This window comes from Electrona antarctica, assembly GCF_951216825.1.
Source record: "Electrona antarctica genome assembly, chromosome: 20".
In the NCBI taxonomy this organism is placed as follows: Eukaryota; Metazoa; Chordata; class Actinopteri; order Myctophiformes; family Myctophidae; genus Electrona; species Electrona antarctica.
Genome location: NC_136801.1, coordinates 10559977 through 10680283, shown reverse-complemented (window position 1 = coordinate 10680283; position 120307 = coordinate 10559977). Strand labels below are relative to the sequence as shown.

The 120307-nt window shown below is 42.5% G+C and overlaps 1 protein-coding gene and 1 long non-coding RNA gene across 3 annotated transcripts; one reads left to right on the top strand and one right to left on the bottom strand.

Moving 5' to 3' along the window:
* Nucleotides 1-1600: 1600 nt before the first annotated feature.
* LOC306913161 lies at nucleotides 1601-5378 on the top strand. The gene is made up of 2 exons (XR_013788495.1): nucleotides 1601-1676; nucleotides 4813-5378. It is a non-coding gene; the product is annotated as an uncharacterized lncRNA (long non-coding RNA).
* Nucleotides 5379-65335: 59957 nt separating this feature from the next.
* Nucleotides 65336-116435, bottom strand: dnajb6b (DnaJ heat shock protein family (Hsp40) member B6b). 2 transcript variants are annotated; one of them, XM_079489732.1, is made up of 10 exons: nucleotides 116300-116435; nucleotides 101914-102028; nucleotides 96126-96235; nucleotides 91875-91952; nucleotides 90878-90985; nucleotides 79415-79555; nucleotides 79070-79238; nucleotides 78889-78959; nucleotides 67991-68161; nucleotides 65336-66776 (listed from the first exon to the last, which is right to left on the bottom strand). In XM_079489732.1, the coding sequence occupies exons 2-10, from the start codon at nucleotides 101976-101978 to the stop codon at nucleotides 66658-66660; spliced, it is 1032 nt and encodes a 343-aa protein (XP_079345858.1). In that variant the 5' UTR covers nucleotides 101979-102028; nucleotides 116300-116435; the 3' UTR covers nucleotides 65336-66657. The 2 variants fall into 2 exon arrangements, with proteins under 2 accessions (XP_079345858.1, XP_079345859.1); XM_079489733.1 differs by lacking the exon at nucleotides 116300-116435 and having other exon boundaries at nucleotides 90878-90982; nucleotides 101914-102134.
* Nucleotides 116436-120307: the final 3872 nt, after the last annotated feature.

Sequence of the window (120307 nt, the reverse complement as noted above, 5' to 3'; positions counted from 1 at the left end):
AAACCCTCTTACAGACACAGAGTTTAGAACGCAGCCTCACTACCAGCCAAAGCTCTTCTCTCTCTGTCACGGTTTCTCTCTCTGTCTCTCCTTTCTCTGTCTGTCTCTCTTTCTCTGTCTATCTCTCTTTCTCTCTTTCTCTGTCTGTCTCTCTTTCTCTCTCTGTCTCTCTTTCTCTGTCTGTCTCTCTTTCTCTCTCTGTTTCTGTTACTGTTTCTCTCTCTCTCTCTCTCTCTCTCTCTCTCTCTCTCTCTCTCTCTCTCTCTTTTCTATCTGTCTCCTTTTCTGTCTGTTTCTGTCACTGTTTCTCTCTCTCTCTCTCTCTCTCTCTCTCTCTCTCTCTCTCTCTCTCTCTCTCTCTCTGTCTCTGTCTCTGTCTCTGTCTCTGTCTGTCTCTGTCTCTCTGTCTCTGTCCGTCTCTCTCTGTCTCTGTCTCTCTCTCTTTTTCTGTCCGTCTCTCTCTGTCTCTGTCTCTGTCTCTGTCTCTGTCTCTGTCTCTGTCTCTGTCTCTGTCTCTGTCTCTGTCTCTGTCTCTCTCTCTCCTCACATCAGTGTAGTAGGTAGCTTCTCCTCAGATTAACTTGGGAATCCAACCCCCTCTCCTTCTGAAACATGAATGTGTTGCTGGAGTTCTGGAGCACTTTGAGTATAGCGAGTTCAGCTGAATTAGCCCCCCCCCCCCCCCACACACACACACACAAACCCTCCGCTCTCTCCGCTCCCTCCCTCTCTCCGCTCCCTCCCTCTCTCCCTCCCTCCCTCCCTCTCTCATCCTCTCCTTGGCTTTCAGAAAACATCTTGAGAGCTTAGGGGCTACCTCTACTACTCTCCCACACTCACACTTTCTCTCTGATGATTCTCTTCTTCTTTCCTTTGGGGAAGGAAAACTCAAATGAACCCTGGCAACAACTTCAACAAATCCTGCTTTAACCGACAAAAAGAAGCTAACAATAGTCTTAAAGTCTTAGAGAGAGAGAGAGAGAGAGAGAGAGAGAGAGAGAGAGAGAGAGAGAGAGAGAGAGAGAGAGAGAGAAAACAGAGCTTGAAGATTTGCATTACAACACTGCATGCACACTACGGTGACACTACACCGCTGGCTGTGTAACTACATAGTAGTACTTGATGAGGTCTGAAGACAACCTGTTGAAATCAGCATCTGGATATTGTTTAGTTTTTAAATAAATAACTCAAAATCAAGGAAATTACAGTACACCCCCCCCCCACCCACCCACCCACCCATTTGCACGTGCACACACACGCGCACACACGCAAATCTACATAAATATTAAGTCAAAACCTGTAGCCAGTTTTTGTAAAGAAACGAAAAGGGGGAAAAAAGCCTCTTGTCGAATAAAACAGCACTTCACATTTTCTGAATACATTATTTCACATTTCCCAGACCCCAAAAATATCCCACTGCATATTTCATGGAGAAACACGTACACTTCCGTGGCGCGCGTCCAAGTCTTTCGAGGGATGAATGTAATAATTTTCAATCGCTCCACCGTTCCAATGGGAGTGCAGCATAAAGGGAGATTGACAGATGTGAGCTGGATTACTCCGCTACGCTTTGAACTCAGTCCAATTTGCGCTCTGTTGCAGGTGCTAAAGAGATTGATATTGCCGCTACCCTGGAGCACTTGAGAGACCAGAGGGCCGGCATGGTCCAGACAAAGGTAAGGTCCCTCCCTTGGATCTGAGCTAGAAATAGAGTGGGGCTTGACTTCCAAGTCATTCAAAGACACAGGTGTGTGTCTACATCAAGCCATAGTGAAGCTTATCTATAGTGACATGATGGTAGTGGCAATATAGACCCCAAACAACGGGTTGGGAGTCTGCGACCCTTTTTAAAATATATTATTTTATAAATAATTTGAATCAACGTGTTGCATTATGAGTCTGTAGATCAGCTATTTTCACTATTGAAGTGGTTATAATGTATAAAAAGAAACATCATGTATTTTTTATCTATTACTTTAGCTTTATTTTCAGATGAAAATAAAGACAAGACCATCAGAGACCCCCCAGCTTCTCATTTCATTAAATGCTTTAATATTTTGGAACTACACTAATACAGACAATAGTTCCTAATTTTCACTCAGACACCTCGGTTCAATGTAAAACCATCACTGTAATGACCTAAACAGAAATTGCTCCCATGTTCAGGAAATCTTGTGTAATTTGCCCAATTCATAAAAGTGCCTGTTAAATAGGAGGGAAATGGGCACTGTGATTGTTTCACACAGCGAGCTAATCAAAGGTGCCATATTATTAAAAGTTTCTGCATTTCGTAGGCTTTAATTTATGCTACAAGTTTTGGTCTCACTTTGGTCATTACTAGCAATATCATCCTGATATTGCTAGTAATCTTTCATGTATTATACAGTACAAACAATTAACTATTTAGGCAAATTGTAACGGCGTGTGTTTTTTTTCTTCTCATCTTCTGACACAAATTAGTCTAGGAAAGTCTCTTTTGTGTCTTTGCAATATTCAAAAAATATGAATAATGCTAATAATACTGGTGAAAACAACACATCCATGCAGGGCTGATCATTCATGGATCTTGCTTGTTAACAGACTCCAGCATTCTTCCATGGTTCATTAATGTTGTGGGTTTCATTCTGCTCAGCCTAGACGAGCAGTGGGCGGAAGGCTGTCTGTCTCTCTGTCTGACGAGGCTAACTGGAAATTATGTGGGGTTTGATGCAATTTTGCTGTTGCATGCACAGTCTGAGAATGAGGTGATGACAGGGTTGATTTCGTCGACATACTATGATGGAAAAATGCTCGCCGACTACCTTTTTTCACTGACGAAAACTAAAAGAATACTAAGTTATGATGACTAAAACCAAGTCTAAATATATTGACGATTTTGTCAACAAATAAAAACTAGACTAAAATGTAGGGACTAGTGAGAAGATATCCAGTAGAACTAAAATACATGACATTGTATGCTTGGTTGCGCTCAGATGTTGCAAAATAGCAGATCTACAAGCGTCTGTTTTCAGCATGCAACCATGTGTAAAAGAAGGCATTTACGATAGCATCTACGACAGCATCAAGGCCCGCCAAAATACATTTTTGTCGACTAAAATCTTATGATATTTTGTCGAAGAAAGCTATAGACTAATGCTAAAACACATCAGGTGACTAAAATATGACTAAAACTAAAATGTCATTTTTATTCAAAAGACTACATCGAAATTGGCTGTCAAAATCAACACAGGTGGGCGGATGGCTGTCTCTCCATCTGACGTGGCTAAATGGAACTGATGTTGGGTTATATTGTTGATTCCACTCTGCTGCTGCGTGCACAGACTGTATTGTAATGAGGTGTGAAAGGTAGAGAGGTTTTGAGGATCGCATAAACGTATTTTTTGTTTTAAAATGAGTCCCACCAAATGAGAACTCATATTGTTGACACCCCTCTAAACAAGTGGTTCCCAAAGTGGGGTCCGGGGACCCCCAGGGGTCCTTGAGGGAGTTCCAGGGGGTCCCCAGCTAAATGATAGTTTGGAACCAAATGGGTCTGTAACTCTGAGAGTGTACAAAATTGGAACCAAATGGCTCAGAGTTAATTATAACATTGAATTTACAATATTAATTGGTGCCTCAGAGATAGAAATGCCGTCAAATGGGGGGGGTCCTTGAAATTGAACGGGTTTGATAGTCACTGCTTGAGCCATACAAATCTTCTCTTATGGGGGTCCCTGGCATATCTCTTCAAATTGGGGTCTGCAGGCTAATTAATGTTATTTTGGGGCTTCTTGGAATGAAAGAGTTTGGGAAGCACTGCTCTAAACAGCATGGTAGTGGTAATTGGGCTGCATGAGGTTGTCTGACCATTTCTGATCCTTTACATACAAACGGCTCCATCTCTTGCTCCTTCTCGTGCAACAGAGAGTGATCTCCCCCTAGTGGTGTAGTTATGTGCAGCACATGTTACGCCGCCTCTGTCTAAGTGGGCTAAAGGGGTTACGTTGAAGTTAAGTTTAAAAACTCCAGGGTTTGTTTTCAACACATATTGCTCAACATCAGTGTCAGCGATGGCTATATCTACTGTATACAGGACACACTAAAATAGAAAACTTCCTGTGAAAGCTATAAAGACATGGCCACCAATAGATACATTATTGATTTTGGTTGTCCTCGGGCCGAACTATCTGTGTGTGTTGACACATCTAAAGACATTGTTCCATCCTAACTCCCACATATACCTCTCTGCTGTGAGTGGATACTTGTGGAGGAGCCGAATATAAAAACACCAGGTCTTCAGGGCAAACATCGATCAGCGCCCCGTTGCGCTCCCCAGTGACCACTGTGAAGCGGTGTGCACACACACACACACACACACACACACACACACACACACACACACACACACACACACACACACACACACACACACACACACACACACACACACCGTGGAGAGAGACAGCTTGCCTCAAGGCTCCATTTTAAGCCACACCTGTCTCGATCGATAGCGGTGGCGACTAATCGCGCGCACATAATATGGAGCTAAAAAGAGACACGTATACTTCAATCTCTGTCTGTGGCCTAATGCAATGCATGCTGGGTAGTGGGTAGGGGTCATGAAGAATGTAGAGGGAGGGTACACGCGCGCGCACGCACGCATGCGCGCACAGCGCACAGCGCCGCACATGGAAAGGTATATTGTATATATAAGCCAACTAAAACTTTCTCACCTTTATTCCCTTGCGTCCCCTTCCTCTTTATCTCCATCCCCCCAACACCCCCCCCCCCCCCCCCCCCCCCCTGTCTGGTCTGGTCTGGTCTGGTCTTCAGGAGCAGTTTGAGTTTGCGCTGACAGCTGTGGCAGAGGAGGTGAACGCCATCCTGAAAGCTCTTCCTCAGTGAGGGTTCTCCACGCCCCCAGCTTCTCCTCGCTGGCTGAACACACTCTTCCTCCCTCTCTGCCCACACAAGACTGACATTCTCTCTCTGCCCTTCCCTCGCTTTATGCCTCCATTCTGCCAGCTGCTCTCTCTCTCCGTCTCTCTCTCTCCCTCTCTCTCTCTCTCTCTCTCTCTCTCTCTCTATCTCCCTCTCAGTCTCTCTCTCCCTCTCTCTCTCTCCCTCTCTCTCTCTCTCTCTCTCTCTCTCAGCCTTCACTCTACTGTATGTACTTATGTACTTATGAATGTTGTGCCAGATATCTCACCTGGATTCATATTGGCAAAGCGCCTCTAATCCAGGATCAAAGCATTCTTACTGTAAAAAGAGGATGTGTTGACAACACATCTGTGGGTCTAGCTAGCAAACCATTCCATACATTCTTGGAACACCTTTCAACCTTTCAATTACATTATGTTAATATCGACAGACTATAGGCCTACTGTATGCTTTGCTGGGGAAAAAAATACCCCAAATGTATGACACATGAGATGTGATGAAGACGAGTGTGTGACTATAGTGCAACATACGTACTAACAACATGTGTGTGCTGACATGTATTTTCATGTTTTATTGAAAAGCAGACATGATAGTTCTTTGATTTAGCTCTGAGAGTGTAAAAATCGAATCATGTGGGGATCCACATGCATTGGGCAAGGTTCAGCCTGATCAGAGTCCATTGACTTCCATTATAAAAAGATACGTGAAAAATACGTCGGCCTACTGTGGGCAGTGTGCACATGCAATTTGGCACCGACCAGGTCCAGGGGTCGTGATATTGGCTTTGGACACATCAGACACACAAATTCACAGGCCCACAGACAGACCCTCATGCCTACGTTCCACCAGTCACTTGAATTGTTGGTCGTGCTGTTCGGCGTTGATGAGGGGGAAGTGACCGTTGCCTCACTTGGAATTTTCCATCTGGAACGAAGCTACCAATACGTTCACCTCGTTTCGCTCCGCCCGGCGCAACGTTGAGCCAAGTATGAAGTGAAGGCAAAGACCCGCGTTGTAGGAAATACTTGCCATTAATTTAGTGGTTGCAAAGGTATTCATTGATTGCCTGAGTCCCGTGGTGGGACCTGGTTTTGATGAATATGAAGTAGTTCCGGTAATTTGGTGGGGGGCACAAAACTAGCGTCATTTTGTATTGTTGACCTATTTCTACCATATAGCGCAACTTTCATTCAACTTTGACCCCTCTGTCACATGGAACTATGGTTTTGTGTTGCTGCTGGTGTAGTGATAGCTACTGGACAAACAAAAAAGTAAAAGGGCAAGTATTTCCTACAGCTTTAAGTCCAAAAATCTGAACTAACCCTTTACACTCTGAGTTAAATCAACACCTGTAGGATTTAACTTTGTAAGAATGTGCAGCTGTTTTGATTGTATAGGGACAAGTCGAGGCCTGATCTTGGGACATTCTGTAAACTGTAGGTCAGAACTCTGAATTATGAGATGATCTTTTTATTTTATTTTTTCGTGGACCTCCACCTGAAAATGTTTTGTGCCAGTGAGTGACTCCCAGAATTTTTTTTTTTAAATAAAATAAATGAACACTTTTAAAGATTATTTTTTGAGAACCACTGTTCTAACTAAAGCAATGTTCTAACAGTTGTCTATGTTGCTGTACTAAATCTAAATTGTATCCCGGTTTCAGTGGGTTAAAAGAGACAGTTCACATCAGTGTTGATTTCATGGACTAAAACTATGACGAAACATGTTTGTTTTTCACAGGCGAAATATAATAAAAACGAAATAAAATCTAAGCTTTGTTGACTAAAATCAAGGCCGTCAAGGCCTGCTAAAATTACATTTTAGTCGACAAAACTGTAGATTTAGTCAACTAAAACGTGACTGAAACTAAAACATTTGAGATCTAAGATATGACTAAATCAAAATTTGCTTTCAAAATCAACACTGGTTCACATTTCTCTCAAACCATGATTCTCACAACATGCTGTATGCAATATTTTCTTTTTGTTTGTCATTGTTTTTGCCTTTGCAAATTCATGCCATGAATAGTTTATTTAAAGATTTATGTTTATTTAAACAAGATGATATAACAATTACAGAGATTACTTCTATTTAGAAATACTGTCATAGCATTCTGTACAGATAGCAATGTGACATATTTATGCAGACATTATATGAACATTGTTGATATAGATTATATATTGTGATTTGTTTGTGCAAAATGACAGGTTCTCTCTGTGGACAGACGACGAATGACGTTATGAATCCCTGTAGTGCTATCTCAAATATTTACTGAGTCTGTCATGGAGAACGATATATTTTGTGTGGAAAAGTAACATTCAGATTAATAATAAACTATACAAGAGACTGCACTGGTTTGGCTTTGGTTAATTTCAATATGAACTTTTCACAGGCTAACAGTTCATAGGAGAGAGCTTCCTGCCTACATTTTAGTTCAAAGACAAGCTCAAAACCCCATATTAGGTTTTGCACTGAAATTCAAAGCTTTTCTTTTATATAGATTAAACGCTTGGCTCACCACCTCTGTGAGTAGGATATTAAATTAAGTATTTCACTCACTGTGAAGCATTTTTTACAGAGGAGGGAATGTTCAATTCTAATTCATTTGAGATGAAGAATAAAGTAGAATAAAAAGACATTATAGAGTCCTGAGTGATTCCGCTCAACAATCTTTGGGGTTTTACCCCATTTTGGGCGGGAACCCCTTTTGGTGTTAGCATCATGTTATGCTTTAGCTATTGAAAAATAGCAGATCTACAAGCTCATAGCGCGCCACCGAGTGGCGCGCTACGAGCTTGTAGGTCTGCTATTTTTGAAAAATCAAAGAACGACTGACATAGAAACATAGCTTTTTCAGAAAAGTGTCTGAAAATGTAGAAGACATTTTTAGAATCTGATCTCAGGTCAAAATGGGTTAAGTTGTGCGGTGGTGACACACACCACAAATGGCTCTACAATCTCGCCATGCTGCTTGTAGATCGGCTATACTATATAAGGTGTATCAAGTAGCAGCCTATACATCTGGCGTAATATCTGCGGGGATGAGGCTTCATGGACTTCCTGAAGCCTCATTTGCATTATGATTTGCAGGCTGAACCTCCGCCGCCAAACGGCATGCAGCACCAAACCATTCAGGTTGTAAAGCACACAAACCTAATCAGCTTAGAAATTACTGTATGGAAACCGTAATTACGCATGTTTAATTGCTTATCATCTGATGGGTACAAGTTTATTAGAAAATGTATTCATGGTAATTGCTTCCCGAGGTATCTAGTGTGCTACAATGCCATTTGATATCCTGTCATCTCCCATTTGGGAGGATTAATGCATTCGGGAAGAAAGTGAGCGTCACATAATTAGATACAGCATGGTGCTCTTTGAGTGGTTGGTTTTACTCAAAGTGAATTCTAATGTAGGGATCTCTAAATTACTGTTTAAGCTTGGATAAGTCCTCAGTGCAAGATACATCAAATTCAGCATCAACCGCTATGAAAAGCAAGGGTATTTTACTTGGTTTGAGGTGGCCAGTAACTCGTAAAGCAGCTGTCGGCCTTTATAGACATGATGCCGACAGGAAATTCTGATTTATTTCCTTTCCCATACCTTAAAAATGTATTTTACAAAATGTAAATGCAGCATAAAAGCTGATAAATCATGGATGCGACGTGTCATGACATGAAGAATTAAATACACCTATGAGAAACATGCTTTCTGGAAGTGGATGAGCCATTTTTGCATTCTCCAAAGAGGCAGATAAAAAAAGAGAATCACACCCGTGTGAAGTGAGTGGTGCAACTCCGTGTGGGGTTTGGGTGTGTGTGTGTGTGTGGGGGGGGGGGGGTCCCTCTACTGTACCCTCTACCGTACTGTACTGTCACTGTACTGTACTGGCACAGGTGGTGAAAAACAGCCATGCTGTTTTCGTGCTCATACCCACCCACCCACCCAGCCAGCTACCCAGCTACCCACCCAGCCACACAGCCACACACATAGCTCCGTAAGGGAGTGGTTGCACCACTCAAAAATGAACACACAGACACAAATACTGTAGCGGCTGACAGAGCTATAGGCCATAATATAACTCATTATGCGGCAATAACACAGCCAGGTCACTAAGACGGCCCTCTACATAAACCCAGAGCGTTGAGTGGGCTTTGTCAGGGGTGGACTGGCCTCTTTGAACCTTGTGGGCTCAGACATGCTCTTTCATGATCTCTTGCTCGGCTCTTCACTGTTGCTTGTAATCTCACTTGGCTCTTGAAGTCTTTGGATATACACTCGTTTGGGACCTCAGCAGCAGAATACAACCCTTATCCTATTCAGTGGCTCCTGTATAGAGACCACAGGTTTTCAAAGTGGGGGCTGCCTGCAGGGATTACTGAGCCAGAACTTGCATTCCCCCCCGAATGGGGATTTTATCAGATCTCCTATAGGAAACTTGACCTTTCACAACACGTTCCATTTTGGGTCTGAATCTGAGAAAATAAATAAAAAGAAAACCACCACCTGCAGATCATTCAACGTGATAACACAACAAACATGTTATTTTCCCATAAAGCTGTCTGGGGAGAAGAACTGCCTGGGAAGCTTTCCAGGGAAGCTTTCCAGGTTTTTCCAAAGAGAAAATCCTTGTTTCTTTGCTAGTTTTGTTCGGAGTGAAAGGGAAGCAGGTTGCAGTAGTTAGGCAGTACCTCTCATGTCTGTCCAAGGCCTTGATACCTTTGATCATCTTGAGAAACAAACATGCTTTTTTAAATTTGGCAGTGTTGGCTATATAGTGTCTCACTCTTCCTCTTATTTGCTCGTCAAAATGCTGATCCTGAGTAAATTGATCATGCCAGGGGCGGTCCACGGACCACCCACATAGAAAGATGGCACACCTATAGATTTTGGAAGGAAAAAAATACATGTATATACTGTATGTATACATACAGTATACAGTACATATATATATACGTATATATATGGTTTGTCGATAAAAGCAATATGAAAAAATCATCAATCATGAAAACCCACATAGTGTGTAGTTTTTCATGATTTGCGACATTGAAAAGGAATGATGAAAATCATCTTATGACGACTTACTATAAATATGTCGTTTTCAAGATTTTCGACGATAATGTTTTTTATGAAAATCCTGCTAAAGCTAAACGACTGTATATGATCCTCAGGTTGTGGGTTCGAATCCAGACAAGGCTCTTCTATCTGAATCATAGATGGGGGTCTGTTGCCAAATACCTATTACTTTGGGTGTCCTTGACAATTTGAAATGACGATGTTTGAGAATCATTGTGTTGATAAGAAGAGGCAGCTGCATGGATAGAGGAGGCTGCCTGGCAAGCTGAAGGTCCTGGGTTTGAATCCTGGTCCTGGCAATGTGACAAGGCCCTACCTGCTCTTCTGTGGGAAGCGAGGTGAAGCGGACAAACTGAGTTTTCCCTGTGGCATTAAAGCAGCAGTACTTTTTGGGGTGTCAATAGTCAATGGCAGATTTTGGCACGTCAAACAATCACTTAGACCTAGAAACGACATACTATAGTATAGTATGTCTTCTGAAACCATTTGTCGTTTTTTCATGATTTTCAATTTTTCATATATTTTTTTAATCCTTCAAAATCGAGAAAAACGACATACTATAGTATGTCTTCCGAAACCATGAGCTATGTAGTTTTTTCATCATTTTCATCATTTTTTTAAATCCTCCAAAATCATGAAAAACATGTGTTCCGAAACCATGAACTAGGGCTATAGTAGCCTATGTCGTTTTTTCATGATTTTCATTTTTTTTTAAATCCCCCAAAATCATGAAAAACTACATACGTATGGTATGTCTTCCGAAACCATGATGGTATGTCGTTTTTTCATGATTTTCATCTTTTTTCTGAATCATAGATATCATAGATAGCGTCTGTTGCCAAATACCTATTACTTTGGGTGTCCTTAACATGACCATGTTTGAGAATCATTGTGTTGATAAGAAGAGGCAGCTGAATGGACAGAGTAGGCTGCCTGGCAAGCTGAAGGTCCTGGGTTTGAATCATGTACAGAGTATTTGAATGGTGTTTGCTGTGCATCAAAGGTGTCTTTAGTGCATTTAAGGGTAATCGTGGATGTTAATCAGATAATAGAGGAGAAACCATGACAGAACATGACAGGATACAGAGATCCTGGTAGCTCAGTGTGTTAAGTGGCTATCCACATAATCCAGACGTTGTGGGTTCAAATCCCACTCTGGTCTTTACTCTGAAACTTTACTTTGAAGAAGATAAAACTGCCCGGAAATCTCACTCAGTCAGGCTTGGTAGTGATGGTGCAGTTGGTAAAGAATAGGACCTCAAAGTTTATGCATCGTGGTGTGGCGAACCACTCGCAGGTTCAAGCCTAATGCCACTAACTAACATGTCCATGATCCTTGCGCAAGTAGTACGAAACTAAAATCCAGATCTGTCTGAAATATTAATACAAGGAGAGAGAGAGAAAGGGGTGTGGTGAGAGAGAGAGGAAGGGGTGTCTCAACTCTATTCACACTTTTTATAATTCAGCTTACTATGGAGACACATGTTGGAACTTTTTACTTTGAAATGTTTTGTAATTTCTGAGTTATTTAACTTAAACGCCCAATGCATTCTCAATGGCAATAGCACAAACTTTGGCATGCTACTAGTCCTACATACTTACACCTAGAAACCCCATTCAAACCTATTTAGGTTCATCTTACGGTGGACATGTTTGCCTGAAAAGGAATCTTTGAAATGTTTCATAGTTTTAGCATGCCGTTTTTCATCATTTTTGAGGATTTGAAAAAAAGACGAAAATCACTCCGAGACGATGGGCTATAGCCCATGGTCTCGAACGGCATACTATAGCATGCCGTTTTCCATCATTTTTGAGGATTTGAAAAAAGACGAAAATCACTCCGAGACCATGGGCTATAGCCCATCGTCTCAGAGTCATTTTCGTCTTTTTTTTAAATCCTTGTTTTTCATCATTTATGACCATGGGCTATAGCCCATATCGGACGGCATACTTTAGCATGCCGTTTTTCATCATTTTTGAGGATTCGAAAAAAAGACGAAAATCACTCCGAGACGATGGGCTATAACCCATGGTCTCGAACGGCATACTATAGCATGCCGTTTTGCATCATTTTTGAGGATTTGAAAAAAAGACGAAAATGACTCCGAGACCTTGGGCTATAGCCCATCGTCTCGGAGTCATTTTCGTCTTTTTTTTAAATCCTCGTTTTTCATCATTTATGACCATGGGCTATAGCCCATATCGGACGGCATACTTTAGCATGCCGTTTTTCATTATTTTTGAGGATTCGAAAAAAAGACGAAAATCACTCCGAGACGATGGGCTATAGCCCATGGTCTCGAACGGCATACTATAGCATGCCGTTTTGCATCATTTTTGAGGATTTGAAAAAAAAGACGAAAATGACTCCGAGACGATGGGCCCATGGTCTCGGAGTGATTTTTGTCTTTTTTTCAAATCCTCAAAAATGATGAAAAATGGCATGCTATAGTATGCCGTCTGAGGCCATGGGCTGAACTTGAACCCACGACCTGTGGCTCACATAGACAGCATTTTATCACAGAGTGCCACCATGCTCTCTGAGAATCTCCTCAGCTTTCCATCTCTTTCCAGTTCTCTTCTGGATGTTATTCTCCAAAACATGCTGCAGAGTGAAAGTAGGAGGAACTCAGCTGGATTTGAACTCACAACCTCTGGCTCACATGGACATCATCTTAACAAGGGTGCCACTGAGCTCTCAGTGATTTATAGGTTGTAAGTTGTTCTTCTTGGTGTCACTTTTCAAATGGGGCCTTGGGATCATGTACAGAGCATTTGAATGGTGCTGTGCATCAAAGGTGTCTTTAGTGCTTTTAAGTGTTATCGTGGATGTTAATCAGATAAATACAGAGGAGAAACCATGACAGGACACAGACAGCCTCCCCATTGGTGGATGTGATCCTGGCAGCCAGCCCAGGTGTGTTCTGGTCCTGTTGATTGAGCTGAGAAGGACCTATAAACCTTCTGCTCTGCTCAATCAACAGGACCAGAACACATACTTACACCTAGAATCCCCATTCAAACCTACTTAGGTTCATCTTACGGTGGACATGTTTGCCTGAAAAGGAATCTTTGAAATGTTTCATAGTTTTAGAAATATAGTGCTTTCAAATTTGAGAAATCTATAATGGGGCTCAATGGCAGATATTGGCACGTCAAAAAAGCACTTTCAGCTAGAAACTGCATTCACACTGTTTCAAATTCAGCTTACTGTGGAGACACATGCTGGAACTTTTTACTTTGAAATGTTTTGTAGTTTCTGAGTTATTTAACTTAAACGCCCAATGCATTCTCAATGGCAATAGCACAAATTTTGGCATGCTACTAGTCCTACATACTTACACCTAGAAACCCCATTCAAACCTATTTAGGTTCATCTTACGGTGGACATGTTTGCCTGAAAAGGAATCTTTGAAATGTGAAAATCACTCCGAGACAATGGTACTATAGCCCATGGTCTCGAACGGCATACTATAGCATGCCGTTTTCCATCATTTTTGAGGATTTGAAAAAAAGACGAAAATCACTCCGAGACCATGGGCTATAGCCCATCGTCTCGGAGTGATTTTCGTCTTTTTTTCAAATCCTCGTTTTTCATCATTTATGACCATGGGCTATAGCCCATATCGGACGGCATACTTTAGCATGACGTTTTTCATCATTTTTGAGGATTTGAAAAAAAGACGAAAATCACTCAGAGACGATGGGCTATAGCCCATGGTCTCGAACGGAATACTATAGCATGCCGTTTTCCATCATTTTTGCGGATTTAAAAAAAAGACGAAAATCACTCCGAGACCATGGGCTATAGCCCATCGTCTCGGAGTCATTTTCGTCTTTTCAAATCCTTGTTTTCCATCATATATGACCATGGGCTATAGCCCATATCGGACGGCATCATTTAGCATGCCGTTTTCCATCATTTTTGAGGATTTGAAAAAAATACGAAAATGACTCCGAGACGATGGGCTATAGCCCATGGTCTCGGAGTCATTTTCGTCTTTTTTTCAAATCCTCGTTTTTCATCATTTATGACCATGGGCTATAGCCCATATCGGACGGCATACTTTAGCATGCCGTTTTTTATCATTTTTGAGGATTTGAAAAAAAGACGAAAATCACTCCGGCATACGGAAAGTACGAAAGTAGGAGTTCCTCCTACTTTCACTCTGCAGCATGTTTTGGAGAATAACATCCAGAAGAGAACTGGAAAGAGATGGAAAGCTGAGGAGATTCTCAGAGAGCATGGTGGCACTCTGTGATAAGCTGCTGTCTATGTGAGCCACAGGTCGTGGGTTCAAGTTCAGCCCATGGAAATATAGTGCTTTCAAATTTGAGAAATCTATAATGGGGCTCAATGGCAGATATTGGCACGTCAAAAAAGCACTTTCAGCTAGAAACTGCATTCACACTGTTTCAAATTCAGCTTACTGTGGAGACACATGCTGGAACTTTTTACTTTGAAATGTTTTGTAGTTTCTGAGTTATTTAACTTAAACGCCCAATGCATTCTCAATGGCAATAGCACAAATTTTGGCTTGCTACTAGTCCTACATACTTACACCTAGAAACCCCATTCAAACCTATTTAGGTTCATCTTACGGTGGACATGTTTGCCTGAAAAGGAATCTTTGAAATGTGAAAATCACTCCGAGACGATGGGCTATAGCCCATGGTCTCGAACGGCATACTATAGCATGCCGTTTTCCATCATTTTTGAGGATTTGAAAAAAAGACGAAAATCACTCCGAGACCATGGGCTATAGCCCATCGTCTCGGAGTGATTTTCGTCTTTTTTTCAAATCCTCGTTTTTCATCATTTATGACCATGGGCTATAGCCCATATCGGACGGCATACTTTAGCATGACGTTTTTCATCATTTTTGAGGATTTGAAAAAAAGACGAAAATCACTCAGAGACGATGGGCTATAGCCCATGGTCTCGAACGGCATACTATAGCATGCCGTTTTCCATCATTTTTGAGGATTTGAAAAAAAGACGAAAATCACTCCGAGACCATGGGCTATAGCCCATCGTCTCGGAGTCATTTTCGTCTTTTCAAATCCTTGTTTTCCATCATATATGACCATGGGCTATAGCCCATATCGGACGGCATCATTTAGCATGCCGTTTTCCATCATTTTTGAGGATTTGAAAAAAATACGAAAATGACTCCGAGACGATGGGCTATAGCCCATGGTCTCGGAGTCATTTTCGTCTTTTTTTCAAATCCTCGTTTTTCATCATTTATGACCATGGGCTAAAGCCCATATCGGACGGCATACTTTAGCATGCCGTTTTTCATCATTTTTGAGGATTTGAAAAAAAGACGAAAATAACTCCGAGACGATGGGCTATAGCCCATGGTCTCGAACGGCATACTATAGCATGCCGTTTTGCATCATTTTTGAGGATTTGAAAAAAAGGCGAAAATGACTCCGAGACGATGGGCTATAGCCCATCGTCTCGGAGTGATTTTCGTCTTTTTTTCAATTCCTCGTTTTTCATCATTTATGACCATGGGCTATAGCCCATATCGGACGGCATACTTTAGCATGCCGTTTTGCATCATTTTTGAGGATTTGAAAAAAAGACGAAAATGACTCCGAGACCATGGGCTATAGCCCATCGTCTCGGAGTCATTTTCATCTTTTTTTCAAATCCTCGTTTTTCATCATTTATGACCATGGGCTATAGCCCATATCGGACAGCATACTATAGCTTGCCGTTTTGCATCATTTTTGATGATTTGAAAAAAAGACGAAAATCACTCCGAGACGATGGGCTATAGCCCATGGTCTCGAACGGCATACTATAGCATGCCGTTTTCCATCATTTTTGAGGATTTGAAAAAAATGCATGCTATAGACGATGGGCTATAGCCCATGGTCTCGAACGGCATACTATAGCATGCCGTTTTCCATCATTTTTGAGGATTTGAAAAAAATACAAAAATCACTCCGAGACCATGGGCTATAGCCCATCGTCTCGGAGTCATTTTCGGCTTTTTTTCAAATCCTCGTTTTTCATCATTTATGACCATGGGCATATCGGACGCATATCGGACGGCATACCGTTTTGCATCATTTTTGAGGATTTGAAAAAAAGACGAAAATCACTCCGAGACGATGGGCTATAGCCCATGGTCTCGAACGGCATACTATAGCATGCCGTTTTCCATAATTTTTGAGGATTTGAAAAAAAGACGAAAATCACTCCGAGACCATGGGCTATAGCCCATCGTCTCGGAGTCATTTTCGTCTTTTTTTTAAATCCTCGTTTTTCATCATTTATGACCATGGGCTATAGCTCATATCGGACGGCATACTATAGCATAACGTTTTGCATCATTTTTGAGGATTTGAAAAAAAGACGAAAATCATTTCGAAACGATGGGCTATAGCCCATGGTCTCGGAGTGATTTTTGTCTTTTTTTTAAATCCTCAAAAATGATGAAAAATGGCATGCTATAGTATGCCGTCTGAGGCCATGGGCTGAACTTGAACCCACGACCTGTGGCTCACATAGACAGCATCTTATCACAGAGTGCCACCATGCTCTCTGAGAATCTCCTCAGCTTTCCATCTCTTTCCAGTTCTCTTCTGGATGTTATTCTCCAAAACATGCTGCAGAGTGAAAGTAGGAGGAACTCAGCTGGATTTGAACTCACAACCTCTGGCTCACATGGACGTCATGTGTCAGGTGTCTTTAGTGCTTTTAAGTGTTATCGTGGATGTTAATCAGATAATACAGAGGAGAAACCATGACAGGACACAGACAGCCTCCCCATTGGTGGATGTGATCCTGGCAGCCAGCCCAGGTGTGTTCTGGTCCTGTTGATTGAGCTGAGAAGGACCTATAAACCTTCAAGGTTTATAGGTCCTGCTCTGCTCAATCAACAGGACCAGAACACACTTGTTACTTTTCTTCCAGTTTATTATACTCGTCGTCACGCTACTAGTCCTATACATACTTACACCTAGAAACCCCATTCAAACCTACTTAGGTTCATCTTACGGTGGACATGTTTGCCTGAAAAGGAATCTTTTAAATGTTTCATAGTTTTAGAAATATAGTGCTTTCAAATTTGAGAAATCTACAATGGGGCTCAATGGCAGATATTGGCACGTCAAAAAAGCACTTTCACCTAGAAACTGCATTCACACTGTTTCAAATTCAGCTTACTGTGGAGACACATGCTGGAACTTTTTACTTTGAAATGTTTTAGTTTCTGAGTTATTTAACTTAAACGCCCAATGCATTCTCAAAGGCAATAGCACAAACTTTGGCATGCTACTAGTCCTACATACTTACACCTAGAAACCCCATTCAAACCTATTTAGGTTCATCTTACGGTGGACATGTTTGCCTGAAAAGGAATCTTTGAAATGTTTCATAGTTTTAGCATGCCGTTTTCCATCATTTTAGAGGATTTGAAAAAAAGACGAAAATCACTCCGAGACCATGGGCTATAGCCCATCGTCTCGGAGTCATTTTCGTCTTTTTTTCAAATCCTCGTTTTTCATCATTTATGACCATGGGCTATAGCGCATATCGGACGGCATACTATAGCATGCCGTTTTCCATCATTTTTGAGGATTTGAAAAAAAGACGAAAATCACTCCGAGACCATGGGCTATAGCCCATCGTCTCGGAGTCATTTTCATCTTTTTTTCAAATCCAAGTTTTTCATCATTTATGACCATGGGCTATAGCCCATATCGGACAGCATACTATAGCTTGCCGTTTTGCATCATTTTTGAGGATTTGAAAAAAAGACGAAAATCACTCCGAGACGATGGGCTATAGCCCATGGTCTCGAACGGCATACTATATAGCATGCCGTTTTCCATCATTTTTGAGGATTTGAAAACAATGCATGCTATAGACGATGGGCTATAGCCCATGGTCTCGAACGGCATACTATAGCATGCCGTTTTCCATCATTTTTGAGGATTTGAAAAAAATACAAAAATCACTCCGAGACCATGGGCTATAGCCCATCGTCTCGGAGTCCTTTTCGGCTTTTTTTCAAATCCTCGTTTTTCATCATTTATGACCATGGGCTATAGCGCATATCGGACGGCATACCGTTTTGCATCATTTTTGAGGATTTGAAAAAAAGACGAAAATCACTCCGAGACGATGGGCTATAGCCCATGGTCTCGAACGGCATACTATAGCATGCCGTTTTCCATCATTTTTGAGGATTTGAAAAAAAGACGAAAATCACTCCGAGACCATGGGCTATAGCCCATCGTCTCGGAGTCATTTTCGTCTTTTTTTCAAATCCTCGTTTTTCATCATTTATGACCATGGGCTATAGCCCATATCGGACGGCATACTATAGCATAACGTTTTGCATAATTTTTGAGGATTTGAAAAAAAGACGAAAATCACTCCGAGACGATGGGCTATAGCCCATGGTCTCGGAGTGATTTTTGTCTTTTTTTTAAATCCTCAAAAATGATGAAAAATGGCATGCTATAGTATGCCGTCTGAGGCCATGGGCTGAACTTGAACCCACGACCTGTGGCTCACATAGACAGCAGCTTATCACAGAGTGCCACCATGCTCTCTGAGAATCTCCTCAGCTTTCCATCTCTTTCCAGTTCTCTTCTGGATGTTATTCTCCAAAACATGCTGCAGAGTGAAAGTAGGAGGAACTCAGCTGGATTTGAACTCACAACCTCTGGCTCACATGGACGTCATGTGTCAGGTGTCTTTAGTGCTTTTAAGTGTTATCATGGATGTTAATCAGATAATACAGAGGAGAAACCATGACAGGACACAGACAGCCTCCCCATTGGTGGATGTGATCCTGGCAGCCAGCCCAGGTGTGTTCTGGTCCTGTTGATTGAGCTGAGAAGGACCTATAAACCTTCAAGGTTTATAGGTCCTGCTCTGCTCAATCAACAGGACCAGAACACACACTTGTTACTTTTCTTCCAGTTTATTATACTCGTCGTCACGCTACTAGTCCTATACATACTTACACCTAGAAACCCCATTCAAACCTACTTAGGTTCATCTTACGGTGGACATGTTTGCCTGAAAAGGAATCTTTTAAATGTTTCATAGTTTTAGAAATATAGTGCTTTCAAATTTGAGAAATCTACAATGGGGCTCAATGGCAGATATTGGCACGTCAAAAAAGCACTTTCACCTAGAAACTGCATTCACACTGTTTCAAATTCAGCTTACTGTGGAGACACATGCTGGAACTTTTTACTTTGAAATGTTTTAGTTTCTGAGTTATTTAACTTAAACGCCCAATGCATTCTCAAAGGCAATAGCACAAACTTTGGCATGCTACTAGTCCTACATACTTACACCTAGAAACCCCATTCAAACCTATTTAGGTTCATCTTACGGTGGACATGTTTGCCTGAAAAGGAATCTTTGAAATGTTTCATAGTTTTAGCATGCCGTTTTCCATCATTTTAGAGGATTTGAAAAAAAGACGAAAATCACTCCGAGACCATGGGCTATAGCCCATCGTCTCGGAGTCATTTTCGTCTTTTTTTCAAATCCTCGTTTTTCATCATTTATGACCATGGGCTATAGCGCATATCGGACGGCATACTATAGCATGCCGTTTTTCATCATTTTTGAGGATTTGAAAAAAAGACGAAAATCACTCCGAGACGATGGGCTATAGCCCATGGTCTCGAACGGCATACTATAGCATGCCGTTTTCCATCATTTTTGAGGATTTGAAAAAAAGACGAAAATCACTCCGAGCCCATCGTCTCGGAGTCATTTTCGTCTTTTTTTCAAATCCTCGTTTTTCATCATTTATGACCATGGGCTATAGCCCATGGGCTATAGACCATGGGCTATAGCCCATCGTCTCGGAGTCATTTTCGTCTTTTTTTCAAATCCTCGTTTTTCATCATTTATGACCATGGGCTATAGACCATATCGGACGGCATACTATAGCATGCCGTTTTGCATCATTTTTGAGGATTTGAAAAAAAGACGAAAATGACTCCGAGACCATGGGCTATAGCCCATCGTCTCGGAGTCATTTTCGTCTTTTTTTCAAATCCTCGTTTTTCATCATTTATGACCATGGGCTATAGCCCATATCGGACGGCATACTATAGCATGCCGTTTTGCATCATTTTTGAAGATTTGAAAAAAAGACGAAAATCACTCCGAGACGATGGGCTATAGCCCATGGTCTCGAAAAGCATACTATAGCATGCCGTTTTCCATCATTTTTGAGGATTTGAAAAAAAGACGAAAATCACTCCGAGACCATGGGCTATAGCCCATCGTCTCGGAGTCATTTTCGTCTTTTTTTCAAATCCTCGTTTTTCATCATTTATGACCATGGGCTATATATAGCCCATATCGGACGGCATACTATAGCATGCCGTTTTGCATCATTTTTGAGGATTTGAAAAAAAGACGAAAATGACTCAGAGACGATGGGCTATAGCCCATGGTCTCGGAGTGATTTTTGTCTTTTTTTCAAATCCTCAAAAATGATGAAAAATGGCATGCTATAGTATGCCGTCTGAGGCCATGGGCTGAACTTGAACCCACGACCGTGGCTCACATAGACAGCAGCTTATCACAGAGTGCCACCATGCTCTCTGAGAATCTCCTCAGCTTTCCATCTCTTTCCAGTTCTCTTCTGGATGTTATTCTCCAAAACATGCTGCAGAGTGAAAGTAGGAGGAACTCAGCTGGATTTGAACTCACAACCTCTGGCTCACATGGACGTCATCTTAACAAGGGTGCCACTGAGCTCTCAGTGATTTTTGAGTGGTGTAAACCACTCCTACAACTGGCTTTTGTGTGCAGAAAAAATGAGCATGGTTGCTATGTTCAAAATAATTTCTGACGTAATTAAATCACACCCGGGTGAACTGGATGACCGTAGCAACCATGCTCATTTTGTCTGCACAAAAAAAGCCAGTTGTGAAATCACATCCGGGTGTGATTTCATTACGTCAGACATGATTTCATTACGTCAGACAGACCTTACACCACTCAGTTCACACGGGTGTGATTTTTTTAGGTTGTAAGTTGTTCTTCTTGGTGTCACTTTTCAAATGGGGCCTTGGGATCATGTACAGAGCATTTGAATGGTGCTGTGCATCAAAGGTGTCTTTAGTGCTTTTAAGTGTTATCGTGGATGTTAATCAGATAAATACAGAGGAGAAACCATGACAGGACACAGACAGCCTCCCCATTGGTGGATGTGATCCTGGCAGCCAGCCCAGGTGTGTTCTGGTCCTGTTGATTGAGCAGAGAAGGACCTATAAACCTTCATGGTTTATAGGTCCTGCTCTGCTCAATCAACAGGACCAGAACACACACTTGTTACTTTTCTTCCAGTTTATTATACTCGTCGTCACGCTACTAGTCCTACATACTTACACCTAGAAACCCCATTCAAACCTACTTAGGTTCATCTTACGGTGGACAAGTTTGCCTGAAAAGGAATCTTTGAAATGTTTCATAGTTTTAGAAATATAGTGCTTTCAAATTTGAGAAATCTACAATGGGGCTAAATGGCAGATATTGGCACGTCAAAAAAGCACTTTCACCTAGAAACTGCATACACACTGTTTCAAATTCAGCTTACTGTGGAGACACATGCTGGAACTTTTTACTTTGAAATGTTTTGTAGTTTCTGAGTTATTTAACTTAAATGCCCAATGCATTCTCAATGGCAATAGCACAAACTTTGGCATGCTACTAGTCCTACATACTTACACTATAGAAACCCCATTCAAACCTATTTAGGTTCATCTTACGGTGGACATGTTTGCCTGAAAAGGAATCTTTGAAATGTTTCATAGTTTTAGCATGCCGTTTTGCATCATTTTTGAGGATTTGAAAAAAAGACGAAAATCACTCCGAGACCATGGGCTATAGCCCATGGTCTCGAACGGCATACTATAGCATGCCGTTTTCCATCATTTTTGAGGATTTGAAAAAAAGACGAAAATCACTCCGAGACCATGGGCTATAGCCCATCGTCTCGGAGTCATTTTCGTCTTTTTTTCAAATCCTCGTTTTTCATCATTTATGACCATGGGCTATAGCGCATAGCGGACGGCATACTATAGCATGCCGTTTTTCATCATTTTTGAGGATTTGAAAAAAAGACGAAAATCACTCCGAGACGATGGGCTATAGCCCATGGTCTCGAACGGCATACTATAGCATGCCGTTTTCAATCTTTTTTGAGGATTTGAAAAAAATACGAAAATCACTCCGAGACCATGGGCTATAGCCCATCGTCTCGGAGTCATTTTCGTCTTTTTTTCAAATCCTCGTTTTTCATCATTTATGACCATGGGCTATAGCCCATATCGGACGGCATACTATAGCTTGCCGCTTTTCATCATTTTTGAGGATTTGAAAAATAGATGAAAATCACTCCGAGACGATGGGCTATAGCCCATGGTCTCGGAGTGATTTTTGTCTTTTTTTCAAATCCTCAAAAATGATGAAAAATGGCATGCTATAGTATGCCGTCTGAGGCCATGGGCTGAACTTGAACCCACGACCTGTGGCTCACATAGACAGCAGCTTATCACAGAGTGCAACCATGCTCTCTGAGAATCTCCTCAGCTTTCCATCTCTTTCCAGTTCTCTTCTGGATGTTATTCTCCAAAACATGCTGCAGAGTGAAAGTAGGAGGAACTCAGCTGGATTTGAACTCACAACCTCTGGCTCACATGGACGTCATCTTAACAAGGGTGCCACTGAGCTCTCAGTGATTTTTAGGTTGTAAGTTGTTCTTCTTGGTGTCACTTTTCAAATGGGGCCTTGGGATCATGTACAGAGCATTTTAATGGTGCTGTGCATCAAAGGTGTCTTTAGTGCTTTTAAGTGTTATCGTGGATGTTAATCAGATAAATACAGAGGAGAAACCATGACAGGACACAGACAGCCTCCCCATTGGTGGATGTGATCCTGGCAGCCAGCCCAGGTGTGTTCTGGTCCTGTTGATTGAGCAGAGAAGGACCTATAAACCTTTATAGGTCCTGCTCTGCTCAATCAACAGGACCAGAACACACACTTGTTACTTTTCTTCCAGTTTATTATACTCGTCGTCACGCTACTAGTCCTATACATACTTACACCTAGAAACCCCATTCAAACCTACTTAGGTTCATCTTACGGTGGACATGTTTGCCTGAAAGGGAATCTTTGAAATGTTTCATAGTTTTAGAAATATAGTGCTTTCAAATTTGAGAAATCTACAATGGGGCTCAATGGCAGATATTGGCACAAAAAAGCACTTTCACTTAGAAACTGAGTTTCACACTGTTTCAAATTCAGCTTACTGTGGAGACACATGCTGGAACTTTTTACTTTGAAATGTTTTGTAGTTTCTGAGTTATTTAACTTAAACGCCCAATGCATTCTCAATGGCAATAGCACAAACTTTGGCATGCTACTAGTCCTACATACTTACACCTAGAAACCCCATTCAAACCTATTTAGGTTCATCTTACGGTGGACATGTTTGCCTGAAAAGGAATCTTTGAAATGTTTCATAGTTTTAGCATGCCGTTTTTCATCATTTTTGAGGATTTGAAAAAAAGACGAAAATCACTCCGAGACCATGGGCTATAGCCCATCGTCTCGGAGTCATTTTCGCCTTTTTTTAAAATCCTCGTTTTTCATCATTTATGACCATGGGCTATAGCCCATATCGGACGGCATACTATAGCATGCCGTTTTGCATCATTTTTGAAGATTTGAAAAAAAGACGAAAATCACTCCGAGACGATGGGCTATAGCCCATGGTCTCGAACGGCATACTATAGCATGCCGTTTTCCATCATTTTTGAGGATTTGAAAAAAAGACGAAAATCACTCCGAGACGATGGGCTATAGCCCATGGTCTCGAACGGCATACTATAGCATGCCGTTTTCCATCATTTTTGAGGATTTGAAAAAAAGACGAAAATCACTCCGAGACGATGGGCTATAGCCCATGGTCTCGAACGGCATACTATAGCATGCCGTTTTCCATCATTTTTGAGGATTTGAAAAAAAGACGAAAATCACTCCGAGACGATGGGCTATAGCCCATGGTCTCGGAGTCATTTTCGTCTTTTCAAATCCTTGTTTTCCATCATATATGACCATGGGCTATAGCCCATATCGGACGGCATCATTTAGCATGCCGTTTTCCATCATTTTTGAGGATTTGAAAAAAATACGAAAATGACTCCGAGACGATGGGCTATAGCCCATGGTCTCGGAGTCATTTTCGTCTTTTTTTCAAATCCTCGTTTTTCATCATTTATGACCATGGGCTATAGCCCATATCGGACGGCATACTTTAGCATGCCGTTTTTCATCATTTTTGAGGATTTGAAAAAAAGACGAAAATCACTCCGAGACGATGGGCTATAGCCCATGGTCTCGAACGGCATACTATAGCATGCCGTTTTGCATCATTTTTGAGGATTTGAAAAAAAGACGAAAATGACTCCGAGACGATGGGCTATAGCCCATTGTCTCGGAGTGATTTTCGTCTTTTTTTCAATTCCTCGTTTTTCATCATTTATGACCATGGGCTATAGCCCATATCGGACGGCATACTTTAGCATGCCGTTTTGCATCATTTTTGAGGATTTGAAAAAAAGACGAAAATGACTCCGAGACCATGGGCTATAGCCCATCGTCTCGGAGTCATTTTCATCTTTTTTTCAAATCCTCGTTTTTCATCATTTATGACCATGGGCTATAGCCCATATCGGACAGCATACTATAGCTTGCCGTTTTGCATCATTTTTGATGATTTGAAAAAAAGACGAAAATCACTCCGAGACGATGGGCTATAGCCCATGGTCTCGAACGGCATACTATAGCATGCCGTTTTCCATCATTTTTGAGGATTTGAAAAAAATGCATGCTATAGACGATGGGCTATAGCCCATGGTCTCGAACGGCATACTATAGCATGCCGTTTTCCATCATTTTTGAGGATTTGAAAAAAATACAAAAATCACTCCGAGACCATGGGCTATAGCCCATCGTTTCGGAGTCATTTTCGGCTTTTTTTCAAATCCTCGTTTTTCATCATTTATGACCATGGGCATATCGGACGCATATCGGACGGCATACCGTTTTGCATCATTTTTGAGGATTTGAAAAAAAGACGAAAATCACTCCGAGACGATGGGCTATAGCCCATGGTCTCGAACGGCATACTATAGCATGCCGTTTTCCATCATTTTTGAGGATTTGAAAAAAAGACGAAAATCACTCCGAGACCATGGGCTATAGCCCATCGTCTCGGAGTCATTTTCGTCTTTTTTTTAAATCCTCGTTTTTCATCATTTATGACCATGGGCTATAGCCCATATCGGACGGCATACTATAGCATAACGTTTTGCATCATTTTTGAGGATTTGAAAAAAAGACGAAAATCACTCCGAAACGATGGGCTATAGCCCATGGTCTCGGAGTGATTTTTGTCTTTTTTTTAAATCCTCAAAAATGATGAAAAATGGCATGCTATAGTATGCCGTCTGAGGCCATGGGCTGAACTTGAACCCACGACCTGTGGCTCACATAGACAGCAGCTTATCACAGAGTGCCACCATGCTCTCTGAGAATCTCCTCAGCTTTCCATCTCTTTCCAGTTCTCTTCTGGATGTTATTCTCCAAAACATGCTGCAGAGTGAAAGTAGGAGGAACTCAGCTGGATTTGAACTCACAACCTCTGGCTCACATGGACGTCATGTGTCAGGTGTCTTTAGTGCTTTTAAGTGTTATCGTGGATGTTAATCAGATAATACAGAGGAGAAACCATGACAGGACACAGACAGCCTCCCCATTGGTGGATGTGATCCTGGCAGCCAGCCCAGGTGTGTTCTGGTCCTGTTGATTGAGCTGAGAAGGACCTATAAACCTTCAAGGTTTATAGGTCCTGCTCTGCTCAATCAACAGGACCAGAACACACACTTGTTACTTTTCTTCCAGTTTATTATACTCGTCGTCACGCTACTAGTCCTATACATACTTACACCTAGAAACCCCATTCAAACCTACTTAGGTTCATCTTACGGTGGACATGTTTGCCTGAAAAGGAATCTTTTAAATGTTTCATAGTTTTAGAAATATAGTGCTTTCAAATTTGAGAAATCTACAATGGGGCTCAATGGCAGATATTGGCACGTCAAAAAAGCACTTTCACCTAGAAACTGCATTCACACTGTTTCAAATTCAGCTTACTGTGGAGACACATGCTAGAACTTTTTACTTTGAAATGTTTTAGTTTCTGAGTTATTTAACTTAAACGCCCAATGCATTCTCAAAGGCAATAGCACAAACTTTGGCATGCTACTAGTCCTACATACTTACACCTAGAAACCCCATTCAAACCTATTTAGGTTCATCTTACGGTGGACATGTTTGCCTGAAAAGGAATCTTTGAAATGTTTCATAGTTTTAGCATGCCGTTTTCCATCATTTTAGAGGATTTGAAAAAAAGACGAAAATCACTCCGAGACCATGGGCTATAGCCCATCGTCTCGGAGTCATTTTCGTCTTTTTTTCAAATCCTCGTTTTTCATCATTTATGACCATGGGCTATAGCGCATATCGGACGGCATACTATAGCATGCCGTTTTCCATCATTTTTGAGGATTTGAAAAAAAGACGAAAATCACTCCGAGACCATGGGCTATAGCCCATCGTCTCGGAGTCATTTTCATCTTTTTTTCAAATCCAAGTTTTTCATCATTTATGACCATGGGCTATAGCCCATATCGGACAGCATACTATAGCTTGCCGTTTTGCATCATTTTTGAGGATTTGAAAAAAAGACGAAAATCACTCCGAGACGATGGGCTATAGCCCATGGTCTCGAACGGCATACTATATAGCATGCCGTTTTCCATCATTTTTGAGGATTTGAAAACAATGCATGCTATAGACGATGGGCTATAGCCCATGGTCTCGAACGGCATACTATAGCATGCCGTTTTCCATCATTTTTGAGGATTTGAAAAAAATACAAAAATCACTCCGAGACCATGGGCTATAGCCCATCGTCTCGGAGTCCTTTTCGGCTTTTTTTCAAATCCTCGTTTTTCATCATTTATGACCATGGGCTATAGCGCATATCGGACGGCATACCGTTTTGCATCATTTTTGAGGATTTGAAAAAAAGACGAAAATCACTCCGAGACGATGGGCTATAGCCCATGGTCTCGAACGGCATACTATAGCATGCCGTTTTCCATCATTTTTGAGGATTTGAAAAAAAGACGAAAATCACTCCGAGACCATGGGCTATAGCCCATCGTCTCGGAGTCATTTTCGTCTTTTTTTCAAATCCTCGTTTTTCATCATTTATGACCATGGGCTATAGCCCATATCGGACGGCATACTTTAGCATGTGGTTTTTCATCATTTTTGAGGATTTGAAAAAAAGACGAAAATCACTCCGGCATACGGAAAGTACGAAAGTAGGAGTTCCTCCTACTTTCACTCTGCAGCATGTTTTGGAGAATAACATCCAGAAGAGAACTGGAAAGAGATGGAAAGCTAAGGAGATTCTCAGAGAGCATGGTGGCACTCTGTGATAAGCTGCTGTCTATGTGAGCCACAGGTCGTGGGTTCAAGTTCAGCCCATGGAAATATAGTGCTTTCAAATTTGAGAAATCTATAATGGGGCTCAATGGCAGATATTGGCACGTCAAAAAAGCACTTTCAGCTAGAAACTGCATTCACACTGTTTCAAATTCAGCTTACTGTGGAGACACATGCTGGAACTTTTTACTTTGAAATGTTTTGTAGTTTCTGAGTTATTTAACTTAAACGCCCAATGCATTCTCAATGGCAATAGCACAAATTTTGGCTTGCTACTAGTCCTACATACTTACACCTAGAAACCCCATTCAAACCTATTTAGGTTCATCTTACGGTGGACATGTTTGCCTGAAAAGGAATCTTTGAAATGTGAAAATCACTCCGAGACGATGGGCTATAGCCCATGGTCTCGAACGGCATACTATAGCATGCCGTTTTCCATCATTTTTGAGGATTTGAAAAAAAGACGAAAATCACTCCGAGACCATGGGCTATAGCCCATCGTCTCGGAGTGATTTTCGTCTTTTTTTCAAATCCTCGTTTTTCATCATTTATGACCATGGGCTATAGCCCATATCGGACGGCATACTTTAGCATGACGTTTTTCATCATTTTTGAGGATTTGAAAAAAAGACGAAAATCACTCAGAGACGATGGGCTATAGCCCATGGTCTCGAACGGCATACTATAGCATGCCGTTTTCCATCATTTTTGAGGATTTGAAAAAAAGACGAAAATCACTCCGAGACCATGGGCTATAGCCCATCGTCTCGGAGTCATTTTCGTCTTTTCAAATCCTTGTTTTCCATCATATATGAGACCATGGGCTATAGCCCATCGTCTCGGAGTCATTTTCGTCTTTTTTTCAAATCCTCGTTTTTCATCATTTATGACCATGGGCTATAGCGCATATCGGACGGCATACTATAGCATGCCGTTTTCCATCATTTTTGAGGATTTGAAAAAAAGACGAAAATCACTCCGAGACCATGGGCTATAGCCCATCGTCTCGGAGTCATTTTCATCTTTTTTTCAAATCCAAGTTTTTCATCATTTATGACCATGGGCTATAGCCCATATCGGACAGCATACTATAGCTTGCCGTTTTGCATCATTTTTGAGGATTTGAAAAAATGACGAAAATCACTCCGAGACGATGGGCTATAGCCCATGGTCTCGAACGGCATACTATATAGCATGCCGTTTTCCATCATTTTTGAGGATTTGAAAACAATGCATGCTATAGACGATGGGCTATAGCCCATGGTCTCGAACGGCATACTATAGCATGCCGTTTTCCATCATTTTTGAGGATTTGAAAAAAATACAAAAATCACTCCGAGACCATGGGCTATAGCCCATCGTCTCGGAGTCCTTTTCGGCTTTTTTTCAAATCCTCGTTTTTCATCATTTATGACCATGGGCTATAGCGCATATCGGACGGCATACCGTTTTGCATCATTTTTGAGGATTTGAAAAAAAGACGAAAATCACTCCGAGACGATGGGCTATAGCCCATGGTCTCGAACGGCATACTATAGCATGCCGTTTTCCATCATTTTTGAGGATTTGAAAAAAAGACGAAAATCACTCCGAGACCATGGGCTATAGCCCATCGTCTCGGAGTCATTTTCGTCTTTTTTTCAAATCCTCGTTTTTCATCATTTATGACCATGGGCTATAGCCCATATCGGACGGCATACTTTAGCATGTGGTTTTTCATCATTTTTGAGGATTTGAAAAAAAGACGAAAATCACTCCGGCATACGGAAAGTACGAAAGTAGGAGTTCCTCCTACTTTCACTCTGCAGCAAGTTTTGGAGAATAACATCCAGAAGAGAACTGGAAAGAGATGGAAAGCTGAGGAGATTCTCAGAGAGCATGGTGGCACTCTGTGATAAGCTGCTGTCTATGTGAGCCACAGGTCGTGGGTTCAAGTTCAGCCCATGGAAATATAGTGCTTTCAAATTTGAGAAATCTATAATGGGGCTCAATGGCAGATATTGGCACGTCAAAAAAGCACTTTCAGCTAGAAACTGCATTCACACTGTTTCAAATTCAGCTTACTGTGGAGACACATGCTGGAACTTTTTACTTTGAAATGTTTTGTAGTTTCTGAGTTATTTAACTTAAACGCCCAATGCATTCTCAATGGCAATAGCACAAATTTTGGCTTGCTACTAGTCCTACATACTTACACCTAGAAACCCCATTCAAACCTATTTAGGTTCATCTTACGGTGGACATGTTTGCCTGAAAAGGAATCTTTGAAATGTGAAAATCACTCCGAGACGATGGGCTATAGCCCATGGTCTCGAACGGCATACTATAGCATGCCGTTTTCCATCATTTTTGAGGATTTGAAAAAAAGACGAAAATCACTCCGAGACCATGGGCTATAGCCCATCGTCTCGGAGTGATTTTCGTCTTTTTTTCAAATCCTCGTTTTTCATCATTTATGACCATGGGCTATAGCCCATATCGGAGGGCATACTTTAGCATGACGTTTTTCATCATTTTTGAGGATTTGAAAAAAAGACGAAAATCACTCAGAGACGATGGGCTATAGCCCATGGTCTCGAACGGCATACTATAGCATGCCGTTTTCCATCATTTTTGAGGATTTGAAAAAAAGACGAAAATCACTCCGAGACCATGGGCTATAGCCCATCGTCTCGGAGTCATTTTCGTCTTTTCAAATCCTTGTTTTCCATCATATATGACCATGGGCTATAGCCCATATCGGACGGCATCATTTAGCATGCCGTTTTCCATAATTTTTGAGGATTTGAAAAAAATACGAAAATGACTCCGAGACGATGGGCTATAGCCCATGGTCTCGGAGTCATTTTCGTCTTTTTTTCAAATCCTCGTTTTTCATCATTTATGACCATGGGCTATAGCCCATATCGGACGGCATACTTTAGCATGCCGTTTTTCATCATTTTTGAGGATTTGAAAAAAAGACGAAAATCACTCCGAGACGATGGGCTATAGCCCATGGTCTCGAACGGCATACTATAGCATGCCGTTTTGCATCATTTTTGAGGATTTGAAAAAAAGACGAAAATGACTCCGAGACGATGGGCTATAGCCCATCGTCTCGGAGTGATTTTCGTCTTTTTTTCAATTCCTCGTTTTTCATCGTTTATGACCATGGGCTATAGCCCATATCGGACGGCATACTTTAGCATGCCGTTTTGCATCATTTTTGAGGATTTGAAAAAAAGACGAAAATGACTCCGAGACCATGGGCTATAGCCCATCGTCTCGGAGTCATTTTCATCTTTTTTTCAAATCCTCGTTTTTCATCATTTATGACCATGGGCTATAGCCCATATCGGACAGCATACTATAGCTTGCCGTTTTGCATCATTTTTGATGATTTGAAAAAAAGACGAAAATCACTCCGAGACGATGGGCTATAGCCCATGGTCTCGAACGGCATACTATAGCATGCCGTTTTCCATCATTTTTGAGGATTTGAAAAAAATGCATACTATAGACGATGGGCTATAGCCCATGGTCTCGAACGGCATACTATAGCATACCGTTTTGCATCATTTTTGAGGATTTGAAAAAAAGACGAAAATCACTCCGAGACGATGGGCTATAGCCCATGGTCTCGAACGGCATACTATAGCATGCCGTTTTCCATCATTTTTGAGGATTTGAAAAAAAGACGAAAATCACTCCGAGACCATGGGCTATAGCCCATCGTCTCGGAGTCATTTTCGTCTTTTTTTTAAATCCTCGTTTTTCATCATTTATGACCATGGGCTATAGCCCATATCGGACGGCATACTATAGCATAACGTTTTGCATCATTTTTGAGGATTTGAAAAAAAGACGAAAATCACTCCGAAACGATGGGCTATAGCCCATGGTCTCGGAGTGATTTTTGTATTTTTTTTAAATCCTCAAAAATGATGAAAAATGGCATGCTATAGTATGCCGTCTGAGGCCATGGGCTGAACTTGAACCCACGACCTGTGGCTCACATAGACAGCAGCTTATCACAGAGTGCCACCATGCTCTCTGAGAATCTCCTCAGCTTTCCATCTCTTTCCAGTTCTCTTCTGGATGTTATTCTCCAAAACATGCTGCAGAGTGAAAGTAGGAGGAACTCAGCTGGATTTGAACTCACAACCTCTGGCTCACATGGACGTCATCTTAACAAGGGTGCCACTGAGCTCTCAGTGATTTTTGAGTGGTGTAAACCACTCCTACAACTGGCTTTTGTGTGCAGAAAAAATGAGCATGGTTGCTATGTTCAAAATAATTTCTGACGTAATTAAATCACACCCGGGTGAACTGGATGACCGTAGCAACCATGCTCATTTTGTCTGCACAAAAAAAGCCAGTTGTGAAATCACATCCGGGTGTGATTTCATTACGTCAGACATGATTTCATTACGTCAGACAGACCTTACACCACTCAGTTCACACGGGTGTGATTTTTTTAGGTTGTAAGTTGTTCTTCTTGGTGTCACTTTTCAAATGGGGCCTTGGGATCATGTACAGAGCATTTGAATGGTGCTGTGCATCAAAGGTGTCTTTAGTGCTTTTAAGTGTTATCGTGGATGTTAATCAGATAAATACAGAGGAGAAACCATGACAGGACACAGACAGCCTCCCCATTGGTGGATGTGATCCTGGCAGCCAGCCCAGGTGTGTTCTGGTCCTGTTGATTGAGCAGAGAAGGACCTATAAACCTTCATGGTTTATAGGTCCTGCTCTGCTCAATCAACAGGACCAGAACACACACTTGTTACTTTTCTTCCAGTTTATTATACTCGTCGTCACGCTACTAGTCCTACATACTTACACCTAGAAACCCCATTCAAACCTACTTAGGTTCATCTTACGGTGGACAAGTTTGCCTGAAAAGGAATCTTTGAAATGTTTCATAGTTTTAGAAATATAGTGCTTTCAAATTTGAGAAATCTACAATGGGGCTAAATGGCAGATATTGGCACGTCAAAAAAGCACTTTCACCTAGAAACTGCATACACACTGTTTCAAATTCAGCTTACTGTGGAGACACATGCTGGAACTTTTTACTTTGAAATGTTTTGTAGTTTCTGAGTTATTTAACTTAAATGCCCAATGCATTCTCAATGGCAATAGCACAAACTTTGGCATGCTACTAGTCCTACATACTTACACTATAGAAACCCCATTCAAACCTATTTAGGTTCATCTTACGGTGGACATGTTTGCCTGAAAAGGAATCTTTGAAATGTTTCATAGTTTTAGCATGCCGTTTTGCATCATTTTTGAGGATTTGAAAAAAAGACGAAAATCACTCCGAGACCATGGGCTATAGCCCATGGTCTCGAACGGCATACTATAGCATGCCGTTTTCCATCATTTTTGAGGATTTGAAAAAAAGACGAAAATCACTCCGAGACCATGGGCTATAGCCCATCGTCTCGGAGTCATTTTCGTCTTTTTTTCAAATCCTCGTTTTTCATCATTTATGACCATGGGCTATAGCCCATATCGGACGGCATACTATAGCTTGCCGCTTTTCATCATTTTTGAGGATTTGAAAAATAGATGAAAATCACTCCGAGACGATGGGCTATAGCCCATGGTCTCGGAGTGATTTTTGTCTTTTTTTCAAATCCTCAAAAATGATGAAAAATGGCATGCTATAGTATGCCGTCTGAGGCCATGGGCTGAACTTGAACCCACGACCTGTGGCTCACATAGACAGCAGCTTATCACAGAGTGCAACCATGCTCTCTGAGAATCTCCTCAGCTTTCCATCTCTTTCCAGTTCTCTTCTGGATGTTATTCTCCAAAACATGCTGCAGAGTGAAAGTAGGAGGAACTCAGCTGGATTTGAACTCACAACCTCTGGCTCACATGGACGTCATCTTAACAAGGGTGCCACTGAGCTCTCAGTGATTTTTAGGTTGTAAGTTGTTCTTCTTGGTGTCACTTTTCAAATGGGGCCTTGGGATCATGTACAGAGCATTTGAATGGTGCTGTGCATCAAAGGTGTCTTTAGTGCTTTTAAGTGTTATCGTGGATGTTAATCAGATAAATACAGAGGAGAAACCATGACAGGACACAGACAGCCTCCCCATTGGTGGATGTGATCCTGGCAGCCAGCCCAGGTGTGTTCTGGTCCTGTTGATTTAGCTGAGAAGGACCTATAAACCTTTATAGGTCCTGCTCTGCTCAATCAACAGGACCAGAACACACACTTGTTACTTTTCTTCCAGTTTATTATACTCGTCGTCACGCTACTAGTCCTATACATACTTACACCTAGAAACCCCATTCAAACCTACTTAGGTTCATCTTACGGTGGACATGTTTGCCTGAAAGGGAATCTTTGAAATGTTTCATAGTTTTAGAAATATAGTGCTTTCAAATTTGAGAAATCTACAATGGGGCTCAATGGCAGATATTGGCACAAAAAAGCACTTTCACTTAGAAACTGAGTTTCACACTGTTTCAAATTCAGCTTACTGTGGAGACACATGCTGGAACTTTTTACTTTGAAATGTTTTGTAGTTTCTGAGTTATTTAACTTAAACGCCCAATGCATTCTCAATGGCAATAGCACAAACTTTGGCATGCTACTAGTCCTACATACTTACACCTAGAAACCCCATTCAAACCTATTTAGGTTCATCTTACGGTGGACATGTTTGCCTGAAAAGGAATCTTTGAAATGTTTCATAGTTTTAGCATGCCGTTTTTCATCATTTTTGAGGATTTGAAAAAAAGACGAAAATCACTCCGAGACCATGGGCTATAGCCCATCGTCTCGGAGTCATTTTCGTCTTTTCAAATCCTTGTTTTCCATCATATATGACCATGGGCTATAGCCCATATCGGACGGCATCATTTAGCATGCCGTTTTGCATCATTTTTGAGGATTTGAAAAAAAGACGAAAATCACTCCGAAACGATGGGCTATAGCCCATGGTCTCGGAGTGATTTTTGTCTTTTTTTTAAATCCTTCGTACGGAAAGTACGAAAGTAGGAGTTCCTCCTACTTTCACTCTGCAGCATGTTTTGGAGAATAACATCCAGAAGAGAACTGGAAAGAGATGGAAAGCTGAGGAGATTCTCAGAGAGCATGGTGGCACTCTGTGATAAGCTGCTGTCTATGTGAGCCACAGGTCGTGGGTTCAAGTTCAGCCCATGGAAATATAGTGCTTTCAAATTTGAGAAATCTATAATGGGGCTCAATGGCAGATATTGGCACGTCAAAAAAGCACTTTCAGCTAGAAACTGCATTAACACTGTTTCAAATTCAGCTTACTGTGGAGACACATGCTGGAACTTTTTACTTTGAAATGTTTTGTAGTTTCTGAGTTATTTAACTTAAACGCCCAATGCATTCTCAATGGCAATAGCACAAATTTTGGCTTGCTACTAGTCCTACATACTTACACCTAGAAACCCCATTCAAACCTATTTAGGTTCATCTTACGGTGGACATGTTTGCCTGAAAAGGAATCTTTGAAATGTGAAAATCACTCCGAGACGATGGGCTATAGCCCATGGTCTCGAACGGCATACTATAGCATGCCGTTTTCCATCATTTTTGAGGATTTGAAAAAAAGACGAAAATCACTCCGAGACCATGGGCTATAGCCCATCGTCTCGGAGTGATTTTCGTCTTTTTTTCAAATCCTCGTTTTTCATCATTTATGACCATGGGCTATAGCCCATATCGGACGGCATACTTTAGCATGACGTTTTTCATCATTTTTGAGGATTTGAAAAAAAGACGAAAATCACTCAGAGACGATGGGCTATAGCCCATGGTCTCGAACGGCATACTATAGCATGCCGTTTTCCATCATTTTTGAGGATTTGAAAAAAAGACGAAAATCACTCCGAGACCATGGGCTATAGCCCATCGTCTCGGAGTCATTTTCGTCTTTTCAAATCCTTGTTTTCCATCATATATGACCATGGGCTATAGCCCATATCGGACGGCATCATTTAGCATGCCGTTTTCCATCATTTTTGAGGATTTGAAAAAAATACGAAAATGACTCCGAGACGATGGGCTATAGCCCATGGTCTCGGAGTCATTTTCGTCTTTTTTTCAAATCCTCGTTTTTCATCATTTATGACCATGGGCTATAGCCCATATCGGACGGCATACTTTAGCATGCCGTTTTTCATCATTTTTGAGGATTTGAAAAAAAGACGAAAATCACTCCGAGACGATGGGCTATAGCCCATGGTCTCGAACGGCATACTATAGCATGCCGTTTTGCATCATTTTTGAGGATTTGAAAAAAAGACGAAAATGACTCCGAGACGATGGGCTATAGCCCATCGTCTCGGAGTGATTTTCGTCTTTTTTTCAATTCCTCGTTTTTCATCATTTATGACCATGGGCTATAGCCCATATCGGACGGCATACTTTAGCATGCCGTTTTGCATCATTTTTGAGGATTTGAAAAAAAGACGAAAATGACTCCGAGACCATGGGCTATAGCCCATCGTCTCGGAGTCATTTTCATCTTTTTTTCAAATCCTCGTTTTTCATCATTTATGACCATGGGCTATAGCCCATATCGGACAGCATACTATAGCTTGCCGTTTTGCATCATTTTTGATGATTTGAAAAAAAGACGAAAATCACTCCGAGACGATGGGCTATAGCCCATGGTCTCGAACGGCATACTATAGCATGCCGTTTTCCATCATTTTTGAGGATTTGAAAAAAATGCATGCTATAGACGATGGGCTATAGCCCATGGTCTCGAACGGCATACTATAGCATGCCGTTTTCCATCATTTTTGAGGATTTGAAAAAAATACAAAAATCACTCCGCGACCATGGGCTATAGCCCATCGTCTCGGAGTCATTTTCGGCTTTTTTTCAAATCCTCGTTTTTCATCATTTATGACCATGGGCATATCGGACGCATATCGGACGGCATACCGTTTTGCATCATTTTTGAGGATTTGAAAAAAAGACGAAAATCACTCCGAGACGATGGGCTATAGCCCATGGTCTCGAACGGCATACTATAGCATGCCGTTTTCCATCATTTTTGAGGATTTGAAAAAAAGACGAAAATCACTCCGAGACCATGGGCTATAGCCCATGGTCTCGGAGTCATTTTCGTCTTTTTTTAAAATCCTCGTTTTTCATCATTTATGACCATGGGCTATAGCCCTTATCGGACGGCATACTATAGCATAACGTTTTGCATCATTTTTGAGGATTTGAAAAAAAGACGAAAATCACTCCGAAACGATGGGCTATAGCCCATGGTCTCGGAGTGATTTTTGTCTTTTTTTTAAATCCTCAAAAATGATGAAAAATGGCATGCTATAGTATGCCGTCTGAGGCCATGGGCTGAACTTGAACCCACGACCTGTGGCTCACATAGACAGCAGCTTATCACAGAGTGCCACCATGCTCTCTGAGAATCTCCTCAGCTTTCCATCTCTTTCCAGTTCTCTTCTGGATGTTATTCTCCAAAACATGCTGCAGAGTGAAAGTAGGAGGAACTCAGCTGGATTTGAACTCACAACCTCTGGCTCACATGGACGTCATGTGTCAGGTGTCTTTAGTGCTTTTAAGTGTTATCGTGGATGTTAATCAGATAATACAGAGGAGAAACCATGACAGGACACAGACAGCCTCCCCATTGGTGGATGTGATCCTGGCAGCCAGCCCAGGTGTGTTCTGGTCCTGTTGATTGAGCTGAGAAGGACCTATAAACCTTCAAGGTTTATAGGTCCTGCTCTGCTCAATCAACAGGACCAGAACACACACTTGTTACTTTTCTTCCAGTTTATTATACTCGTCGTCACGCTACTAGTCCTATACATACTTACACCTAGAAACCCCATTCAAACCTACTTAGGTTCATCTTACGGTGGAAATGTTTGCCTGAAAAGGAATCTTTTAAATGTTTCATAGTTTTAGAAATATAGTGCTTTCAAATTTGAGAAATCTACAATGGGGCTCAATGGCAGATATTGGCACGTCAAAAAAGCACTTTCACCTAGAAACTGCATTCACACTGTTTCAAATTCAGCTTACTGTGGAGACACATGCTGGAACTTTTTACTTTGAAATGTTTTAGTTTCTGAGTTATTTAACTTAAACGCCCAATGCATTCTCAAAGGCAATAGCACAAACTTTGGCATGCTACTAGTCCTACATACTTACACCTAGAAACCCCATTCAAACCTATTTAGGTTCATCTTACGGTGGACATGTTTGCCTGAAAAGGACTCTTTTAAATGTTTCATAGTTTTAGAAATATAGTGCTTTCAAATTTGAGAAATCTACAATGGGGCTAAATGGCAGATATTGGCACGTCAAAAAAGCACTTTCACCTAGAAACTGCATACACACTGTTTCAAATTCAGCTTACTGTGGAGACACATGCTGGAACTTTTTACTTTGAAATGTTTTGTAGTTTCTGAGTTATTTAACTTAAATGCCCAATGCATTCTCAATGGCAATAGCACAAACTTTGGCATGCTACTAGTCCTACATACTTACACTATAGAAACCCCATTCAAACCTATTTAGGTTCATCTTACGGTGGACATGTTTGCCTGAAAAGGAATCTTTGAAATGTTTCATAGTTTTAGCATGCCGTTTTGCATCAGTTTTGAGGATTTGAAAAAAAGACGAAAATCACTCCGAGACCATGGGCTATAGCCCATGGTCTCGAACGGCATACTATAGCATGCCGTTTTCCATCATTTTTGAGGATTTGAAAAAAAGACGAAAATCACTCCGAGACCATGGGCTATAGCCCATCGTCTCGGAGTCATTTTCGTCTTTTTTTCAAATCCTCGTTTTTCATCATTTATGACCATGGGCTATAGCGCATAGCGGACGGCATACTATAGCATGCCGTTTTTCATCATTTTTGAGGATTTGAAAAAAAGACGAAAATCACTCCGAGACGATGGGCTATAGCCCATGGTCTCGAACGGCATACTATAGCATGCCGTTTTCAATCTTTTTTGAGGATTTGAAAAAAATACGAAAATCACTCCGAGACCATGGGCTATAGCCCATCGTCTCGGAGTCATTTTCGTCTTTTTTTCAAATCCTCGTTTTTCATCATTTATGACCATGGGCTATAGCCCATATCGGACGGCATACTATAGCTTGCCGCTTTTCATCATTTTTGAGGATTTGAAAAATAGATGAAAATCACTCCGAGACGATGGGCTATAGCCCATTGTCTCGGAGTGATTTTTGTCTTTTTTTCAAATCCTCAAAAATGATGAAAAATGGCATGCTATAGTATGCCGTCTGAGGCCATGGGCTGAACTTGAACCCACGACCTGTGGCTCACATAGACAGCAGCTTATCACAGAGTGCAACCATGCTCTCTGAGAATCTCCTCAGCTTTCCATCTCTTTCCAGTTCTCTTCTGGATGTTATTCTCCAAAACATGCTGCAGAGTGAAAGTAGGAGGAACTCAGCTGGATTTGAACTCACAACCTCTGGCTCACATGGACGTCATCTTAACAAGGGTGCCACTGAGCTCTCAGTGATTTTTAGGTTGTAAGTTGTTCTTCTTGGTGTCACTTTTCAAATGGGGCCTTGGGATCATGTACAGAGCATTTGAATGGTGCTGTGCATCAAAGGTGTCTTTAGTGCTTTTAAGTGTTATCGTGGATGTTAATCAGATAAATACAGAGGAGAAACCATGACAGGACACAGACAGCCTCCCCATTGGTGGATGTGATCCTGGCAGCCAGCCCAGGTGTGTTCTGGTCCTGTTGATTGAGCTGAGAAGGACCTATAAACCTTCAAGGTTTATAGGTCCTGCTCTGCTCAATCAACAGGACCAGAACACACACTTGTTACTTTTCTTCCAGTTTATTATACTCGTCGTCACGCTACTAGTCCTACATACTTACACCTAGAAACCCCATTCAAACCTACTTAGGTTCATCTTACGGTGGACATGTTTGCCTGAAAGGGAATCTTTGAAATGTTTCATAGTTTTAGAAATATAGTGCTTTCAAATTTGAGAAATCTACAATGGGGCTCAATGGCAGATATTGGCACAAAAAAGCACTTTCACTTAGAAACTGAGTTTCACACTGTTTCAAATTAAGCTTACTGTGGAGACACATGCTGGAACTTTTTACTTTGAAATGTTTTGTAGTTTCTGAGTTATTTAACTTAAACGCCCAATGCATTCTCAATGGCAATAGCACAAACTTTGGCATGCTACTAGTCCTACATACTTACACCTAGAAACCCCATTCAAACCTATTTAGGTTCATCTTACGGTGGACATGTTTGCCTGAAAAGGAATCTTTGAAATGTTTCATAGTTTTAGCATGCCGTTTTTCATCATTTTTGAGGATTTGAAAAAAAGACGAAAATCACTCCGAGACCATGGGCTATAGCCCATGGTCTCGAACGTCATACTATAGCATGCCGTTTTCAATCATTTTTGAGGATTTGAAAAAAAGACGAAAATCACTCCGAGACCATGGGCTATAGCCCATCGTCTCGGAGTCATTTTCGTCTTTTTTTCAAATCCTCGTTTTTCATCATTTATGACCATGGGCTATAGCCCATATCGGACGGCATACTATAGCATGCCGTTTTGCATCATTTTTGAGGATTTGAAAAAAAGACGAAAATCACTCCGAGACGATGGGCTATAGCCCATGGTCTCGAACGGCATACTATAGCATGCCGTTTTCCATCATTTTTGAGGATTTGAAAAAAAGACGAAAATCACTCCGAGACGATGGGCTATAGCCCATGGTCTCGGAGTGATTTTCATATTTTTTTCAAATCCTCAAAAATGATGAAAAATGGCATGCTATAGTATGCCGTCTGAGGCCATGGGCTGAACTTGAACCCACGACCTGTGGCTCACATAGACAGCAGCTTATCACAGAGTGCCACCATGCTCTCTGAGAATCTCCTCAGCTTTCCATCTCTTTCCAGTTCTCTTCTTGATGTTATTCTCCAAAACATGCTGCAGAGTGAAAGTAGGAGGAACTCAGCTGGATTTGAACTCGAAACCTCTGGCTCACATGGACGTCATCTTAACAAGGGTGCCACTGAGCTCTCAGTGATTTTTAGGTTGTAAGTTGTTCTTCTTGGTGTCACTTTTCAAATGGGGCCTTGGGATCATGTACAGAGCATTTGAATGGTGCTGTGCATCAAAGGTGTCTTTAGTGCTTTTAAGTGTTATCGTGGATGTTAATCAGATAAATACAGAGGAGAAACCATGACAGGACACAGACAGCCTCCCAATTGGTGGATGTGATCCTGGCAGCCAGCCCAGGTGTGTTCTGGTCCTGTTGATTGAGCTGAGAAGGACCTATAAACCTTCAAGGTTTATAGGTCCTGCTCTGCTCAATCAACAGGACCAGAACACACACTTGTTACTTTTCTTCCAGTTTATTATACTCGTCGTCACGCTACTAGTCCTACATACTTACACCTAGAAACCCCATTCAAACCTACTTAGGTTCATCTTACGGTGGACATGTTTGCCTGAAAGGGAATCTTTGAAATGTTTCATAGTTTTAGAAATATAGTGCTTTCAAATTTGAGAAATCTACAATGGGGCTAAATGGCAGATATTGGCACGTCAAAAAAGCACTTTCACCTAGAAACTGCATTCACACTGTTTCAAATTCAGCTTACTGTGGAGACACATGCTGGAACTTTTTACTTTGAAATGTTTTGTAGTTTCTGAGTTATTTAACTTAATCGCCCAATGCATTCTCAATGGCAATAGCACAAACTTTGGCATGCTACTAGTCCTACATACTTACACCTAGAAACCCCATTCAAACCTATTTAGGTTCATCTTACGGTGGACATGTTTGCCTGAAAAGGAATCTTTGAAATGTTTCATAGTTTTAGCATGCCGTTTTTCATCATTTTTGAGGATTTGAAAAAAAGACGAAAATCACTCCGAGACCATGGGCTATAGCCCATCGTCTCGGAGTCATTTTCGCCTTTTTTTAAAATCCTCGTTTTTCATCATTTATGACCATGGGCGATAGCCCATATCGGACGGCATACTATAGCATGCCGTTTTGCATCATTTTTGAAGATTTGAAAAAAAGACGAAAATCACTCCGAGACGATGGGCTATAGCCCATCGTCTCGGAGTCATTTTCGTCTTTTTTTCAAATCCTCGTTTTTCATCATTTATGACCATGGGCTATAGCGCATAGCGGACGGCATACTATAGCATGCCGTTTTTCATCATTTTTGAGGATTTGAAAAAAAGACGAAAATCACTCCGAGACGATGGGCTATAGCCCATGGTCTCGAACGGCATACTATAGCATGCCGTTTTCAATCATTTTTGAGGATTTGAAAAAAAGACGAAAATCACTCCGAGACGATGGGCTATAGCCCATCGTCTCGGAGTCATTTTCGTCTTTTTTTCAAATCCTCGTTTTTCATCATTTATGACCATGGGCTATAGCGCATAGCGGACGGCATACTATAGCATGCCGTTTTTCATCATTTTTGAGGATTTGAAAAAAAGACGAAAATCACTCCGAGACGATGGGCTATAGCCCATGGTCTCGAACGGCATACTATAGCATGCCGTTTTCAATCATTTTTGAGGATTTGAAAAAAAGACGAAAATCACTCCGAGACCATGGGCTATAGCCCATCGTCTCGGAGTCATTTTCGTCTTTTTTTCAAATCCTCGTTTTTCATCATTTATGACCATGGGCTATAGCCCATATCGGACGGCATACTATAGCATGCCGTTTTGCATCATTTTTGAGGATTTGAAAAAAAGACGAAAATCACTCCGAGACGATGGGCTATAGCCCATGGTCTCGAACGGCATACTATAGCATGCCGTTTTCCATCATTTTTGAGGATTTGAAAAAAAGACGAAAATCACTCCGAGACCATGGGCTATAGCCCATCGTCTCGGAGTCATTTTCGTCTTTTTTTTCAAATCCTCGTTTTTCATCATTTATGACCATGGGCTATAGCCCATATCGGACGGCATACTATAGCATGCCGTTTTGCATCATTTTTGAGGATTTGAAAAAAAGACGAAAATCACTCCGAGACGATGGGCTATAGCCCATGGTCTCGAACGGCATACTATAGCATGCCGTTTTCCATCATTTTTGAGGATTTGAAAAAAAGATGAAAATCACTCCGAGACGATGGGCTATAGCCCATGGTCTCGGAGTGATTTTTGTCTTTTTTTCAAATCCTCAAAAATGATGAAAAATGGCATGCTATAGTATGCCGTCTGAGGCCATGGGCTGAACTTGAACCCACGACCTGTGGCTCACATAGACAGCAGCTTATCACAGAGTGCCACCATGCTCTCTGAGAATCTCCTCAGCTTTCCATCTCTTTCCAGTTCTCTTCTGGATGTTATTCTCCAAAACATGCTGCAGAGTGAAAGTAGGAGGAACTCAGCTGGATTTGAACTCACAACCTCTGGCTCACATGGACGTCATCTTAACAAGGGTGCCACTGAGCTCTCAGTGATTTTTAGGTTGTAAGTTGTTCTTCTTGGTGTCACTTTTCAAATGGGGCCTTGGGATCATGTACAGAGCATTTGAATGGTGCTGTGCATCAAAGGTGTCTTTAGTGCTTTTAAGTGTTATCGTGGATGTTAATCAGATAAATACAGAGGAGAAACCATGACAGGACACAGACAGCCTCCCCATTGGTGGATGTGATCCTGGCAGCCAGCCCAGGTGTGTTCTGGTCCTGTTGATTGAGCTGAGAAGGACCTATAAACCTTCAAGGTTTATAGGTTCTGCTCTGCTCAATCAACAGGACCAGAACACACACTTGTTACTTTTCTTCCAGTTTATTATACTCGTCGTCACGCTACTAGTCCTACATACTTACACCTAGAAACCCCATTCAAACCTACTTAGGTTCATCTTACGGTGGACATGTTTGCCTGAAAGGGAATCTTTGAAATGTTTCATAGTTTTAGAAATATAGTGCTTTCAAATTTGAGAAATCTACAATGGGGCTCAATGGCAGATATTGGCACAAAAAAGCACTTTCACTTAGAAACTGAGTTTCACACTGTTTCAAATTCAGCTTACTGTGGAGACACATGCTGGAACTTTTTACTTTGAAATGTTTTGTAGTTTCTGAGTTATTTAACTTAAACGCCCAATGCATTCTCAATGGCAATAGCACAAACTTTGGCATGCTACTAGTCCTATATACTTACACCTAGAAACCCCATTCAAACCTATTTAGGTTCATCTTACGGTGGACATGTTTGCCTGAAAAGGAATCTTTGAAATGTTTCATAGTTTTAGCATGCCGTTTTTCATCATTTTTGAGAAAAATACGGAAATCACTCCGAGACCATGGGCTATAGCCCATCGTCTCGGAGTCATTTTCGTCTTTTTTCAAATCCTCGTTTTTCATCATTTATGACCATGGGCTATAGCCCATATCGGACGGCATACTATAGCATGCCGTTTTGCATCATTTTTGAGGATTTGAAAAAAAGACGAAAATCACTCCGAGACGATGAGCTATAGCCCATGGTCTCGAACGGCATACTATAGCATGCCGTTTTCCATCATTTTTGAGGATTTGAAAAAAAGATGAAAATCACTCCGAGACCATGGGCTATAGCCCATCGTCTCGGAGTCATTTTCGCCTTTTTTTCAAATCCTCGTTTTTCATCATTTATGACCATGGGCTATAGCCCATATCGGACGGCATACTATAGCATGCCGTTTTGCATCATTTTTGAAGATTTGAAAAAAAGACGAAAATCACTCATTTTCGTCTTTTTTTCAAATCCTCGTCTTTCATCATTTATGACCATGGGCTATAGCGCATAGCGGACGGCATACGATAGCATGCCGTTTTTCATCATTTTTGAGGATTTGAAAAAAAGACGAAAATCACTCCGAGACGATGGGCTATAGCCCATGGTCTCGAACGGCATACTATAGCATGCCGTTTTCAATCATTTTTGAGGATTTGAAAAAAAGACGAAAATCACTCCGAGACCATGGGCTATAGCCCATCGTCTCGGAGTCATTTTCGTCTTTTTTTCAAATCCTCGTTTTTCATCATTTATGACCATGGGCTATAGCCCATATCGGACGGCATACTATAGCATGCCGTTTTGCATCATTTTTGAGGATTTGAAAAAAAGACGAAAATCACTCCTCGCCCATCGTCTCGGAGTCATTTTCGTCTTTTTTTCAAATCCTCGTTTTTCATCATTTATGACCATGAGCTATAGCGCATATCGGACGGCATACTATAGCATGCCGTTTTTCATAATTTTTGAGGATTTGAAAAAAAGGCGAAAATGACTCCGAGACGATGGGCTATAGCCCATGGTCTCGAAAGGCATACTATAGCATGCCATTTTCCATCATTTTTGAGGATTTGAAAAAAAGACGAAAATCGCTCCGAGACCATGGGCTATAGCCCATCGTCTCGGAGTCATTTTCGTCTTTTTTTCAAATCCTCGTTTTTCATCTTTTATGACCATGGGCTATAGCCCATATCGGACTGCATACTATAGCATGCCGTTTTGCATAATTTTTGAGGTTTTGAAAAAAAGACGAAAATCACTCCGAGACCATGGGCTATAGCCCATGGTCTCGAACGGCATACTATAGCATGCCGTTTTCCATCATTTTTGAGGATTTGAAAAAAAGACGAAAATCACTCCGAGACCATGGGCTATAGCCCATCGTCTCGGAGTCATTTTCGTCTTTTTTTCAAATCCTCGTTTTTCATCATTTATGACCATGAGCTATAGCGCATATCGGACGGCATACTATAGCATGCCGTTTTTCATAATTTTTGAGGATTTGAAAAAAAGACGAAAATCACTCCGAGACGATGGGCTATAGCCCATGGTCTCGAACGGCATACTATAGCATGCCGTTTTCAATCATTTTTGAGGATTTGAAAAAAAGACGAAAATCACTCCGAGACCATGGGCTATAGCCCATCGTCTCGGAGTCATTTTCGTCTTTTTTTCAAATCCTCGTTTTTCATCATTTATGACCATGGGCTATAGCCCATATCGGACGGCATACTATAGCATGCCGTTTTGCATCATTTTTGAGGATTTGAAAAAAAGACGAAAATCACTCCTCGCCCATCGTCTCGGAGTCATTTTCGTCTTTTTTTCAAATCCTCGTTTTTCATCATTTATGACCATGAGCTATAGCGCATATCGGACGGCATACTATAGCATGCCGTTTTTCATAATTTTTGAGGATTTGAAAAAAAGGCGAAAATGACTCCGAGACGATGGGCTATAGCCCATGGTCTCGAAAGGCATACTATAGCATGCCATTTTCCATCATTTTTGAGGATTTGAAAAAAAGACGAAAATCGCTCCGAGACCATGGGCTATAGCCCATCGTCTCGGAGTCATTTTCGTCTTTTTTTCAAATCCTCGTTTTTCATCATTTATGACCATGAGCTATAGCGCATATCGGACGGCATACTATAGCATGCCGTTTTTCATAATTTTTGAGGATTTGAAAAAAAGACGAAAATCACTCCGAGACGATGGGCTATAGCCCATGGTCTCGAACGGCATACTATAGCATGCCGTTTTCCATCATTTTTGAGGATTTGAAAAAAAGACGAAAATGACTCCGAGACCATGGGCTATAGCCCATCGTCTCGGAGTCATTTTCGCCTTTTTTTCAAATCCTCGTTTTTCATCATTTATGACCATGGGCTATAGCGCATATCGGACGGTATACTATAGCATGCCGTTTTTCATCATTTTTGAAGATTTGAAAAAAAGACGAAAATGACTCTGAGACGATGGACTATAGCCCATGGTCTCGAACGGCATACTATAGCATGCCGTTTTCCATCATTTTTGAGGATTTGAAAAAAGGATTTGAGTGCCACCATGCTCTCTGAGAATCTCCTCAGCTTTCCATCTCTTTCCAGTTCTCTTCTGGATGTTATTCTCCAAAACATGCTGCAGAGTGAAAGTAGGAGGAACTCAGCTGGATTTGAACTCACAACCTCTGGCTCACATGGACGTCATCTTAACAAGGGTGCCACTGAGCTCTCAGTGATTTTTAGGTTGTAAGTTGTTCTTCTTGGTGTCACTTTTCAAATGGGGCCTTGGGATCATGTACAGAGCATTTGAATGGTGCTGTGCATCAAAGGTGTCTTTAGTGCTTTTAAGTGTTATCGTGGATGTTAATCAGATAAATACAGAGGAGAAACCATGACAGGACACAGACAGCCTCCCCATTGGTGGATGTGATCCTGGCAGCCAGCCCAGGTGTGTTCTGGTCCTGTTGATTGAGCTGAGAAGGACCTATAAACCTTCAAGGTTTATAGGTCCTGCTCTGCTCAATCAACAGGACCAGAACACACACTTGTTACTTTTCTTCCAGTTTATTATACTCGTCGTCACGCTACTAGTCCTACATACTTACACCTAGAAACCCCATTCAAACCTTAGGTTCATCTTACGGTGGACATGTTTGCCTGAAAGGGAATCTTTGAAATGTTTCATAGTTTTAGAAATATAGTGCTTTCAAATTTGAGAAATCTACAATGGGGCTCAATGGCAGATATTGGCACAAAAAAGCACTTTCACTTAGAAACTGAGTTTCACACTGTTTCAAATTCAGCTTACTGTGGAGACACATGCTGGAACTTTTTACTTTGAAATGTTTTGTAGTTTCTGAGTTATTTAACTTAAACGCCCAATGCATTCTCAATGGCAATAGCACAAACTTTGGCATGCTACTAGTCCTATATACTTACACCTAGAAACCCCATTCAAACCTATTTAGGTTCATCTTACGGTGGACATGTTTGCCTGAAAAGGAATCTTTGAAATGTTTCATAGTTTTAGCATGCCGTTTTTCATCATTTTTGAGAAAAATACGGAAATCACTCCGAGACCATGGGCTATAGCCCATCGTCTCGGAGTCATTTTCGTCTTTTTTCAAATCCTCGTTTTTCATCATTTATGACCATGGGCTATAGCCCATATCGGACGGCATACTATAGCATGCCGTTTTGCATCATTTTTGAGGATTTGAAAAAAAGACGAAAATCACTCCGAGACGATGAGCTATAGCCCATGGTCTCGAACGGCATACTATAGCATGCCGTTTTCCATCATTTTTGAGGATTTGAAAAAAAGATGAAAATCACTCCGAGACCATGGGCTATAGCCCATCGTCTCGGAGTCATTTTCGCCTTTTTTTCAAATCCTCGTTTTTCATCATTTATGACCATGGGCTATAGCCCATATCGGACGGCATACTATAGCATGCCGTTTTGCATCATTTTTGAAGATTTGAAAAAAAGACGAAAATCACTCCGAGACGATGGGCTATAGCCCATATCGGACGGCATACTATAGCATGCCGTTTTGCATCATTTTTGAAGATTTGAAAAAAAGACGAAAATCACTCATTTTCGTCTTTTTTTCAAATCCTCGTCTTTCATCATTTATGACCATGGGCTATAGCGCATAGCGGACGGCATACTATAGCATGCCGTTTTTCATCATTTTTGAGGATTTGAAAAAAAGACGAAAATCACTCCGAGACGATGGGCTATAGCCCATGGTCTCGAACGGCATACTATAGCATGCCGTTTTCAATCATTTTTGAGGATTTGAAAAAAAGACGAAAATCACTCCGAGACCATGGGCTATAGCCCATCGTCTCGGAGTCATTTTCGTCTTTTTTTCAAATCCTCGTTTTTCATCATTTATGACCATGGGCTATAGCCCATATCGGACGGCATACTATAGCATGCCGTTTTGCATCATTTTTGAGGATTTGAAAAAAAGACGAAAATCACTCCTCGCCCATCGTCTCGGAGTCATTTTCGTCTTTTTTTCAAATCCTCGTTTTTCATCATTTATGACCATGAGCTATAGCGCATATCGGACGGCATACTATAGCATGCCGTTTTTCATAATTTTTGAGGATTTGAAAAAAAGACGAAAATCACTCCGAGACGATGGGCTATAGCCCATGGTCTCGAACGGCATACTATAGCATGCCGTTTTCCATCATTTTTGAGGATTTGAAAAAAAGACGAAAATGACTCCGAGACCATGGGCTATAGCCCATCGTCTCGGAGTCATTTTCGCCTTTTTTTCAAATCCTCGTTTTTCATCATTTATGACCATGGGCTATAGCGCATATCGGACGGTATACTATAGCATGCCGTTTTTCATCATTTTTGAAGATTTGAAAAAAAGACGAAAATGACTCTGAGACGATGGACTATAGCCCATGGTCTCGAACGGCATACTATAGCATGCCGTTTTCCATCATTTTTGAGGATTTGAAAAAAGGATTTGAGTGCCACCATGCTCTCTGAGAATCTCCTCAGCTTTCCATCTCTTTCCAGTTCTCTTCTGGATGTTATTCTCCAAAACATGCTGCAGAGTGAAAGTAGGAGGAACTCAGCTGGATTTGAACTCACAACCTCTGGCTCACATGGACGTCATCTTAACAAGGGTGCCACTGAGCTCTCAGTGATTTTTAGGTTGTAAGTTGTTCTTCTTGGTGTCACTTTTCAAATGGGGCCTTGGGATCATGTACAGAGCATTTGAATGGTGCTGTGCATCAAAGGTGTCTTTAGTGCTTTTAAGTGTTATCGTGGATGTTAATCAGATAAATACAGAGGAGAAACCATGACAGGACACAGACAGCCTCCCCATTGGTGGATGTGATCCTGGCAGCCAGCCCAGGTGTGTTCTGGTCCTGTTGATTGAGCTGAGAAGGACCTATAAACCTTCAAGGTTTATAGGTCCTGCTCTGCTCAATCAACAGGACCAGAACACACACTTGTTACTTTTCTTCCAGTTTATTATACTCGTCGTCACGCTACTAGTCCTACATACTTACACCTAGAAACCCCATTCAAACCTACTTAGGTTCATCTTACGGTGGACATGTTTGCCTGAAAGGGAATCTTTGAAATGTTTCATAGTTTTAGAAATATAGTGCTTTCAAATTTGAGAAATCTACAATGGGGCTCAATGGCAGATATTGGCACAAAAAAGCACTTTCACTTAGAAACTGAGTTTCACACTGTTTCAAATTCAGCTTACTGTGGAGACACATGCTGGAACTTTTTACTTTGAAATGTTTTGTAGTTTCTGAGTTATTTAACTTAAATGCCCAATGCATTCTCAATGGCAATAGCACAAACTTTGGCATGCTACTAGTCCTACATACTTACACCTAGAAACCCCATTCAAACCTATTTAGGTTCATCTTACGGTGGACATGTTTGCCTGAAAAGGAATCTTTGAAATGTTTCATAGTTTTAGCATGCCGTTTTTCATCATTTTTGAGGATTTGAAAAAAAGGCGAAAATGACTCCGAGACGATGGGCTATAGCCCATGGTCTCGAAAGGCATACTATAGCATGCCATTTTCCATCATTTTTGAGGATTTGAAAAAAAGACGAAAATCGCTCCGAGACCATGGGCTATAGCCCATCGTCTCGGAGTCATTTTCGTCTTTTTTTCAAATCCTCGTTTTTCATCTTTTATGACCATGGGCTATAGCCCATATCGGACTGCATACTATATGCCGTTTTGCATCATTTTTGAGGTTTTGAAAAAAAGACGAAAATCACTCCGAGACCATGGGCTATAGCCCATGGTCTCGAACGGCATACTATAGCATGCCGTTTTCCATCATTTTTGAGGATTTGAAAAAAAGACGAAAATCACTCCGAGACCATGGGCTATAGCCCATCGTCTCGGAGTCATTTTCGCCTTTTTTTCAAATCCTCGTTTTTCATCATTTATGACCATGAGCTATAGCCCATATCGGACGGCATACTATAGCATGCCGTTTTGCATCATTTTTGAGGATTTAAAAAAAAGACGAAAATCACTCCGAGACGATGGGCTATAGCCTATGGTCTCGAACGGCATACTATAGCATGCCGTTTTCCATCATTTTTGAGGATTTGAAAAAAAGACGAAAATCACTCCGAGACCATGGGCTATAGCCCATATCGGAGTCATTTTCGTCTTTTTTTCAAATCCTCGTTTTTCATCATTTATGACCATGGGCTATAGCCCATATCGGACGGCATTCTATAGCATGCCGTTTTGCATCATTTTTGAGGATTTGAAAAAAAGACGAAAATCACTCCGAGTACTGATATTACATGCTAAAATGATGGACTGGGATGACCCTGCCGCCTGTCACAGCCAGATGCAGCAGTCCGTCCTTGGGGCAGGAGTTCTTGAGTTGTTCTTGAGTTTTTGAGTTGTTCTTTATTAGTCTAGCCTTCACAATTTCACACAGTACTCCATCAATGGACTATAGGACTGGGACTTGTCAGTTAGACCATTAGGCCACCACACCATGACTCACTTATACTCAACATGTGTCCCTTAGCACTCTTGAAATGTTCCTTTGTACATTGACAACATACATTCAGTTAGTAAAGTTAAAATAGTCCAGCATTTAAAGCATCATTGTGCATCTGCATGCTTGTCTTTGTTATTTGATGCTATATAAAAGTTTCTCTCACTTAAAATGAAAAGTATAGTTTTGCAATATAAAAGGTTAATGTGTCAAATCACATCTTTCCTAGCGGTCAAATAAGCTCAGATGTTTAACTGTATTTAATAAGTGGTTAAATTAGGCCACAGCTATAAATATTGGTTTAGGAGGTTTGATGAGAAAGGTTATGGGATGTTCTGTTTAGGAGTGGAGGGCAGGAATGATGAGTTTCTCAAAGAGGGACGAATGCTGGTTGAGCAGAGCCTTCAATCAAAAAGCAAATATCTCATTACCACCCCCATCCCCGCAGTTCCTCCTCTCTCTGGTTATTAATGGGCACGCTGCAACTATGCTGACATTTTACACTGTTTCATCCCTGTCCCATCATGCATCTGGGGAGCCCTTCCTGGCATTTCACTTCAGTGTTTTCATCAGTGTCTGCGGCGATGCTGACCACTGTGACCCCAATACCGCTCACTGTCACTCATCATAAGTGAGTTTATCAACACACATCTAATCGCCCACACTCTGCGGGGACCTTGGCCATTTGCATAGTAAGATTGCTTTCTTTTTGCTCGGCTGAGAAAGCACCCTCCTTTGCATAATTATTAATGATCAAGAGGCCGCTAACAAACGTGTCAGAGGACATTAGCATAGGGCGTACAACTGGATTCTAAAAAGGATTTGTTTTATAGTGACAAGTGGGAGGAAGAGGGTAAATGGTTATGATAACTGAATCCGGAGACAATGATGGATAATATATGCAATGAACTGTGGTTAGTGGTTAGTTGGTCCTGTATGTAAAGGTTTGGGTCACATTCCTTACATTTCACATAACCATAATGACCAGAACCACAGAGTTTTTTTTTACAGCATGACCAAAGGGGACAGTTTGAGTGTGTGTGTGTGTGTGTGCGTGCGTGCGTGCGTGCGTGCGTGCGTGCGTGCGTGCGTGCGTGCGTGCGTGCGCGCGCGTGCGTGAGGAGGAATATGGGAATTATGGGCGCACGCACGCACGCACGCACGCACGCACGCACGCAGGCACGCACGCACGCACGTGCATGCGTGCGCAAGCAATATGCTACACAGACAAAAACAAACCAAAAATATAAGTAGGAAGGCTGCGTGAATGACCCAATAAAACAGAGAGTCTGATATTTATATGACGTCTAGGCAAACACTATCCTCTCGTCTGTGTATAGCTGGACAACCTACTGTATAATGGCGGCAGGCCCCATATTGTCATCGGTTTGTGGTAATTGCCACTTTTACACTGTCGTACGCTCAATGGTTAATGTCGAGTGTCTATAAGGGAAGTGTTCCGTATGAACAGTTTAACTGTGTGCCACTTCATATCGTCGCTGTCTGGCAGAAAACTCTTATCTCCATATTCAACTTTTTGTGTTTTTTTTTTTCTTTTCTTTTTTCATAAATTTGATCATACTACAGCATCACACAAATGCATCAAAAGAAGCAGATCATCAGCAGTACGAAACTTTCGAGCTTGTAGATCTGCTACTTTTGGTGCTTTTGAATTTGAATCCTGAAACCGTTTTGGACACATGAGGTTTCATATGAGGTTTCCGATGATATGAAACAGCTGCACTCTTCACGAGAGAAAAAGATAATAATAATAAACCTGTGCCGAACATGGTTCAATTGTGGTGTTGACGTATCCTTCCCGTGTCCTCCTCTGCTAAACACAGAGCATGTATGCTCCATGTAATCTAATAACATGATATTAAAAATGCCCACAGCGGTTGTTAAGTCTAAACTGCACGTTTGGCGCTACGATAGATGACCTTTTGTGAATTCTAATGAGGCCTTTTTACACAAGCTTCAAAAGCACAAACACGCCGGCGTGCCAGGTGGAACAATAACGAGCAAGTCTCCATTGTTAAATGCTTTTTGTTAGCGGCACCAAATGGAATTGCGTTATATATTCCATAATATATGTCTTGTCGTGGCATTAACCGCACATACTAGTTATTTACTCCCTTCCATTGTTGCTATTAAGGAATGAAAGGGCAGAAGGGGTCAGGAGGTGAATTGTATGTTGAACCTCTCTCCTATGTTTTGGTCTTCTGCCTCTCTGAGGTGCGGTTAGTAATATTTCATCACACGACGGTGTCGCGTGCCGAAAACAGCCGATATTGCAAGCCACACAACGAGTCGCATCCGCGACACTTTGGGATTGTAGATGGGCTATCATTCGGTGCTCGACACCGCTGTATGAGAGACACCGCTGTATGAGAGACACCGCTGTATGAGAGACACCGCTGTATGAGAGAGCATAAAATAAGCATGAGAGTAAAGGAACACGTACGCCTTCTCTGCCTATTTCGGGAGGTGACGGTGGCTAATGGCTATAGCTTCGCATGTCACATGACTAAGAATAATCATCCTAGGTCGGGCGAGGTCACAGCCAGTCCCCCACAGTGTGTCTCTCCCTCCAAAAGATAACTGATAATGACCTTTGACACTGCCCCTTTACATGAGAATCAACGTCAGGATGCTGCCGTTCCCTATAGCAACCCCAGGACCATGCAAAATGGCAGCCCCAACAAATTATTTTTTTTCTTTTTCCTTTTAAATGGTGATACAGAGGTGGCGTTGTGTGTGTGTGTGTGTGTGGGGGGGGGGGGATTGAGTTGAGTGTAGAGGTGGCGGTGAGGGGGGGGGGGGGGGGGTTGCGTTGGCTCATCTGCATCACAGATCAGGGTGCTTAGAGGGAAATCAACCATCCATGATTCATTACATGTTTCCTGCTGAGCCTCCATCCTAGCAACAGTATCCCGGCAACAGCCAACAACTCTCTGCCACCCCGGCAGCCTATCAGAACGCTTTTGATGCCTGATCAAAATGTAGCCAATGAAGAGAGAGAGAGAGAGAGAGAGAGAGAGAGAGAGAGAGAGAGAGAGAGAGAGATGATGATGAATTTCCTGATGCATTTGGTCATGGTTGGTTGTCATAGGTGCCCACCACACCACACTCATGCATGGGAATAATATGTTTGTACAGTAGTAAGCCCTATATTTACTTGCGCAAGCAGAGCGTGCAAGTAATGTTATCAGTCAGGTGCTACGATGCGTATGTCCCTTAGCAGCATATGATAGGATGTCATATGCTTGCACGGTACATACGGAAGCAGACCGTGCAGGTATGTTTTCCGTCATGCTACGAAGCGTATGTCCCATGACGTGACGAAGATACCAATGTCCCTTAGCAGCATATGATATGACGTCATGTGCTGGCACGGGACATACGGAAGCAGACCGTGCAGGTATGTTTTCCGTCATGCTACGAAGCGTATGTCCCATGACGTGACGAAGATACCAATGTCCCTTAGCAGCATATGATATGACGTCATGTGCTGGCACGGGACATACGGAAGCAGACCGTGCAGGTACGTTTTCCGTCATGCTACGAAGCGTATGTCCCATGACGTGATGGCGATATGTACCAATACCAGGGTATAATTGGTTTACGATGGTGACGTAATGATGATATGTTTCAGTGTCGGGTGGATTAAAGGGACATACGCATCAAACCACCCGGGTAACCACATTATACCACTAACCAACTCAGAAATGACATATACATACATATAGACATATACATATATATAGACATATGAGCATATGGCGTGATGAATATATGTACCAATGCCAGGGTATATTTGGTTATCGATGGTGACGTAACGATGACATGTTTCAGTGTCGGGTGGACTAAAGGTAATGCCCCTATGTATAGATGTATGTAATCTGACACCACTGCCATAACAGGCATAAGTAATCATTACCATACTTCAAAATACTACTTTTTTTCCTCCAAAAGCAAGGTACGTAGCAAATAGCTAAACCTAATAATTCAATATTGCAAACGTTCTTTCACAGAGAGGCTGAGATTTGAAAGTTTGTAGCGGTCTACAGTACTTTCACGCTCTGCTTGCGCACTAGGCCTACTTGTGTGCAACAAGCAAGTTATATGAGTTTGTTATATGATGGATTGCAAAAACAGTCGATGTGCAAGCTCACAATGTGCTGCATCACAGGCTTCGCGGGACATTGTAAGCTTGTAGTTTTAAATAAAACATTTGTTTGAAATAAAACATGTTTTTTTATTTTTGTTTTATTTTACTTTTCGCCTTTAATGACATGCTTAAAATAGAAACATCTGGTTAAAAGTGATTAAATAGAGGCCTGTTAGTCATTTCATGTTTTTAAGGGTAGGCTAACAAATTAAATCATTTCTGATGTTGAATCGTCATGTTGTCTGATATAAAGTTTAAAGCTTAATCGCGACCGTAGGTCGCAGATTACTATGAAAACCTGCAAAACCTGTCAGTCAGTCAGTTGGTGTGGGTGTCAATGTGGAGATGCAGTCTCAGATGGACAAATCTTCCATTACAACACATGTGTTACACTGCTGCTCCACTCCGCTGGCAGCACTCTGCTGGCAGCATGGCACCAGTCACCTGTGGAGGACATGGACTGAAAACTGCTTACCTCACAATTGCATTATGGAAGAATATCTTATTAATCTGGTTGCATGCTTGGTGCTGTTTAGGTGTAGGGGCTTACAAAACAGGCCTATTTTTTCCAATTTTACTATTTTTAATTGTAACAGCATGTTTAGTTGCGAGGTCCATTCGCAATAGACAAAGGTTGTCACAAATCCCCAGTTCAAAATAACTATACATATCGGGGCGCTGATTGCCAAGTGGTTAAGGCGCGTGCCAGTTTTGTATAAGCAAGCAAGCATACAGCAATCACTCACTGAAGAAATTAGACAGATTGTGGGCAATAGACGATTCAACAGTGCCAGTAACAAGCTATTTGGCAAGATGGATGGGGAAGCAAATCTCTCAAATGTGAGTACTTCTTCCATCACTGGTCTAATCTGCAGAGTCCATTCTCCAAATGAGCTCTGCGTAAATCCCCCCTGTGCAACAGCCATTCTAAAATGAGCTAACAAACAGGTGGCTGCGGGGGTCATCAATATGTCCGTATAGGCCTATACAGACAAACGTGTCCATGGCAAAGACTTGGCCATATCTATCGCAAACTTTAGATTTTCAAAACCAATTGCTTTTAGCTTATCAATCAATGTAGAGTGATTGACGTTGTCAAGTTATGGGGGTCCTTGAAATTAAAACGTTTGAGAATCACTTGTTTATAGACAACCACAGTTTTATTTTGTTGTATTTTTGAGTGGTGTAAACCACTCCAACAACTGGCTTTGTTAGTTTACGTGTCCATGTGTCCACGTGTTTGTTCGTACCAAAAAAATGAGCATGGTTGCTATGGTCACTCAGTTCACACGGGTGTGATTTCATTACGTCAGACATTACGTCAGACCACAGCTGATCAGGCTATATAATACCTTACACCACTCAGTTCACACTGGTGTGATTTTTACTCTCTGCGAAGTTTGCTCTCTTTTTGTGTGAGGACACAAGAACAACCTTGTGATAATCAGATGACCTGAACAGTGCAACAGTACTGAGGGAGCGTGGGGGATTTATGAGCAAAGCTTCCATTTGGTGTTTGTGGGAAAACCTCTGCATTTCATTTGCTATTTCAATTTCATGTTGGGTTAATCCAATGAAATTCAATTAATGAAACGCAATTCATATTCATTAATTTCAGCGGCGCTATACGTTTTGCTTCGGCCTTGACCTACAATTTGAATGGCTGAAGGACTTCAAGTCCTTTATTTAATGATAACAATGAAGAGGTCCATCTGTCTGAACAATTGGCCATCTCTCTGTTTTTGCTAGATAAGAATAAAACAAGAATAAAGCATTTTGATAACAATACTTTGTATTTATAATACATCCATCCTGCTTTGTTACTTTGATATACCACACACTTTGTACCTCAATCAGTTGCTGGGGGAAAAAACATAGCATAATAGCCTGTGCCTATTGGATTCCTATTTCACTTAACCCTTAATTATATTATATAAAAGATTAGATATTTTTTCATTGGCTATTCTTTCCATTGATGAATGTCTGAACAGTCAGGCAGGATTTGTAGGGGATTTGTTTTTCCTTGTATTCGTTTTACTGTGGTTAAGATTAGGAATAAGTTTAGGGTTAGGCATAGTTTTACTAAGGTTAGGTTGAGGTATAGTTTTACTGAGGTTATGTTTAGGAATAAGGTTAGGTTTAGGCTAGCCCCATGGTTACTTTTTTTGTATTTTGGACGGCGGTACCCTGGCCGGGGACCCCCGGAAATGCTTTGGCAATGTCTCGGGACCCCCGCCCCGCCCCCTCCCGACCCCCAATATAAATTGACTGCTACAATAACCTTAAACCATTTTGGGCGGGAACCCCTTTTGGTGTTTTAAGCATTGTTATAATTTAGCTATTGAAAAATAGCAGATCTACAAGCTCATAGCGCGCCACCGAGTGGCGCGCTACGAGCTTGTAGGTCTGCTATTTTTGAAAAATCGTGAAAATAAAATTTTAAAAAAAAATCTTATTTTTTTCTTTTTTTTTTTAATAATTTGGGGACCCCCTAAAATAATTTTGCGACCCCCCGAGGGGTCGCGACCCACGGGTTGAGAACCCCTGCCCTAGGGTCCCTTCCTAGTTAATCCACTCTCCATAGGACGCAGCTTTACCACTGTCACAGAGATCCACGGGGTCGCTTGAGTGTTGATGAGATGTTTCAAATATGCATAAAGTTGCAGTAGGAGACCGCGGAAACTTGTGCGAAGCGACGTTAATCGGTGTTGCCGTTAAGTATTTCTAATGTATTTTTGAAGTTTTTGCTTCTCTGAAATTCTCTCTTCCTCAAGTACCATATCCCGCCTCCTGCACCGCGACTGGCTAGCTGCATGTTGCTGTATCTGGGAAGAGGAAACATTCCTTTTCTTATTTTGAAATTAACTAAAGCTAAGATTGGCCATAACAGGAGTTGTTAAATAGACCCACGACACAACAGCATTAAAAACATCCAGCTTGTACGAGGTCGGCCAATCAGAGGCAGTAACTAAGGACGTGCAGCTAGAAGCCAAAACTTCAAAAATAGATTAAAAATACTTAACGGAAACGCAGATTAATGCCACTTCGCACACGTTTCCGCGGTCTCCTACTGCAACTTTATGCATCTTTAAAACATCTCATCAACACTCAAGCGACCACGCAGGTCTCCGTGAACAGACAGTGGTAAAGCTGCGTCCTATGGAGAGTGGATTATCTAGGAAGGGACCTAGGGTACCGCCGTCCAAAATACAAGAAAGGTAACCGAGGGTCCCAAAAGGGGCTAGGTTTAGGCATAGTTTTACTGAGGTTATGTTTAGGAATAAGATTAGGTTTAGGCATAGTTTTACTGAGGTTATGTTTAGGAATAAAATTAGGTTTAGGCATAGTTTTACTGAGGTTACATTCAGGAATGAGGTTAGGTTTAGGCATAGTTTTACTGTTTAGGAATTCCTGGTTCCAGATTTAGGAATTCCGTTAGCAATACCCGTTGTACCCGTGTCAGAGTACCCGTTCCATTCATCTGTCTGTGTCCCTTTTATGCCCATATATGGACATTTATGTATGACTCTGTGTCCTTTATTCCTATATATGGAGTTCTGTGTCAGGCATGCCCAAATATGGAGTGTTGTGATGTCAGAACAGGCCAGCTCCATATATGGTCATATTTTATTCTAAAATATGACGTAATCATGCAATGATATCACAACCGTGTAATTGTTCTTTTAAAAGACGTGTCCGATGCACTAAACATCAGTTAGTGACTTGCAACGAGGAAACCGAGCTGCCTAACAAGTTGATCTGTAAACTAGTTGTCAACACTCATTGACGGTGGAGCTGCTGTGTGAAATGTTTCACTGGACGATACATCTGGAAGGAGAACATAGGAAGGACCCGGCTGCTGTGGTGGTCGGACACGAGATTTACTGCTTTGGAGGAGACACAAACCCGATAAGTGATGCCATTGAAGTGTTCGTCTTCAACACATTGGGCCTCATGCGCCAACCGTTCTTAAGAAGTTCTTAAGAGGAAATTTGTTCTTAGACCCACTTAGGAGGTTTTTAAGAAGGTTTTGGGATCCCTCAATCTTTTCTTAGCTGTGATTTGTTCGTAGGTAAGAACAGAATCTACGCACGCTGTGGAGCACTCTTAGGGTGCCTTTTTCGTTCTTAAGTGCAATCTGAAAACAAAGGGAAAACAGCGCCATCTGCATGATGCTCAAAGTTTGGTCTGAGGACCTCAAGGGGTCCTTGAGGAAGTTCCAGGCAGCCCACAGCAAAATATGGAATATTTTACCACTTTAATCCCATTTTATACTTTGAAAATAGCCAATCTACAAGCTCACAAACGCGTCCCATTACTGCCCATTTTGAGCTTGTAGATCGGCTATTTTCAAAAAAGAAATGATAAATCTTCAAAACATTACCCTAGCAGAAAATATTTTCATATGGGGGTCTGCAGAATGCATGTCAATTTGGGGGTCCTTGACATGAAAATGTTTGAGAACCACTGGTTTAGAGTTCACAACCCAACCCAAACAAACGCACCATACCCACCACATAACCATCCCCCATTCCCCCCGCCATCACCCCCCCCCCCCCCCCCCCCCCCCCCCCAGTTGACTATTGTGAGATAAATAATAAAATACATTCATGAATATTGAAAATATTGAAAATGTGAAAATTTCTGTTCACTTCAGTACCTCCACAGTATTATTGATTTTTAATGTTTGGAGTCTGGTGTTCCACCATATTTAGACTTTAGTTTAGGTATTCTTGACTTCACTCAACTTTATTTCTATGTGTGAGGTCCTGTGAGCTGCAATCACACACAGGTGTGACTGCAGGCAAGGCCATGGAGTCATGCAAAACTACACCCACCTGGGTGAACACAGGTAGGAAAGTGAATTCCCAATGCCTTATATGGGATTGGTGGGGCGGTTCCCTATGGTAATTAGGATGCAAATTAGGATATGTGGGGCGTCTACCTATGATAATTTGAATGAACTGGCACACCCCTTCAAGTTACGAGGATTTGGATTCATCATCATAAGAACATGCTTACGAACAATTCTGCCTACTTAAGAACGTTTCATGAATCTGACTGGACTTCTCTTAGGAATTCACTTAGGAAGAAATGTAAGAGGAAAAGTTAGGAACTTATTGGCACATGAGGCCCATTGTCTTTACGCTGGAGGAAGTTGACCCCTGCAGTGACCCCTGGAACAGGAGAACCTCACCTTAAGGCTCCCTCCAGGCGCTGGGGCCACACAGCTGTTCTGATTGGAGATACTGTCTACCTGTGGGGAGAGGAGAATTACTACTGCAACGTGCTTCTTGCATTTGATGTCGGCGCCCACATATGGTTCAAACCCAGGGTGTCTGGTACTGTTCCAGAGGGGAGGCAGGGCCACTCAGCCTGTGTGTTGGGGAAGGTCATGTTTATCCATGGAGGATATACCCAGACTGGATACACTAATGACATCTACAAGTTGGACACCAGCACAATGGTCTGGACTTTAATTAACACCAGCGGAACTCCACCTCCTGATTCATCACGTCACTCTGCCACCATCATCGGGACAAAGATGTTTGTAATTGGGGGAACATCGGGGGGGATTCAGTACGACAACACCATCAGAGTGTTTGACACAGAGACCAACCACTGCATGACCACACCTTCTCTACAGCTTCTTCCAGAATGTCGCTGGGGTCATTCAGCCTTTACCTACAATGGAGAGCTGTACATATTTGGTGGTGTCAACGGTAGGAGCGGTAACCAGTTCCTCAATGATGTGTGGAAATTCAGTCCAGAGACGTTCTCCTGGAAGAAGGTTGAGCCCAAGGGGAAACGCCCTTCTAAGATGTATTGGATGTGCTGTTGCATGATGGGAGATCGTGTCATCCTCTTTGGAGCATTCAACAGACCAGGTGACCTGTATGTCTTAGACTTCAGTCCTAGCCTCAAGACATTATGTAAGCTAGCAGTTATTCAGTATGGTCTGGCTCAGTCTGAACTCCCACACGACATCAGGTGGGAACTGGCGGCCATGACTAGCTAAAATAACAAAACAACAAAAACCTAAAAATCAAATAGCGATGCCAAAAAAGAATAGAAAAAACTGGCAGCCATGATGACTACCAACAGCAGCTGAATAAAACAACACATAATAAAATACAAATAAAATAATAATAAATACAACACAATAAAATAAATGTAATAAATAAATAACAATGAAATGGGACCAATTAAAAACAAAATGACAAGGTGTGATACAGCACGGACATCTCAAGAAGACCTGTCTATCTCTCAAGGAGTGACAGACCTATCAGAGAAGACCTGTCTATCTCTCAGGGAGTTATAGACCAATCAGATGTCTAGAACCGATGTCTCCGCCTCAGATCTCAGGATTCAAAGATCCTGTTCCTCCTTTATTTCCCCCTTTTTTTTAAAGGTGTAAGCCCCTCCCACTAAGATGTAAGCCCCTCCCACTTGCCGTTTGGCACGTTCCATCAAGAGGTCATAGCAAAACACCCGATCTCCACTTTACTTTCCTGTCCGGGCCCTGTACGGGGCCCCTGGGCTCTGGACAGGGCCCCTGTCCGGGCTCTGAACGGGGCCCCTACCTTTTAGCATTGCTCCGGTTGCTATGCAACGCCTCCGTCACCACCAGCTATGGGATCTTTACATCCAGGCTCCATTTATCTCCATTAAAAGCAGGATTTCCAAAGCCGTGTTTATCTCTAAAGCTTTGAGCGCTGTCCATGGTGAGCCGTCGCGCATCCCGATGATCGGATTTCATTTGTGACTCTGTCTCGCATGTAACCGTTTCTGACGAGAGGTAAACAATGTGCACTAATGCTAACGATCACTCCTCACAACAACAGCCCCTTCTTTATCAGACGCTCTTAATCCAGAGTGATTTACAGTAAGCAAGAACAATACATGGGAATTCATCAAATACATGATGGTCAGATAAAAGTGAGGGCAGAATAGTGAAGACGCCAAAAGTGATTTGTGACGATTTGATTGGCTGTGTGATTTTAGATTTTAGAGTTAGTATTATCTACTAGAGCGGTGCCCGGCTGTATAGCACCGAGTCGGTAACGATGGAAGTTGGAGATAGATCCATGTCCCACCTGGCGGATTTGACCTAACCTGACTCCGCCAGATGGGGCAGCAGAGAGTACACTGGGTTCCCCCCTCCTGCTCCCATCTGGGAACTCTCAGGCAGACTTGATGCCCGGCCACAAAACGGCCTGGCCAATCAGCAGCAGCTAGAAGCTAGAAGCTGCTGCTAGAAGCTGCTGCTGATTGGCCAGGCCGTTTTGTGGCCGGGCATCAAGTCTGCCTGAGAGTTCCCAGATGGGAGCAGGAGGGTACTCTCTGCTGCCCCATCTGGCGGAGTCAGGTTAGATTTGACCCGGGGCGAGCGTGTTTTGGGGCAAGTGTTCTTGTAGTCATTTGTAGATTTACAAGCTCACAACACATCACACTGTTAACCACTTAAGCCCTATAGACAGAGAGCCAATGTAGCCTACAAGCTCACAACGCGTTAATTGCGTTGCATCGTGAGACGTTGTGAGCATGCAGATCCGCTCTTTTCACTATTCGCCGCACGTTAAAGTATATAGACCCACTGTGGGGTTTGAGTGGTTAAGAGATAGACAGGCACCCTCAGAGTGGAAGTCAATTGGAGGATTTCGCTGTTTTTCTTCCTAGTCAGAAGTGTTGTGTAATGACACTGGGTAAGGATGGATGGGTGGGGAGGCTTTAAATGAAAGGCAATGGTGGGAGATGGACCACTGCCTCAACACTATTTAATTAAACCCTTGGAGACGGATGCCTACCCTGCATGGGAATGAGGACCAAATGACTTGCTGGGTCATGTGCACGTGGTCCACGGCATGAATAATACAGAGGGGACACTGCAGGCTTAATTCAAAATAAACAGAAAGCACCGCCGCTCTCGCTGCTCTCTGCCATGCAATGTGACAGTCAAATCCGTTGCTGTGTTCTGACCCATGGTTCTGTTCAATTAAGGTACAGTGTGTGGCTGTATGCTGCAGGAGAGTTGTTGAAATAATGGAGTAACCTACAGTACAGTATATAGTACATACGTACGCACGCACGCACGCACGCACGCACGCGCACACACACACACACACACACACACACACACACACACACACACACACACACACACACACACACACACACACACACACACACTGCTGCAGGAGAGCTATGTTGTATTATAAGTACTACTCTTTTTTACTTGAGTATGAGTATCAATACTTTCTATACTTAATATAGAAATACTTTGTTACAAGTAAAAGTCCAGAATTCAAAATGTACTTGAGTAAAAGTAAGTATTGGTATAAAAATGTACTTAAAGCACCAAAAGTAGAAAGCACTGTACTCATTATGCAGAATGTCTCATTTCAAGTTTTCAAATGTATAACAATCGTTTGAAAATAGCCGATCTACAAGCTGACACAATGCGTCACTTCGCAACGCATTGTGAGCTTGTAGATCAGCTATTTTCAAATGGCCAAAATGTAGGGCTGAAGTGGGTTTTGTAATAATAATCCAATTCTACAAAGTAACTAGTAACTAAAGCTGTCAAATAAATGTAGTGGAGTAAAAGTACAATATTTCGATATTGGAAATACTCAAGTAAAGTACAGTAAGTTACTTTCCACCACTGACTATAGTATCGCTCTCGGGTAGAAACCTCTTATTAATCTCCATACTTTAACTTGTGTTTTTTCGTGAATCAGCGCCCTTTGATCATACTACTACGAAATCATGGTGCGAAGAAACACGTTTTGAGCTGAGTCGATCTGCTACTTTTGCTTTTTTTGAATTTGAATTCCGTTACTGAAAAGTAGCAGACATAATGAGGTTTCCAACCAACGAGACGACACAGTAGTGTAGCTGCTGGTAATGTATGAGGAAACACGTACATTTCACAGCGCTGATGTGACCAGACCATCGTAATCATCGTAATTCATCCATGATGATGATGATGATGATGATGATGATGATGATGATGATTTGACATTGTTCATAGGGCGACAGTAATGATATTACCTTACCGTTTTATCTGGATTCAAATGTTAGATAATGTGTCCATAATAATAATAATTGCAGCCAATAAGGGAATTTGCTTTGAGATTACAATTATTATAAATAAATGAAATTGTACCTTGCATCATATTATGTGCGATATACTGTTATATGACAGATTATGCAGACTTAATTTAAGTGCACCTCCAATGAAAAACTAATTAAATTAACTGAATATATGAGGAGAAGAAGAAGGGGGTCGGGGGAGCCATTTCCGGACCGTTTCCGAGGATAGGAGCGTAATTAAGCCCCTGCCCCACCCGGCCGGCCACAGTGTCAACTCGCACGGCACGCGTTTCTTTCTCAATTGTGCTTGATTTACACAATAAATAAAAGATGCCAACACAAATAATCTATTTAATTTAAGGCTTTATTGGTAGATGATCGTACAAAAATTAGTATTTATCTCACCGGCAGTCCTCCCTATAGGCATGAATGAATGCAGCTTAAAGGATGAGCAAATTGATGGTTAAAAAACAACCGTCAAACACAAACATGGGAACTGACATTATGCTGATCCTATACATTCAACAGACAGCTACTGAGAAAAAAAATAAAAGAGTGGGCTTGTGAACAAAATCATTATTTGTCACTCTGTGATGAGCAGCAGATCGAAGACTGATAGAATATGTTCTGAAAGTGACTGATGCCATTCATTTCACATCACATTCACATCACTGAGAAAGTCACCTTATGCAAGAGTTCCCGGGTCCTACTGGCCTTCTACAGAGGCACCACAGAGGGCACCCTGACCACTGCATGGTATGGGAACTGTACTGACCAAGCTCCAACTGCAAAACCCAGGGGGCCAGTGAGGCACTCCAACATTGAAGCACTGGGCCCTAGTGGTAAGATGAGGGACTACAGGCGGACCCGTGGATTCATGACCGGGAAACCCCGTGTAGCTGGGCTTTAACATTGAGCGCTCGGTTGCACTTCCGCATTTGACCACCAAAATTTGGTGGTCAAATGCGGAAATAGACGTTTTGAGACGGTCCTTCCGGGTGCTTCAAAACGCCACTGAGCAACTTCCACTGACATGACAGTATCCTTTTAATACTCTATTTTACAAATGTCTTCTAAATCGCAAATTGCATTTTTTGGAGTTTCTTCCAGACAGCAGAGATATTCAAAGATCTTCCATACCACGGAACCACGGATTGCTTCAGATGCCACCAGTTGGCAACTGGCTTCGTAGCCACTAGTAGTAGATATATCTAAAGAGCTGTACTTTACGCAGACAATCCTCAGGGTTGCACAAGAACATTATAGGTCTTTTTCTATAATAAAGTTTCAAGCCTTCTTCCCACTTCTCATACTTTTGTTCCCCTTAAGCCTAATGTAATACTGCATACTGTCATACGACCTTGTCGTATTGTGTCAAACATAATGGATCTTCAAATAGAAAATTGAGCCTTCTACAATTCCTCTCCCTCTTTGTGTCCGTTGTCAAGAGACAAGACCGCTGAACAACTTGACCTTTATTTATCCTCAGTGTGATCGCATTCATTACAATATAATCCACGTTCAACCTGGCATGCCTATGTTTTGGGCTTGTCATTATAGGCAATAAAAAACAAAACAATGAAAATGACTGTTCTACAAGCTCACAATGTGTCGCGATGCAATGCGTTGTGAGCTTGTAGATTGGCTATAACACTTACACGACAAAGAAAACAGGGCTCAAGGGGTTTACACATTTGCACTATCCCTCACATTCAATGCTGCCACTGTAACACTCTTTTTTCCTTAGAATTTAAAACTCCAACATTTTTCAAAGCATTCGCTCTAAAAGAAAACAAAGCGGAAGATTCCAGAAACACAAGACTAATAACGATAACCAACATTTTCATTAGAGTCAACATGCATTCAGTGTCCTTAGCGGGTGAACTTCCAACCCACATAAACAACAGAATTAGTCAAAGCTTATCTATTAAATATGTCTCTTTGAAACCCAAAACAAAACTAACAAAGTGTGATCTCTGTAGACTAATTTGGCTGGTGAGACTTGATGCGTATAAAGAGAGATGGAGAAAAGGGGGTGGGTGGGTGGGTGGGTGGGGTGTAAAAGAGGACTTTGAGGGAAGGGGAGAATGGGACTGGCATTCTTGCATACAGGATGACTGATGGGCTGATGGGAGTTTAGCTCTGCTCTGTGGAGCTGATGGGGAGAGACGGCACAGCAGTTGCACTGTAACTGAGCACTAATGCCACATGATTGACAGCACTCCTGTCAATGAGCGTGTTTGTGTGCGTGCACGCGTGCATGTGTGTGTGGTTGTGCGTGTGTGCGTGCGTGCGTACGTGCGTGCGTGCGTGAATGCGTGCGTGCGTGCGTGCGTGCGTGCGTGCGTGCGTGCGTGCGTGCGTGCGTGCGTGCGTGCGTGCGTGCGTGTTTGCGTGCGTGCGTGCGTGCGTGCGTGCGTGTTTGCATGCGTGCGTGCGTGTATGTGTGTGTCTAAAACCAAGTCCCAATCCCACCAAATCGAGGCAACAACCGTGGTGGCGGGGCTCTTTTCTTTTTAGATTCTGCCTCCTTATTTAGCCACAGTTTCTTCCTCTTGGTGTCCATGTATCCTAGAGAGAGAAAAACACATTGTGTCCTTAGGACAACTGACTCATCAAGGACAAGTGCATAGCATACAGTATGTATTTCATTACCCTATGTGTAATCAGAACCGGAAGCAAAACAGGCCCATTGTTTGGATACCATGACAATCAGGAAATATCATGGAGACCAAAATGAAAGCTCCTCTACTAACAAATAAAGCCCCAATACAAAACTCAGAGTCTTGTATTTAATTGGCCAGCTATTGTGTACGACCTCCTGACCCCCTGTTGGAAAACAGAAGTTGACCTTTGACACCCTCCCCAGGTCGTTGTGGCAGCACAGCTTTCTAATGAACGCCTCTACGTTCATGTCTGCCAGTCACTCCGGCTCCGCACGGTCATCTTAATTTGGTGTGTTGGCTGTCGGACATGAAGGCGGCCAATTTGCCGCTGGCAGCTCCCAGGGGTAAATGCAGATTTTACCTTGTCCTCTGCGTTCATTAATCACAATATCTATCCTGGCAACCCTAATTTCTAGACTCCTCTATTTCCGGTTCGCGGCCCGCACCCATTTGACCGCACGTACCAAGTGGTCAAAACTGAGTACCGGAAAAACTGTAAATTATTTCTGAAAGCATCAGACGATGTAGCACTACTGTTTTATACTCTATACTCTATACTATTTCCATTATTTTACTAACTTGTAGCTGCACTACATTTGTATTTATTCCTAGATCAGTGGTTCTCAAACTTTTCAATTTCAAGAACCCCGATAACTGAATGTACAAATGGAACCTGTACGCTCTCAGAGTTACAGACCTGTAACTCGGAACCCCCTCAAGGAACCCAGAGAGTCCCTAGACCCCACTTTGAGAACCACTGTCCAATAGATCTTTTCCAAGTGGTACGGGGGGGGGGAATTAATGGTATCGGTATCTCTAGTTATTTGGTTAGTTCTAGTTAAGTATATAACCTTGGTGGTCGTGTGGGTGTGACCTAAAGGCTCACACATAGTCTGGATTTTCGGTGGTGGGGTGACCACCGAACTACAACATGACGTCACGAGCCGTGGTGAAGAGCAAACCACCGCCACCGCTCCAGCCCTTCTCTCTGTTTTTACTCACCACCGCTCAACGTTATTTCAGCTGCGGTGGTCAACTCAACACCGGAGCGGTGGTCACCTCACCACCGGAAATCCAGACTATGAATATGCCTTAATGGGGACAGTGACGGGCACTAACCTCTTGTTAGTCCTAGGCTCTGTAGACCATGGTCCTCTCCGTTGTCCTCCTCATCGTCGTAGGGGTTCTGGGCGACGTTCCTCAGGCAGCGCTGGTGGGACGGCAGGCCGGGAAGCGTGTTCTGTCTGCGTCGATGTACCTCCTCCTCCCGGGGGCCGTCATCTGCCACTTCTGTGGGAGAGGAAGGGGGCAAAGAAATATTGGTAGGGATGGGATGACAGGCCAAATGTTTTGGACAAATTGTGGACATCAAACCAGACTGAGGAGTGAGGACACTCTTGTTGAGGGGCTCCAGCCCCTCCTATGCCCAGCTTTCCAGGTTTGAACCTGGGGCGGCGGTGGCTCAGGGGTAGAGTGGCTGGATGGTAACCGCAAGGTTGCCAGTTAGAACCCGGGCTCCCCCAGAGTTAGTGTTGAAGTGTCCTTGAGCAAGACTCTGAACCCCTAATTGCTATATCCCCATTTACCATTTACCACAAACATTGGCTCACCATCGCGATGATTTGATTGGCTGAGCAAAGCACATATTGAAGATAAAAGTGAGGGCAGAAAAGACACCAAAAGTGATTAGCCGGAATGACTATTGTGATGATTTGATTGGCTGGACACAGGATGTGATGTATGATGATAAGAGCACCCCTCACTTTTTACTTCAGTGATTACTTCAGTCTCATGAACTTTAGAGAAGGATTAGGTTAGGATTACAGTTAGGATAAGGGCTTGTGTTTGGTATGTATCAACCAGTGTGAACGGCACACATGCATGTGTGTCGGTGCGTGTACACTCACGCACTCACATACACACATGCATGCTCTCCTTGAAAAATAATGAAAAGCTGGGGGGGGAAACATTTTACGCTGTGGCGTCCTTGACATTGTGAGCACAAAGAGGCAGATTCTAAGAGACGTATGTCTCTTACAACACACTGATGAGCTACATTGATGGAACCTGCACGTAACAACAAAGATTACATGAAACGCAGAGAAGTTCAAACAGCGGCTATAAGGAGGGCCGGGCCCCGATCCGTCCTTCTTTCATACGCCGACCATCATTCATATTTCATCATGTGCCCATGACTTTATTGTGATTAGTCATGTAAATAAAATGAGATTTGGTTATTCTTTTCTCTGGGTAATTTACATTTATATTGAATTAGTGGCAGGCACGGTATGGCGGGGGGAGACTTATTATGTTGTGAGATTACAGGCAGATCTCATCGCCATTGTGTTCTGTAATTAAGGCAATGAGAGAGGAGAAGAAAGGAGGCCAGATGCTCGCCGTGGAGAACCTGGTCCAATTTAGAGGAGAGATCTGCACAGCTTTGAACCCCCCCCCCCCCCCCCCCCCCCCCCCCCCACCATGCCTAATAGCCTAGCTGGCCTTTAACAAATCACAAGTCATTAGAGGCATATCAGCAGGTTTGTTTGACGTAGTCTTTATGAACTTGTTTGGACCAAGCGCCTCCACAGCAATGGTCAAATGGTCATGTGAAATATCCGGTATTCTTCATACAAACAACATGGGAGATATTGAAATGCTGTAATGTAAGGGTGTGCTTGGAGGGAATAGGAAGGCGGTAAAGGGTCTTGGAGGGAATAGGAAGGCGGTAAAGGGTCTTGGAGGGAATAGGAAGGCGGTAAAGGGTCTTGCTAATCTTCCAAGAGTGGATGTATAGGGTTTGGAATGATAACAGGCAATCTGGAAATCCTGCATGTGTTCGTGTTCGAGGCAAAGAAATCACCAGACTACAGCTGTATTTGAACGGCCGTCTTATAAACCATGGGTCATTCATTTTGACCTCATCTCTTTACCACAAATGGTTGGAAAGTGCATAATGCATAAGCTATACCAGACTTGCACCAGGGTGAATACATACATGTTTTACCTCACTGTGGTGAAAACATCTACAAACCAAGATATATGAGGCATTGTATGTTTACTTTGAATCAATGTGTTCTTATCCAGTAGACTAGACATTTATCCTGGCCTATAGGCCCTCATAGTATTGCTATATCGGAGCGTGTAAAACAGGCACTTTATTTCTGAAACGCCAATCAGTAAGTGACATCCATCTCCTAGAACATCACAGTGACAAATTTGTAGTAAAAGGGCAAGACCCAGGGGACCAACAAAAATAGGACAATTTGGTGGCATGCTTTCAAGGCTCAGCTTTCTATCCTGTTTCTATAGAGCTTGGGGAAAAAAAGGAAAAAAGCAACTAATCCAGACACGTATTCCTCTTCTGCAAAACGCCTGGTGATCCTATCAGTTCTACAACCAGGGAAATAGCTATTAACATCCATGAATTCAAGGTTGTGTGTTTTGTTTCCAAGCATCCCCGCTCCACCAGATCAATATTTGTGTCTATTATTGGCTGGTTACCTGGGTGATAAGATTATTCTCCCCAAAGAGCCGCATAATCCATTATCATTTAATTAATTCCCAACAAAACAATATGAAAGAGCCACGGTGATAATGAGATCTTTTAATGCTCATATAAAGGAGGCCTTTTATTTCCTGGATCAAGGACCTAATTTGAAAAGCAGAACAGCTCATGGAACATCCAAGTTCCTTGATGCTTTCATTTACAGCTATTGTCTTGAGAGTGCCTGTCATTTGTGTCCAACCTACTAAGTGCTTCTGAGGCGAGTGCGCGCACGCACGCACGCACCGTACGCACGCACGCACGCACGCACGCACGCACGCACGCACGCACGCACGCACGCACGCACGCACGCACACACACACACACACACAGACACACAGACACACACACAGACACTTTCATTTAGGCAAAATGGTCATTTCTACTGAACATGCTAAATAATGCTTTCCCTAAAACTACCTAGCCTCATAGCGGGGATTCACTGAAGATTCCTCCCCGCTATGAGGCTGGCCAAGCCACGCTAAAAACTAGGCCTATACCCATAATCTTGAACCCCTTCTTCCAGTCCCATGCAGAGTCTTTCGCCCCCAAGTCCCAACTCTAAAAATCCTAACACTGCCATCAGAGCACCTGGCCAGAGGGACTGCTGCCCAGGAACAAATGGGCAGGTGAGCTTGGTGGCCTGGTGGGGTACAACAGGTGTGGCAAGGGATGGGAGTAATTAAAATCACACCCGTGTGAAGTGAGGGGCGCTAATATATTAAAGTCTAACAAATGTTGATTAGGTGATGTAATGGTGATGTAAAACAAACGCTGCCAACACAAACATTAAACGCCATTAACAATAAAGAGACAATATGTGACCGAGCCTGGCAAAATGGTCCTCATCTCGCCAATAATGAAAAGGCAGAAAATCGCTAAATAAACTAGATAAACGACACATCATGACGTAGATTTTCCCTACTACTACTAAACAAACTTTGAACTAAAGACAAACATTAAACCTGTGTATAGGAGGGGCTGGCGCCCCTCAATAATTGTCATAATGGCTAAAAATCACACCCGTGTGAAGTGAGGGCCGCTAATATATTAAAGTCTAACTCATGTTGCTATGATTAGGTGATGTAATGATGATGAAAAACAAACGGTGTCAAAACAAACATTAAATTATCTTTATTGTTAATGGCATTTAATGTTTCCGTCCATTGTCAATGGCGTTTTTAAAACAAACATTGAACTAAAAACAAACATTAAACCTGTATATAGGAGGGGCTAGCGCCCCTCAAAATGGGAGAAAACAAGGGGTGATAAAAAAAGATGACTCTAGTACTATGTATGAGTGGCTGCAATGTGGCCAGAGAAAACCTGGCAGGCATGTGGCAGATATTGGCTAATTTATCTGTGTTGGCATAGGCTGCAAAATCCTAATTTTCACGTGGAGTGGGACTACTGTATGCAAAATGAAAGTGGTGGTATTAAAGTGAAACCGTAACACAGAGGGTAGGGTTATTTCATTGAGAGATTGCCCTTTAATAATGAATATAGAAGGCTACTGAATTTGAATATGACGAGTATAATCAGATGACATTCAATGCTAAAGTCTGGTCATCCAAGACTGATACAAACAGCCTAGCACCACTGTGTGCTCTCTCCTGGAGTGTGTTGTCTTTTCTACAGAAACAGTGTCATCTAGTGGACAATTGTGCCTGTCCTGCATAGCCAACCTATAAAATATTTTCTCCAAGAGATTATTTGACAACTAAATTGAACTAATCAAAGTAGAATTTGTTTTTCATTCACTCTTAATTTATCTACAAAATATATAGCCTATAGAGCACCTATAGACTCCCGATGTCCCTATGTCCTAACCTATGTCCCGATGTTTAGAGTACCAATAGGGGGTGCTGTTTTTGAGTGGTACAACCACTCCAAAGAACAGCTTTGTCCCTATGTCCTAATGTGACTATGTCCGTTTAGAGTACCAGTAGGGGCAAAAGTGGCGCTGTTGTGCCAGAAACAGAGAGAGAGATAGTGTTGCACTGTTGCCTGCTAAGAGAGAGAGAGAGAGAGAGAGAGAGAGAGAGAGAGAGAGAGAGAGAGAGAGAGAGAGAGAGAGAGAGAGAGAGAGAGAGAGAGAGAGTATCTGTACTACTACCCAGAGGGGATATCAAAGATGATGACATCAACACCATCAATGCACAGATCTCCAGAATCTGTGACACGAAGCACAAAGTCTACTTTGCAAAACACCCAGACCGCAGCAGCCTGTGGGACAAAGTACACATCTGCAAAGCAGCAATCTCAACCTTTGCAAAGAGCCTGAAAGACACCGCATTCGACCGCACCCTGCGCATATCCTACAGAAGCAACAGGGCGATGAACAACTCGCCTATAAACTACTCTACACCCAGAAGACACCAAGCAGCACCCAGAGGACACCACTCTACAACCAGGACCCCGCCTGCATCCAGAGGACACCACCCTACAGCCAAGGCCCCCCCTGCCCCACCCGGAGGTCATGCCAGCGCACCACAGGCAGGCCCACCCCTCCTCATGCCCACCACATACTACACATACCCACCACCATCCACTCACATGCAAGCACCACCAACTACACCCCAATACACTTATGCCCAAGCTCTGAAAACAACCACTCCCAGCCCCACACATGGAAGAATCACACCCTATGAGCACAACATGCATAATGAGTTCATCAACATGCTCAATGAGCTTTACACCAACTGGTTCCAGTCCAAAACTACTAGTGGAATATAATTCCAAAATGGATTACAAACCTTATAGACTCAGCGAACACAGTCTTACGATTGAGAAATTCCCCCATAGGCAGACCTGGCTCCCAAGAGAAGACAGACTATATGCACCCACTGCACACAAAACGAGGTAGAGACTGAGCTACACATTTTAACTATCTCTGACATATTTTAGTCTCACAAGATAGTATTATTCAAAGTGTTAATATAACACAGCTCTGTTTACATGTTTATTATTGTTTTGTTCCACTTTTGCTTTGGCAATGTAAACGTATGTTTTCTCATGCCAATAAAGCTCCTTTGAATTGAATTGAATTGAATTGAATTGAATTGAATTGAATTGAATTGAATTGAATTGAATTGAATTGAATTGAATTGAATTGATTGAGAGAGAGAGAGAGAGAGAGAGAGAGAGAGAGAGAGAGAGAGAGAGAGAGAGAGAGAGAGACAGAGAGAGAGAGAGCGAGAGATGCACCACTCAGTTCACACAGGTGTGATTTTTTATTTGCATTGAAATCCCCATTGGGGGATTTCGAACCTGTGGACTGGCGCCCTCTACTGACAGTGACGTCTATAGTAGCTTGAATTTAACGTCATGGAGTTGTTACAAAAATGTCAATACCTGTCCTCAGCCAGCAGAGAGCACCACTGCATCACTAACATCATCAATGCTGACATCAGAAATAAATGGCCATACTGTATCTCTCTCTCTCTGCACACGCGCGCGCGCACACGCACACACGCACGCACGCACACACGCACAGTTGACCTTTTTTTTTTTTTACAAGTGGCTTTAAGAGGCTAAGGTTAAAGCAATATTGTGATAGTAATAATTGCTATAGGAGTGGGTGTTTGTTCAGTAAAGGGAGTCTCGTCTCTCCAGCTTTTTAATTTAGCAGAAAATACATTTGCAAGTGGGTTGCAAAATGTCAGCCAATCAGGAGAGAGTACCCATTTATTAGCTTCAATTTTAGTGTTCCGGTTAAAAAAAAAGAAAAGAAAGAAAATCTGTTTAATTTATTTGCGTCATCAGTTCCAATTTCAGTTGATTCATCTGTAGCCTGTGTGAGTTTGTAAAGCTGGAAAGACGGAGACTTCAGTCCAGTTACTGAACAAACACTAGCAATGGTAGCCTGCCCTACACTATCGAAATTCAGAATATAGAGATATTTAAAGGACTCACTTATAATCATGATAAATTGGCACAATTATATTCCTACTCAGTCTGTGTCTCATAGGAGGGCTGTGGGCAGTTCAGAAACCCGTCCACCAGTGACATCATCGATGGGGAATCCAAGCTAATAGAAACTGCAGGCTTTGTAGTCCTGAAAAGTTGCAATGCGAAAATGGAAGCCATCGTTCTCACGATAATAAAAATCTAAACATTTTTGTAAAAAATATCTGCCTAATGATGTCACTGGTGGACGGGTTTCTGAACTGCCCACAGCCCTGAGTAGAAAAAAATGGTGCCATTTTATCATGATTATTTGTGAGGACCTATTATATGAAGAAGTTGAAAAGTGGTGAAGTGGTCAGACTTATTTCAACAACAAAAACAATACTTACCCTACCTTTAAGGTCACATAGGATCAACACAAGTACTTTGTATTGAGTTAAATATTACATCTGAGTATTGGATTTTAAGTATTAGAGGTAGGCCTACTTGAAATACTTTGAGTACACAAGTCTGTTTCTTGATGCTTTACTTCTACTGTACATCTCAGAGGCTAATGTACTTTTTACTCCACTACATTTATTTGACAGCTTTATTTCCTATACTGTAGTTACATTGCAGATTTAGATAATTAATCAAATTATATCTACAAGCTCACAGACCAGCTATTTTCAAATAATCCTAATGGGTGCAAAATGCGCTTTAGTGGTTAAAGATCCATATACAATTATTCAGTTATTATATTATAATATTATAACAATTATTCTGAAATTGTTATTTTATTTTATTTATTACATGTATTTACATGTATTTATTTATTACATTTATTTTACATGTGCTACTATATATATGTATGTTTATTTATATTATTTACATGTATATTTATTTGTATATTTATGTAATTTGCTTTTGTACTAACTTTGACTTAAAGGGGCATTCCACTCATTTTCAACATTTACTATGTCATTAATATACCTTAGAGCTGTTGTGTAGTCCCCCCCATTCTGTGTTTCCTAGAACTAGAGGTCTGAAAAAAATCATTAACATGGTGAAACACATCTTGATGATGTCATCAAGATGTGTTTCACCATGTTAATGATTTTTTTCATAATTACAGTTCTAGGAAACACAGAATGGGGGGGGGACTTTTTATTATTTCCACTCATAACAGCTCTAAGGTATATTAATGACATAGTAAAATGTTGAAAATGAGTGGAATGCCCCTTTAAATGCAGGACTTGTAGCATAGTATTTCCACACTGTGGCATTTACTTTGACTCACTGGTTGTAACATGCACAGCAGAATCCTCTTCGTGTAAAGGCTTATATAAAAGAAGAATTTGACAGAAACGTCACTTAACTTGGTCCTGCAATTCCAGCTGGCAGATGCATCAGCCCCTGGGAGGAGAAACTGGAGCTTGAAGCATATGATTATATTTTAATGATTGAGATCTTTCTTAAATGATCAGTTCAGTAAAATAAAACAAGACATATCACACTTGTGTGTTTTTCTATGTACACAGTATATCAGTGTATTGAGAGGTATCTCTAAAGCAGTGGTTCTCATACCTTTTCAAGTCAAGGACCCCAACATTTTGTCCGTGGACCCCCATCTGAAAAGTCCCCAGACCCCTGGAAGTCCCAAGACCCCCTGGTTTGAGAACCACTGATCTAAAGCAGTGTCACTGTGATATATTTTAGTTATCTGAATTATTTTGTGTTTCTAGTGTGTCTAGTTTTAGTCGACTTAAATATCATAAGATTTTAGTCGACCAAATCTACAGCTGATTTGTCTACTAAAATGTATTTTGTGGCCTTGATGGCGTCGTAATGCCTGATTTTACACTTGGTTCAGGTTGCATGCTGAAAATAGCCGATCTACAACACCACATCGTTGTGAGCTTGTAGATATGCAATTTTCAGAGGAGTTCTACTGGATCTCTTGTCCACTAGTCCCTCCACAACATTTTCGTCTAGGCTACTTTTATTTGTTGACGAAATTGTCAGTATATCACATCAATTAGTTTTAGTCTGTGTAGCTTAATCGTTTTTGTCAGTAAAAAAAAGGTAGTCGATGGACAAAATCAACACTAGTCAACAAAATCAACACTGATCTAAAGAGCATCTAGTGTCTGATTGGTCAATCTGCCAGAGCAAATATACTGCCCAGTCATCAGAAAACAATGTCTCATTTTATTTTCCAGAACGAATTATATAACAGCGGTCAAAATCATTAAAGAATAATGTTTATTCATATGCTGGTCCAGCCGGCTCTCAATGACTTCAATGAATTCCACTGAACTTGAATTTAGGCAACAGTTTGTCTCCCAGTGCATCATGGCTCATTTACATGGTGTAGAACATCCGTCTTATCCTTTCTTTTATATAATCCTCTCTCATCTAACAGCTTTCCCATTCCTGACGTCTCTCATAAAAAAAAGAAACACAGGGAGGCTTGTGTAAATAAAATAGCCTTGAGCACATTCCACAGAAGAGATGTGCCAAAGATAATGTTCCCCAGAACACATACACAGAGAGTGAGAGAGAGAGAGAGAGAGAGAGAGAGAGAGGTGTCAGCAGTTATCGCTCTGCGGTGCCTCTTGTGGCTCAAGTCAGCCTGTCGATGGAAACGAGTTCACCTTTTACCGAATCATACTGTGACGAACGGGAAGAGACGATGCCGGTTGAAAATGGCCAAGTGCCAAACTGGCCAAACGCTATGCCGTGTTTCGCCCCGACCCGGCCACGGCCTCCCGCACGGGAAAAACTGGTGCCCCTGTTCTGTTTTTCTCACTTGTACTGGTTTCTCACTTGTACTGTAACATGTACAGTTTATGTGTAAATCCCATCAATAGTAACTGAGTATAGAAATTAAAATATAGTCCATAGTCCTTTGTGGTATTTATCATGGTATTAAATACAGAAGCAGCAGGCACTACAGGGGCAGCACCTCAGGGAGCTCTTCAGGGGTTCATTGTCTTGCTCAGGGACACTTTCGACACATTGCTGAAGCCTGGAATCGAACCTGGGACGGTTGGTTTCCCAGCCTCTCTATCCATTCAGCTACTTTCATAGCTTTCAAGCTACATGCTATGAAAGTGAACACACACAACCAGGTCAGGCACAAAACTCACCGATACAAATGACCTCAGCTGTAATTGAGATGTTAGTATTAGATTAGCAAACAATGCACACAGTGACTGATGTGATGGGTGGTCAGTTGTTGTAATAGAGAAGCAGCCTCCGTGGTTTCCTTGTTGTGGTTGTGTGACCGTGAAGCAGATGTTTAGCAGTGTAAAGTGTGAACAGGTTAAGCACGCATAACTCAGAGAACCAGGAAGTGTGAGATGTGAACATCACTCAAGCCAAATCAGACAAACACCACAGTGACAGCAACGAGCCCTTCCACAGGATCAAACTCAAGTTTATTGTCCAATTCATTTCTGAATCATATACTGTGTATATATACTGTATAAACACAATATATCATTATTATTTTTACAAAGTACATAAAATCCCCTGTATGTCCGGTATGAACATATTGTGGCCTGTGGAATTCGGTTCATTGTGTTGATGAGTTACAGTAAAAGAAAAAAGAATGAAAACAACCATAGGCAGCCTTCTGTCATCACCATGCAGATATTAATAAACCACACTGTTGTCAATCAAAACAAATATAAACAAAATAGAAAAGGTGATAAAATGCACATTAATATAATCAATTCATTACTAATCTATGTTATTCACTAACAGGCAAGAACATGAACATAGCTAACAGGTTAGCACGGTGCAGTTCTTTGGGCAAAGCATTTAAGCTTACATCATTCACTCGTTAAATTGGTCAAATAATAATGATAATAGTAATAAAAACAGCCCCCAAAATAACACACTGACCACTGTCAGGAATGCTCCACTGTCAAATGTGTGGATGTTTATGTCAATTTGTGACATGAACAGCAGTATGCCAACTATTTACATATAAGAAAATGCTATTAGTCGGTCCCAACATGGCTCTTTGCCATCGGATCCTACAACACCCAGAATGCATTGCAAAGCAGTTGTCAAGCCCATTGCTCCTAGTGGCAGAGGGGACAATCAATGTGTTGCTTCCATGAGCATTAACAGACTTACTGTAGCACCATGTACCGAGTTTATACTGATGCCGATTAAGACATGGCGATGATGAGGTTGTACAATAGTGGAGTATTCCTTGAAGTGCATATGGCAGAGATAAAGGTACAAGTAATAAACGAACAAACAAAATCCTCTGTGGTCCTAGTGAGATGGTCCCAAACCAAAAAGTAAACTGGAATAAATACAACTAGCCCCCAACTGTAGCTACCTAGAGTGAGAAGAACGCTGTTCTTCGGAATGAGAATGTCGCCAGGGAAGCGCGGAGAGACAGGAGCGAGAGACCAACCACCGGTGACCAACAGGGTGCCACTCAGCTGGTTTGGTTTGCTCATTTCTTTATTTTCTTGGTATTCCCGGTGTGTGTGAGAGAACTGCACAGGGCATAAATGCTGTGCCGAAGATTGTTACTGCAGTCTTAGGACCTGCTCCTTACCATTAACAGTTAGAGACTTTAGCTGGCCGTCTTCCTCCACTTCCACACGCTCCTGGCCATTTTCCACAATCCTGTCAAAGAAAAGAGAGACAGACTGTTTAGGAGATATCTTATTGTTGCACGTCCCACAATATCTCATCTTGCAGTCGCTTCACCGCAGCTGCAGGACATTCTTTAGTACCGTTTTGTGGTGATTTTCCTGCCGTTGATGAACTTGGTAGAGGACGACACAGATCTGAAGTTACCCATTCCCCCTCCTCCACCTCCGCTCTGCAGTCCGCTGCCCCCGATAGACGATGACGAGAAGGATGCGAAACCTCCGCCCATCGGTCCGAATGGGGTAAAGCCTCCTAAAAGCAATGACAAATGCATTTCTGTTTCAAGAACACAACCCTGCTTATGTTATGTCGGTGCTACAGGTTGGCTGTCATCCATACAAAACTGCAAAATGTAATCGCACACTGGAACATTTTCTCTGGATCCTGTGTCCCATAACTGTACCGTTACTGATCCGGTAAGTACACACCTGAATCAAACCCTGAGATACCTCCGCCAAACCCTGGGAAGCCTCCGAAACCGTGGTAGAATGGCCCCCCGGTCCTGCTTCGGCTCATGCCCCGCTGGCGACTGCGGCCCCCTCCAAAGAAGTCTTCAAATGGGTCATCGGCTGTGAAGGGTAGATTAATAAACAGTAAACTTCTAGGGCATAATGCAATCATTTTACAAAGGAAATTGATTGTCTGCTCCTTTGTGGCCGCGCACTCAGATCAGCCAACGCAGGAAAGCTGGAAGTACCCTCACCCAAAACGCCGGGACAGCGCTTCACACGTCCCAAACTCTTCTCCCTTCTGGCCCCAAAACTGTGGAATGCACTCCCTGTTGCAATCAGAACTGCAGCATCACTCCCAATCTTCCGCCGTAGTCTGAAAACCCACCTTTTCAGACTCCATCATGGCCCATAGCACTTATCCTACCCCCTTAGATAGCACTTTTTAGACTTAGATAGCATTTGAAACAGACTTATAGCATGTCATGTAGACAGCACAATAATTGCATTATATGTAGTCATAGCACTTCATAGTACATATGTATAGCATAGTATAGTATATATGTATAGTTTATATGTATAGTGTCATTATATAGATATATTCTAGTTACGTTCTTAGCTTATGCATGTTTCATGATAAATGCATTTTGCTTTTGTTCTTGCCTAATGTAAATCGCTCTGGATTAAGAGCGTCTGCTAAATGCCTAAATTGTAAATTGTTGGCCCAGGGTAAAATCCTCCTGTACTCTCCCTTCCCTATAATGTAGGTCCTTCTCATTCGTCTGTCATTAAAATCTGCATGACTGATTATGTGAGGATATCTGTGCTGTGCAGGCCCGCACTGGTTCAACAACTCTTTCCGAACTCTATTCATGAGGAGTCATAGCCATGATCGTTAGAATTCTAACATAATGGTCATAATGACTTGATGTACTCACTGTACAGTTAAAACGATGAATAACCCGAATTAATGAATTAATGAAACACCTGCTGCAATCGTGACATAATCGACCACATGATTTGGAACTATTGCAGAGAGATAGGCATTGTGGAACTAGAAAGACAAAAAGACAGAGAAGTCTTTTCAGGGTCTGCCTGGGGAATTCATTCTAATGACACTGGCCTTTGAAGGAAAAATATGTGAACGGCTTCATTTCATAACTATAATGCATATCAATTTTCCATTTAACATTTTACTTCATATTCATTTCCAGTACTATCCATCTAATGTCTTTTTTGCTTTCACAGCATTTATGGCATTTGAGTCATTTTTAAATGAACTTTTAATCATGAACAGACCTACAGTCCATTTCATATTGAAAAGCAAGTGGTGAAAAGGGCCTCAGAAATCCAACAGATTTTTTTCTTTTTTACAAATAAAATGCACACACACACACACACACACACACACACACACACACACACACACACACACACACACACACACACACACACACACACACACACACACACACACACACACACACACACACACACCAAACTATTATCCACTGCTATAATTTGTGGAACAATCTTGATAATTTACTGTCAAAATACCCTGGCCATTTACTCTCATTATAATGCCCAGTGGACGTAATGCTAATTTCGCTTTGCCAATCTGGGTCATTCCAGCAGGATACGGCTGGTACGACTGGCAATGTCTGCCTGCAAAAAGGCACTAAAGAAACCTCTCAGAACCTTAGCTGACTCTTAAGGGAGGCAAGCTTATAATACAACTAGACCTTGAGCACTGCACTAACCCATTAGCGTTCATTGACTGCAGTGAAGTCATTCTAGCTTACAGCTACACTCTCAAGACCATGTCAATACAACAGACATCAGAACAAAAATCTTGCTTGTACTCCTTTCAGTGAATGCCATTCCTTTGGTAAAGTGAATGCCTTTTTTGTCCGTCTTCTCTTATCAGAGATGAGTTTTCCCCGGGGGACGTTCAGAAAGCGAGGAGAGAAAACAGCGAAACAGAACCATGTGTTCTTTCCTTCGGGGGAAACCGGATCTAGCACACCCACTGTAAAGCAATTCTGTATATTTGTCTCAGCTGCAGTCTTTCAGCTGATTTGGGCTGGCTGGGTGAGTGACAGATCCACAGAGACAGCTGGACGTGGTACCCACTGCACTTCACTAGAACAGTGGTTCTCAAACCTATTCGGTAACCCTTCATTTTACGGTACGGTAATTACCAGGTAACTACCAGGTAATTACCTGGTAATAATAGGTAAGTACCTGGTATTACCTGGTAACAACCAGGTAGTAGTTATAAGTATTTGCCCATTAATTACCTGGTAATTACATGGTAACTTCCAGATACATTACTCAGTAATTACTATGTAATTACCAAGTATTCCCCAGTATGTATAACTATTTACTGTATAATCTCCTGGTAATTATATGGAACTTACCATGGTAAATGACACACTGGTTGCCAGGTAATTACCAAGTATGTTCCTGACAATTACCAGGTATTTATACGTTTTTAGTATGTAATTACCAGCTAACTACCCGGTATTTACTTTGCAACCAGGCACGATACCCTGGTTGCAGGTACTATAGGTATGTAGGTACTATAGGTATACCAAGTATTTTCAACAACTACCAGGTATTTACTCTGCTACCAGGCAAGTTACCCAGTAGGTACTAGGTCATTACCAAGTATTTTCCTGACAACTACCAGGTAATAACATGGTAACTGTATTCACTGTGTTTACATGGGTACTACCCATGAAACACGTGGGTAGTAGCCTACCAGGAAATTACCAGTTGTACTAGGTAATTTCCTGACAACTACCATGTAATTACCTGATAGGTACCCAGTAAGGAAGGAGGAACTGTACTGTAAAAGGAAGCGTGCTCTATTTCCATGATATTACCATGTACCTACCTGGCAATTGTAGATTATAATCCTCCCCATTACCCATCAGGGTGTATTTTGAACTTTGAACTTTGAATTTTGAACTGGCAATAACTGTTAATTACCAGGTATTTACTGTGTAAATTAACAGGTAAAACCAAGCAAGTTACCGTGTAAGAAAGGTGTAATTGTACTGTGAAAGGAAGCGTGGTTTGTTACAGTGAAAGTACAGGGTAATATTATGGAAACAAACCACGCTTCCTTTCACAGTACAGTTCCACCTTTCTTACACGGTAACTTGCTTGGTTTTACCTGTTAATTTTCACAGTAAATACCTGGTAATTAACAGTTATTGCCAGTTCAAAATTCAAAGTTCAAAGTTCAAAATACACCCTGATGGGTAATGGGGAGGATTATAATCTACAATTGCCAGGTAGGTACATGGTAATATCATGGAAATAGAGCACGCTTCCTTTTACAGTACAGTTCCTCCTTCCTTACTGGTTACCTATCAGGTAATTACATGGTAGTTGTCAGGAAATGACCTAGTAACAACTGGTAATTTCCTGGTAGGCTACTACCCACGTGTTTCATGGGTAGTACCCATGTAAACACAGTGAATACAGTTACCATGTTATTACCTGATAGTTGTCAGGAAAATACTTGGTAATGACCTAGTACCTACTGGGTAACTTGCCTGGTAGCAGAGTAAATACCTGGTAGTTGTTGAAAATACTTGGTATACCTATAGTACCTACATACCTATAGTACCTGCAACCAGGGTATGATGAGATGAGATGAGATTAAATTTATTGTCAATGTACAGTACAAGTACAGCACAGCGAAAAGTATTTTCGCATCTCACCAATAGTGCAAACATGTCAGTAAAGAGGAGGATACATTAATTACAGTAGTACAGTAGTAACAGTAATGGGCTGAGCAGTAGTCATTTAAATAAATAAATAAATAAGGATATGAGAGGAAGAGAAAAAAACATGATCTGTCCATATTGCACGTAGCCCTTTTGCACGTGGCCCAATGCACAAAGTGCTAAACTAAGGTCCAGAGACCATATTCCACAAGTCCAGTGGCCATATCACACGAGTCCACATGACTGCATGAGTGCAAGACTAGGATGAGTCCAGAGTCTCGGATACGACAGGGATGGTGGATGGGTTGGGGGTGTCACGGTGGCAAAAAGTATTGAACCCAAGTGCAGAGTCACGACCAGCAAGGCAGAGTGTAATTAAAGCATTTATTGAATATTGCAGAAAAAAGGCAAAACATATACAACTAGTAAAAGGCAAAAACTAAGCAGTCCAAAAATGCAAAAACAAAGAGGTACAAGCCAATTACCAGAAGCTTCAAAGCATAGTCCAGGAACAAGGCAAGAGATCCCAGGTACAACAACATGACATGAAAGTATGATCCGACAAGGTGTGTGTGCAATGAGTCCAGTCTTATAGGTGGTGGGTTGATTGCAGTAGTGTTCACAGGTTTGTAATGGGCTGGGCTGATGAGAGTGGAACCAGGTGTACTAACTGGGACTGAAGTGTGGAATGGGATGAGGGAGTGGCCGAAGTGGAAATACAGACAGGGGGAGACTCAAATCATGACAGGGGGCTGACACTGGAGGGGGGAGATGAGTGGATGAGGAGTTTAGGTAGATGACAGTGGAGGGGAAGAAGCTGTTCCTAAGTCTGCTGGACTTGGAACCAAGGTTCCTATAACGTCTCCCAGAGGGGAGGAGGGCAAACAGACTGTGGTTGGGGTGAGAGGGGTCTTTTATGATGCTATGAGCCTTCCTCAGGCACCGTCTGTCATAGATGGACTTAATGACAGGGAGAGATGTTCCGGTGATGCGTTGGGCAGTTTTCACCACCCTCTGCAGTGCCTTCCGGTCAGAGGCTGTACAGTTTCCGTACCAGTCCGTGGTGCAGTACGTGAGGATGCTCTCGATGGCACAGCGATAGAAATTCCCCAGTATCTGCGGAGATAGGTGTGCTTTCCTCAGTCTCCTCAAGAAGAAGAGACGCTGGTGGGCCTTCTTGACCAGAGACGCGGTGTTGAGGGTCCAGGAGAGGTCCTCAGAGATGTGGACCCCCAGGAATTTAAAATTGGGGACCCGTTCGACCTCTGCTCCGTTGATCTGAATGGGAGCGTGAGTGACAGCCCTAGTCCTCCTGAAGTCCACTATGAGCTCCTTGGTCTTCTTGGTGTTCAACGCCAGGTTGTTATCAGCACACCACGGCGCCAGATGCTGGATCTCCTCCCTGTAGGCCGTCTCATCGTTGTTTTTGATGAGACCCACCACCGTTGTGTCATCAGCGAACTTGATGATGGTATTGGTGCCGTGCATAGGGGTGCAGTCGTGGGTGAAGAGGGAGTAGAGAAGGGGGCTCAGCACACAGCCTTGTGGGACACCAGTGCTCAGGGTTAGGGTGGAGGAGGTGAGGTTGCCTATCCTAACAGACTGGGGCCTGTCCGTGAGGAAGTCGAGGATCCAGTTGCAGATGGAGGGAGTGATGTCCAGGTCCTTGGTTGCCACAAGGTCACCAACCTTAGTGATGATTTTGGATGGGATGATATCCAATGCCTTGGGGTTGCCTGGATGCCTGGTTGCAGAGTAAATACTTGTAAATACCGGGTAGTTAGCTGGTAATTACATACTAAAAACGTATAAATACCTGGTAATTGTCAGGAACATACTTGGTAATTACCTGGCAACCAGTGTGTCATTTACCATGGTAAGTTCCATATAATTACCAGGAGATTATACAGTAAATAGTTATACATACTGGGTAATACTTGGTAATTACTGAGTAATTACTGAGTAATGTATCTGGAAGTTACCATGTAATTACCAGGTAATTAATGGGTAAATACTTATAACTACTACCTGGTTGTTACCAGGTAATACCAGGTACTTACCTATTATTACCAGGTAATTACCTGGTAGTTACCTGGTAATTACCGTACCGTAAAATGAAGGGTTACCACATATTCATGTCAAGGAAGGACCCCCACATTCATATGTATTTGGGCCATGGACCCCCATCTGAAAATCATTGGTGCCAGGGACGGGACAGTCCAGTGTTGTTTTCGTCGACTAAAACTAAGACGAAAAATGTTCGTCGACTACCTTTTTTCACCGACAAAAACTAATGGAAACTAAATGAAAACTAAGCTACGATGACTAAAACTAAGACTAAATATACTGACAATTTCGTCGACAAATAAAAACTAGACTAAAATGTTAGGAAGGGACTAGTGGACAAGAGATCCAGTACAAGTCATTTTACACTTGGTTGCATGCTGAAAATAGCCGATCTACAAGCTCACAACGTGTCGCGTTGCGACGCGTTGTGAGCTTGTAGATCGGCTATTTTCAGCAAGTGTAAAAACAGTCCTTACGACGGCATCAAGGCCTGCCAAAATACATTTTAGTCGACTAAATCAACTGTAGATTTAGTCGACTAAAATCTTATGACATTTAGTCGACTAAAACTAGACTAACACTAAGACATTCCAGGTGACTAAAATGTGACTACAACTAAATTAGGTTTCAGTCCAAAGACTATGACTAAACTAAAATCGAAATTTGCTGCCAAAAACAACACTGAGGGACACCCATACAAAATGTATGTTTAACCCATTTAGGCCTGACGTCGAAATAAAAAAAACAGACCTAAACAGAGGTTCATAGCGCGCCACTCGGTGGCACACTATGAGCTTGTAGATCTGCTATTTTTCAAGAGTTCTTTGAAAATAGAAAGAAATAGTGTGGCATATAAGCATCTGTGTAGTTTTAGATTTTCGCATTGGCTATTACAAATGTGCAGATAAAAGCTCACAGCCCGTCACTGCATGCCGCGTTTGTACGCTTGTACATCTGCTATTTTTGAACATTTTTGAAAAATCTTGAAAGTTTGAAAACTACTGATTTCATAAATTGATTTTGATTGTGTATCATTTCGCTGGGGACCTATAGCTAGTATAGAAGCTCTCTCCCTGGAACCCCCTCAAATACCCCTGGGGGTCTCAAAGAGAAAGGCCGCGGGGCCCGGGGTCTTTGAGAACCACTGCACTAGATGAAGTCCCATTACATGGTCAGTAAAGGGCTAGAGGCTTGAGTGGTCCGGTTGTTAACGCTTCGCGTAACTAATATATATTGAGGAATTCCTCTTTAACTCGCTTTAACAGCTGACTAACATGCCGAGGACAGAAGAAGCAAGGATGTAATTTGATGATGCAGTTTAATGAAATAAGCCAAATTCACTTTCTCTATTAGGGAATTTGATTGGCTGATCTGTGATGGCCTTTTTTTTAACCGATTTTGGGCGGGAACCCCTTTTGGTGTTAGCATTATGTTATGCTTTAGCTATTGAAAAATAGCAGATCTACAAGCTCATAGCGCGCCACCGAGTGGCGCGCTACGAGCTTGTAGGTCTGCTATTTTTGAAAAATCGAAGAACGACTGACATAGAAACATAGCTTTTTCTGAAAATTGTCAGGATGTAGTAGACATTTTTAGAATCTGATCTCAGGTCAAAATGGGTTAAAAGAGACCATGCTCTTTATTCCTCTTCAGTACTACTAAAGTCTCTCTCTTCCTGGCAACCTTATGCTCTGGCTCAAAATCTCCGTTACTGTTTGTGAATACTTCCCGAATAAACAGCAACAGCTGTGGTCCCCCACTTCGTTCTGTATGCGTTAGGTTGCCTAGGTTATCAAATGCAACAGTATTGCATGTCAGAAAACATGGGGGCTAATTTTCCTAACGTCACTTTAACCAGTCTGCTGACCAGCTAAGGTTATCACTGACGCGGGTTAATAGAATGTCCACTTTACAAGTACCACGCTTAATCAATGATATTCTTGTCTCCCAACTTTTTCCAACAAGCTTCTCTGTCTCACACACACCCACGCACACACAAGCACACGCACGCACACACGGGCAAGCTGACATACAGACACGGTTACTGTACGTACACACACCCACACAACCCAACGTTACGCCATGTTCGACATGTGCTCCAACACATGCGGACACACACACACACACACACACACACACACGCTTGGCGTTATTACAACTGCTCTTGTTTTAATACGGAAGCTATTTTTGAAAGCATTCCAGTTGAGTGATGTAGGCGCTCGTATCCGTCCTCTCTGTCTGTGTCTGGACTCCATATTTAGAGCTGCACAGACAGGGTGAACTGCACATGCCTTCCAATCAGCAATACGCTGAACCCGTGCAGGCCATTTACACACAACTGGACCAGACGAGTCAACTCCTAGTAGTCCATGCCTACAGTAACTACAGTAACAGAAACAAAACGTTTCAGTGTTACCCGTATTGATTCCAACAATATCGGACATCCCACACTTTCTGATATGAACGATAAGGTCATCATATGCTTGGCACTTGTCACAAATGTCACTGATCATCCCCTGTATTTCTACTTCGACCTCATCATCTGGGTGAAGATACAGAAAAGGGGGAAAGGGTTCGTTTTAGCAGGAGGAGATTTGTTCCCTCAGCCATTGCGGCCAAAGAATAATTGTCACAGGCCTAGTGCCTACTGTACCTAGTAAAATACTAGACCTGATAGAAGTGCTCATGACAGAACAACACATTCTCTGAAACATTAAAGGGATATTTCAGAATTGTTTTACTTAAGCTGTATGAAATACTTGCCATTTATATAGTGGTTGCAACTGTATTCATTGGTTGCCCGAGTACCGTGGTGGGAGTTCTGCTCTGGTTTTGGTGAAATATTAAGTAGTTCCAGTCATTTTGTGGGGGGGCACAGGGGGCCACGCATTAAAAGTAAATTAATCCACAAAACTAGCGTAATTTGTATTGTTGACCTATTATCACACGGAAGTTGACGGAACTATGTTTTTTGTGTCCATATCACTACGCCCAAAAAACAGGCGGTATTGCAGTCGCTGTACCGCACTGTTGTGACGAAAAGAGAGTTGAGCCAGAAGGCAAAGCTCTCTGTCTACCGAGCAATCTTCGTTCCTACTCTCGCATATGGTCATGAAGTGTGGGTCATGACCGAAAGAATAAGGTTGCGAATACAAGCGGCCGAGTTTTCTTCGACGGGTGGCTGGCATCTCCCTTAGAGATAGGGTGAGAAGTTCAGTCATCTCCCTTAGAGATAGGGTGAGAAGTTCAGTCATCTCCCTTAGAGATAGGGTGAGAAGATCAGTCACACGAGAGAGACTAGGAGTAGAGTCACTGCTTCTTTGCCTGAAAAGGAGCCAGCTTAGGTGGTTCGGGCATCTGGTTAGGATGCCTCTCGGGCGTCTCCCAAGGAAGTTCCTCGAGGCACGTCCCACTGGGAGGAGCCCCCGGGGCAGACCAAGGCGTAGTTGGAGGAAACTCATCGACTCACTGGCCTTGGAATGTCTCGGGATCCCCCAGGAAGAAGTCACTAATGTTGCTCTGGAAAGGGAAGTCTGGAACACTCTGGTGGAGCTGTTGCCTCCGCGACCCGACTACGGATAAGCGGTTGAAGATGGATGGATGGAACTATGTTTTTTTGTATCCATATCACTACACCCAAAAAAATAGTTCCATTGTGATAGAGGGGTCAAAGTTGAACGAAAGTTGTGCTAAAATTTAGAAATAGGTCAACAATACAAATTACGTTAGTAGTTTTGTGGATTCATTTACTTTTAATGCAATGTTCTTTTAAAACAGAATAAGGAAGCGTTGCTTGGGTTCAGTCACAGTGGCTTAGAAACAAAGAAACCCAAAGTTCTGCTTGTGGTGATGCAGACTGTAGGAAAAACTGAGACAAAAAGTATATATTTATTGAGCAAGGCAAATGTCCTTTGTTATTACTTCTGTTTTTATGTTCTATATCTGTCGATCACATGAGGATCAGACGACAATTAATGTCAGGGCAACCTGGGAGTGACCTTGATCTCGTCGTCGGATTTCTTAGAATAGTGCTGAACTTGGGAAGTGATAGGGGAGGCTGAACGAACAGCCTTAAAGGACACACACAACTATACCTATATAGGCTGGGTGCTGGATAAAGATAAAGTCATAAAAGAAGAAAAAATCACCCCCCCCCCCCCCCCCCCTGTCTCTCTCTCTCTCTCTCTCTCTCTCTCTCTCTATCATTAGCAGGCAACAGTGCAGCACTATCTCTCTCTCTCTGTTTCTGGCACAACAGCGCCCCTACTGGTACTCATAGTCACACATGAGTCACACACAAACATAGGTTAACACATAGGTTAACACGGACATTGCTGTTCCTTGGAGTGGTTGCACCACTCAAAAATCACACCAGTGTGAACTGAGTGGTGCAACTCCTCTCTCTCTCTCTCTCTCATTAGCAGGCAACAGTGCAACACTATCTCTCTCTCTCTGTTTCTGGCACAACAGTGCCACTTTTGCCCCTACTGGTACTCTAAACATTGGGACATAGTCCCATAGGGACATTGCTGTTCCTTGGAGTGGTTGCACCACTCAAAAATCTGCACACCAATTGATGCTCCCAAAGATTCTTTACTGAATGGTAACGTTTCGGGCCGCAGCCCTTCCTCAGACCTTCTGGTCATGCATCATCTAAGTAGCTGAAACATAAAATATGATGTAAATGTAGTTGTTGTAACTCCTGTGCAGTATGTACAATACATAATACAGTAGTTATGTTACTACTCACTCATGACAACAACCATTAGGTGCCATGCTGCAACAAGACAATGTTCTCTTTACATCTCTACATGACCGGACACCAGTTTCAATACAGCAACCAGAAATACAATAGCTCTACCCTGTAGTCACCTCCCTAATCGAATTAGGTCTCACCAGACAGATGTTTTTTGTTCCCGCCAGTGACCTTCTACACGGCTCTCACTCTTGAAAGAAATCAAGTGTCACAATAAACAAAACACTCCAGATTAAGCCCTACAGTAAATCCACCGTAATAGTACAGCAATAAACAATCACGTTCAGATGGGACGTCCAGCGGAGCCGGTCAATGTTCAGACGGTGGGAGAGGGGACGTCGTGCGGTGTACTGCCGATGCACCATGTGGCGGAGGGGTGAGGATTAGCGCGGGGCTTTCTAAAAGGCTTTCTGGGGTTTAGACCTCTCTCCACAGGGGCTAACAGAGGGAGAGTGGCTCTTCGGGGTGCTAAATCATGCACTATCTAATAGGAAAAATAATTAGGAATTGGCGCTGTTGGGTCGGCATGAAGATTTGATTGAGAAAACAGCAGGGGGACTCTATACAATGTGCTTTCTGTCTCCCTCTCTCTCTCTCCCCGTCTGTCTGTAGTACTTTGTCTATCTGTCTCAGTCTGTCTGTCTCTCTGTCTCTCTCTACAATTATTTACTGCATAGGGAAAATCCTGTCCATATTCTTAACCAGAAAACAGTCCAGCATCAAATATGCAGTGAGCTGAAGATAACTGTGATGAATTGTTAATACCAGCAGTGGATGTGCTCTCCTCGGACTCTATAATTCTGCACGTCTGGTCCCCTTTTCTATTGCTATATTGTTACTGTCTCCTCATTTCAACTTTTTGGTGGGTGGGGAACTTACCAAAGAAATCTGCAAACGGATCTCTGCCACCGAAGAATTCCCTAAAAACGTCCTCTGGATTACGGAATGTAAAGTTGCTGAAGTGGTCGCCATTGTGATAGTGGCCTCCTGTTGAGAAGAAGAAGAAGAAAAGCAAACTCAGACTCAAACTTCAATATGCAAAACCGTTTCTGTCTGGGGAAATAAAAAGATGATGAAATTATGCCATTGTGTGTCAAAGGTTTTGCACGCATGAGTTTGAATTATGTTAAGAAACCTACAGTGAGCTGTTGGTATCTCCAGTAATAGTTTCAGGGCAGCAAATACTCTCCCTTTTATAGTTAACATATATGCATATACTGTATACCAGTGGTTCTTATCAACCGTTTCTGGGTCAGGGCCCACTTGAAAATATTTAAAGCATCCGCAGCCCACCCATCTGACCACTTAAAACGGCAGCCATTTCTTCGGCTGCCATGTTAAAGGTGAGGCGTCCAAAGGCGTCCTGTGGCATGGAATGAGTAGTCAGATGGATGGGCTTCGCATATTTTCAAAGCATGTATATTTTAATGATCAATCAATCCATGTTGTTCCACCGTGGATCAATAGAACTAACGTAGTATACTTTAATCTCATTTATTGGTACTACTTTTCAATATCAATGATATATTATCGTTAAAATTGTAAGTGTTTTGTCAATTAGTTTAAACACGTTTGCACACGATATACTGTCCTCCCTTATTTATATTAAACCAACAAAGTTTGGCCCATGTACCTAATGAAGCCCTATATGGCTGAAACGTTGTTCTGATTGTTGGGTTACATAAAAATACGGGAGAGCAGTATGTTGTGTGCCCTCCTTCTTCATATACTACGGTCCCAGCTAGGTGCGTGTTATGGCGGTAATATTGTTAGGGCTTTGTACGGTATGTGTGTGTGTGCACTGACCACAGGGATCTTGCCTGTAGTGTACACTGTTATATCATAATATCCCTGGTTATGTAAGATATTCTCTTACCTCCTCCTCCTCCTCCTCCTCCTCCTCCTCTTGAGAGGCCTTCTTTACCATATCGGTCATAAACACCCCTCTTGTTTTCTGGGGAAAAGAGAGAGAGGAGAGAGAGAACATTGCTTTAGGTTGAATTAAGGGGACAAGATACACAGATACACAGATACACTGCCCGATATTATTTTACTTTTTGGACGTCATCGGTATTGCCAATCATAGGTTTCCGAAATAAATGTTAAAAAATTGCCGATCTACAAGCACGCGTCGCAACACGGCGCGTTATCAGCTTTTAGTTTCGTAAAATAAAATATATATTATTATGTGGATTAAGTGGTTGAATTAAATTAAGTTCAGTTTGTGTATTTTATATTTACTTCTTTGCTTGTTCATTGCATAATTAAACGTATATATGTTCTTTTTAAGTTTAATGCTTAAACTTAAACTCACTGCCAGGTATTAATTAATTCATTATTCCAAAACCGTGTCATGCTCAGTAAATAGCAGATCTACAAGCTCACAACGAATGTGATGCGTTGTGAGCTTGTATATATCAGGCTTAAGCAGGCAGAGACCTCTAGACGGGTCCCAGGAGCACTCCAGAGATACCAGGCTTACAGTACATACTTGGCATCAGTGAAGCTCACTGATGCCAAGAAGGCTTTTTCTTTTTCTTGAATGCATGCCTTCATCCAGTTGATTGTGTCCACAACACTGCAGATTTTGGACTATTTTAAATTGTTAAGAGTGTTAGCAGGGGTCTTAATTTAATTTCGGGGATAGCAATTTGATTTAATCAGGAGAAAGAACGCATACTACAGAATAAACAATGTAATTGGAAGTGACGAAACAAGAACAAATACAATTGGAAACATTAATTGGGAACACTATGAATTGGTTCTCTCTCATTTTTTTTCTTTTTTAATTTTTATCCCACGATTTTCACCCAGTGTCAATTATCAAATGTAATCCTGGACGCTACACTTCCTCTGCCAACCTGGGGGGGGGGGGGGGGGGCAGCGGACTGACCTCATACTTCCTTCTATGCCTCTATGTCTCTCCTGATTAGATGAAATTGGCAACCCTAACAAACCTTTTTGTTTTAACCAGACGAATATCACTTACAGCATATTTTAAATAGTACACTGTGTAGCTTTTTGCAGGTTGTCCTCAGTAAATACACCTTGCAGAGAGCCGTGTTTACAAGCGACCCCAAGCTGGAGGGACATACTGTAGCAGCCATTTAGATCCTAATATCCCATCACCCAGAAGGCTGTTTTGTTGTTAAACCTGCTAAGCCTAAATAATGGTTGAGTAGTATAATTTTAGCATATGATTCAGCTACTTCAAGGGAGCAATTCCAAATTGTTGCAATGGTTGCAATAAAAACTGCAATAAACAAATACTGAAAATGCTCATACGCTGTATCACCGAGCACTAAATAGCACATGTTCGGGGGAGGGAAGCCAGCTGGGGATATAGGTTATACAAGCGGGATATACATATTACAAACTCATAGCACGTCACTTTGTACCACGCTATGAACAGACCAGACAGTGGCCTTGTGGTTAGAGTGTCCGCCCTGAAACTGGGAGGTCGGGGTTCGATGATTCGATCCCTGGACGGGTCATACCGGGTCATACCAAAGACTGTAAAAATGGGACCCAATGCCTCCCTGCTTGGCACTCAGCATCAATGGGTTGGATTGGGGGTCAAATCAACTAATGATTCCCGAGCGTGGCGCACGCTGTGGCTCACCGTTCCAAGAGATGGGTCAAATGCGGAGAACAAATTTCACTGCGGTAACGTCTGTGACTAATCGTACGACTTTGACTTTGACTTTGAACTTATTATGAAAAATTGTGAAAATGTGCGCATATATTTGAATATATATACTTTTAAATTGACCATTTTTAACAAAAATCTTTGCTTCTGGAGGCCTCTGGCAGAACATATTTTGAGATTGGGAGATCCTCGGCCAAATACTATACACTGTAATTTTGGGGGTCCTTCACATGAAAAGGTTTTGAGCACCGCTATAGAAACATGCAGCGACCTGAGGCCTCAGGTCTACTTTGGTTACATGTGTTCATGTTGTGAGAAACCTGCGGAAACGCTCAAAGGACACAGTGTCTCTGAGCACAGTCACATTTCATCACAGGCCAAATCGATAGAGGTAAGTGATATTATTTTGTTAAAATGAGTGTCAAATATCTCTATTATTCTGATAGCAATCATTGTTATAGACTGTTTGTTCAGTAACAAGGTTCTCGCTGTCTCTCCAGCTCTTTAGTAAACAGAAAATGCATTTTCAGGTCGGGATACAAAATTAGTACGGAAAAAAGGAAGACAAATAAAAGTTAATAAATAAAGATGTGTGTGGTATAGGTATAATATAACTCCACTACACATCTTGTACTTTTACTCCACTACATTTATTTGAAAACTTTAGTTACTAGTTACTTTGTAGATTTTGATTATTATTACAAAACATTAACCACTTCAATTCATCCCTGTATACGTTTTGGCCGAGCTCACAATCTGTCACGATGCAAAGCAATGTGAACTTGTGGATTGCTATTTTATATTGCAGTATTGATACTTTTACTTGAGTAGAAATAAATGTGAGTACTTTTTCCGACACTGTGTGTCAAATGTTACAGGATCATACAGCAATGCTTGTGTAATCATTCTGTGCAGGCCCCATCCTTTTCAAACAAGAGCTCTTTCATCCTTCAAGGTCCTCTCTTCTCAGAACAACAGAGACAATGTATTGTTGTGAAACACACTTTTAAGTTTGTTTTTGAGGCCTAAATATGAGAGAGCTGGGAAGACAGGTAGACCCCTGACTTTGAACAAACACTGTGTAGCAAAACAAGCTCCCACACAAGCCCTGCCACATTGTATGCTTGCTTTGAAGAGACTGGCATTTAAATGCCCCATTTCCTGTTGCTGTCACTGGGCGAGTGTTACATGTACGACTGCAACAAACAAGCTCAGACAGCTCCACTTACAACGTAAACTCACAACGCGTTGCATCACAACCCAATATGAGCTTGTAGATCTGCTATATTCCACTATATTTGACATACTAATGAATTGCATTTTTATAGCGCTTTTCTATGCACTACGTGCCTACTCAAAGCGCTTACAAGTGGTTCATTCATTCATACATTGGGAGGTGAAGTGGCGAACAGTCGACGCCAGCGTCCTCACTTCCCACATTCACACACCAATGGTGGCGAGCTCACACCGACCGACTCATTGGAGGCAATGTAGGGTTCAGCGTCTTGCCCAAGGACACTTCGACATGTGGACAGGAGGAGCCAGGATTCGAACCACCGACCCATGGATCATTGGACGACCTGCTCTACCTCCTGAGCCACAGCCGCCCCACATAATGTAGGTGTTTAATCCATAATGCACCTTTCCCTTCCTAGAAACGTAGTAGAGCCGAAAGTACAATATGTGTGTACAGCTGTACTTGTGTGTAGTAAACGTGCTTTGTTACTGTCTATAATCCACCAAGCACATGTGTTGTAATGGGCAACCTGAACCTTCCTTGTAAACTGACAAATAAACAAACAAACGGCCGGCTATACTCTTTTATTATTTAGTGTTTAATCCGTTGGCTGGCACCTCACAGGGACCGGTGTGCTAATCCCCCACTGAACCAACAAGCACATGTGCTGTAATGGACAACCTTCCTTGTAAACTTTTTTCTTTTTTTTTGAGTGGTGTAAACCACTCCTACAACTGGCTTTGTTTGTCTGTCTGTCTGTCTGTCTGTCTGTCTGTCTGTCTGTCTGTCTGTCTGTCTGTCTGTCTGTCTGTCTGTGTGAGCATGGTGAGCATGGTGCATTGTGATTGGCCGGAATGAGACATTACGTCAATGACCACAGCTGATCAGGCTATATAATACCTTACACCACTCAGTTCACACGGGTGTGATTTTTTAATTTAATATTTCTTTCCAGTTTTAAAAAAGGGACACTAAACACATGCAATACCATTCAAACAGCATAATCCACAATGCATACAGTGCAATACACCCACATGCACAGTGTGCGCGCGCGCACATGCGCACGCGTGCACACGCACACACACACACACACACACACACACACACACACACACACACACACACACACACACACACACACACACACACACACACACACACACACACACACACACACACACACACACACACACACACACACACACACACACACACACACACACACACACACACACACTTACCATCTGACAGCACCTCATATGCTTCCGACAGTTCTTTGAACTTCCTTTCGGCGTCCTCCTTGTTGTCGGGGTTCTTATCTGGATGCCATTTCAAAGCTGATTTTCTGTACCTGTGATGCCAATAACACACACGCACACACACGTACAAATAACGTTAATGTAAAAACACAAAGCAGCAAACACAGATAGGGTAGAAAAAGGGTTCACTTGTGAAAGAAGCACAACATCAGTTTTTAGCTGACACACGCCAACTTTGATAAAAAGGAAATTTATGAAGAAGGGGGAAGTGAAGCAACCATCTTCATGTCATGGCGTGCCGACCTTGAAAAATAGAGCATGTCATGACAACCGTTTCAATCTGCATTCTGCAGTGCTTCTCAAATGGAACAAGTCAGCCGATTTAACCGTGGCGCTTCTCAAATCAAAATCACCTGATAAGTATCCAAGTCCCTGTTGTGATATTTAAGGAAAAACAAACACACAGCTCAAATAGTTTGATGATTTCTTTTCACGTTTAACCCATTAAAACTACGATAACATCTGTGTCATTTTAGATCAGCTATTCAAGAATAGCAGATATACAAGCTCACATCTGCACATCTTTATCATTTTTTAAATATCTTGGAACGTGTGAGAACTACTGATTTAGAAGGCATTTGTAGAATCAGGTAGAATCGGGTCTTAAAGGACCACTTCACCACTTTCCAACATCTCTTCATATAATTGGTCCTCACTAATGTTCATGATAAAACACCACCATTTTTTTCCTACTCAGTCTGTGTCTCATAGGAGGGATTGGGCAGTTCGGACACCCGTCCACCAGTGACATCATCATTAGGCAGATTTTTTTTTAAAACAAGATTTCTTTTAAAATATATTTAGATTTGTATTATCGTGAGAACGATGGCTTCAACTTTTGCATTGCAACTTTTCAGGAAAAGAAAGCCTGCCGTTTCTATTAGCTTGGATTCACCATCGATGATGTCACTGGTGGACGGGTTTCTAAACTGCCCACAGCCCTCCTATGAGACACAGACTGAGTAGGAAAAAATGGTGGTGTTTTATCATTAGTTAGGACCAATTATAGGAAGAGAAGTTGAAAAGTGGTGAAGTGGTCCTTTAAGGGTTCAGGCAAATGCTAGTGTGTGTAAAGGCAGGCTTTTACATTATAGCAGAGAAGCAGACACAGCCCAGAGGAAGACATTGAGGCACATGTAGGGTCTTTCATATACTCACTCACTCACTCACTCACTCACTCACTCACTCACTCACACACTCACACACTCACACACTCACACACTCACACACACACACACACACACACACACACACACACACACACACACACACACACACACGAGAGCAGAAATAACAAAGACAGACCTAAACTGGAGGTGGACTGTGGTCCAGCAGCCCTGCAGCAGTGTGCGCTGCATCAGCACATAGCTGCTAAAGCACAAGGCGAGCAGCAGCAGCAGCAGCCATGGCAGTGGATAGGATACCCTACCGGTACGGATGGGACTACGGGTCACTCAAAGGTCCACGGCACAATCTGTGCTGGGTATTGAATAGTCTTTGTGGTCGGATCACTTTTGTTGGAACCTATGACATTGTTGGACCGATCTAGAGAGGCCCAAATCAATGGTCCATTGAGTGAAAAGACGAGACTGGGGTTCAATACAGTATCCAGAGTGGTGGATAAATGATCAGTAAAATAAGTGACTTTGAAACCAGAAATGGATTCTTTACAAAGCAATAGCATTGTGGCGTGCTGCCAATGTTGAATATTAATTAGTCCACGTTCACTATAGTGTGGAAAGCTGGCAGAAAGGACGCCGTTTTTGAGATGAGCACAATCTATCGGCTGTATGACTAATTCGGTCTCACTGCATGCAGTGCATGTGTCCTTCACACCTCGTCTACTTTAGCCAACTATCAGTTTCCTTGGAAATAGTCTGAGTCATGATCTAAATAGATTCAATATTTATGAACACCAGTCAGAATAGACTTGGCTTAGCCAGCCAGATAACTGCTATGACTGGCTGGGGGCGCGTAAAGGTGGGCATCCTTAAAGGATGTGTGGCCGTGTGGAACAGCTGTTGTTTGGGAACACATTTCTCCGTCAGGTCTAATCCAAACGCTTCACCGCCCATCATGGAGATCTCCGTCACGTGGTCTTTTCAGTGGTTCATGATAGATCGCGCTCTTCGTCAACATATGAATGGTTGTAGGTTGTTACCCATTTTGCCCTGAGATCAGATTCTAAAAATGTCTTCTACATCCTGACAGTTTTCTGAAAAAGCTATGTTTCTATGTCAGTCGTTCTTCGATTTTTCAAAAATAGCAGACCTACAAGCTTGTAGCGCGCCACTCGGTGGCACGCTATGAGCTTGTAGATCTGCTATTTTTCAATAGCTAAAGCATAGCATAATGCTAACACCAAAAGGGGTTCCCGCCCAGAATGGGTTAAGCAACAGATACAACCGGAAGTGAGAATTTCGCCTGCCATCTGCCTCCACGTTATCAGATTTAGAAAGAAATGGCCTATAACTAAAGAACCGATGATCACGGTTACAAAATGTATTTTCCGGGGGAAAGAAAAGATGACCGTCAAAACACACAGCGGGTTTTCTTTTTTACATCCGGTTCATGTCTCGGGTCCCGGTGGGCCTTCAAAATAAGGGTCTTGACTGAAAAACACTGGTGGTTTTGGCAGAATTAATGAATTAAAATCTGGCAGTGAATGTTAACATCGGATAAGGTGTCAGTAATACATTTGCACATCATGGCCCATTGGATATGGGACGAAATTTACTTCATCACCAACTTTCATGATGATACTTAACCCATTAAAGACCAGGAAGGCATCTGTGTAATTTTAAGTGAAAAAGAGAGAATTACAGGTGGTGTGTCACTGTGGCCCCAACTCAGCATACTTAGACTCATACATACATTCCTTAACCTGTGGGCCGGCCAACAACACTAATGTCATTTGAAACAGGGCTGTGCTTCTTCTCTGCTCAATATCTAAACAGACAACCTCTGAAAACAAAACAGAGGCCACATGACACTCCGCACACGTGCAGGAACTACATGTCTGGGAGAAACAGGGGTTGGTGACTGAAGCAGGCCTGTTCCAAGGGGATGTTGTGAGGTGAACAAAGCATAATTCATAATTTGTCGCACAACATCGCTGTTGGCAAAAAAACAGATTAAACCAATGTGAAAAGGGTGCCATTTATTCTAACGCCTTGGATGGCAATTGGATGATTTGAGGCATTTTGTTCCAAAAATGTGTTTTGCAAAAATCCACCTGTTGGTGGCGCTATAACAGGCCAATGTGAAAAGGGTGGGATATATTCCTCAGCCTAGTAGGAAAGTCCGTGAAAGATTTCATGTAAATTGCACACTGCGTTCATGATTTGAGGCTTTTTGTTCAAAACGGGCCAATCCTGCAAACTTTGAAAGACAATGTTAGCCAATTAGGATGGAATATGAAATATTGGACAGATCGGTCTTGAACACATGACTATAGAGATACTGTGTATCGATTCGGGGCAGAGGTTCATTGTTGACATCCAGGGAGTGTATGTGTCGGGTTAACGGTGCCGAAGAATAGCTGGTAACAGACGGACGGACACGCACGCACGCACGCACGCACGCACGGACGGACGGACGGAGTGCAAAACATTAGCCAGGGAGCGCCAGGCCCAAAAGCTCAAGGAATAGAACCGGTGATGTCATGTCATTTTTATTTGTGTTTTCTCTATTCATTTGGTCATTAAGGTCCACAGAATGAGAGGCCTGCTCTGCCGGAAACAGTTATGGCCATTTGTGTATACCACACCATAGACAACCTATAAAGGCAACATTTTCCAAATGTCATTATGCTTGTGTGACATGTCAAACTAGTTTTACACGAAAAACACTCCTTGGTCTAAATTCGGCCGTAGGATGTTCGGCCACTAATGCTTGGAATGGATTCAGAATGATGCTACTTAAAGCATAATGACATTTGGAAAATGTTGCCTTATACAGTATACTGTAGGTTGTCTATGGTGTGGTATACAAAAATGTGCTGATGCATAACTTTTTTTTCGCGATGTTTCCAGCAGAGCAGGCCTCTCATTCTGTGGACCTTAATGACCAAATGAATAGAGAAAACACAAATAAAAAGTACGGCATGACATCACAGGTCCTCTCAAATGTTGGGCCTGTGGCTCCCCGGCTACATGCCTTCGGCCTGGTGGAGACAAAAAATGAAAACAACCGACTAAAAACAAATTACAGACTCCAACTAGAAGAAGTGCCCCTCGGGGCACAGGTCTCCACCTGGCCAGGTGGAGACCTGATTTTATCAATCCATGGATTGATAAAATCAGGTCTCCACCTGGCCAGGTGCCCCTCGGGGCACAGGTCTCCACCTGGCCAGGTGGAGACCTGATTTTATCAATCCATGGATTGATAAAATCTGGATAAAATCTGAAGGACTATGAGTGTTGCACATAAATGGGCCTCCTGGTGGTGCTCGAAAAGGCAGAATTGAAAAATGCAGGACAGATGTTTTTCCTTGGGCTTTTAGGGAATGTGCAGACTGTGCACACAATGTTTTGTGCATACAAAGTTTTATGCGGATTGCTGACTTGGCCTGTTATAGCGCCACCATGAGGCTGATTTGAAAAAAATGGCATTGCTTCCTCAGCCTAGTGGGAATATGCGTGCACAGTTTCACTGCACTCGGACCCTGCGTTCATGATTTGCAGCATTTTGTACAAAACGGGCCAGTCTTGAAAACTTTGGAAGGCAATCTTAGCCAATCAGTGTAGAATCTGAGAAATCCAACAGACTCGTCGTGGTCACATGACTACATGACTACAGAGATCATGTGTACCGATTTGCGTGAGATTTGGATGAAAGCTGTGCGACTAATGTAAACAAATGTGTTTTGCAGAAATCTGCCTCATGGTGGCGCTATAATGGGGAGATGTGGAAAATGCAGGGAAAATGGCCATGGCCTCTAGGGAGTGCGCATACAAAGTTGTACACAGATCGATGCAGTTATAGGTAAAAACAGGAATTGGCCTGTTTAGTTATAGTGCCACCGTGAGGCTGATTTGGAAAAAAATAAGTGTATAATTTCACAGAAACTGCACACTGCGTTTGTGATTTTGTTCAAAACGGACCAATCATGCGAGCTTTGGAAGGCAATCTTAGTTATGGAGATTGCGTGATGTATGGATAAAATGTGTACAAGTAATCACAGAAATGTGTTTTGCCAAAGTCGGCCTCATGGTGGCGCTATAACAGGCTGTTATTTGGGACTGAGGTTCTCCATTGGCATCCAGGGAGTGTGTGTGTGCACAGTTTGGCACCAACCGGCTTAACGGTGCCAGAGATTAGCTGGTAACGGACGGACAGACGGACTGACGGACGGACTGATGGACACACGGAGTGCAAAACATACTCTCTCCCCATGCCTTCGGCCTGGTGGAGACAATAAGTGACTATAAATTGAAAAGGCGTTATAATTAGCGAGTGACACAGCACTTTGTCGTATGGCAACGGTACGTGACAGTAAAGCGTTGTATGGCAACGGTGCGTGACAGCAAGCAAGGTTACAGGAAGAAGAGTGGTAAACTTTCTGCATTGCAGCACGCCTCACTCTTCTTGTGGTCTCTCTGTTCCGTTTACACAGCTAGAGGAGGCTATAATTAACCTATTGCATCCTTCTCGACCGGTCCTCAACACATTTCTAACAGAAACAGCAAGGGTACAAAAAAATACTCACGCTTTTTTTATGTCGTCTTGCGATGCACCTTTCTGGACCCCTAAAATGTGGTAGTAGTCCCCCATGGCTCTGTGTGTGTATGCGCTGGTGGGTTACGTTCCTGTGCAGAGGTCCACTGTGAAGAGACAAGTGTTAAGTCCTGTTATTGAGGCATACTAGTATAGGCAGACAGATGAAGCTCCAACACCAAACTGTGGCTGTGTGGGGCTGCTGAGGCCAGCCATGCGTGAGAGGTAAGACAGATACGCCTCCCCTCCCGAGGGGGGGGCGGGCATTTAGAAAGGGGAGGGGGCAACGCAGCAATACATAACAATCTAATCCACTGCACTGAATATAGAGCCTGTTTATAGAGGAGGATGGGGGGGGGGGGTCAGCTAATCTAACATTAGCCCAGTGAAATTACATAACAGTGATTGGGGGATTCAGAGCTCACCCCTGAGGCTAAGGGGGTGAAAATGTGATTTATCTTTGCCGTTTTAAAGTGCAGATCGTGGAGTCAGTCTTGTGAAGCTGCTGTGTTTTTAAGACATGACCTGGTGACGCTTCGGTTATGAATCTGGGCTTACTTGAAAACATGACAGAACATGTCTGATGGAAAAGCATTAACACGAGTTGAGTATCACTCCTCTGAAAGCAATCCCACAGTACCAAACCCATAGCCTGGCTCGCTTTTTATTCGTGTAGCCTCGACATTTTACTTTTTCATTTGAATTTCACCGACATTGACAGGCTAACACTCTGAAGCAGCTTCATTTAAAAGTACAAACGATTCCTGTGTGAGGATGTACTAAAACAGATAAAGCGATCGTGACTGCTGATTGCTGAATGAAAGAATGGCAGACTTTGCCTTGCACCACTCCCTTCCCTACAGTGAAATACAATGCAAGGATACATGAATGATGATCATAATCTCCACCGAAAAAAGGAATGTGGCTAGCCACTCAATCCATCACTTGGATTGTTTGCACTCAATAGCAGTGGTGTTTTGTAATGTACGTTGAGCTTATATAAAGAAAAATGCAGGAGTGAATAAGAGCAGAACTTCAACTCTACGGGTAGAAAGTGGTTAAAAGAACAGACGTGAAGGAACTTCCCACTTTCACTCACCATTCCCTTTCTTTATGGATCAAGGAGAGTAATTAGCTGATTAGGATCTCTCTAGTCAGGCAATATGCCAGCCAACATTGTAAAGGTCTTGACGACTGGATTTGAAATGTCGTCAAACGTTGAGCGAGAGAGCTAGATGTACATTGGTGAAGGAGGTTCTTCCCCTTCAAATGATAGGACGAAATAACAGGAAAGAGCCAGAAACTCAAAGAAATGTGGGTTCCAAATAGACTCGAGCTACTCAGCAGCATTAATAACATAGCTATTGTGACCTACCAGCCTTTGCGAACGCATGTCTTTTGTTGTCCTTCTACACAACATTCAACTCAGCCAAATACCTCACAAAGTACAACAGCAGGCCACTGCATGGATGGCGGAAATACCAGGCTATGTAGTTGCATAGTAAAATAAAATCTTGATGTCTTAAGGTCTTTCTTAAGTAAACATAAATATAAACGGCATATACTGTCTCTTCAGAATACATTATTTGTGTGCAATACCCAACTCTGCTGTTGTTATACACTTTATAAGCTTGTAAGCAGATCCTAATAATACAAAATCAGACCCGTCTGAACTGAGCGGTGCAGGCTGTGAGTGTGTGTGTGTGTGTGTGTGTGTGTGTGTGTGTGTGTGTGTGTGTGTTCAGCTCATGTGAACCCACATGAGCTGGATGGGCAATACCAGGAACCCAAGAACACCAAATGAGAAAGAAGTTACAATCAACAACAAAAGAAGACAAGCACCCATTCTGTATGCCACACTTTGTTTTGAACAAGTAGCCCTAATACTTGCTGCTTATGCTTGTTGGCTGTCATAATATTCCAGGTAACTGGCATAAGATTCATCACTTGAAATCACTGTCATTGGCTGAATAGAAAAATAAATACATAAAGAATGGATTTTACTCATGAATTCATGCAACTGCAGTAGCAGTGTGACTCTGAAGCAATCCGCTTTCACTTTCCATCTGACAGCTATACCTGTTCAAAGGTGTCAAAGGTTAGTAGTGTGTCAAAAATGAGAAATTAAGAGAGAGAGAGAGAGAGAGAGAGAGAGAGAGAGAGAGAGAGAGAGACACACACTGTAGAGTCAAAAGAGAAACCAGTTTACAGATATTCTTAAATCTAGGCACAGTGGTGTCTGTTTACTGTGGCCTTCTTATGACCTTAGACACGATTTAAACAAAGAACTCCACTGTCATTTACACAACTTGGCACTTCTAACACCAGCTAACACTCCAAAGTTAGTCAAATTAAGTAGAAAGCAAACGATTCCACTCTACACTTTTACTTTACCAAATAGTATTGCAACTCCACAGCTATGCCAGCGTTGCCATGTCTGCTTATTATAAGTGACGTTGGCCTTGTTTTTCTGTAAAGTGCTTGTAAAATATTGGTGGTTGCGGGTTGTGTTTTTTTGGGCGTGGTTTGTCAAGTGTAGTTGCTTATTTCGGCGTTTTCATAGACCTGGTTGCTTATTCCTCTCACAGAATAACACCGCACCACAGCTATGCCATTTGTCACACAGAGATAATACAAAATATAGTGGACAAGAGACAGATACAAATTACAGAATACAGAGGCAAATCACATCTTACCAATTTCACTAGGATAAACAAACCACTTAGCAGTAGTACCACTGGGAGTCCAGTTGTGTCCTGTTTGTTTGCTATTTATAACCTGTGCCCTTTCTGACTAGGGTGTGTTTATGTTATGAGGGTGTATGTGTCTGTGCGTGTGTCTGTGCGTGTGTGCGTGGGTGTGTGTGTGTGTGTGCGTGCGTGTGTGTGACTGTGCGTGCGTGCGCACGTGCGTGCGTGCGTGCGTGTGTGACGTGTGTGGATCAAGGTTGCACCAGCCAACATTTCCTGCTCCGCACTAGCTGGTGCAGGCAATAAAACCCTGGCAGGCTTGGCAGCCCTGCTTGGCAGCCCTGCTTGGCATCTCGGTCAGGGTCCAGGGTCAAACTCTCCCACACTGACCACCATACAATTTCCCTCCAATGGTCCTGCCTCTTCTCACCTTCTTTATTTTCCTCCTTCCCTGCACCTTTACCGGTAATCTCCCTTAAATTGTCTTTCCTTCACTCCCTCTCCCCTACATGCAATCACACAGCTCTGAAGAGTTACATCTCTCCCAATCCCCACTAATTTCCCCTGTGGTTCTCTACAACCTTCATTAACCCATTCAGGCCTGACCTCAAAATTAAAAAAAAAAATCTTCTAAATCCTCCAGTTTTCTGAAATAAATATTTTCACGATTTTTCAAAAATAGCAGACCTACAAGCTCGTAGCGCGCCACTCGGTGGCGCGCTATGAGCTTGTAGATCTGCTATTTTTCAATAGCTAAATTATAACATAATGTTTAAAACACCAAAAGGGGTTCCCGCCCCCAAAATGGGTTAAGCCCTCGACTCATCATGATATCGGTTCATCCCCAATGCTCAACTAATATTACTGACCTTCTCACCCGCCGCCCAGTGCCCACTCGCCTGACGCCTGTGTTTGCTGGTGGTTTTGTGCACACCACCATGTGTGCACGTTGTGTATGCACATGTAGCCGTGCATAACCGTGTAGAATCAGAAAGCTGATCCAGAACTACAGGATGCCCAGTTTTCACTCGCTGCAAATCATGACTGAGTGAGCAAGTTGAGCAACCAATGTTTGTCATTCAAACCCAGTGAGAGGACAGACCAGGCTGTGGGCTCTGCTATTTTTGAATAGCCAACGCAAGACTCTATAATGTATAAAATGACAATGAAATGGCCGGTTTTAATAGCTTAAGCCTGCGTTAAGTACCACACAGACCTTACAGAAATGTAACCCAAAAGTCAAAATTTAAAAGTCCATTTAAAAACCTCATTGACTTTGGGGACAGAACCAAGGTATATTAAATGGAGGTAAGGTCACCGATGTCATTTTCGCTATCATGCAATTCCAGACGGCAGATTCGTCGCACCATTGGAGCCAAACTGCACCCGGAAGTTCGGCAGAATGCACTGGAGTCAATGAGAGCTCTGTGACCAGCTCATGAACACGACATGACTGAGATCTTTTGTAAAGTAATCACTTCTGGCAAATAACAGAAGACATGTAACACATTATTGTCTGCTGTGTTGCTTTTCGATTTGTACACTGTGTAATTTTATAGAGGTATCTAAAGAGCAAAAAGTACGTTTCTGAACGTGCCAAGTATCGCGAGACTGCCCACCGTTTCCTGTCTGGCAGCCAAATCTCGTGAGAACCCGGAACAGAAACGATACCTGCTGCTGTTTAAATCCTCAAATAAAATGATGTACTGTGCACATCGAAAAGCAACTGATTAGAAAACAAACTGTGATATGTCTTCTTTCATGTGCCTGAACCGATTATATGACAAGCGTGATTTCTTTCTACGTCCGTGATTAGACATGGTAACGCCCCGCCTGCCTCTGAGGTGGTGGAAAACCTGGGTGAGGCGAGGCGAGGAAATACATAAATAATACAAGAGAATGACAGCTTGGCACGCGCGACAGTAACTTTTATTTTTTGTAGAAGAGGCAAACTAATATTGTTTATGCCGCTGGCCTGTTTATTTGCATACATCTACATGTGTAAACTTGAAACATTATTGTACTGTAAAAGGTCTCTTTTCCCTTGATCTTTATCTTTTTAGTATTAGTACTATTAGACAGCGATATCAAATCATAGTTGTTCAATCAATTATTAAATCAAAGCAAACGGTACAAACAATATTGGTTTGCCTCTTCTACAAAAATTAAAGTTACAAGTTACTGTCGCGTGTTGCCATTCTCTTGTATTATTTCCCACCACGGAGTACCCTTGCATCTCGGAGGACAGGCAAGACGGGCAGTGTCGGTAGGCCAATCAGAGGCAGGCGGGGCGTTACCATGTCTAATCACGGACGTAGAAAGAAATCACGCATATGACAAAGGTCTCAATGGTGCATAAATACTGTTTGTTATGAGCTGGTCCAGCCGGCTCCATTCACTGCTTTGTATACATGTCACTGCCGGTGCGAGATTTGGCTCCCATGAAAGTGTCCTGGCGCTGCACAGTCACGTGACCATGTCACTTCCTTCTCTAATTTTCCTTGGACAGAACCAGGAAGTGAACAATGCAAATCCAACTTTATCACTCAATTGCCAGAATATCAGAATAGGGCATATCTGTGCCCTGGATATGTTTTAGCCATTCAGGCATTTTACATGTCAGCCTTTGGATTCAGTATAAGCATGCTTGTCACAAGCATGTCACAAGGCTTTCACTGCAGCCAAACAGCCCATGGGAATACATGAATTCACCATGGTGAGATAATTATCTAAATGAGTTAGTTAGTTAGTTCTGCGAGAGTGAGGTGTCTAGCCAACACCAACTCGGGATTCCTGGATCGCTGCCCTCCACAATTTCCTATCCAACATCAGGTTCTTGAGTTCTGCAGTGTTGTCAGCCAAGTTGTCGCGCCACAGCACGTCTACATAGGTGGTACACTTCTTTCCCCTCCTGGCTTTGCCCTGGGTTGGCTCCCATAGGGTCAATTTACTTGCCTCAAGTTCTGGGTGCCTAGCCTCATCCTTCTCTCTCGGACTTTGTCCGTGACCCGTGGTAGGTCCCCATAGAGGTCCACATTTCTGATGTGGTCTGTCCATGTGACACCTAGTGCCATTCGTAGCATTCTTGTGTAGACTCCATCCAGGGCTTTTTCCTGTTGTATTGTAAGGGTCCATGTCTCTGCCCCATACAGCAGTACTGACTCCACAGTAGCTATGAACAGCCGTCTCTTAAGGTCTTCTACCATATCTGATTTCCACACACTCCTCATCCCGTGCAAGGCTTTCCAGGCAAGTGCTCTCCGAACCTTCAGATCCTGTTCAGTTAAGGCAGTCCAGGCCCGATGTATTTGAAGTCCTCGACTCGCTCGAGCACCGACCCGTCTGCAGTGGCAATGGTTTTGTCCTCAGTGTTGACTGTCATTGTCTCCACCAGGCCGAAGGCATGGGGAGAGAGTATGTTTTGCACTCCGTCCGTCCGTCCGTGTGTCCGTCCGTCCGTATGTCCGTCCGTGTGTCCGTCTGTGAACAGCTAATCTCCGGCACTGTTAACCCGGTCGATGCCACATTTTGCACACACACTCCCTGGATGCCAACGATGAACCTCTGCCCCAAAATTTCCAGAACGGCCTGTTATAGCGCCACCAGGAGGCCGCTTTGTGCAAAACAAGTTTTTGGACAGTACACCTACAGATTTTGTCCAAACATCACGCAAATTGTTACACAGTCTCTCTAGAGCCATTCAACCAAACGGGTCTTTCAGATTTCTCAGACTCCATCCTGATTGGCTAAGATTGGCTTCCAAAGTTCGCAGGAGTGTTCAGTGTCAAACAAAATGCTGCAAATCATGAACACATTGTGTGATTTCCGTGAAATTGCGCACGCACATTCCCACTAGGCCGAGGAAGAAATGCCACGTGAACATTTTCAACTCAGCCTCATGGTGGCGCTATAACTGGCCGAAAAGTGTTTTTACCTCCAACTGCACGGATTTGTGGATAACTTTGTATGCCAACTCCCTAGAGGCCAAGGAAAAACCTTTCCCTGGATTTTTTCACATCTGTTCTTTATAGCGCCACAAGGGGCCGACATATGTAAAACACATTTTCTAATATTACTCCTTCAGATGTTATCCAAATTTCACGCAAATCGGTACACATGCTCTCCATAGTCATGTAATCCACCTTCATTGCCTACGATTGGCTTCTAAACTTTTCAGGAGTAGCCCGCTTGGTACCCGTTTTGTACAAATCGCCACAACTACTCAACGCAGCGTCCGATTTCGGTGAAACTGTGCATGCATATTCCCACTAGGTTGAGGAAAAAATGCCACTTGACAGTTTTCAAATCAGCCTCATGGTGGCGCTACAACAGGCCAAGCTGTGTCACACACACACACACACACACACACACACACACACACACACACACACACACACACACACACACACACACACACACACACACACACACACACACACACACACAAAACATGATTATATTACTCCTAAACATTTTGCCAAACATCACACACAATCCTATCCTCCTGGTGGAGACCTGTGCCCAGAAGGGCACTTTTTCTAGTTAACATTGCTTTTACAATATAAATTGGGGTCCCAGAGATGACCATATCATGAAATGAGGGTCTGTCAAACTGTGGGTCCTTGAAATTAAAATGGTTGAGTATCACTGCTAGAGCCAAGTTACGCATGGAGAACGGCCCGAGGCCCAGATTAGGCTTCTAGATGAGTTGAGCCTCACACCTGTTGATCTCCTGTGATAAACTAGGGCTGGACAAAGAAAATTAACGCCGTGGCCCTGTGGGTAGATTAACAGAGGGATTTAATTGTTTAAATGGAACCTCAGTGTAAACATTCTTATCATGGTCAGCTGTTGACCCAGCCCATCAGCATACAACTGGCTGCAGGGTTCTTTGACCATTTTGCCAGGCTCGGTCACATTTGTCCCTGTATATGCGCATGCTTAAAGTGAATGGCACATCGAGTGGCAAAGCAACAGGCAAAGTGAGTTTAACATTGTTTAATGTTGTTTAATGCAATCAGATGGGGCTTTTCGGTTTGGATGCATATGGGCTGTCAAGGCCAGAAAGTAGTTTGCCACTCAGTAGGCATTCTTGCATAACTGGGTTTGATGATGATGTCACGTGCATACCCTCTATTGCAATGCGTTAACTTGTGAGGTTTATTGTCTCCACCAGGCCGAAGGCATGGGGAGAGAGTATGTTTTGCACTCCGTCCGTGTGTGTGTGTCCGTCCTTCCGTCCGTCTGTTACCAGCTAATCTCTGGCACCGTTAACCCGGTCGATGCCAAACTTTGCACACACACTCCCTGGATGCCAACGATGAACCTCTGCCCCACATTTTCCAGAACGGCCTGTTATAGCGCCACCATGAGGCAGCTTTTCACATGTTTTACCTAAAACTGCACCGATCTGCGTGAAACGTTGCATGCACACTCCCTAGAGGCCAAGGACAAACCTTTGACCTGCATTTTCCGCATCTGCCTTTTATAGCGCCACCAGGAGGCCGACTTTTGTAAAACACATTTTTTGATATTACTCCTTCAGATTCTGTCTAAAAATCTCACAAATCGTTACACAGTATCTCTATAGTCATGTGCTCAAGTCGGATCTGTCCGATATTCCATATTCCATCCTAATTGGCTATAATTGGCTTTCACAGTTTGCAAGATTGCCCCGTTTTGAACAAAAGCCTCAAATCATGAACGCAGCGTGCAATTTACGTGAAATCTTTCACACATTTTCTTACTAGGCTGAGGAATATATCCCACCCTTTTCACATTGGCCTGTTATAGCGCCACCAACAGGTTGATTTTTGCAAAACACATTTTTGGAACAAAATGCTTCAAATCATCCAATTGCCATCAAAGGCGTATGAAGAAATGGCACCCTTTTCACATTGGCCTATTATAGCGCCACCAGGAGGCCACAACCTGACATGGCTTGGTGGAGACCTGTGCCCCGAGGGGCACTTTTTCTAGTTACCTTTGTTTTCTTGGCATTGAGGCCGAACTTCCTGTACTCCTTGTCTACTGCCAGTAGTAGCTCCCTTCCTTTCTCGACTGTATCCGAGATTAGGGCGATGTCTTCTGCATAGTCGAGGTCAGTGACCATGATGGGGTGTACTCGCCTTGACTTCCTCGGGACCAGAGTGAACCCCAGTGCCTCCTCTCTGCCATTGATTGCAAGTCTCAGTGCATGATCCATCACTACAACGAACAGGAAGGGGGCAAGAGTGTCACCCTGTAGGACGCCTGCTAGAATCTCAAATTCTTTGGTGTCACCGTCACAGGTTTGGACCTTGGCTCGAGTCTGCTCAGACCCTAGTTAACTAGCTGGTTGCAAAGGCAGAGATGATGATGGCATTCTCACTGACAGTAGTGTCAGTGTATTGCATTCAGTGTGCTGCATTGAGGGGTGACAAGTAGTGTACAGAATTGTACACAGCAAGAGTCTGACCACACAGCTTACCAGAAGCACTGCCCTCTCACCGACAGAATTGAACAACTAACAGTTTCAGACAAGCTGAACAGCATATTAAAGACATAAGTCTTTTTTGAGCGGTGCCTAACTCCTAGCTCCAATGAACATCTGTGTGTCTGTATGTATGTCCCTATGTATGTACTGTATGTACACACGCACACACACAGCCTGCGGGTCTGATTTTTAAACTCGGGCTACTTTATTAAGTGTCCCCAAAAGTATATTATTGTTTTATGCCTTTTCTTAGCATCAAAGTATTGGTTCAGGCACCATTTGGGCACCGGCACAATTAAAAAAGGACCAGTTAAGCACCGGTATCGGATGAAACCCAAATTATACCCAAATCATTGCTGTGATTAGTTGAGAAGCGCAGAGGGATCGCTCATCAGTGCACCATGGGCAGCTCATGGCGGGTATTCGCTCACCTAGCAGCGTTGTGTTCTGGCGCACCTTGTGAGCCTCATACACACAATACTGAGTGATGCGGAATGAGAACTCCTCAAAACAGCAGGTTTTGGAATAGTTTATATACATGCAAATGTATGGTTGTGGGGGCCGCGCCCCACAACACAGAGACACAGGGCAGGGGGAGTGTGCACTGCACACTCCCAGAACAGACACTCCTTCAGTGATTCAGTAATGTGACAATATACCCCACGCAGGCACCACCTGATGCATGCACATGTGCAGCTGTGCACACACACCAGACACAGAGGCAGGCAGAGAGCCACAGTTTGACATCAGTGCCTCAGACAGTGTAAGAATTATGGAGCATGCCTTCTGGTACTAGTTGATCATGCTGTGAAAAAGACCATTATGTAAGTAACACGTCCTGCATTACGTGCAATAATATAATTCCTGACGTCCAGTCAGTGCTGCTATGCCAAACAGTTGCATTTACTCAGCCACTCTGTAACTCTGAATGGCAAATGCGTTACATTTTGAAACTTTAACTATAACTTTCCTTTATAATGGAAGTCAATGGGGCTGTGACGAATCAGAATTTGGAGTCATACAGTAAGTCAAAGATATGTTTGTGACCGCAGGTCGTATTTACTATGAAATAGTTTTTTGTCCACCAATGTATTACTCAAAATCCCCATACATGGGAAAGCCCCCATATATGGTGACCAGGTCTCATGACATCACGTGACATTATCAGGGATGGAGATTAAGCCCAATTAAGCCCATATATGGAGATCAAACCCTTAGATCTCCATATGGATATATGTCAGAACCTATTATGACATTCCAAATGTTGATCCTTCCCCATCCATCCCTCCTCTTCGATGTCTCCCTTTTGACTGATACCTGACCATTCAAACTCTAGACGGGCCTGCCCCATCCATATGTTGATCTGACCCCCCATGCAAAAGTGCAGGATGGCGGTCATAGCGCTGTCACAGTAATGTCATTTTGGGAGTGTAGCCAAATGGACCCACGCATTCCATGTTGTGGTCTCGAAGCACTGCATGACAGTGCATGTGTTGGCGCTAACGCACGTAACGTCGTGGCTGCTAATTCCCCCGTCCCGGGCTGAATGGGACTCGAACAACCCTGTTGTATTTGTCTGGCATGGCGAAGGAGGTGGTGGAGGAGAGGAGTGTGTCACCCGCGTAGTTAAAAGTTATATCGAGTGATGTACGAGCAGTTTAAAGTTGCAAATAACTTTGGCATGGCTTTGTAGATTGCGGTGGTGGTAGAAAGAAGCAGGAGAGAAGTGGTAGGCGGCCGTGTTGTTCCGAAATTCCTTGAGACAGGACAACGGCGCGTGCAGGCGTTAAGCTGCGAGCTGCCCGTCTGCCACGCACCCCCCAGAAATGTTCCCCGTGTGGCTCTGCTGCGAGACGCTGTGCAATTCCAAAAGGGGAGGTGCCGGTGTGGTGGGTATGGCAAGGGGAGTGTTGTACGGAAAACCATGACCCATACATTAATCTGTGTCCCTCCCAACATGCATTTCACTTGTGACGCGTGATCTGCGCGGGAAGATGGCAGGTGCTAGGAGTCGAAAATGAAGTAGATTAAAATAGTAGAAGCAAATGGTTATGGTTCGTGCCTGCAAGCATTGGACATTGAGGCTGGAGGACAGGGCTGTGCGGCACTAGGTTCCTTGAGGCTGTCCATGCACCGTGGCGACGTGGCGTTGTGAGATGGGCCCCAAACTGCCAAAGCGAGCAGCAGTCTTGCTCTGTGCTAAGGAAGTGCTTAGACATTTTTAATATAGATTTATTTTTTGCGACAGCTTTTCTTAAATGTAGAATAGATTCCAGGCACTGTCCAAGATCACAAAATAAAATATTATAGAATAATTAATAACATAAGATGATTATTATTTAGAAAGTAAGTGTGACCTAAGGATAACTATAAATAGTTCACCGTCCCTGTGTTTAAGGAAGTGGTTTCAGGTCTGACTGGGTGAGTCAGCCAGTGCCCAAGGACATGACAACCCCTCTACAAGCTGCCATCGACCAAAGCATGTCCCCCAACTGCCTCCAGGTACATACCAACACCTGACACCGAAGATAAAAGCTGACACAATTAAAACACGCAGATGTCTCAGTCTGATGGCAGAACAGAACACAAACTAATATTAAGCATGCACTTGGCCTTGAAAACAAAACATGCTTTTATAGACCAAGGTCTAATCTGTGGTCTGCTTCTATGGGACCTGCGAAGACAGCTTATGTGCAAACCATTGAAATTCACTGAACAGAAGGAATGTGGTTTGTCGCCTAATAAATAAAAACAAAAACAACAACTGATCATTGTTTAACCTAAACTGTGCCACCTTGCATACACAGTGGCAGCAGGCCTACACAAACACCAGACATCTGACCCAGTGGGTTTGTGGAGTACAGAATGTAAACTATGCCATTCTCATGGCACATTCATGCTCTATTTACTAACAGGGGGGTTCTCTCTCTCTCTCTGCGGTGTGTGTGTGTGTGTGTGTGTGTGTGTGTGTGTGTGTGTGTTTTCTGTCTTTGGGTCTATCTTGAAAACCACGGGTCTTAATTATTATAGTGCATAAGATCGCCACAAGTCACTGCAGTCACTAGACAATAAGTTACTATGTTCTACACTACAGTGACGTTTGTAATCTGGTTTCTATCACTGTATACCGAAACCAAGACCAAAATGTTATGTTCTTTTTTTTATGATAATAACTGCCCTCATTGGTAAACATAACGAGCCGGACATAAGTTTTATAACAAGACAGAGATAAATAAGACAGCATGTGCTTGCTTATCTAAGCTGTTTCCTTGTTATCTTTTTGGTAACACATGTCTTATAGCCTATTAGTTTACAAAGCTAGTCATTGGCATTGCTAAGTTTAAAGGGATATTTAACTTTCAAAAAGACTTTGGCCTGATCTACTCAGGTTTATGTGAATACCCCAGACAGTTTTTAAGTTGCTTGATTCAGTATTTAGTAGGAGCTTAACCATATAGTAGTAACTGCATCGAAAAATAGATTTTAATTTGTAAACTACAACATTGACTTTGTATCGTACCGTATCGTTTTGCAATGCAAATAATCGCGTATTGAATCGTTTTGCAATGCAAATAATTGATTGTATCAATACTAAGTACTTGTGTGTTGTATTTAGAGATTTTAAGAAGAAAAAAGAAAAGGGGGGGTTTAATTACTTTCCTATTCAATATCTCTACACTTGGTCTATTGATAAATGTGTGTATTCTCTGTGTTCATGTCAAGGTACGGGTTTGTCTACATGCGTTCAAATATAATGTATGTGTATTTGCCAGAGAATCACCGTTTACTTATTTATATTCACTAGAGCGGTGCCCATGTCAGAACAGGCCAGATCCATATGGAGATATAGAGGTGATCAGGTCCAGAGCCCGGGCAGAGGCTTTTGTGCTGGTTCTGGACAACCGGAAATGCAGAGTACCCGTTCCACCCATCTGTCTGTGTCCCTTTTATTCCCATATATGGAGATTTCTGTATGTGTCTCTCTGTGTTCCTTTTTCCTATATATGGAGCTCTGTGTCAGGCAGGCATGCCCAAATACGGTGTGCCAGCTATGGACCCTGGGCAGGGGCCCTGTCAGGATTCCGGGCAGGGGCCCTGTCAGGATTCCGGGCAGAGGCCGTTTTGGGGTTGTTTTGGGGCGGTTCAGTAAATGAAAAACCACGGAGGAGTAGGACAATATCAGTCATCAGGAAATAAAAGACCAAGATGAATCTATCATGGTCAAAATGGAGTTTGAAGTTACAATGGGGTTGTATAGGAATGGGGCGGCCGGGGCAGCTACAATTAATTTCAAATATCTAAATAACCTAAAAACTGTCTGAGGTGTTCGATAAACTGCCTGAGTAGACGATAAAATGACCAAAAGTTTTTTTGAAAGTGAATCACATTTTCATTCAGAAAGCTGAAAATGTTTGTTTCCGTCTCCCAGCTGGTTACCAAACGACAGCCCTCAAAGTAATAAACTCTAGACTTCTGCTGCTGTACAAACCGAGATCTGTGTGTCATCATGAAGCAAGTTAGTTCAACTGTAATTAGCAGAGATAATGCAAAATACCACCTGCAGGTGGGGTGGTATGCGCCTACAGGGCACATTAGCTAGTCTGTTACAGAATGTTCCAGAAAATTAGTAGTCTAGTAGATAATTTTCTGGAACATTCTGTAAGAGTTTGCTGTGTAGGCAGTGTACGTTCTGTACATACAGAAACAGAGACAAAAAGATTAACCTACCCAGCCTTTTGCCGTCTATTTTGCAAGACCATATTCCTTTCTTAGACGCTGGCATAATGTAATTTGCTAACAAGGTGAATATGTCATCTGGTCAACATGATTTATTTGGGTGATACAGTGTTGGAAGTCAAAGTATCTAGTTGTACTACTAAAGTTTAACGTGTAGGCTAACTGGAACAATGCAGCATGCAATGTAGCAAACGTCGCCTAGACAAAACGATAGAAACGATAACTTATTGATTTTCTTATTCATGATATATATTATATATATCGTCTTTGACGCGCCAGCAGTGTCCAAGAAAGATGCTACCATGCGTGGCCATGACGACAGCCATCACCACCACTGAGACCAGAGGTTGATGATGTGGAGTCACACCGTGGGCTATGCGACGCTTGGACGTCCTCAACGGTCGGGGGGTGAAATGACACCTTTACATTTGTAAAACGATACCTAGTTATTCCGGTCTTCACTGAAGGTCACCCACCTTTTCAGAGGATGAAATGTCCCGTGTGACCTCTGGGATATTTGTACCCCTCTGTTTCTTGTTGATATTTTCTCCGCACGTGCCCAAAGAAGTAGATAAACTGCTGGGGCTGTTCAGCTGTGTTGTCTCTGGTGCGTTGTCCTTGTTCTGTAGCGTCAAGTCGGACGAGCGTGCACAGTTAACTTCTGGTCTGCGATTTCAAAATAAAACTTAAGTTAACAAAATATTTTTTTGATTTATAATGACAAAGAAAATGTAGAGATGTTAAATTGCTGTTCATCCTAAAATGAAAGTTTATATTACAAAATGTTTTTAATTCATATATTTTTGTGTAGGCTACTTTGAGAGTTGTGGGGATAACTTGGTGTCTGACGCCACCTGCTGTAAGCAATTGAGAACATAATTAATTCGTTAGATTTGTTGGTGGTCCAGTCTCTCGTAGTGAGGCCGCCTCACCGAGGCGGCAGAGCTAACCGTTCATTTTATGATGAAAGCGCCAAATTTGGCAGAAGTGTTGATAGATATATTGGGAACAAATCTGGATATTGGGCCATCCCAAATTATCATCCTGGTGGGCAAAATGGCAGCCAAGCGGTTGCTCAAATCTTCCTAAACGACCCTCAAGCAGCTACAATATTTGCTGTAGGAGGCTGAAATGTTGCATGAAGGTCAAGTGCTTTCATATCAATTGGCTTAAAGGGGTGGGACAAATGCAATGGGAGTGGCCTATCATAAAAAAGTGCATAACTTCCAAGTAGACATAGAAATTTGCACCGCATTTTATTTTTTGGAAAGGTTGGTCATGACCCAAAGGACAGCTGAGTAACTGGTCATGATGACTGGTCATGATGGCCTAATCATCACAAAACTATCTTTTGTGATAAATATGTCTGTTTATAGTACGACTGTCTGTAGGACGACCGCTACAGATGATTGGGGTCGGATTCGGGTCACACTGTTGAGCAGCCAGGCCATTCACACCAACCACCGAGCAGTCAGATAAGGGGTCGCATTTGACACACACACACACACACACACACACACACACACACACACACACACACACACACACACACACACACACACACACACACACACACACACACACACACACACACACACACACACACACACACACACACACACACACACACACACACACACACACACACACACACCTCAGTTCACATGGGTATTTATAATAATTGGCATAATAGACATGTAATAAGGGATAATAATGTAATACAACACTCTCAAAATAATAGGCAATAGGCAAAATAATTATGGCACAATGGAACAAGTTACACAGGCAACGGAATCACTGGTGACCCAGTGTGCATAACCTCAGTGTGGCACATTCTCACTCACAAAAGCAGAGGCCTGTGAACCGAAGAGCTGCTTCTTGCACCTGCAGCGCACATCCAAGTATAAGGCTCGGTCTGGGGCCTCGAGCCCTGAGCCCTTCCAGGCTGACCCAGAGGCGGTCGTGGCGCGCCGCTGCGGGGGGTTGGGTGCGCCCGGCGGGGGCGGTGGGCCACTGGGCCGGGGTCCCCCTGGGGGGGGATACCCGGCCGACCCACCGGCGGGTTGAGTCCTCCGGGCAGACTGCACAGATCCCACTAGTTTACCTCTTAACGGTTTCACGCCCTGTTGAACGTTCTGGGCGTTTGAGAGTGGCCTTTGGGCCCAACGTGGGGCCGTGGTGAGCGGTTTGTGTCCTCCAGACCCCTGCGCGAGGGTGCTCGGACCGACAGTAATGCACCATTTTATGATAGGCCACATCCCCCCCCCCCCCTATTTTAGCCAACTGGTATGAAAGCACTTGACCTTCATGCAACATTTCAGCCTCCTACAGCAAATATTGTAGCTGCTAGAGCGTCATTTAGGAAGATTTGACCAACCGCTGGTGGCCATTTTGAAAAATGGCTGCCACGCCCACCAGGATGAGAATTTGGGATGGCCCAATATCCAGTTTTGTTCCCAACATATCTATCAACACTTCTGCCAAATTTGGCGCTTTTATCATAAAATGAACGATTGGTCCAATATACTGATCTATGACACTGCACTATTGTGCCATTTCACACCAGAAATGTTCCACAATAACTTACTTGGTCCATGTCACTCACTACCCCCTGGGCCCCATCTCATCTGCCCCTGCATCTCTACCACAAAAAGACAAAGCTCTGGACGCAATGAGCACATCACATGTCATGCACAAAATGTGAAGTGTAAAAGGAACAATTTATTGATGGGGGATTTACCATGCTTTCTGAGTGCCTTGCTGGAGTTGTTTGCAATGTAGCTCTACAGTAGCTGCAAGATAGGTGGTGCGTGGGCACTTGACATGACAACGGACTGATGGCATGCAGCCAGGCTTAGCCAGACAATTTTAATTCATATAATTAATACGTATGATAGTGCAATTATTATAATTTGTCAAATGTTCAGTTTATGGGCATCAGAGGCAAGTGGGCAAGTGTTCAATTACCCCCATGCCTATGGCTATACAAACATTTGACTGGCTTTAGTGCAGTTACTCATTGCAATAAAGTTTAGGTCACATTCAATATGAAAATTACTGTGTGGAACAGCCAAAACATACTGTGTTGGAAACAGCAAGTCAGTCAAAGCAGTGCCTTGAACAAAAAATAACCAAACGAGTAACTGTAAACCGTCTGCAAAAGCATTGAACAGAAATGACCCTGACATTACAGTCTAGCTGTGCCTTGCATCGATTTTGAATTGAATTGGAAGGACGTTCTTGCAGTTAATGCAGCCTAGAGCACGTGCCAGGGATAAGGTCCCAATGAAAATGATAGATGTCCATTAATTATATAGGACATCATGGCGGTCAATATCCAATTACAGTCATTGAGCAAGGCCCATGGAAAAGGCAATCACAGACACAGTATGAACTTTAATAAAGGATTCTAAAGGACCATCAAGCAACACAGAAATGACTATATAGCCGATTCCTAGGTAATCAAAGATAAACGAAAAATCACACCCGTGTGAACTGAGTGGTGTAAGGTCTTATATAGACTGATCAGCTGTGGTCTGACGTAATGTCTGACGTAATGAAATCACACCCGTGTGAACTGGGTGACCATAGCAACCATGCTCATTTTTTGGTACGAACAGACAGACAGACAGACACGTAAACTAACAAAGCCAGTTGTAGGAGTGGTTTACACCACTCAAAAACTGTCCAGAAATGATCATATAGCCTGTGTGTGTGTGTGTACAGTAGCCTATAGCGTGTCTGAAAAGTCTGTCATTCAGTGTCATCACACCTTGGTTCTTGACAACAAACTGACAGGTGATTTTTTTTGTAATCAAAATGATCCAGAGTAAATCAAAGAACAAGAACTTTGGGCATAATTTGCTCTTTTGTCAACACAAGTGCCCTCAAGACTCCTGCTGGAGCCCTCATTCAATGCCACTTGACTTCAATGTCACTCAAAATTAAGCTTCAGACAAACCAACCGATTCGAGTACTTTACTTCTCGGCCTAAAGCCCATGACCCACCTAAACACATTTTGCTAGTCTGGAATGGCTCAGGGTAGAAGACAGGGTTTAAGCAATTAAAAAATGCTTTAACCCCATCTTTAAGATAGTCAAAGGGGCAGTGTCCTCAATACCCTCCCTCATACCCCTGACTAAGTACTTCTCCAAAGTGAGTAACACCCACAGCGACAATATCTAGACTAGAGGGAGCAACAACGATCTGGTACCACCCATCTTTAGAACATGTGAAAATTCTCCTTCTACTGCTACTTTTTTGTGTTATACTTTTAGCCCAAGTGTCTGACTGTATTGTACATTGTTCCGTTTACATTGCTGACTGTAATAAAGTATTCAACCCACAAACATTTCCCCACGAGGTACCATCAATCGACCACCAGAGGGCATTGGTGACTAATAGACTACAATTCACAAATGTAGCAAGTGAATTATCTCTCTAGTGAGTCTACTCCTTCCAACCTTGAATGGCAGACACATTT

Excerpts from the sequence above, each read along its gene's own strand:
- dnajb6b (XM_079489732.1), bottom strand. The coding sequence starts at position 101,978 with ATGGGGGACTACTACCACATTTTAGGGGTCCAGAAAGGTGCATCGCAA. Across the intron at positions 78,960-79,069 it reads AGGAAAATCACCACAAAACG|GATTGTGGAAAATGGCCAGG; the intron begins GTACTAAAGAAT and ends TTTCTTTGACAG. Across the intron at positions 66,777-67,990 it reads GAGCCTAGGACTAACAAGAG|GATACATGGACACCAAGAGG; the intron begins GTTAGTGCCCGT and ends TTCTCTCTCTAG.